The sequence below is a fragment of the Ahaetulla prasina genome, chromosome 8 (assembly GCF_028640845.1).
Source record: "Ahaetulla prasina isolate Xishuangbanna chromosome 8, ASM2864084v1, whole genome shotgun sequence".
Taxonomy (NCBI): Eukaryota; Metazoa; Chordata; class Lepidosauria; order Squamata; family Colubridae; genus Ahaetulla; species Ahaetulla prasina.
The window spans coordinates 84,998,757-85,131,256 of NC_080546.1; the positions used below are offsets into that span (position 1 = coordinate 84,998,757).

General features: G+C 42.3%; 1 pseudogene; it reads left to right on the forward strand.

Annotated features, from left to right (window-relative positions):
• The first annotated feature begins 23,898 nt into the window (after window positions 1-23,898).
• LOC131203511 (BTB/POZ domain-containing protein KCTD3-like) lies at window positions 23,899-71,437 on the forward strand (annotated as a pseudogene).
• The last annotated feature ends 61,063 nt before the right edge of the window (window positions 71,438-132,500 follow it).

Below are 132,500 nucleotides of genomic sequence, written 5' to 3' on the forward strand. Positions count from 1 at the left end.
GTCTCTATATTCTGTTCTCTTTTCTTGAATATCTTGTTTTAAAAAAGAAAAAGTTGAATCATGAAAGTAATTATTTTCTGAAGCAAAAAGACAGTTAGAAATTATTGCAGAAGTTTAAGAAGTTAAAGGTCTTGCATAATGAGAAAGTTAGATACTAATGTATGATAATTAATACTTCATAGCATATATCTTTCCCCCCACAAAAGTACTCTCCACATTGAACTCTTATGTTGTAGAAGATTCAAACCCCCCCAAATATCTCGGCTCAGACTATGACAAGTTCAACACGCATCTAAATTAAATAGATTCTTGATATTTCCCTATTTTAGTCAATGTTTTGCCTTCTTAATTTTTTGGTGGTTTTAGCTTTTTGTAATTATTTTTTTTTATGGATGGAATATAACATTAAAAGAAATTGAGATAGTGAGGTAGCATGATCATATTCACACATCATTATACATCAATAAATAATTTGAAAGCTAGGGTTGTTCTTCCCCATTAAACTGTCACAATTTCCCATCTCTGACTCTCCTTTCAGAGCTAAATGAAAGGAGAAGAAGGGGAAATAATAATCAGCCTTCAAGGTGGGTCTTAAAAACTGATATCACCTTCTTTCCAGAGAAGTAATGGGGAGGGAAGGAAAGAAGAGGCGAGGGCAGAAGGGAGAGCAGAGGAGAGTAGAGGAGAGTAGGGGGAAGGGAGGGGAAGGAGAGGAGGAGAGAGAGGAGAGGAGTGGAGAAGGACAGAAGAGGAGAGGAGAGGAAGGGAAGGAGAGGAGAGAGAGAGAGAGAGAGAGAAGAGAAGAGAGAGAGAGAAGAGAAGAGAAGGAAGGAAGAGCAGATGAGAAGAGGAGAGCAGTGGAGAAGAGAAGAGAGAACAGGATAGGAGAAGGAGGAAGGAAGGAGGGAAGGAGAGTGGAGTGGAGTGGGTGGAGTGAAGAGGAGAGGAGAAGAGGAGAGCAGTGAGGAGGAGAAGAGTGGGAGGGAGGAGAGGAGGAGAAGAGATGAGAAGGGAAGGGAAGAGCAGATGAGAAGAGGAGAGCAGCGGAGAAGAGAGAGAGAACAGGATAGGGAGAGGGAGGGAAGGAGGGAGGGAGAGAATATGTCTCTATATTCTGTTCTCTTTTCTTGAATATCTTGTTTTAAAAAAGAAAAAGTTGAATCATGAAAGTAATTATTTTCTGAAGCAAAAAGACAGTTAGAAATTATTGCAGAAGTTTAAGAAGTTAAAGGTCTTGCATAATGAGAAAGTTAGATACTAATGTATGATAATTAATACTTCATAGCATATATCTTTCCCCCCACAAAAGTACTCTCCACATTGAACTCTTATGTTGTAGAAGATTCAAACCCCCCCAAATATCTCGGCTCAGACTATGACAAGTTCAACACGCATCTAAATTAAATAGATTCTTGATATTTCCCTATTTTAGTCAATGTTTTGCCTTCTTAATTTTTTGGTGGTTTTAGCTTTTTGTAATTATTTTTTTTTATGGATGGAATATAACATTAAAAGAAATTGAGATAGTGAGGTAGCATGATCATATTCACACATCATTATACATCAATAAATAATTTGAAAGCTAGGGTTGTTCTTCCCCATTAAACTGTCACAATTTCCCATCTCTGACTCTCCTTTCAGAGCTAAATGAAAGGAGAAGAAGGGGAAATAATAATCAGCCTTCAAGGTGGGTCTTAAAAACTGATATCACCTTCTTTCCAGAGAAGTAATGGGGAGGGAAGGAAAGAAGAGGCGAGGGCAGAAGGGAGAGCAGAGGAGAGTAGAGGAGAGTAGGGGGAAGGGAGGGGAAGGAGAGGAGAGCAGAGAAAAGGAGAGGAGTGGAGAAGGACAGAAGAGGAGAGGAGAAGGGAAGGAGAGGAGAGGAGAGAAGAGGAGAAGAGAAGAGAAGAAAGAGAAGAGAAGAGAAGAGAAGAGAAGGGAAGGGAAGAGCAGATGAGAAGAGGAGAGCAGTGGAGAAGAGAAGAGAGAACAGGATAGGAGAAGGGAGGGGAAGGGAAGGGAGGGGAAGGAGAGTGGAGTGGAGTGGAGTGGAGTGAAGAGGAGAGGAGAGGAGAGGAGAGCAGTGAGGAGGAGAAGAGTGGGGAGGGACAGGAGAGGAGAGGAGAAGAGATGAGAAGGGAAGGGAAGAGCAGATGAGAAGAGGAGAGCAGCGGAGAAGAGAAGAGAGAACAGGATAGGAGAAGGGAGGGGAAGGGAAGGGAGGGAAAGGAGAGTGGAGTGGAGTGGAGTGGAGTGGAGTGGAGAGGAGAGGAGAGGAGAGGAGAGGAGAGGAGTGAGAAGAGGAGAAGAGAGGGGAGGGACAGGAGAGGAGAGGAGAAGAGATAAGAAGGGAAAAGAAGAGAGGACAGGATAGGAGAAGGGAGGAGAAGGGAGGGGAAGGAAAGTAAGTGAAGAGGAGAGGAGAGGAGAGGAGAGGAGAGGAGAGGAGAGGAGAGGAAGAGTGGGGCTTGTGAAAAATGGTCCCACATATGGAAGATCATGGTTGAATTTATCTAGGCTGAATCTACATCAAGCCTGAACAATATGTACTTACAATGAGCTTCAAAAGTTAAAAAATGGTGGCAAAAGTCCTCAGAACATTCTATATGACTCTGGCTTCCTTTGAAGCACATGAAAATGGTACTCAATAGCTTAATGTGGGAAATGCTGCCAGAACCTCCAGCGAGCACACACGCACATGTAGCGTGCTTATCCTCCTCAGAAGTGGAAGATAAATACACTTGGAGCAACCAAGATCACCTCTGCTAACCCAGAAGATTTGCATTAGCATTCCGCGGCTGAGTCACAAGACCGGCTTCTTCTCCTTTATTAATTTAAACCTTTTAATATTCTCTGTATGTAAATCATAATGAAAATTAATGGTCTCGAGTGCTAATGCAGTGCTTGAAGCAAGCCAGTGCCTGTTCCCCATATAATAAACATGAATTTTGAATCCCATTACCATCTGCACGACTAGGAGCTCGGTGCTGTTTGTTGATGTCTTGCGTGTCCAGATAACGCGCACAATCATTCCGGCCGATAGAGGCAAGAAGCAGAGAGAATGATGGCCCTTTTGATGAGACAACTAGCTGATCCTCTAGGGACGAAGTGAAACATTCATCATTTGGACTGATTATTAAACAAGCTCTGAGTCAGGTAATACACCCATAGCAAGCAAGAATCTGAGGCAGATCTGAGGATTCCTCAAAGAATTGTTTTGTCGGATATATCGTATTGGCACAGCTCTGGTGAAAGCCGACTCTGAAGGTTCCCGTGGTTTTCACCTAATTAAAAGGGAACGTTTTCCCCCTTCCCCAAACAATAAGTCACATGGTCCAATCAGGTTGCCGTCTGGTTGCCTGGTAACGTCACTCCTCCTCTGTCTGACCAGGTATGAGAATGTCCTTGGTTCCCAAGAGAAAAAATAGAATAGAATAGAATAGAATAAAATAGAATAGAATAGAATAGAATAGAATAGAATAGAATAGAATAGAATTCATTATTGTCCAAGTGTGATTGGACACACAAGGAATTTGTCTTGGTGCATGTGCTCTCAGTGTACATAAAAGAAAAGATACCTTCATCAAGAATCATAAGGTACAACACTTAATGATAATCATAGGGAACAAATAACAATCAGGAAACAATATCAATATAAATCTTAAGGAAGCCAGCAACAAGTTTACAGTCATACAGTCATAAGTGGAAGGAGATGGGTGGTGGGAATGATGAGAAGATTAATAGTAGTGCAGACTTAGTAAATAGTTTGACAGTGTTGAGGGAATTATTTGTTTAGCAGAGTCATGCTTTTTGGTAAAAACTGTTCTTGTGTCTAGTTGTCTTGGTGTACAGTGCTCTATAGCGTCGTTTTGAGGAGTTGAAACAGTTTATGCCCAGGATGTGAGGGGTCTGTAGATATTTTCACAGCCCTCTTTTTGACTTGTGCAGTATGCTGGTCCTCAATGGAAGGCAGGTTGATAGCCATTGTTTTTTCTGCAGTTCTAATTACCCTCTGAAGTCTGTGTCTGTCTTGTTGGGTGGCAGAGCCAAACCAGACAGCTATGGAGGTACAGATGACAGACTCAATAATTCCTCTGTAGAATTGTATCAGCAGCTCCTTTGGCAGTTTGAGCTTTCTCAGTTGGCGCAGAAAGAATAGTCTTTGTTGTCCTTTTTTGATGACGTTTTTGATGTTAGCTGTCCATTTTAGATCTTGCGATATGGTAGAACCTAGAAATTTGAAGGTTTCTACTGTTGATACTGTGTTGTCTAGTATTGTGAGAGGTGGAAGTATGGAAGGGTTTCTCCTAAAGTCTACCACCATTTCTATGGTTTTGAGTGTGTTCAGTTCCAGATTGTTCGGGTCGTATTTTGTTTTGACTACAACACCAAGCAATCTCTATTCCCCCCTCCCCTATCCCTCAGCTCCAGTGTGGCAACACTGAAGCTTCAAAATGGCTTAAATCAGGTCAGCTTCATAATTGACTCTCTGGCTAATAATAAATGAAGAGCGGATGTTACCACCAGAAAGTTATTGAAGACTTTGTTGAACACTATCAATAACTTTTCTAGTTGTTGTTCTAACTTGGTTGGTTAAAAAAGAAAGACTCTTGGGCTCATGGTTAGCCAAAAGTATTTGTTACTAAAGCCAAGTGGTGTATGGAAGAAGCAAAGCTGGAACTGGGGTTTCCATGCCCAAAGCATATGATTAACATTCCCTTGTTCCTATCCACCCCCCTGGTTATCAATGAGGGTCCAGTTAGATGCTAACAAATTTTTTGGGTAACAGTCCCTATCTTAGTATGCTTCATGGTTCTGCATTCTTTCCTGTGAGTTTGGAATGACCAAGATGGGATGGTACGATGCATAGTTTAGTTTCCGCATGCTAACCTTCCCCTTATCCCATCCCACTGATCTCCCCCTCCCTAACTCCATGCTAACAGGCCAACATCAGGCAATAGCAGTAGCACTTAGACTTACATACCTGTTGTGTCTTGCCCGCCCTCAGAGCAGCCGGGGCCTTCTTATCTGCTCCCGAACACGGAGGAATGTATGCCTCCCGGCCCCAGTCCTGGCTCCATGCCCAGACAAACTGCAGAAGAAGGAGCACCTCCCGGCCCCAGCCCTGACTCCATGCCCAGGCAAACGGAGCAGCTAGACCCCTCCCCCTCCTCCACAGCATGTGAGCCTGAGGAGGGTTTATTACCAACAGCTGATTGGAGTGACCCTCGCATCAGAAGATTGGATAGGCGAAGGCAACAGAAGGAAGGAAGGGGCAGGCCTTAATGAGTGCTGAGTCATGGAGCCACACCCCATGGCCTATATAAAAGATCTACTTTCTGGCAGTCTCTGAGTCAGGCAAAAGTCGAACTTATCTTGCTGAAGTCACTTACTGGTCTCCTGCCTGCTCTGAGGACTTTGCTAGGACTTTGGGCAGAGCTGCAGAGGCAAGCCTGATTCGGATTTCCCTGACCCGGCCGTCAGCGGAGGAGTGGGACACGACAATACCACTTCACAGTGCTTTACAGCCCCTCTAAGCAGTTTACGAGTTAGCATATTGCCCCCAACAATCTGGGTCCTCATTTTACCCACCTCGGAAGGCTGGAAGGCTGAGTCAACCTTGAGCCTGGTGGGATTCGATCTGCCAAATTGCTGGCAGCCGGTGATCAGCAGAAGTAGCCTGCATTACTGCACTCTAACCACCGCACTACCACAGCTCTGCATCCGGCAATGCAGAGCATAGCTGGATGGCATCATTGACAGGAGAGCAAAAAGAAGAAATCCCAAAAGTCTAACTTACAAATGAAATACATTGTTTTTTTAAAAAAATCTAAATTGGGTAACTAAAAATGCAAAGTGGTAATTGGGGTACATATCAGACTTTCTGGACAGTAGAGCAGGAAACGGTTTACATTGCCCCCCATTTGGGAGTCCAGTGTAAATCTTTCCCATCTGTTTATTTTTTTTCCCCTAGGAGCCAAGATTCTGTTGATTTAATTAGGGTATTTTGCTCTTAGTGCCACTGTTTATCGATATATATATATAAGGGAAAACCACTCACGCATCAATCATGAAATCTCCAGAACCGTAAAGCCTACAAACTTGAAATTTGCCATGTATGTTCCTCTTGGTTTCTAGGTGCTCACTAAGAAAGGATTTTTTGAAATGACCATCAGAGCATTAGTATTTCCTATATTATTATTAACACGCTCTGATGCTAAGGAGTTCTACTCCCCCTCCCCACCTCAAAATAACTCTGTTCCAAATGCAAAACACAAGCAGAGGTGTTATGTATTCTTGTATATACCTTTAAATATTTGGGCGGGAAATCAGCACGTTGCTGATTGGACGAAGCCACCAGTAGAACTGTATAAAAGGAGAGGTTTTTCCCCCAGCCTGTTGCTGGGTTCACCATATATTAAAGAGCTGTTGTCACTACCCTGGTCTCCAGCCTCGTTACTTCCAGAACTTAACACTGGCGACGAAGGTGGGATTTCGAGGCTAAGGAGAACCAGAACCGAGCTGAAGCACGATAGACCCGAACCCAGCAAACACAGGGCAGAAAAGCGGAGATGGCCAGTTACACTCCGCCCGCACCGTTTGACCCGGCTAAAGAGAAATGGGAGCGTATATGACCCGTTTGAGCTTTCTAAAGCCAACGAACTGCAAGGAGTTCAGATAACCAAAGGGCTTATTTCTTAAGCCACTGTGGTCCTGAGGTCATTGATATCGCGGAAGCCCTGGCAGAGCCAACGCCCGTGTCGGTATCGTGGCCAACTCTACAGACTTTACTAAAAACCATTTCGCCACGCCGTCCAAATACGTGCGGCGGTTTGAATTGGAGGCGAAGGCAGATGGAGGCGAATCCGCCGGTGACTACATGGCGCCCTGAAAGCGTCCAAGGACTGCGGATACGCGACCTGGGCGAGGTGCTCCTCGAGCAACTCATCCGAGGTCAGAGACATCCGTTTGCGGCGGCGGCTGCTAGCAAAGAGCAACCTAACGCTGGCCACCGCTCTGGGCGAAGCCAGAGCACATGAAATGTCCACCCAAGCGGCGGAGACACTGCAAAGCCTGTCCCACCAAAGGCGGCACAACCCCAGTGCACCAGGAGGAGGTTCAGACCGAATCAGACGGTGAAGATGAGGAAGGGTCTGCCCGAAAAGCGACAAGGGGACAGAGACGAATGCGGAAGCTGCGGTGGTCAACACCAGCGCCAACGCTGCAAGTTTAAGGCGCGACATGTCGGCGGTGAAGAAAGGGCACCTAGCTCAAGTTTGTCGAGCGGCCCAACCTTCCCGGAAAATTCAAATCGGCCAATCAGGCGCGGAATCGGCAAGGCGACCCGATTGGCTCAAACAAAAAGGCGTGATTCAAACCAAACGACTGTGGTCATAGGCGGCGCCTCGACCAGTGGAGAAGAGAAGAGAACAGGATAGGAGAAGGGAAGGGAAGGGAAGGAGGAGGAGAGTGGAATGTCAAGCTCAATCCCTCCAAGACGGAGTGGCTGTGGATTATCTGATTCAGTCAGCTGCAGCTGCAGCTGACTGTTGGAGGCAGTTATTGGCCCCAAAGGATAGGGTGCGCAACTTAGGTGTCCTCCTGGATGAGCGGCTGTCGTTTGAAGACCATTTTCCGTCTCCAGGGGCCTTCCACCAGGTCCGCCTGGTTCGGCAGTTGCGCCTTCCTTGATCGGGATGCCTTGTGCACAGTCACTCACGCACTGTTACCTCTCTTGGATTATTGTAATGCTCTCACATGGGCTCCCTTGAGGTGCACTCAAGGCTTCAGCTAGTCCAGAATGCAGCTGCGTGGATGATGAAGTGTCATCTATGTAACACCCTCCCGCGCAGACTGCACTGGCTACCTGTGGCTTTTGTGCACTTTGGTGTTATGACCTTTAAAGCGCCCATGGCTTAGGGCCTGGGTACTTACGGGACCGCCTACTGTTACCATATGCCTCTGACTACGCTCTCACAGAGAGGACTTCTCAGGGTGCCGTCCGCCAAGCAATGTCGGCTGGCCCCAGGGAAGGTCCTTCTGTGGGGGACACTCTGGAACGAACTTCTCCGGGTTTACGCCAAATACCTGACCTTAGAGACCTTTGGTGAAGAAGACACAAGGAGGCTGGCTTAAATTTTATGGATTTTATAGTTTTATTATTAATTTTAAACGGGTTTTAATTTCTATATATTTTAAATTTTTAGGCAAATTATAATAAGTTTTTAATCTTGCATTATATAAAAAGAGAGACAAGTGAGCGGGAGAAGGGCGGTATAAAAATCAAATAAATGAAATGAAATGAAATGAGTGGAGTGGAGTGGAGAGGAGAGGAGAGGAGAGGAGAGGAGAGGAGAGGAGAGGAGAGGAGAGGAGAGCAGTGAGGAGGAGAAGAGTGGGGAGGGACAGGAGAGGAGAGGAGAAGAGATGAGAAGGGAAGGGAAGAGCAGATGAGAAGAGGAGAGCAGCGGAGAAGAGGAGAGAACAGGATAGGAGAAGGGAGGGAAAGGGAAGGGAGGGAAAGGAGAGTGGAGTGGATTGGATTGGAGTGGAGTGGAATGGAGAGGAGAGGAGAGAGAGAGGAGGAGAGGAGAGGAGAGGAGAGAGGAGAAGAGGAGAAGAGAGGACAGGAGAGGAGAAGAGATAAGAAGGGAAAAGAAGAGAGGACAGGATAGGAGAAGGGAGGAGAAGGGAGGGGAAGGAAAGTAAGTGGAGAGGAGAGGAGAGGAGAGGAGAGGAAGAGTGGGGCTTGTGAAAAATGGTCCCACATATGGAAGATCATGGTTGAATTTATCTAGGCTGAATCTACATCAAGCCTGAACAATATGTACTTACAATGAGCTTCAAAAGTTAAAAAATGGTGGCAAAAGTCCTCAGAACATTCTATATGACTCTGGCTTCCTTTGAAGCACATGAAAATGGTACTCAATAGCTTAATGTGGGAAATGCTGCCAGAACCTCCAGCGAGCACACACGCACATGTAGCGTGCTTATCCTCCTCAGAAGTGGAAGATAAATACACTTGGAGCAACCAAGATCACCTCTGCTAACCCAGAAGATTTGCATTAGCATTCCGCGGCTGAGTCACAAGACCGGCTTCTTCTCCTTTATTAATTTAAACCTTTTAATATTCTCTGTATGTAAATCATAATGAAAATTAATGGTCTCGAGTGCTAATGCAGTGCTTGAAGCAAGCCAGTGCCTGTTCCCCATATAATAAACATGAATTTTGAATCCCATTACCATCTGCACGACTAGGAGCTCGGTGCTGTTTGTTGATGTCTTGCGTGTCCAGATAACGCGCACAATCATTCCGGCCGATAGAGGCAAGAAGCAGAGAGAATGATGGCCCTTTTGATGAGACAACTAGCTGATCCTCTAGGGACGAAGTGAAACATTCATCATTTGGACTGATTATTAAACAAGCTCTGAGTCAGGTAATACACCCATAGCAAGCAAGAATCTGAGGCAGATCTGAGGATTCCTCAAAGAATTGTTTTGTCGGATATATCGTATTGGCACAGCTCTGGTGAAAGCCGACTCTGAAGGTTCCCGTGGTTTTCACTTAATTAAAAGGGAATGTTTTCCCCCTTCCCCAAACAATAAGTCACATGGTCCAATCAGGTTGCCGTCTGGTTGCCTGGTAACGTCACTCCTCCTCTGTCTGACCAGGTATGAGAATGTCCTTGGTTCCCAAGAGAAAAAATAGAATAGAATAGAATAGAATAGAATAGAATAGAATAGAATAGAATAGAATAGAATAGAATAGAATAGAATTTTTTTTATTGGCCAGGTGTGATTGAACACACAAAGAATTTGTCTTGATGCATATCCTCTCAGTGTACATAAAAGAAAAGATACCTTCATCAAGAATCATAAGGTACAACACTTAATGATAATCATAGGGAACAAATAACAATCAGGAAACAATATCAATATAAATCTTAAGGAAGCCAGCAACAAGTTTACAGTCATACAGTCATAAGTGGAAGGAGATGGGTGGTGGGAATGATGAGAAGATTAATAGTAGTGCAGACTTAGTAAATAGTTTGACAGTGTTGAGGGAATTATTTGTTTAGCAGAGTCATGCTTTTTGGTAAAAACTGTTCTTGTGTCTAGTTGTCTTGGTGTACAGTGCTCTATAGCGTCGTTTTGAGGAGTTGAAACAGTTTATGCCCAGGATGTGAGGGGTCTGTAGATATTTTCACAGCCCTCTTTTTGACTTGTGCAGTATGCTGGTCCTCAATGGAAGGCAGGTTGATAGCCATTGTTTTTTCTGCAGTTCTAATTACCCTCTGAAGTCTGTGTCTGTCTTGTTGGGTGGCAGAGTCAAACCAGACAGCTATGGAGGTACAGATGACAGACTCAATAATTCCTCTGTAGAATTGTATCAGCAGCTCCTTTGGCAGTTTGAGCTTTCTCAGTTGGCGCAGAAAGAATAGTCTTTGTTGTCCTTTTTTGATGACGTTTTTGATGTTAGCTGTCCATTTTAGATCTTGCGATATGGTAGAACCTAGAAATTTGAAGGTTTCTACTGTTGATACTGTGTTGTCTAGTATTGTGAGAGGTGGAAGTATGGAAGGGTTTCTCCTAAAGTCTACCACCATTTCTACAGTTTTGAGTGTGTTCAGTTCCAGATTGTTCGGGTCGTATTTTGTTTTGACTACAACACCAAGCAATCTCTATTCCCCCCTCCCCTATCCCTCAGCTCCAGTGTGGCAACACTGAAGCTTCAAAATGGCTTAAATCAGGTCAGCTTCATAATTGACTCTCTGGCTAATAATAAATGAAGAGCGGATGTTACCACCAGAAAGTTATTGAAGACTTTGTTGAACACTATCAATAACTTTTCTAGTTGTTGTTCTAACTTGGTTGGTTAAAAAAGAAAGACTCTTGGGCTCATGGTTAGCCAAAAGTATTTGTTACTAAAGCCAAGTGGTGTATGGAAGAAGCAAAGCTGGAACTGGGGTTTCCATGCCCAAAGCATATGATTAACATTCCCTTGTTCCTATCCACCCCCCTGGTTATCAATGAGGGTCCAGTTAGATGCTAACAAATTTTTTGGGTAACAGTCCCTATCTTAGTATGCTTCATGGTTCTGCATTCTTTCCTGTGAGTTTGGAATGACCAAGATGGGATGGTACGATGCATAGTTTAGTTTCCGCATGCTAACCTTCCCCTTATCCCATCCCACTGATCTCCCCCTCCCTAACTCCATGCTAACAGGCCAACATCAGGCAATAGCAGTAGCACTTAGACTTACATACCTGTTGTGTCTTGCCCGCCCTCAGAGCAGCCGGGGCCTTCTTATCTGCTCCCGAACACGGAGGAATGTATGCCTCCCGGCCCCAGTCCTGGCTCCATGCCCAGACAAACTGCAGAAGAAGGAGCACCTCCCAGCCCCAGCCCTGACTCCATGCCCAGGCAAACGGAGCAGCTAGACCCCTCCCCCTCCTCCACAGCATGTGAGCCTGAGGAGGGTTTATTACCAACAGCTGATTGGAGTGACCCTCGCATCAGAAGATTGGATAGGCGGAGGCAACAGAAGGAAGGAAGGGGCAGGCCTTAATGAGTGCTGAGTCATGGAGCCACACCCCATGGCCTATATAAAGGATCTGCTTTCTGGCAGTCTCTGAGTCAGGCAAAAGTCGAACTTATCTTGCTGAAGTCACTTACTGGTCTCCTGCCTGCTCTGAGGACTTTGCTAGGACTTTGGGCAGAGCTGCAGAGGCAAGCCTGATTCGGATTTCCCTGACCCGGCCGTCAGCGGAGGAGTGGGACACGACAATACCACTTCACAGTGCTTTACAGCCCCTCTAAGCAGTTTACAGAGTTAGCATATTGCCCCCAACAATCTGGGTCCTCATTTTACCCACCTCGGAAGGTTGGAAGGCTGAGTCAACCTTGAGCCTGGTGGGATTCGATCTGCCAAATTGCTGGCAGCCGGTGATCAGCAGAAGTAGCCTGCAGTACTGCACTCTAACCACCGCACTACCACAGCTCTGCATCCGGCAATGCAGAGCATAGCTGGATGGCATCATTGACAGGAGAGCAAAAAGAAGAAATCCCAAAAGTCTAACTTACAAATGAAATACATTGTTTTTTTAAAAAAATCTAAATTGGGTAACTAAAAATGCAAAGTGGTAATTGGGGTACATATCAGACTTTCTGGACAGTAGAGCAGGAAACGGTTTACATTGCCCCCCATTTGGGAGTCCAGTGTAAATCTTTCCCATCTGTTTATTTTTTTTCCCCTAGGAGCCAAGATTCTGTTGATTTAATTAGGGTATTTTGCTCTTAGTGCCACTGTTTATCTATATATATATATATATAAGTGAAAACCACTCACGCATCAATCATGAAATCTCCAGAACCGTAAAGCCTACAAACTTGAAATTTGCCATGTATGTTCCTCTTGGTTTCTAGGTGCTCACTAAGAAAGGATTTTTTGAAATGACCATCAGAGCATTAGTATTTCCTATATTATTATTAACACGCTCTGATGCTAAGGAGTTCTAAGGTGCTCACTAAGAAAGGATTTTTTGAAATGACCATCAGAGCATTAGTATTTCCTATATTATTATTAACACGCTCTGATGCTAAGGAGTTCTACTCCCCCTCCCCACCTCAAAATAACTCTGTTCCAAATGCAAAACACAAGCAGAGGAGAGGAGTTTCACTTTCAGTTTTACTTTCACAGCAGCAAGCAGCTTTACTACAGAACAGTTGAGCCCAGCCTCCTTTCTGTCTCCTTCTTGCTCACACAGCAAATACTGTTTCATTTTCCAAACAGCCCTCTGATGCTAAGGAGTTCTACTCCCCCTCCCCACCTGAAAAGAAACCTGTTCCATGCTCTGAGGCTAAGGAGTTCTACTCCCCCTCCCCACCTCAAAAGAAATCTGTTCCACGCTCTGATGCTAAAGAGTTCTACTCCCCCTCCCCACCTCAAAATAACTCTGTTCCAAATGCAAAACACAAGCAGAGGAGAGGAGTTTCACTTTCAGTTTTACTTTTACAGCAGCAAGCAGCTTTACTACAGAACAGTTGAGCTAAGCCACGCCCAGCCTCCTTCCTGTCTCCATCTTGTTCACACAGCAAATACTGTTTGAGTTTCCAAACACCCCCCTCCCCATACCTCTCACACACTGACAGGATGCTAGCTAGATGAATACCGATGAATGCTGCGGGCTGGGACCTTCTACTCCCCCTCCCCCTCTGTTCCAACTGCCAGTTGTATTATATTAAAATACTCTGATGCTATGGAGTTACCCATTCTACATTACGTTTCAGGCTGTAAGCGTCAATTTATCAAGCCCAAGCACACAGTTTCATAGCGAAACATGGGCGACCAGCTAATAGGTTTATATCCCTACATCTGGACATGAGTCAGCCGGTTTGTGAAGGAAGCTGCATCCAAATAAAGCAAAATAATATAAGTACAAATAGCAATAGAAAAAAGAGCCCCTCTCAAGGTGTAAAAACAGCTTAAAGGTAAAATCGGATTTAAGAAGGTGGGAGAAATAAGAAGGAAGAAAAAAACCCCCACCAGATGCTGCCTACTTTGTATTTATTCATTGTTATTTTATCTGGCTGTGAACCGCCCTGAGTCCTTCAGGAGAAGGGTGGTATAAAAATCTAATTAATTAAATAAATAAATAAAATAAATACTTATCAAAAGAAACATTGAATGAACTGTCCTGAGAATTTTATGGCGTCCCACCATCTTCTACAACTCTCTATGCATTTCACTCCGGAGATCTCACAGGAGATCTCAGGTAGTTACATGCAGTGAGATTTCATGTATTTTTAGAATGAGATGTAGGAAGTACCAAGGCCAGCATTTGAATTAGCCTGGAGAGTAGACGAGGAGGCAATGAAGATGATAAAAAATTTACCCCTCTCAAGGCAGCATTTCAGCCACATGCTAAACTAACTGAAATATCTGGAGGCACATATTAATATATAATATAACAGAGTTGGAAGGGACCTTGGAGACCTTCTAGTCCAACCCCCTGCCCAGGCAGGAAACCCTACACCATCTCAGTCAGATGGTTATCCAACATTTTCTTAAAAATTTCCAGTGTTGGAGCATTTACAAGCATTTCTGCAGGCAAGTGGAGTGGAGTGGAGTGGAGTGGAGTGGAATGGAATGGAATAGAATAGAATAGAATAGAATAGAATAGAATAGAATAGAATAGAATAGAATAGAATAGAATAGAATGGATGGATGGATGGATGGATGGATGGATGGGAAGGGAAGGGAAGGGAAGGGAAAGGAAGAGAACAGAACAGAACAGAACAGAACAGAACGGAACGGAACGGAACGGAACGGAACGGAATGGAATGGAATGGAATGGAATGGAATAGAATAGAATAAACAGAGTTAGAAAGGACCTTGGAGGTCTTCTAGCCCAACCCCCTTCTTAGGCAGGAAACCCTATGCCATTTCAGACAAGCGGTTATCCAATATGTTCTTAAAAACCTCAGATATTGGAGCATTTACAACTTCTGGAGGCAAGTTGTTCCACTGATTAACTGTTCTGTCAGGAAATTTCTCCTTAGTTCTAGGTTGCTTCCCTCCTTGATTAATTTCCACCCATTGCTTCTTGTCCTGCCCTCAGGTGCTTTGGACAATAGCTTGACTTGCTCTTCTTTGTGGCAACCCCTGAGATATTGGAAGACTGCTATCATGTCTCCCCTAGTCTTTCTTTTCATTAAACTAGATGTATCCAGTTCCAGTAACTGTTCTTCATATGTTTTAGTCTGCAGTCCCCTCATCACCTTTGTTGCTCTTCTCTGCACACTTTCTAAGTCTCAACATCTTTCTTGTAATACAGTGACCAAACATAACTATCTATCTCTATCTCTGTCTCTACACCTCTCTCTCTCTCTCTCTCTCTCCCTCTCCCACTATCTCTACTTCTGTCTGTCTGTCTGTCTGTCTGTCTGTCTGCCTGCCTGCCTGCCTGCCTGCCTATCTATCTATCTATCTATCTATCTATCTATCTATCTATCTATCTATCTATCTATCTATCTATCTATCTATCTATCTATCTTATTTTCCCCTTGAAACTGGGGTAGTGTCTTTACCAACAGATCTGGAACAAGAAGGTAAAATCAATTGAACTTCACAAATTTCCAACATTGAACCAATTATTCTCTTTGAAGGTGACCTTTTCCTTCATCTCTGGTGTTTTGTTTGCATTAGCACTAAGATTACCACCTTATTCTGCTTTTATCCGATTGTGTGTATAAGAATATCAATGGAGGTGTAAAAGTGATACTAAATACACTCTCTCTCTCCCTCTCTCTCTCTCCCTCTCTCTCTCTCTCTCCTCCCTTCCCTCTTCCCAGTTACCACTGGATTATAATTGGGCTGAGCTGAGCAAATCTCAGAAATGATGCTTCACTTTGAGGTACTTTTTTTAGGGCAGCGTCCTTTGTCCAATGCTGCTTTGTGAAGCAAAATAGTTTCCTTGTTCCTGCGGAGGAAGCAAAATGAAGTAGAAAAATGGCATTAGTTTAGACAAGTGAATTGCCTCTTCCCTGAATGTGCTTTCCCAGGGAAAGCAAAGTGCTAGCATAGCCATAAAACATTCAGACACAAAGGAATGTTGAAGATGATAATGGGAAGCAAAGATAGAAAGAAAAAAAAGGAAAAGGAAAAAAAGATCCAGCACAGATGATGTTATCTAGTTTGGGTAATGAAACATCTGCAAGAAAACAACCAAGTGCAGCGGGCACCAAAGACCTATGGAACAGCTTGTCATCAAAAGTTGTGGGTGCTTCATCATTGGAGGTTTCTAATAAGAGTGTTGTGCCTCGCTCGCTCCCCCCGCTGCAGCCGGGCCCCTCTTATCTCCTGCTGGACGCTGATAGTACAGAAGAATGTCCTGGCATGCCTCCAGCCCCAAGCCCTGGCACCATGCCCGGACAAACCGAACAAACAAACCTCCCTCCAATAGCATGTGCGCCTGAAGCCAGCCACGAGCTGGGATTACCAACAGCTGGAGACGAAACGATGCAATGGATAGATCCACGCTTCCGAAGAATGGAGAGGCGACATCAGCAAAAGGAAGGGAGGGGCAGGCCTGGATAAGTGCTGAGTCATGGAGCCACATCCCATGGCCTATATAAAGGATCTGCTTTCTGGCATTCTCTGAGTCAGGCAAAGTCTAATCTGGATTGCTGAAGTCACACCTTGGATTCCTGCCTGCCCTGAGGACTCTGATAGGACTTTGGCAGAGCTGCAGAGGCACGCTTGATATGGACTTCCCTGACCTGGCCATCAGAGGAGGAGTGGGACACGACAAAGAGATTGGACAGTCACTTGTCTAAAATGGTATAGGACTGTGATGGCGAACCTATGGCATGCGTGGCATGCGGCGCCATATTGGTGGGCACGCGAGCATTGCCCTAGTTCAGCTGCAGCACACATGTGTGCGCTGGCCAGGGGATTTTCGTGCCTTCTGGGCCCGAAAATGTATGATTGGAAGAGAAAGCAGAGTAAAACATCCTCCGTTCAGAGCAGCGTTGTACCTTGGTGAGTCAGCTATGAGTATAGTGACCAGACGTCCCGCTTTTGGCGGGACAGTCCCGCTTTTTAATAATTTGTCCCGCGTCCCGCGGCATTTCAAAAAAGTCCTGATTTTTTTTTCACTCCCATTCTGAAAATGGGAGGTGGCAACGCAAGAGGAGGCGGAGAAGGGGGAGTGGCGGAGAAGGGGGCGCGAGATCGCCCACTGCCTGGAAGAGCCGAGAGGAGAGCCGAGGAGAGCCGAGCCTGCCTGGAAGAGCCGAGAAGCAGCAGCAGCTCCTCCTCCTCCAGCCAGGTGGCAAGATGCAGCGTGCATGCGCAGCCCCCCCACCCCCCACCCCCGTCAATGGTGTCCCACTTTGTTATCGCTGAAATCTGGTCACTTTAGCTATGAGTCAGTGGCCTCTCTTTTATTTTTGTTTCGACTTGTATAATAACTGGCACGGAGCCCTTAATTATCCACTTCATACTGGATGCTTCGGTTGTCCAGAAAGTGATACTGTTCACTTCCTACATTCAGCCTTTGAAGTGGAGATTTCTAGGAAAGTTGCCAAGTCCTGTTCAACTGCTATTGCCTTAGATGTTTTGACGATTCTCTTTTATTTTAGAGCTTTGTAGGCAAAGCCTCAACTGCACTACATCTTACCCTTTCTTTTATTTCTCTTCATTAGTTTGCTTTTTTTGGAAAAAAAATATCAAAACAAAACAGTGTATTCCTTTATGGCAGCAGTCCCAACCCTCAGGCTGTGGCCCACTATTGGGCCATGGCTGATTTGGAACTGGGCCATGGAAGTAGCAGACAAACATAGGCATCGGGGATGAAATGCTCCCGGTTTGGACCGGATCGGGCGATCCGGTAGCGATGGGGGCAGGTAGTTTGGAAAACCAGTAGCAAAAATCCCTGCATCCCCCACCTCACCCATGCCTACCCAATCGCCCGGTCCCCACTTGCCTACTTGACAGCTTGCTGCTTCTTTCGGGCTCGATTGCTGCTTTGCTTTGCTTCGGCTGCTGCAATCAATTGCATCAGCTAGCAACTCAATCTGCCTGCCTACAATCCGTCTCATCGGTGAGCAACTCAATCTGCCTGCTTTGTCCCTTCAATTGGCTAAATAACTGGGGGGGGGGAGCTTTAAAAAAATAGTTAATTGGTGGGTTTTTTTAGCAGTTTAATTTTTATTTTTTTTAGACACAGCAATTTAAAGTTAAGGAAGTTTTAAATTTAGCTGCTTTTAGCTAAAAATATAAATAAAATACAATAATAAAATAAAATATTTGTGCAGCTTTCTGAGATTTGGTGTGCTTCTGTAGTGTTTCGCTACATACACAAAGCTGTATGTGGCATTTTGTGTGTGTGTGTGAGTCAGTTATGTTGGTTGTGTTGTGTGTGTGTAAAGTGTGAAAGTTGGGTTTTGAGGTTTTTGTGGCTGTGTGAGGTTCCTGCTTGTTGCAGGGGCCATTTTGGATGAAGTGCAGCTTCTTTTACATTGCGTTCACATTTATCTGTCAGGATGGGAAGAAATCAGGAGATCTAGTGAGATGTAAGAATATTCTATTCTTAGGTTCCTAGGTACCTAGTTTCCTGATCCACTTTAAATGCCTTTTCTTTTACTCTACTTAGCTGACATACTTGCTAAGAATATTGGAAGAACACTAGACGTTCTGGGCATCTGAATTGAGAGTATCATACTGAATAATTGACCCACATCTCAGGAAAGTAAAAACATCAGCAAGACAAATAACTTGGCTATGTTAAACTCTTTATGAAATGAATAACTCCTGATCCTTTCTTACTTCACCCAGGTTAAACATTTTATTTCATGAGAAATGAGTCATTCCTGCCTGATACGCTAACATATGAAAAATAGTTACAGGAATTGGGTATGGTGGCTCAGGGGCTAGGACCTTGAGCTTGTCGATCGAAAGGTCAGCAGCTCAGCGGTTTGAATCCCTAGTGCTGCCGTGAAACGGGTTGAGCTCCTGTTACTTGTCCCAGCTTCTGCCAACCTGGCAGTTTCGAAAGCACGTAAAAATGCAAGTAGAAAAAATAGGGACCACCTTTGGTGAGAAGGTAACAGCGTTCCGTGCGCCTTTGGCATTGAGTCATGCCGGCCACATGACCACGGAGACATCTTCGGACAGCGCTGGCTCTTTGGCTTTGAAACGGAGATGAGCACCACCCCCTAGAGTCGGGAACGACTAGCACATATGTGCAAGGGAAACCTTTACCTTTTAGCCTAATGAGCGTTGGACTGGAGGAATGTTGTCCATGGGATTGCGATGGGTCGGACACAACTTCGCAACTAACAACAACAGTCTAATGAAAAGATGGACTAGGGGGTGATATGATAGCACTGTTCCAAATTTGAAGGGCTCCTGCAAAGACGAAGTGGTCAAATTATTTTCCAAAGCACCGAAAGAAAAGACAAGAAACAATGGTTGGAAACTAACCAAGGAGAGAGAATCAAGGAGAAATTTCCTAATGGTAAAGAGTTGGAACAAATTACCTTCAAAAGTTATGGGTGCTCCATCACTAGAGGGTTTCAAAAAGAGACTAGACAACCATTCCCTGAAATAGCTGAGGATAGGGAAAAGAAGCAACAGAAACGTATCAAGCAGAGATCCAACATAGAGTTAAGGAGAAACTTCTTGACATTGAGAACAATTCATCAATAGAAAGACTTGTCCTCAGAAATTATGAGTGCTCCATCATTGGAGGTTTTTAAGAAGAGATTGAACAGTCATTTGTCTCGAATGGTATGGGATCTCCTGCTTAAGCAGGGCATTGGACTAGAGCAGGGGTCTCCAACCTTGGTCCCTTTAAGACTTGTGGACTTCAACTCCCAGAGTCCCTCAGCCAGCAAAGCAAAGCAAAACTGGCTGAGGAACTCTGGGAGTTGAAGTCCACAAGTCTTAAAGGACCAAGGTTGGAGACCCCTGGACTAGAGCACTAAGGTCCTTTCCAACTCTATTATTTTATGTTTTATCTCTTATGAGGACTGTACTTTTGGAGTATAAGATGCACTCCCCTATCCTAAAAGTGGGTAAAAATTGTGGTGTGTCTTATACACCAAATGTTGCTGAAGCCCTGTCCAACCCTTCGGCCATTTTCAGCCTTCCCACATTGCATTTTTGGCCTCCACACACCCTTTTTTAGACCCGTTCCAGGCTGTGGGGATCACCACAGCACATCGCCGTTGATCATTACCTCCACGTGTTGCGTTTTTGGCTTCTACTTACCCCATTTTTTGCCTCTGTACATTGCATTTTCAGCTTGTTCCAGGTGGTGGGAATCGGCGGCCTGGAACCAGCCGAAAATGTGACATGTGGAGGCGGAGTTGGGCTCTGGAGATTCCCGCAGCCTGGAACAGCTGATTGGCAGTATCCAACCGCCAATCAGCTGTTTGTGCTAAACCAGGCTGTGATAATTTGCTGAGGCTTACCAGGCTGTTTTCTATTTGCTGCAAGGATATTATCCAGATGAATACCAATGGATGCTGGTAGGCAGAAGCAGAATTTTTTTTCTTGTTTTCCTCCCCAAAAACTAATGTGCATCTTATACTCCGGAGTGTCTTATACTCGGAAAAATACAGTTAACTGCCTAGCTGTTTCTGTTGGAAATCTAGAGCTAATTTAGAGCTAATCTAGAGCCCTCTGGAATGAGCTGCCTCCGGGGCTTCGTCAACTCCCTGACCTCCGGACCTTCCGCCACGAGCTGAAGACGTTATTGTTTCGACGTGCAGGACTAGCTTGAACATAGTTTTAAATTGGGGTTTTAAATTGGGGTTTTAAATGGGGTTTTTAATCGTATTTAAAATTTTTAGGCCATTTATCGAATTAGTTTTTTATACTGTTTTTAATCTGTATTATATGTATTCTGGTTTTTATTGGCTGTGAACCGCCCTGAGTCCTTCAGGAGAAGGGCGGTATACAAATATAATAAATAAATAAATAAATAAATAAATAAATAAATTTAAACATCTCTAGATGTTGGATGATGACAAAAATAAAAAGTGGCATTTTGCGAAACCTGAGATCAAATTGACCTCTCGAGCTTACATATTAACCTAAACCCACACATCTGCCAAGTGATGGAATATGCATTGAAGTGTAAGGCTAAAATTCTAAAATAAAATTAATTTTTTAAAAATAAAATTAAATAAAATGGTGCCTACCATTAACGGGTATATAAAATTAATGCTGCCTAATATTAAAAGTGGCAAATCAATTTATTAAATGAGCAGCAGTTAAATTATTTAATTCAGCCATTAATTTTCTGGAATGTGCCTGGCTTCGATGATTACATGTTAATTAATAAAGAGCTTGCCTTTGCAATGAATTTATTGCAAGTCAACCTCGGGAATCGCTTTGACTGAAAGCAATCAACACCTGTCATGAACTAGAACTATTAACGAGAAGCGTAAGAGAGAAACATAAGGTATCTTCTAACTCTCTACAAACATGACCACTGCTGTCAGTCTGTTAAATGTTTTAATTTGTGCTCATATTAAAAAAAATATACATATCAATATTTGTAAGTCAGGAAGTCAGAGAAGGAGCTGGCAGGTCTGACTGAAGAAAAAAACAAATGTTGTTCAAATTTCATGAATTTCTTTTCACCTTGTGCCTCTGGTTAAATAGTCAATTCTTCATGGAGATTACTAATTTATCGTGAACGTGTTACATTTATTTCATACTTTTTGTCTAGGAAGATGAAGGGATAACTTTTTAGCGGTACAAACAACCCAGAGGTGGAATTCAGCCGGTTCGGGCTGGTTGGGGCGAACCTGTAGTTCCGATGATCAGCTGGCCCTGCCCATCGACCGCCGTCCTATCCTGTCCTTTATTTCCTGCTTTCTAGCTCATCTCAATCGCGCAGCACAGCTGATTCCCCCCCTCGCTGTTCTACTTACCATTGCTGACTTGGAAGTTAAGCAGCTGAGCTTCTAAATGCTCCATTTTCAGCACGAACCGCACACTCAGCAAACCGGTTGTTAAACCGGCAGCATCCCACCACTGAAACAACCCAAGTAAAAAGGAGAAAGAAAAGATTTTTGAGATTGTGTTGGACGTTAAGTATTGCCTTATTTTTACTATAAAATTAGATAGATAAGCTCTCATAAGATGCTACCGCTAGGATGGTGAGATTTTGCTCAGAGGTGATCCCGTAGTCTTAGAATTTTATGGACAACACGTAGCAGTAAGTCCAGATAATTTAATTGTCTATGTATTTATTGTTCTTAAGCACATAGCTTATCGAAATGGTCCTAATTCTTTTAAATTAGCTAATAGTCTTTAGAGATTTATACTAACTTACTCTGCTAACTGTGCTGGTTTTAGTACTTTATAATATTTTATGATATTGGTATGTGGCATTGATTAACTGCAATATTTTATGATATTTATGTATTGTATTAATTAACTATCTGGGGTCACAATGGCTCAGTGGTTAAAGAGGCTGAGATTTCCAGCTGGAGAGCTGACAGCCTGGGAACAAGACCAAAGCACCATGCAATGAGATGAGCTCCCGTTCCTTGCTCCAGCTCCTGTCCGCCTAGCTGTTCGAAAGCATGCAAATGTGAGTAGATAATTAGGTACCACTACAGCTGGCTGGCATGCAGGTTCACACCGGAAAACGGAAGTCCAACTCTTCCGGTTTCCAGCACTGCCGCATGCACAAAGGCCAGCTGATCAGCACATGCGCAAGCACGACAGAAACCCAGAAGAGGAATGGGTGACACCACACATGCCAGGAGGCACGTCTCCATGTGCCACTTTGAGCAGGTCTACCATAGGTTCACCATCACAGGAATAGGAAGAGTGAGGTGGGTGGGATCTTTTGTTAATTGATCAACCACTTCCATTGTGATCTCCCCCCAAAACAGTTCTTTAGCATGTTAGGAAAATGAGAAGGGTTGAAACTCCGAGGACCAAAATGTTCCAGAAGGCAGCTGCAACAGCAGGGAAGACCTTTCTCCTGGACCCCACCAGCTGGAATTTGCTCACCAATGGGGCCCACATCAGAGGTGGGTTTCAGCAGGTTCTGACCAGTTCTGGAGAACCGGTAGAGGAAATTTGGAGTAGTTCGGAGAACCGGTAAATACCTCCTCTGACTGGCCCCGCCCCCATCTATTCTCTGCCTCCCGAGTCCCAGCTGATTGGGAGGAAATGGGGATTTTTTTAAAATTTGAATTTATATCCCGCCCTTCTCCGAAGACTCAGGGCGGCTTACACTGTGTTAAGCAATAGTCTTTATCCATTTGTATATTATATACAAAGTCAACTTTATTGCCCCCAACAATCTGGGTCCTCATTTTACCTACCTTATAAAGGATGGAAGGCTGAGTCAACCTTGGGCCTGGTGGGACTTGAACTTGTAGTAATTGCAAGCAGCTGTGTTAATAACAGACAGACTTAGTCTCCTGAGCCACCTGAGGCCCTTTTTTGCAGTAACCTTCCCCAGCCACGCCCACCAAGCCACACCCATAGAACCGGTCGTAAAAGTTTTTGAAACCCACCACGAGACGACGATGTGACAACACAAGTTTTACACCCCTGCCTCAGTGGTGGGATTCAACCGGTTCGCACATTTTCACCCGAACCGGTTGTTAAATTGCTGGCTGCCCCCTCCCCTCCCCATCCCGCCCCTTCCAGAAGTTCCCATGTGCCCCACTTTGGCTTCCAGGTAAGTGCAGGGAGGCCTACTAGGCCCAAAACGGGGCACATGGGTGTGTGGCATGGCCCCCTGCAGCCTGTTTTTGCTCCCAGGAGGCTGCAGGGAAAACTACTAGGCCCAAAACAGGGCACAGGGGTGTGTGGCGTGGCCCCCCTGTGTCCTGTTTTTGCTCCCAGGGGGATGCAGGGAGGCCTTAGGCCCAAAACAGGGTGTGGAGAGGGGTGACACATCCCCTTGTAACCTATTTTTGCTCCCAGGGTGGTGTAGGAGGCCTAATGCTGCGCGTCACACCCCCAGCAATGCCCATCATGACTGTTGTGACTCCAGCCCCTGAACCTGGCCCCATGCCCGAAAGTGACTCCAAGAGTGAGGGGGAAGGGCCGGTAAGGCTTACCTTACCGTAGAGAGCTGTAGAGAGCCGCCGCGGCTGAGAGGAGGGATGGGGGCAGTGCATTGGCGGCGGCTCTTGGATGCCTGACCGGAGAGAGAGAGAGATCGACCCTTCGCCTCCTCCTCCTCCTCCTCCTCTCCGATCGCCGATCTGGCAGTTTAGCGCTTGCTGGGGAAGGCTCTACGGCCTAGCTGGACGCCCCATTTTCTCCCCCGGCTCCGCCGCCACCTCCTTTCCCCACCTCCCTCGAGTCCAGGGAGGCGGTTGGAGGTGGCGGTGATGGCGATGACAGGCGGTATTCGGGGCAAGATCTGCTGCTGGGGAAAATGGCAGGGAACAGCGCTGGCTTTGCTGGAGCGGACAGCGGGGAGATCATTCAGCTCAACGTCGGGGGCACCAGGTTCAGTACTTCACGACAAACACTAATGTGGATCCTTGACTCCTTTTTTTCCAGTTTGTTGAATGGGAGAATTTCAACACTGAAAGACGAAACTGGTGCTATATTTATTGATAGAGATCCTGCAGCATTTGCACCAATTTTAAATTTTCTTTGAACAAAGGAATTAGATCTGAGAGGAGTAAGTATCAATGTACTCAGACACGAAGCAGAATTTTATGGAATCACACCATTAGTAAGAAGATTGCTTTTATGTGAAGAACTTGAGCGTTCCTCTTGTGGCAGTGTACTCTTTCATGGATATCTCCCACTTCCAGGGATTCCAAGTCGAAAAATCAATGGTTCTGCAGGCACATCTACAGATGGTAGAATACCTCAGAATGGCTCAGAAGGTGAGGTGCGAGCAGGCAATTTGCAGCCTTCACTAACTGGTACTGGTGAAGATACAGTTAAGCTAGGGTTTCCTGTGGATCCTCGAAAAGTTTTGATAGTGGCTGGCCACCATAACTGGATAGTAGCTGCATATGCCCACTTTGCAATTTGTTACAGAATTAAAGAATCCTCTGGGTGGCAACAAGTTTTTACAAGTCCTTACTTAGACTGGACTATTGAACGTGTGGCTCTGAATGCAAAGGTTGTTGGTGGTCCACATGGTGACAAAGATAAAATGGTTGCTGTGGCATCCGAAAGCAGCATCATTTTATGGAGCATCCAGGACGGCGGTAGTGGTAGCAAAATAGGAATCTTTAGTCTTGGAGTCCCAGTAGATGCTCTTTTCTTCATTGGTAACCAGTTGGTAGACACCAGTCATACAGGAAAAGTGGGTGTATGGAATGCTGTGATTCAACATTGGCAGGTTCAAGATGTTGTCCCAATCATTAGCTATGATACTGCTGGATCATTCTTACCGCTGGGCTGCAACAATGGCTCCATATATTATATTGATATGCAAAAATTTCCATTGTGAATGAAAGATAATGATCTTCTAGTGACAGAATTATACCATGATCCCTCTAATGATGACATAACTGCACTTAGTGTTTACCTTACACCCAAAACAAGTTTGTACCATCTTGATAGAATTGATACTGAAAATGATATTGCCAAATCATCCTGTTGTCAATTGATATTGAGTATGAAATTGTCAAATCAGCCTGTTTAATTGTCAATTAAAAATATTTAATATTGCATCAGTTCAGTTACGGATTTTATGCATTTGGAAATGTCATTCCACCCCTTGTGCTAATATACTCAATGCTATAGCACTTGGAAGAGAGATTTATTACTATTATTATTTGATAAAATTGAATATTTCTCTTCAAAACAATTTTTCCCAAATGACAGTATTTTTAAGAAATAATATCTGAATATCTGAATCAATTTTAATTGATTCGGCCTTCTAAATATTTGTTTTTAATTCTTTTTTAAATTTGTTATTTGTATTTTGTTTTTTAATATGGCTGTAAACCACCCTGAGTCCTTTGGGAGAAGGGCGGTATAGAAATTAAATTATAAATAAATAAATAAATAAATACCTCGGGAGCACCGATTCCTTTGGCTCAGCTCCAGGAGCCAGAACCAGACCAGTCGGAAGATGCAATGAGGCCGTCATCCCCTGATTCCTTCCTTCCCCAGGCTACGCCTTCAGACCCAGCTGATAATAATAATAATCAAGCTTGGCTTGACCCGCGCTTCAGAAGATTAGAGAGGCGGCGTCATCAAAAGGAAGGGTGAGGCAGGAGCCCCACCCCACAGGATATATAAGGAGCTTTGGGACTGCTCTCACTCCATGGGAAGCAAAGTTTAGCTGATCTGTTTCAAAAAGAGCTGAAAGTCTTGCTACGTGAGTCATCTGTTTGAACTTTGGCAGGCAGCTGCGATTTCTCTGCCAGGACTGATAAGAGCCGTGAATCCACTGGCTGAAGGCCAGCTCGTTGCTCCAAAGTGGGGAAGGAGACAGAACAATGACCATGCCCTCCCAACTGGTCATTAGGGCAAAGAACCAGTTGTTAAATTATTTGAATCCCACTACTGCCCTGCCCTATACTATTCCAGACAAATGGCTGTCCCGTGTCTTCTTGAAAACCAGTGATGATGATGATAATAATAATAATAATAATAATAATAATAATAATAATAATAATAATAATAATAATAATAATAATAATAATAATAATAATAATAATATTTTAATTTGTATACCGCCCTTCTCCCGAAGGATTCAGGGCGGTGAACAGGCAAATAAAATACAAACAAAAACATACACAATAATTAAAACAACCCTTAAAAAACTGATTCAAATTTGCCAGAAAATTTAAAATAACATTACACCCCATAAAAGTACAGAAATTTAAAAACCATCAAAATTCAATTAAAATTTAAAATTTAAAATCAGTCCAGTCCAGCCATACGAAATAAATAGGTTTTAAGTTCGCGGCGAAAGGTCCTAAGGTCAGGTAGTTGTCGAAGCCCGAGGGGAAGCTTGTTCCACAGGGTAGGAGCCCCCACAGAGAAGGCCCTTCCCCTGGGGGCCACCAGTCGACACTGTTTGGCTGACGGCACCCTGAGGAGTCCCTCTCTGTGGGAACGCACCGGACCTGGGAGATAGAGGCCAGCAGTAGACGGTCCCGTAAATAGCCCGGTCCTAAGCCATGGAGCGCTTTAAAGGTGGTAACCAATACCTTGAAGATAGAGCACCCACAATGTCTGGAGGCAAGTCATGCAGATGGTTGTTTGCCCTCATTGTCAGGGCAATTTCCTCTGAGTTCTAGGTTGTTTCTTTGCTTGATGAGTTTCCATCCACGGCTTCTTGTCCTACCTTCAGGAGGTGCTTTGGAGAATAAGCTGACTCCCTCTTCTTTGTGGCTGTCTCAAATATTGGAAGACTGTTATCATGGAAGCCGTATACTTTCATTTTGTTAGACTAGACCAGTGCTGGCAAACCTATGGCACGCGTGCTTGAAGCAGCATGCAAAACCATCCCGTGATGAATGCGCTGCCTCACTGGCTCCTATTCCACATCTCTGTGATCCCATGTGTGCCGGTCGGCTGGCCGTCGTGCACGCGGAAGCAGCAAAACCCGGAAGAGCGGTGTTCTGTCGCGCATGCACAGGCCGGCACCCGAACTTCCGAAATGGCCACCTGTTTATTGGGCATGCATCCATGCTGGTATCCGGGTGTTCGGGTGCCAGCTCACACAAGCGTGATAGACCACCGCTCTTTTTTGTTTATTTATTTGCATTTCTATCCCGCCCTGCTTCGAAAACTCAGGGCGGCTTACACTATGTCAAGCAATAGTCTTCATCCATTTGTATATTATATACAGTCAACTTATTGCCCCCCTCAACAATCTGGGTTCTCATTTTACCTACCTTATAAAGGATGGAAGGCTGAGTCAACCTTGGGCCTGGTGGGACTTGAACCTGCAGTAATTGCAAGCAGCTGCTGTTAATAACAGACTGAATTAGTCTGTTGAGCCACCAGAGGCCCAGCGCTCTGGTGGGTATCAGCGCTCCTGCGCATGTGAAGGCCAGTATGGCACACATACCTCGCGGGATGGTTTTACGCGCCACTTCCGGCACGCAAGTTGGCACGCAGTGACATCAAAAGTTCGTCATCGACCATTCAGGAGCAAGTCAGTTGGACAGTAAAGAGAATATTACTTTCAACAGAAGCCCACATGACAAAAGACAATCCGTATTTAAAATGGGAAAGCCTTTGGAAGAACTATCAGGATTTATCTGTGTATGTTAAGAGGTAAGAAGAAAAAACACGGCACCGTGCAGCACTTCATTCTAGCCCCACGATACTAATAGAACTTGTACAAGATAAACCTCACTGCACAGTGGATCCCCAAGGGAAGAATTCCCAACTTGCTTGCTCAAACATTTTCTCACTGATGTTGGAAGGCCGTCAAGGGGTTTCAGACTTGGACACTGTTTTAATTTTAAACCCTTTCTCCATTGCAATTTAATTAGCTGGTGGAGGAAGTGCCAAGCAGACAAAAATCAAATCCTGCCGGTGTAACGCCAGGAAGCTAAGATTACCAAACTGGGTCACGGTACTTTAGAGAGAGAGAGAGAGAGAAAAAAAATCTATTTAATGAAACGGGGCGTGCGTTCGCGATTCGATTATTTATGAAAGTAGGAGATCGGGGAGGAAAAAACGGAGACAATGCGATTGTGATTCTCATCATGGCTATTGATTGACTTTGCATTTGGCTTTTTGTAGAATTTCACAAACTAAAGAAAGAAAAAGTGTTTCTTTTTTTTTTCCTTGAGGGAGCCCAGAGATTAAACTGGTTAAGCCAAGAAATAAAACCGTGAGGGGTAAGAGCTACAAGATGTTATTATGAGCTAATGTAATTAGAGATAGGAGCTTACTAGAATGCAACCTTTCTAATGGACAAAACCTTGATCCCTAAAGCCATTTCACAGTTGACAAAAGGCTCTTGACATGCTGGAGGCTCAATGGCAGTTCCTTCATGGTTATTGCTGTCACTTTAAGCATTTCTTTTTCCCCTTCTTCCTTTTCTTCTAAGTTGGGTTCAGTTTGGCAATAAACATTGCCTGGGTCTTTGAACGAATGAAAATAATGATGCCATGATACCCATTATGGAAAAGTTTAATAGAATCAACAACTAATCCCCATTTTAATCGCTAACTAACTTAACTAAAACTTAACTAACTTAACAAATTCCTTACTTGATATTTTTTTTTAAAAAAGGAAGAAGGCTTTAATTTGGGCAATGGAGACCTGATTATAGTAGAACTTTTCTTCCTGATTTATTTTCTATTGCCATTTAATGCTTCAAGGAGTCAAAACATTATTATTATTATTTTGCATCTTGAACTTTCTTTTTTAGAAGGGATGACGTTTTTGAAAATAAATAAAATAAAAGACATACACCATAACATAACATAACATCAGAGTTGGAAGGGACCTTGGAGGCCTTCTAGTCCAACCCCCTGCCCAGAATATAAGTCCTTCCTCATACAGAACAATACCACATAATCAAATGAGGACATCAATAAGGGTACAGCTTTATTGAAACAGGATACAACCTGAATTTGAGAGGAAATACCACACTATAAAGCAACCTGTAGGCCTTTAAGCAGCCATCAAATAAAATATCGTTAAAGAATTTACTAACAGATCCCAATACCAATAAAAAACTCCAAACCAACTAATGGTAAACCCATTTAAATGGGTATTATTATGCTAAAACTAATAAGTCAGATGGTTATCCAACATTTTCTTAAAAATTTGCAGTGTTGGAGCATTCACAACTTCTGAAGGCAAGTCGTTCCACTTATTAATTGTTCTAACTGTCAGGAAATTTCTCCTTAGTTCTAAGTTGCTTCTTTCTTTGATCAGTTTCCACCCATTGCTTCTTGTTCTACCCTCAGGTGCTTTGGAGAACAGCCCGACTCCCTCTTCTTTGTAGCAGCCCCTGAGATATTAGAACACAGCTATCATGTCTCCCCTAGTCCTTCTTTTTGTTAAACTAGACATACCCAGTTCCTGCAACCGTTCTTCATATGTTTTATCCTCCAGTCCCCTCGTCATCTTTGTTGCTCTTCTCTGCACTCTTTCTAGAGTCTCAACATCTTATTTACATCGTGGCGACCTATCATTAAGCTGCAAGTCCCAAAAATCTTTAAAGCATCTAGCAGGGTTTGTTTGTTTTTTTACAGCTTTGCCCAAAGGATATTTCAGAAAATCCTTATAACTCTAAGTGCTATTATTATTTCTACCTACCTACCTACCTACCTATCCATCCATCCATCCACCCATCCATCTATTAATCTATCTATTCTATTCTATTCTTTCTATCTATCTATCTATCTATCTATCTATCTATCTATCTATCTATCTATCTATCTATCATCTATCTATCTTCTATATCTACCTATCCACCCTCCATCCATCTATTAATCTATTAATCTATCTTTCTTTCTATCTATCTATCTATCTATCTATCTATCTATCTATCTATCTATCTATCTATCTATCATCTATCTATCTATCTATCATCTATCTATCTATCTATCTATCTATCTATCTATCTATCTATCTATCTATCTCATTTATTTATTTTCTTTGCAATGCAGTTGTGCTCATTCATATTTCTCACTGGACTGTTTCCTTTTTTTCCCCTTGTACCTTGGCAAAACAGCTTTTTTTTTAAAAAAAAAAATCCCTTGAGACCTTTTCAAAAGATTAGTGGATAAGCAACTGTTCCGGATCGATTGTTCCCCTTTCCTCCAACAGACATCAAACATTCTAGAGTGTTTAATGGCTCGAGCAGTTGGTTATGCAATTACTTGCATTACAGGCATCTCATTCATTCCTTGAAGGAGGTCTCTAGGAAGCAACCCTGAGATTAAAAGAACATCATTTAAAAAAAAAAAGGGGGGGGGGAGGGTGAAAAATATATAGGCACCGTCTTTACCTTTGCTTCTGAGTGGCTGACACTATGTTTTTTTAATGGAAAATCACTCCTTTGTTAGTCTTCTTGCTAACATTTCCTTTAACAATAGCTCAATGCATCTAATTATGTTTACAGGTAGTCCTCAACGTACAGCCACAACGGACCCCAACATTTCTGTTGCTAAGTGAGACATTGACTTAATTTTGCCCCAATTGATGACCTCTCTTGCCACATTTGTTCAGTGGATCACCACAGTTGTTAAGTTAGGGACACAACTGTTAAGTGAATCCGGCTTCCCCATTGAATTTGCTCGTCAGAAGGTCTCCAAAGATGGTCTTATTGTCATAAATGTGAACCAGTTGCCAAGCATCTGAATTTTGTTGGGGATGCTGCCATGGTCGTAAGTGTGAAAAAATGGTCATAAGTCACTATTTTTTTGGTGCCGTTATAACTTTGAATGGTCAGTAAATGAACTGTTGTAAGCCGAGAACTACTGCTACAGCCACACAGCGTCTTTTGAATGATTTACATATAGAGCAAAATGGCTTTTCCACAAGTTGGTGCTTTGGAGATAAAATATCAATAGCCCTTTGACTTATATACTGCTTCACAGTGCTTCACATGCCCTCTCTAAGTGGTTTACAACAGCGGTCACCAACTGGTGGTCCATGGACCACTGGTGGTCCACGAGAAAATTTTGGTGCTCCACAGAAAAATTATTTGCATTTTTAATATTGCACTAAATCAGGGGACCTCAAACAGTGGCCCCTAGGACAGATAGGTGAAATGAACGTTTGTGTTGCTGCAGAGAGTCTTCCCCTTCGAGGTCTTCTTGTGCGGGTCACAGGGGAGCAGAAATTCTGACTTGGGGTCTGCTTTGGCCTCCTGGTGCAGGCGAAGGCTGGAGGGAAGCGCCGCTGGTGGCAAAGAGCCGGAGGACCTTGTTTTGGTGGGACTGCATCATGGCTTGGAACTGGCTGACCATCTCAGCCCACTGAGCCTCCAGGAGCCGGTACCTGCCCTTGCACTCCCACAGATCTTCCCTCTACTTGGAAAGCCTATGCTCCTAGTTCTCAGTGAGGTGTTTCTACTAAGCCTCCTTCTCGGTCAGATCCAATTTGAACTGAACCAGCTGTTTTGCCAACTCTTTCTCGTGGTGGCTGCTTAGCTGCAACAACTGCTTCCTGTTGGGGCCCTAAGGAGCCTGGGTGGGGAGGCCATGCACACCCAGTCCCATGACCACCTAGCCACGTCCACCCAGCCGGTCATTAGGCAGATCATATTAGTGGTCCATGGGATTTAAAAATATGAACTTAGTGATCCCTGAGTTGCGAAAGGTTGGTGAACCCTGGTTTACAGAGTCAGAAACCTGCCCCCAATAATCTGGGTCCTCATTTTACCAACCTTGGAAAGATGGAAGGCAGAGTCAACCTTGTGTGAGTGAGAATCGAACTGCTGGCAGCCAGCAATAGCAGTAGCACATATATATATTGCTTCACAGTGCTTCACAGCCCTCTCTAAGCAGTTTACAGAGTCAGCCTATTGCCCCCAACAATCTGCATCCTCATTTTACCGACCTCGGAAGGACGGAAGGTTGAGTCAACCTTGAGCCTGCTGAGATTTTAACTACCAAATTGCAAGCAACCGGCAGTCAGCAGATGTAGCCTGCAGTACTGCATTCTAACCACTGCGCCACCGCAGACTTGTAATAATACATTGCATGTCGCACCGACTCTGCCAATATGGCAATTCTGAATAATATTCCATTGAGAAAGCTTCGGTATCATTTTCACTGAACTCTTTAGATATATCCTGGAGGTATGGCTTTACTCGGTTATCCCACTGATGTGGATGAAAGAACAGTTGAAAAAAAAAAAAAAGCAGCTAAGTGACACCAGTTACTGTCGAACTGGACTGCAATAAGACAATGAAATAAAACTTATTAAGATTGTCTCGCTTCTGAGAACTGTAGGACAAAGTGCGTTGGGTCTATTAGACTTCAAAAACTGTTCACCCGAGACCTGAAACAGATTCATCCAAAGTAGCAGATGGCTTCCCATCTCATATCTCCTGAGACTTTTATAATTTCTCGTCATTTTAGAAGGTCACAACCCGATTTCACCTTAAATCTCTCTTTTTTTTGTTCTGCTGATGGTGAGAATCTTTTGAAGAAGCTTGCGTTTCTTCCAAGTGTATGGTCTCTTTTGATTCTTAGTAAAGTGGGCGTGAAGCTGAAGAAACGAAGAATGCTACGGATCGACTGGGGTTTTGAAACTTTCAAAAATAGGAGTGAAGTTTTAATTAAAGAACGTAAGAAGAATTTCTGATGATAGCATTACATTGTGTATATCACACGAATCAAAAAGAGGGCTGTGAAAATATTTACAGACCCCTCACATCCTGGACATAAACTGTTTCAACTCCTGCCCTCAAAATGACGCTATAGAGCACTGCACACCAGAACAACTAGACACAAGAACAGTTTTTTCCCGAACACCATCACTCTGCTAAACAAATAATTCCCTCAACACTGTCAAACTATTTACTAAATCTGCACTACTATTAATCTCATCGTTCCCATCACCAATCTCCTTCCACTTATGACTGTATGACTGTAAATTTGTTGCTTGTATCCTTACAATTTATTGATTGTTTCCTGATTGGTTATTTGTAGCCTATGACTATCATTACGTGTTGTATCATTAAGTGTTAAATTTATACCCTAGGACTATCATTAAGTGTTGTAAGTGTTGTACCTTGATGAAGGTATCTTTTCTTTTATGTACAGGCAGAGCATATGCACCAAGACAAATTCCTTGTGTGCCCAATCACATTTGGCCAATAAAAATTCTATTCTATTCTATTCTATTCTATTCTATTCTATTCTATTCTATTCTATTCTACTCTACTCTACTCTACTCTACCCTACCCTACCCTACCCTACCCTACCCTACCCTACCCTATTCTATTCTATTCTGTTCTGTTCTATTCTATTCTATTCTAGCCATCTTGCAAATATCCTCTGTCCATGATGATTTCTTCAACCTGATAGCATCAGCTCCCAGGATTTCCAGCTGACGTGGAAATAAAAAGGCAAAGAAGTTGAGCGGGTTAGAGGTTGTTACACTAAATACCAGTGCTAGATATCAAGAACCAACAACTTATAAAGCTAAAGCTTCCCATTTCCCCAGTCTGTCATTAAGCTATTTGGAAACTAGAACTTCTAATAATTTCTAAGCCATTATTACCTGCAAATAAACCTGTTGCTTAGGACTTAATTGGGCTGTCTAGTTATCCCATAATCAGACTGAGACACTATTTACTTTCTGAGTGCAGAAATGGATGAACTCAGTCTTAGATACCTCCTTCCAACTGCAAGTTTGATCTCCAATAATAATAATAATAATAATAAATCCCCATGCTACTTGAAAGGGTTTATCCTTACATCCTTTGGAAAGCTTTAGTCCATTTTTGTTTTTGTTAGAAATTCTGTTTATATAAAGACCACACAGAGCAAACAAAGAGTACAGTCACCATGTGCTTTACTGCTTGACTATTTAACTGCAACAGGAAACAGGAAACTCTACTTAGAACAAAAGGACATAGAGTATACACCATAGATCCAAACTTGTAAATACTGCACTCTGCTGGCTGAGTTATTTATTTTTATTTATTTATTTAGCCATCAGCCAAGTGAAAACAACAAAAACCCCACAATAAACAAATAAGCTCAAAAGATGTTTGCATTAAGAGCTAAATCCATCAGTTGATGAATACCATAGAAATGAGCAATTCTGGGCAAATTACAGATTTTTGTTTTCGTCTCTATTGCTGATGTTTTGCCAATCCGACTCAAAGCCTAAGCCCGGTTTTAGAAAAGGATTATAAATAACACGAGCAAGATATATGATCCCCATTTCAAATGTTTGCTACAAATCAGAAACCTGCAAGCTTGAACAATTTGCATCCTACTTAGAATGTATGGAGAAGTTCTTGAATTCCTTAAATCGCTTAAATGAAATGCTTTATTTTAATCATGTGGTTGTTAACAAGGGTAAAATACTCTGGCAGATTAGTTGTAAATATTTTTAGTTGGATGCACTGAAGTGTATCTTAAATTTGCACATCTCAGCTGTGCAGCCAACGATTGGAAAGTATTGCTCTAGGTATTGATGAGCAATAGATTAACTATGAATCACCTCATCTTCCCTGAGAAATTTACAATAAATTCTGCCAATGATCCAGCTCTCATCGGCTTCGGAACAGGTTGACAAGCTTAAGGAAATGAGATCCATGAAAACATTCTTTCTGTTTTTCTTCCTTTCCTTAAGCAATGTAATAATTTTTAAAAAATGTCAGGTATTTCTCTAGTTACAAAGAAATCCCCGATGTAGCATAGGTTATTGCTACAGACATAATAAATCAATATGCAATAAACCGGCAGTAGACATTATGCATTTTAAAGTTTTCCAAAAGAAAAACTCTCCAGGGTGAAAATAAATAAATAAACCAAGTAGAATACATCAATGTCATACAGCTTTCCCTCAATCAATGTGATGACAAATTTTCTTTAAAATATGGAATCTTTCTCCGATGAAGATAATTGGGCATTTCAGAACAACCGTTCGCCTCTTCTTCAGCAACACTGTTTTGATGTCTACAGTTTTTTTTAATTATTTACAGCAGCGGTCACCAACTGGTGGTCCATGGACCACTGGTGGTCTGCGAGAAAATTTTGGTGGTCCACAGAAAAATTATTTGCATTTTTAATATTGCACTAAATCAGGGGTCCTCAAACTACGGCCCCCAGGACAGATGCGTGAAATGAACGTTTGTGTTGCTGCAGAGAGTCTTCCACTTCCACTTTCCACTTCTTGTGTGGGTCGGAGTGGGGTAGAAATTCCAACTTGGGGTCTGCTTTGGCCTCCTGGTGCAGGGCTTTGGGCGAAGGCTGGAGGGAAGCGCCGCTGGTGGCAAAGAGCCGGAGGACCTTGTTTTAGTGAGACTGCATCATGGCCTGGAACTGGCTGACCATCTCAGCCCACTGAGCCTCCAGGCGCCGGTACCCGGCCTTGCACTCCCACAGGTCTTCCCTCTACTTGGAAAGCCTATGCTCGTAGTGAGGTGCTTCTGCTAAGCCTCCTTCTCGGTCAGATCCAATTTGAACTGAGCTGTTTTGCCAACTCTTTCTCGTGGTGGCTGCTTAGCTGCAACAACTGCTTCCCAGGGAGCCCGGGCGGGGAGGCGAGGAGTTGGCCATGCCCATCCAGTCACATAACCACTTAGCCACACCCACCCAGCCAGTCATTAGGCAGATCAGTCTGCCTAATCATCATGGTCCACGGGATTTAAAATTATGAATTTAGTGGTCCCTGAGGTCCGAAAGGTTGGTGACTCCTGATTTATAGTCAATATGGCTAAGGGATATTAATAATAGAGGGATAGAAACAGAGGTGGGGTTCATATAATTTTACCACCGGTTCACCACGCACTGAAAATGTCAGTGCGTGCCTTCCGCGCATGCGCAGGGTTTTCCGGGCATGCGCTTTGCTCACGTGTGGCTTGCACGCATACGTGCGGCTTAGAAAACATGGCTAAATAGGGCAGCATAGCGCCAGGACAGGTGGACAGGCCCAACCACAGGTCTCCACTACTGGTTCACCCAAATTGAGCCGAACCGTCTAAATACCACCACTGGATAGAAATTAATAACAGAGATAAAATCAAGATCGCATGAAGTTTTAGTATCACTTTATAAACCATTCATAAGGCTACACTTGGAATAAATGCTGAACCCAGTTCTGGTCACCACAATACAAACAAGATGTTGAGACTCTTAAAAGAGCAACAAAGATGATTAGGGGGCTGGAGGCTAAAACATATGATGAAAGGTTGCAGGAATCTGGTCTACTGAAAAGAGGGACTGGGGAAGACATGATGGCACAGTTTCAATACCTGAGAATAGAATAGAATAGAATAGAATAGAGTAGAGTAGAGTAGAATTAAGAATAGATTAGAGTAGAGTAGAGTAGAGTAGAATTAAGAATAGAGTAGAATAGAGTAGAGTAGAGTAGAGTAGAATTAAGAATAGATTAGAGTAGAGTAGAGTAGAGTAGAATTAAGAATAGAGTAGAGTAGAGTAGAATTAAGAATAGAGTAGAGTAGAGTAGAGTAGAATTAAGAATAGATTATATTAGAGTAGAGTAGAGTAGAATTAAGAAAAGATTAGAGTAGAGTAGAGTAGAGTAGAATTAAGAATAGAGTAGAGTAGAGTAGAGTAGAATTAAGAATAGAGTAAAGTAGAATTAAGAATAGATTAGAGTAGAGTAGAATTAAGAATAGAGTAGAGTAGAGTAGAGTAGAATTAAGAATAGATTAGAGTAGAGTAGAGTAGAGTAGAGTAGAGTAGAGTAGAATTAAGAATAGAGTAGAGTAGAGTAGAGTAGAATAGAGTAGAGTAGAGTAGAATTAAGAATAGATTAGAGTAGAGTAGAGTAGAGTAGAGTGGAGTGGAGTGGAGTAGAGTAGAGTAGACTAGACTAGACTAGACTAGACTAGACTAGAACAGAACAGAACAGAATAGAATTAAGAATAGAATAGAATAGAATAGAATAGAAAATAGAATAGAATAGAATAGAATAGAATAGAATAGAATAGAATAGAATAGAATAGAATAGAATAGAATAGAATAGAATAGAATAGAAGAAAAAAGAAGATGGAATAAAATGGGATGGGATTCTTTGTTGTCCAAGTGTGATTCAATGCATAAGGAATTTGTCTCCTGTGCAGAAGCTCTCAGTGTACATACAAACAGCAAGTGATAGGTCATAAATCATAGTTACAATTATTAATCATAACAACAAATAAGAATTGATAAATCATAAGAATCCAACAGGAGAAGATAATAGGAAGGAGGAGGAGATGAGAAAAGATGAGAACTGAGAGACTGATGTGGAAATTAAATGGTCAGCAGAGTGATGGCACAGGGGAAAAAAATTATCTCTCAGGGTGCAAAGTCATCCTCACTGTTTAAATAGAATTTTTTATTGGTCAAGTGTGATTGGACACATAAGAAATTTGTCTTTAGTGCATATGCTCTCAGTGTACATAAAGAAAAAATAAAACATATTCATCAAGAATCATACGATACAACACTTAGTGATAGTCATAGAATACTAATAAGCAATCAAATCATACTAGGAAACAATAAAAACAATTTAAGTTGTAAAGATACAAGGGACACGGATATAGCCATAAGTGGGAAGAGATAGGTACTGTTGAGACTCCAGCCCCCGAACCTGGCCCCATGCCCGAAAGTGACTCCGAGAGTGAGGGGGAAGGGCCGATATTACCTCAGGAGCACCGATTCCTTTGGCTCAGCTCCAGGAGCCAGAACCAGACCAGTCGGAGGATGTAATGAGGCCGTCATCCCCTGATTCCTCCCTTCCCCAGGCTACTCCTTCAGACCCAGCTGATAATATTAATCAAGCTTGGCTTGACCCACGCTTCAGAAGATTAGAGAGGCGGCTTCATCAAAAGGAAGGGTGGGGCAGGAGCCCCACCCCACAGGATATATAAGGAGCTTTGGGACTGCTCTCACTCCACGGGAAGCAAAAGTTTAGCTGATCCGTTTCAAAAAGAGCTGAAAGTCTTGCTATGTGAGTCATTTGTTTGAACTTTGGCAGGCAGCTGCGAATTCTCTGCCAGGACTGATAAGAGCTCTGAGTCCACTGGCTGAAGGCCAGCTTATGAGTCTGAAGTGGGGAAGGAGACAGAACAGGTACTAGTAAGGATGAGAAAAAGAATAGTAATACTGTCTTAGTAGTTAATATGACAGTATTGTGGGAATTAGTTGTTTAGGAGAATGATGGCATTCAGGAAAAAACTGTTATTGTGTCTAGTTGTTCTGGTGTTCAGTGCTCTACAACGTCGTTTTGAGGGTAGAAGTTGAAACAGTTTATGTCCAGGATGCAAGGGGTCTGTAGATATTTTCACAGTCCTCTTTTTGACTCATACAGTATACAAGTTCTCAATGAAAGGCAGGTTGGTAGTAATTGTTTTTTCTGCAGTCCTAACTAACTGTTGAAGACTGTGTGTGTCTTACTTGGTTGCAGAGCCAAAGAAGACAGTTATAGAGGTGCAGATGCAGACTCAATAATTCCTCTGTAGAACTGAATCAGCAGCTCTTTGGGCAGTTTGCGCTTTCCGAGTTGGCACAGAAAAAAAAACATTCTTTGTTGTCCTTTTTTGATGATGCTTTTGATGCTAGGTGTCCACTTTAAGTCTTGAGATATGATAGAATCTAGAAACTTGAAGGACTCTATTGCTGATACTGTATTGTCTAGTATTGTAAGAATATTTGAGGTGCTCTTACAAAGATTAGGGGGGTCAAACTATTTTCCAAAGTACTAAAAGGAAAGAGAAGAAGCAATGGTTGGAAACTAACCAAGTAGAGAAGCAACAAAGAACTAAGGAGAAATTTCCTAATGGTGAGAACAATCAATCAATGGAACAAATTGCCTTCAGAAGATATGGATGTTCCATCACTGAACACTTTCAAAAAGATACTGGACAATTATTTGTCTGAAATAATATAGAATCTCCTGCTCAAGGAGGGTGTTGAACTAGAAGGCCTTTGAAGTTCCTTCCCAACTCTATTACTCTATGTTTTATATAAATCTTTGGTAGATTGGTCTAATGGACATTTTATCTTATGCAAATGGCATCAGGTTGCATCACATGACAAAACACTGTGTTCTGTCCTCCTTCGCCTCTGTCCGAGTGATGGCTTAATTAGGCGGCACTATCAGCTCTGGCAGCAAAATAGCAAGCGTCTGCCAAGTGTCTCTGTTATCTCCCTTGACGCCGATGAGTCACCCAGGAACAAACTTCAGCTCTTATTTAATCAGTTGTTTTGCATGCTACGAAGAGGCATAGCAGTTCTTGCTGCCTTTATATCCTGTGGGGTGTGGCTCCATGACTCAGCACTTCCTAGGCCTGCCCCACCCCTGCTTCTGTTGTTCCCACCTCTCCTGCCTACGAAACCTAGGGTCCAACCAAGCCTGATTGCCATCAGATGGGTCTGGAGGCATGGCCTGGGGGAGGAAGAGTCAGGGGACGGAGGCCTCGTTATCTCTTCCACCTGGCCTGCCTCTGCCTCCTGGAGCTGAGCCAGGGAAGCCGGTGCTCCCGAGGTAAGTCCTGACGGCCCTTCCCCCTCACTGTCCAAGTCACTTTCTGGCAGGAGGCCCAGCTTGGGGGGGCGCAGACACAACACACTGCTTGAAGTACAAAGAGAGAGGGAGAGAGAGAGAGAGAGAATAACAGAGAGATTATGGTCTAAAGCTTTAAGGAAAATTGCAATAGCTTGTAATTGGCTTTAAAAATGATTTTGAAAATAATGAAGCTTTCATCACATGCATCATTGAGAGGATGAAATCTTTCAAATTGTAAGTCGTTTCATTAGCCTACAACTTGTCCAATCTTGTTTACAACCATAATTGCAACAACTTCAGAATACATAAAGCTGTTGTCAACTATAGGACTGCACAACGGACAACAAAACATCCTTTGTGTATGAAGTGATAAACTCCAGTGTCTCTTAGAATGGCCATGTCCCCAAGGACATTTTCTGATAGGTCGCCTGCTTCAGTGGTAGTCTTCAGCCAGTTTGGACCAGTTCAGGCGAACCGGTAGTGGTGACCTGCCATTCTATTTAGCCACATTTTCTATGCTGTGCGCATGCGTGCAAGCCACACAGAAGGCACACATGCTCACATTTTCGGTGCATGGTGAACCGGTGCTAAAAATACATGAAACCCACCTCTAACCTGCTTGCATGTGGTCCAGAGGTGGGTTTCAGCAGGTTCTGACCAGTTCTGGAGAACCGGTAGCAGAAATTTTGAGTAGTTCGGAGAATCGATAGTAAAAATTCTGACTGGCCCCGACCCCATCTATTCTCTGCCTCCCGAGTCCCAGCTGATCCGGAGGAAATGGGGATTTTGTAGTAACCTTCCCCTGGAGTGGGGTGGGAATGGAGGTTTTACAGTATCTTTCCCCTGCCAAGCCCACAAAGCCACGCCCACCAAGCCATGCCATGTCCACCAAGCCACACCCACAGAACTGGTAGTAAAAAGTTTTGAAGGCCACCACTGATGTAGTCCAAACACCAAGGTCACCAAAATTGAGAAGGTCTTTGCTTAAGAAAGACACCGATTTTAATTCAGTATAAGAATTGGTGCTTTATTTTAGTTAAAAGAAAAGAAAAGAAAAGAAAAGAAAGAAGAAGAAAAAAAGAAAAGAAAAAATTTATAAGACCCATATAATTAAACGGGGCAGCATTTTGCAGATGCTAAAATAAGAATAATGCACTTTGAACGTCTTCAATTTTAATATAGCGTTAAACAATATAATTATCTTTATTCCCCGTGGGGTTTATGACATTAAGGTATGAATTGCATTGAAGTTTATTAGACAATTTCAGAAATCCAAAAGAGTGGGTGTTCGGGGGGGGGGAGTGGAATATTATTTCAGGGCAGTGGTGGGTTTCAAATTTTTTTACTACCGGTTCTGTGAGTGTGGCTTGGTGGGCATGGCATGGCTTGATGGGTGTGACTTGGTGGGCGTGGCAGGGGAAGGATACTGTAAAATCTCCATTCCCTCCCCAATCCAGGGGAAGGTTACTACAAAATCCCCATTTCCTCCCAATCAGCTGGGACTCGGGAGGCAGAGAATAGATGGGGGTGGGGCCAGTCAGAATTTTTACTACCGGTTCTCCGAACTACTCAAAATTTCCGCTACCGGTTCTCCAGAACTGGTCAGAACCTGCTGAAACCCACCTCTGTTTCAGGGTAACAGAAAAGACCTACTTCCTGAATTCCACAAGAGGGATAATGTTTACTTGAAGAGACCTGGTGTGCAACTACTATGCCTGAATGGTACCAGTGGACAGAAACGACTGGAAATAGGCAGTCCCTTAGATAGCCAGCTTCTATGCCAGGACACAGCAAAAGTATATGAGAAGATCGACTCCTATGGATGGAGTCAAGAGAGGAATTAGCCTGGAAGTGTTACATTCCCACAAGCAGTCCAAGTGCAACCTCCCTTGAATTCTCTTAACTCTTAACTAGCACCAGCTCAATGCTGACTATTATTAACTAGATTCTGTGTTCCTTGTTTTTTTTGTACCTCACTGAAAGCCGCAGTGAGCACAAATTGCATTAATTCAACCACTGGCTAATACCGATATCTCTGATCACTGATAATGTGTGATTCATCACCATTTTTTAACTGAAGTTTGTTAGAAGATAAATTACAAATAGAAACAATAAAAATGAAGAAAGTTGGAGATGGAAGAAGAGAAGTCACAGGAAGAAGTGAAAAAGGAAAACAGGAAAAGGGTTTTGAGATGGTCATTAACATAAATAACAAAGTCTCCCTTCCTTCCTTCTTTCCTTCCTTCCATCCATCCTTCCATCCCATTCCCAGCTCCTTCCTCCCTCCCTCCCTCCCTCCCTCCCTCCCTCCCTCACCCAATATCTTTCTCTTTCCTTCCTTCCACCCATCCTTCCCTCCCATTCCCAGCTCCTTCCTTCCCTTCCTTCCTTCCTTCCTTCCTTCCTTCCTTCCTTCCTTCCTTCCTTCCTTCCTTCCTTCCTCCCTCCCTCCCTCCCTCCCTCCCCCAATATCTTTCTCTTTCCTTCCTTCCACCCATCCTTCCATCCCATTCCCAGCTCCTTCCTTCCTTCCTCCCTCCCTCCCTCCCTCCCTCCCCCAATATCTTTCTCTTTCCTTCCTTCCACCCATCCTTCCATCCCATTCCCAGCTCCTTCCTTCCTTCCTTCCTTTCTTCCTTTTCCCACTTTTTTCGGTGCTGTAGAACTCAAAAAAAGGTCACACCTCAACCTTTTTCTTCGAAACGTTTCATGCGATTTCTGTAACAAAGTTTTAAAGTTTTGCTGTTTTTTCCCCCTCCATTTTGAGTACAAAATCCAAAAGTGGGATTCCAACTGGAAATACAACCAGATAGATTATTTTCTTGAATGAGAACAGTGAATGTTGCCATCACGTTTACATCCATTGTGGGAATTTGTAACCTGTTATCTCCCATTATCATAATCATTATCATAAAGGAGGCGGTGGCTCAGTGGCTGAGATGCTAAGCTTGTTGATTGAAAGGTCGGCAGTTCAGTGGTTCAAATCCTTAGTGCTGCATAACAGGGTGAGCTCCCGTTACTTGTCCCAGCTTCTGCCAACCTAGCAGTTCGAAAGCATGTAAAAAATGAAGTAGAAAAAATAGGGACCACCTTTGGTGGGAAGGTAACAGCATTCCGTGCGCCTTTGGTGTTGAGACATGCCGGCCACATGACCACGGAGACGTCTTCGGACAGCGCTGGCTCTTTGGCTTTGAAACGGAGATGAGCACCGCCCCCTAGAGTCGGGAACAACTAGCACGTATGTGCGAGGGGAACCTTTACCTTTTTATCTCTCATTATTGTAATTGCTCCCGAAGATGTTTAAAACAGGACCCCTTTGTTCACTTGTTATTAGCTGGGAGTGTATGTTCCCCAGCATTTGCAATCTGGATCATGAGGTGCACGTTAACTTCCCAAATTCTGAAGGAAGGAGGAGATAGAAAATGGCATGGCTTGAAGCATTTTTATTTATGACGGTGTCTTTCCACTGTTCTTTCTCGGCATGGAAAGAAGTTTCAATTTTTCCCTTGAAATGCAGATCAAGCACTCTTGCCAACATATATTCTGCCCCTTCAGAATGTCTCTGTCACTGAAGTCCATAAAACAGCTGAAAAGGTAGGCCTTCTGCCAGACTTCGTTTGGTTCTGTGCCTCCTCGCTTTCCAGTTCATTTTGTGGGGAGTCAGTTGATGTTAACGTTCTTGGTCAATGACAGCTCCCTACATTAAAGCTGAGACAGCAGCACTGATCAGCGCACAACAGGAAAAGGGTTTTGAGATGATCATTAACATAAATAACAAAGCCTTCCTTCCTTCCTCCCTCCCTCCCTCCCTCCCTCCCTCCCTCCCTTCCTTCCCCTTCTTCCTTCCTTCCTTTCCCTTCCTTCCTTCCTTCCTTCTTTCCTTCCTCCTCCCTCCCTCTTCCTTCTTCCTTCTTCCTTCCTTCCTTCCTTCCTTCCTTCCTTCCCTTCCTTCCTTTTTCTTCCTTCCTTCTTTCCTTCCCTTCCTTCCTCCCTCCCTCCCTCCCTCCCTCCCTCCCTCCCTTCCTTCCCCTTCTTCCTTCCTTCCTTTCCCTTCCTTCCTTCCTTCCTTCTTTCCTTCCTTTTTTCCTTCCTCCGTTCCTTCCCCTTCTTCCTTCCTTCCCCTTGCTTCCTTCCTTCCTTCTTCCTTCCTCCTTCCTTCCTTCTTCCTTCCGTCCTTCCTTCCTTCCTTCCTTCTTCCTTCCTTCCTTCCTTCCTTCCTTCCTTCCTTCCTTCCTTCCTTCCTTCCTTCCTTCCTTCTTCCTCCCTCCTCCTCCTTCTTTCATTCTTTCCTTTTTTCCTAGATTATCCAATTCTATGCCTTTATTCTTCTGTTTGTCTCAACTACAATTATTACTAATCTTGGTAATTACTACCTGTGTTTGTATCATTCCAAATATTAATATTAATTTGTTTTCCTCCCTCCCTTCCTTCCTTCCTTCCTTCCTTCCTTCCTTCCTTCCTTCTTTCCTTCCTTCTTTCCTTCTTTCCTTCCTTCACCTTTCTTCCTCCCTCCCTCCTTCCCTCCCTTCTTTCATTCTTTCCTTTTTTCCTAGATTCTATGCCTTTATTCTTCTGTTTGTCTCAACTACAATTATTACTAATCTTGGTAATTACTACCTGTGTTTGTATCATTCCAAATATTAATATTAATTTGTTTTCCTCCCTCCCTTCCTTCCTTCCTTCCTTCCTTCCTTCCTTCCTTCCTTCCTTCCTTCCTCTCTCCCTCCCTCCCTCCCTCCCTCCCTCCCTTCCTTTCTCAATATAATGTGAATCGCCATTAATTAAATGTTGAAACAAAGCTTTCACAGAGCCACATGAAATAAGTCAGTTGCCTGAGCCAAAAAGTGCTTTACTGCTAAATAAATACATAAATACTTCTCTACCTCCACTTCCTCAAAAAATCAAACCTTCTCATGAATCAAGTAAGAACCAAAAGAGATACTATTTCCAATCCTTGGTTTAAGGAAGTTTGTGCTTTGTCAGTATCCATGAGTTGTGTGGGAGAATCTACACCGTATATCAGATATTAATACGATTGAGCGGATCCAGAGGTATTTCACTAGAAGAGTACGCCACTCCTCTGCTCATAATAGAATCCCTTATGCCACCAGACACAAAATTTTGGGCTTGGACAATCTGGAACTGCGCTGCCTGCGGTCCGACCTAACCATAGTACACAAAATTTTCTGCTACAACGTCTTACCTATCAACAACTACTTCAGCTTCAACCTCAATAATACACAGGCACATGAAATTTAAAGCAGGAGTATCAAAATAATTAAAAAGTATATAAAAGTAGAATCATAAAATATCAAGACAGTTTTAGTCTTGATATTTTATGATTCTACTGCCTTATAATATTTTAATTATTTCAATACTCTTGCTTTTTAATTGTGTGTGTGTGTGTGTGTGTGTGTGTGTGTGTGTGTGTGTGTGTGGTTTTACGTTATCTGGATTAATACATTTTGTTTACTGCTGCAGTTTTTCAATGTTATAATTGCTCCTATTTATACACAATGTTTAGAGTTAGATTTTTTTTTAATTTGCATTTATATCCCACCCTTCTCCGAAGACTCAGAGCGGCTTACACTATGTTAAGCAATAGTCTTCATCCATTTGTATATTATATACAAAATCAACTTATTGCCCCCAACAATCTGGGTCCTCATTTTACCTACCTTAGAAAGGATGGAAGGCTGAGTCAACCTTGGGCCTGGTGGGACTTGAACCTGCAGTAATTGCAGTAATTTTGAAGATTTTGTAGATTATACTTAGAAGATATGTGCATCTTTGACTCTTATATTTATAAAACACATCTATAGACGTACTTTGTATAGAAAAGTATAGTGAAATATCACTCTTATTTATACAGAATACAGTAGGTTAAAAAGTTGTATAAATGTAAACTGAACCAAAATAGAGAAGGCTGTAAAATGACATATAATGTATTGTTATGTTTGTCATGTTTTCTAATGTGGTTGGAACATTAGAACGGGTAAACAATTGATACAAACTCATGGTAAACCGTTCCAAACTCGATTGCAGAAAATACGATTCAGTAACAGAGTGGTCAATGCCTGGAATGCACTACCTGACTCCGTTGTTACATCCTCAAACCCCCAAAACTTTAACCTTAAGCTGTCTACCGTAGACCTCACACCATTCCTAAGAGGTCTGTAAGGGGGTGTTCATAAGCACACCAGTATGACTATCATCCTTGTCTTACTGTCCCCATTATTCAAATTCATTTTTTTTAAATTTGAATTTATATCCCGCCCTTCTCCGAAGACTCAGGGCGGCTTATATTGTGTCAAGCAATAATCTTCATCCTATTTGTATATTTATATACAAAGTCAACTTTTATTGCCCCCAACAATCTGGGTCCTCATTTCACCTACCTTATAAAGGATGGAAGGCTGAATCAACCTTGGGCCTGGTGGGACTTGAACCTGCAGTAATTGCAAGCAGCTGTGTTAATAACAGACTGCATTACTCTGTTGAGTCACCAGCTCATTCTGCGTTGATGTCCATCCTTATATTTATACCTGTTATCTCATACATGTTTGACAAACTAAATAAAACAAAATAAAAATAAAAGAGTTGGGATTATGATGATTACGCAAACCTTACAAAAACCTGAGCAGGCCATCCAGGAGAAAGAAATATTTCCAGGTAGGAAAAATATTTGTATGCTGAAAGGAAAGTTCTTCTAACAATTAAAAAAAAACTGGATTCCTCATTATCAGTGCCTGAGATATAAAAAGTATATATGACATGGTATAATGATGCTATTTTATAATGTCATACACTGCACAATATTATTGTGAAAACTAATATATTAATTAATTAATTAATTAATTAATTAAATTTGTATACCGCCCTTCTCCCAAAGGACTCAGGGTGGTTCACAGCCAGTAAAATCCGAAAATACATATAATACAGGTTAAAAAACAATATAAAAAACTAATTCAAATATATGGTCTAAAAGATTTTGAATACAATTTAAAAAACCCATTTAAAACCTTTCGTCGCGAGCTCAAAACACACCTATTTATTTGCGCGGGGCTGGGTTAGTTTTTAAATTTATTGGTTTTAATGGGGTTCTTAGTATTTATATTGTTTTTTATCAATCTGGCTATTGAATAAGTTTTTTATGTCTGATTTTAAATTGTATTTATATGTTTGTTTTTAATTGCCTGTGAACCGCCCTGAGTCCCTAGGGAGATAGGGCGGTATATAAATCTGAAAAATAAATAAATAAATAATAATAATAAATTTAAAAACCCCAATTAAAAACCCCAATTAAAAACCCCAATTTAAAACTACGTTTGAGCTAGTCCTGCGCGCCGAAACAAAAACGTCTTCAGCTCGCGGCAAAAGGTCCGGAGGTCGGGGAGTTGATGAAGCCCCAGAGGCAGCTCGTTCCAGAGGGCAGGGGCCCCCACAGAGAAGGCCCTCCCCCTGGAGGTCGGCAGCCGACATTGTTTGGCTGACGGTATATAAATATTTATATTTATATAAATATAAAATATTTTCACCTCAGAAACTTCACATATATAAATAAGTTATCCTTCATTTAAAATGTTCCCATAATGAACCTTTTGGGTATAAGCAAATAAGGCAATCCTGCAATATTATGATAAAAATATTGGTCATTTGGAGTTGGATTGGCAAAAGGCTGTGATTGCTGGTTAGGTTATAAGATTCTCCCTCAAGTTGCCTATCTGAATATAATGAAGCTCATTTCCCGTTGGTGGCTGTGCTCATGAATTTCAATTCAGTCTTAAGATGCCAGGACGACGTAGGCGGCAGAAGCAGTCACTTCCTTAAAAAAAAATATCCTTCAAATCTCCATATCAAATCAGCTTCTCATGTCTCATCAAGAATTGGGATCTGTCAAAGCAAACTGGATTCATTTAGCTCAGGTTGGATAATCTGGATAATTTTCCATGTGTCCATTAAAAAAAAAATAATGAGAGAGAGATCTGGATGAAATCAATGTCATCTTCCACAACTTGACGATAAGGATCGAGTCAGCAACTCAAACTGGGTTAGAGACAATACGGATACTCCTGTGGAAACTTTTATTTATTTATTTATTTATTTTTGTCACACAGTATATATAAGCATAAGTATGAAATATTTATACAATATATAAGCATATATATGAGCATGAGCATGTAATAACTATATTGATTGGATATAATGAAGGAAAACAATAAAAAAATTTAAATCCCACCCCTACATTTGAACCAGTTGTCTTCTGTTTTCTGAGAATTATCCAGTTGATAGATGGATAGATGGACAGACAGGAAGATAGATTTCCTCGATCCCATACAGATTTTATTCTAGTTGGGTTGGAATGAACAGAGACACAAACTTCTTTAGAATGATACCAGCCGTTCCTCAAAGGGACAATGCTACTAATATAGTTGGCTCCAAGGCCTTCTCACTGTTCTGTTTGATCTCCCGAGGGACTTGGTCCTCTCAGACCTTCTCTGACTTTATTATGCCTCATCAGATTCCACCACCTCTGTTGCACTTCATTGAATGTGGGCTCTGCCTAATGGCACTTTGTTCTACCTAATACAATTGCATTTTGCCTGGCGGTACTAGAATTGCAATTTGCTTCTTCTGTTTAATTTTGATGCCCTCCTAAAGTGCTTGTCTGAGAAGAAAAGTGGGCTACAAATCAAGGAAGTCAAAATAAAGAAAGATGAGCTGGGAGCCCAGACAAGAAGAAGAAGAAGAAGAGGAAGAGGAAGAGGAAGAGGAAGAGGAAGAGGAAGAAGAAGAAGAAGAAGAAGAAGAAGAAGAAGAAGAAGAAGAAGAAGAAGAAGAAGAAGAAGAAGAAGAAGAAGAAGAAGAAGAGGAGGAGGAGGAGGAGGAGGAGGAGGAGGAGGAGGAGGAGGAGGAGGAGGAGGAGGAGGAGGAGGAGGAGGAGGAGGAGAAGAAGAAGAAGAAGAAGAAGAAGAAGAAGAAGAAGAAGAAGAAGAAGAAGAAGAAGAAGAAGAAGAAGAAGAAGAAGAAGAAGAAGAAGAAGAAAACAATGTACATCCACGTTTGCATTTATCACTCAGAAAAATATATTCCAGATTTGGGTTTACAGATTTAACAAGTCCGATCTGCAAATATTGTAATAAATTCTTGCTATATCTGTTAGGATTCCAGTAGATTCTTACATATGTTATTTATTATGGAACTGGTCTTTTTATGACGAAACAACGACAAACATAGACCTTAAGTGGTTTTATACCTAGGTTCATCAATATTATTTTCTGGCGATTGATGGTGAAAATTAAATAGCGCAAGTATTAGAAACGTCCTCTTCTGTCAGGCAAATGATTTTGCATCATTTTCTGTTCTAATGAACAGAAAAGACAAAATTATTATGAGCCTAGACGTTTGGCCAGCATGATTCACTGAAGCACAATGATGAAGCTATCATTTTGTTACATGAAATATAGAAGGCAAGATTTTACAAGAGTTAGCAACATTTAACTGATTAAATTCCAGGACATTTCCAGGACAATATGAGGAGGGGAAAAAGTCAATGAATGGCATGATCTCCTTATTTAACATTTTTTAAAAAAGCCATGGTCCTCTTAAATTTGAATATTTTGATGCCGTATTTTGAAAGTGCAATCGCACAAGCATTGGGAACTGTAAATGAGGTCTGAGGTCTTCAGATATAGGAATATCAGCCGACATTGTCTGGCTGACGGTACCCTGAGGAGACCCTCTCTGTGAGAGCGCACTGGTCGATGGGAGGCCACTGGTAGCAGCAGGTGGTCCCGTAAGTATCCTGGTCCTAAGCCATGGAGCGCTTTAAAAACAGTCACTAACACCTTGAATTGAACCCGGAAGGCAACTGGAAGCCAGTGCAGCCTGCGCAGGATGGGTGTCATATGGGAGCCACGAGTAGCTCCCGCTATCACCCGCGCGGCCGCATTCTGGACCAGTTGGAGTCTCCGGGTACCCTTCAAGGGGAGCCCCGTGTAGAGAGCGTTGCAGTAGTCCAGGCGGGAAGTAACGAGGGCATGAGTGACCATGCATAGGGAATCCCGGTCCAAGAAGGGACACAACTGGCATATCAGGCGCATCTGATAAAAAGCCCCTCTGGCGACGGCCGTCATATGGTCCCAAGTGAGATGGGCAACGTATAAATTGAATCAATCAATGAATAAAATAAATAAATGTGTGTGTCTTCATCTTTAATCCTGGAGACTGTCTGAACAATTCCTGAAGTTCTCTAGGTAAGATTTCAGAAGTGTTTGACCATTGCTTGCTTCCTAGGGCTTAGGGATAGCGATTGCTGCAAGATCATCCAGCTGCTTTGTGCCTAAAATGGGACTAGAACTCATCCCTGTTTCTAATCCAATTGCTTTAACCACTACACCAATTTGTCCCTTTTTATGGCAGATGAAGTCTCATGACAGATGAAGACAAGGAAGGAAGGAAGGAAGAGAAGGAAGGAAAGAAGGAAGGAAGGAAGGAAGGAAGGAAAGAAAGAAGGAAGGAAGGAAGGAAGGAAGGAAGGAAGGAAGGAAGGAAGAAAGGAAGGAGAAAGAAAGAAAGGTGGGAGGGAGGAGGAAAGAAAGAAAGAGAGAGAGAGAGGAAGGAGGAAGGAAGGAAGGAAAAATGGAAGGAAGAAAGAAGGAAGGAAGGAAGAAGGAAGGAGGAGCAAGGAAGGAGCAAGGAAGGAAGGAGGGAGGGAGAAAGGGAGGAAGGAAGGAGAAAGAAAGGTGGGAGGGAGGGAGGAGGAAAGAAGGAAGGAAGGAGGGAGGAGGAAAGAAAGAAAAGAGAGACAGGGAAGAAGGAAGGAAGGAAGGAAAAATGGAAGGAAAGAAAGAAGGGAAGGGAAGGGAAGAAGGAAGGGAGGAGCAAGGAAGGAGCAAGGAAGGAAGGAGGGAGGGAGAAAGGGAGGAAGGAAGGAGCAAGAAAGAAAGGTGGGAGGGAGGGAGGGAGGAAAGAAGGAAGGAAGGAGGGAGGGAGGAAAGAAAGAAAGAAAAGAGAGACAGAGAAGAAGAAAGGAAGGAAGGAAGAAAAGAAGGAAGGAAGGAAGGAGATAGGAAGGGAAGAAGGAAGGAAAGAGAGAGGAAGGGAGGAGGGAGGGAGAAGGGAGAGAGAGAGGAAGGATGAAAAAGGAAAGTAAGAAAGAAGGGAAGAAAAGGGAAGAAGGAAGGAAGGAAGGAAGGAAGGAAGGAAGGAAGGAAGGAAGGAAGGAAGGAAGGAAGGAAAGAAGCAGCTGGTTTTATTCTTCACAAAGGAGCTTCAAGGTTTTGGAAAACCTTTTTTCAAAAAAAATCGACACTTTTATGGTTCAACCAATGTGTGATTAAGTAGAAAAATGTAGAAGTGACATCCAGGAAAGGCAAGAGGATGTAAGTCTCACCCAGGGTGTGACAGCATTGTCCTGCAAATGCACAGCAGTGGCAGAGTTCATATTAGGTAGTATGGACCCCATACTCCTGGACTCAGTTGTACATTCATCAAATCGTGTGTTGCTGGCGCATAATGGCATGATTAGCATCGTTGTGGGCATTTGAGCCTCAACATGGTTTGTTACAGAGGCTGCTACAATAGATGTAACTTTATCCAACCTTTGAATATCTCTTTTTGCTGCAGCTGCACTTTGGACATTGTAGCCTTTCTGGTGATGAATCGGTTTGTAAATAAAAGGGCAAAGGTATTTCGGCTCAATTTTTTATTGTTGAAAGATTTGGGTATTAGACTAGCATTGTATGCTAAACAACACAGCAAGAGTTTTTTTCCTAAGGTGCAGGCTAGGGCAAAGCATGATACATCTTTATGATCTCTTCCTGTTCTTTGACCAGCCCTTCAGAAAAGGTTAAGTTGAATAATACTCTCCTGTAGCATCACACGACTTCATGAATACGGGAGCCCATAATATGAGCACTGCCATTGAATAAATAAGATCTGAGTTTGGGTTGGTAGTTTTTTCTTATTATTGGTACTTCCAGACACTCCCAGAAAATTCTGGAGAGAGAAAGACAAAACAGAAGAAGCTGTTCTGTCTCCTTCCCCACTTCAGAGTAACGAGCTGGCCTTCAGCCAGTGGATTCACGGCTCTTATCAGTCCTGGCAGAGAAATTGCAGCTGCTTGCCAAAGTTCAAACAAATGACTCGCAGAGTAAGACTTCGACTCTCTTTGAAACGGTTCAGCTAATCTTTTGCTCCCCGTGGAGTGCGAGCAGTCCCAAAGCTCCTTATATATCCTGTGGACCCACCCTTCCCTTTGATGACGCCGCCTCTCTAATCTTCTGAAGCGCGGGTTAATCCAAGCTTGATTATTATTATTATTATCAGCTGGGTCTGAAGGCGTAGCCTGAGGAAGGGAGGAATCAGGGGATGACGTCCTCATTATGTCCTCCGACTGGCCTGGTTCTGGCTCCTGGAGCCGGACTAAAGGCATCGGTGCTCCTGAGGTAAGCCTTACTGGCCCTTCCCCCTCACTCTCGGAGTCACTTTCAGGCATGGGGCCAGGTTCGGGGGCTGGAGTCACAACAGAAGCTATTCTAGTCCAGTCCCCTGCCCATGGCAGGAGATCCTACATCAGTGATGGTGAACTATTTAGTCACAGAATGCCCAAACTGGAAGGTATGCGCTCCAGAACGCCAGAGACCTGCTCACCAGCTGGCTGAGCTGGGGCAACGATACCCGTGCCCACAGAGAGGGCTCTGTGTGTCACCTCTGGCATGCGTGCCAAAGGCTCGCCATCATGGTCCTACAGCATTCATGATTTTGTGGGGATTTGATGGGATGGATACACGTGATCATAGAAAGAATATCAGAAAAACAGAATAGAATAATAAGAGTTGGGAGAGATGCTGGAGGTTCTCCAGTCCAACTCTCCACCCAAGTAGGAGACCTTATACTATTTCAAATAAATGGTTGTCCAATCTTTTTCTTGAAAACTTCCAGTGATGGAGCACCCACTACATCTGGAGGCAAACCATTCCACTGGTTAATTGTTCTCACTGTTTGAAGTTTCTCCTTAGTTCTAGATTGCTTTTCTTCTTGATTAGTTTCCATCCATTGCTTCTTGTCCTGCCTTCAGGTGTTTTGGAGAATAGGTTGACCCCCTCTTCTTTGGGGCAGCCTCTCAAATATTGGAACACTGCTATTGTGTCAACCTTAGTACTTATTTTCACAAGACTAAAGGGAAAGGTTACCCCGCACATAAGTGCTAGTCGTTTCCGACTCTAGGGGGCAGTGCTCATCTCTGTTTTTAACCCGCTGTCTCTGTGATCATGTGGCTGGCATGACTCAATGCCAAAGGTGCACGGAACGCTGTTACCTTCCCACCAAAGGTGGTCCCTATTTTTCTACTTGCATTTTTTACCTGCTTTCGAACTGCTAGGCTGGCAGAAGCTGGGACAAGTAACGGGAGCTGACCCCGTTACGTGGTGCTAGGGATTTGAACCGCTGAACTGCCAACTTTCTGATCAACAAACTCAGCATCTTAGCCACTGAGCCACTGTGTCCCCATATTTCACTCTATTTCACTCTATTTCTGCAACTGTGTTGTTTCCCATTTCTCTGAATATGGCTCTTATCTTCAGATATCCACTTTGAAACACTGTGCGCCCATACTCCAATTCACATTAGTTTGTGTCTCCAAATGCAAATTACATATCTAAAGAAGTGATATGGCAGAAATATGATAACTTTTTGGACATATGGCGTGATCTGAAGATTTCTTGCACAGTTGTTTAGACTTTTACAATTAATTTAGTCATGCAGGAGCTCAGAGTAACCTCCCTAATCTTTTTATCCTCCAAATGTATTCCTTTAATTTCCAGAATTCTCAGCAATAGTTATGATGTCTGGGTGATTTGGGAAATTGAAGTCCACACAACTAGAGGCAAACCAGACTAGAAAAAACATACAGTATATATACTGTATACTGTATATACTCAGTGTCGGGATTCTGCTGGTTCGTGCTGATTCGGGCAAACCCAGTGGTGGGATTCAGCCAGTTCGCACCTATTCAGGAGAACCGGTTGTTAATTTTCTAAGCAATTCAGAGAATCAGTTGGAAGAAATCGTATTTTTTTTTCTACTTTACAGGGCTAATCCTGTAAGGAAGGCAGGAAGGAAACATTCTGGTGTTTTTAGCCTACTCTTTATTGCCCTGCTTACAGAAACTGCCCCTCTGGTTAACCCTTATTACATTGTAACAGTAAGATGAAGTGCCCATCAGCATGAGCAACATTGAGTTGGCCACACCCACATGGTCACATGACCACCGAGCCACGCCTACCCAGCTTGTCATTAGGGCAGAGAACCAGTTGTTAAATTATTTGCATCCCACCACTGGGCAAACCAATAGTTAAATTGCTGTCTGGCCCCACCCCTTCTTGCCCCACCCTTTCCAGCAGTCCCTATGCACCGTATTTTGGCTCCCAGGTAAGTGCAGGGAGGCCTCCCAGGTAAGTGCAGGGCACAGGGCAGCGGCGTGCCCTCCCTGCAACCTATTTTTGCTCTCACAAGGCTTCAGGGAGGCCTACTAGGTCCAAAACAGGGGGTGGGGGGCGGCATGTCCCCTGTGTGGTCCGTTTTTGCTCCCAGGGGGCTGCAGGAGGATGAGTGCTGCCTGTCACATCCTCTGGCCACGTCCGACAAGCCACCCCCACAGAACCGGTAGTAAAAGTATTTGAATCCCACCAATGCATATACTGGTTATCCTAAACATGGGAAAGGACCTTAAAACTGTTAAACATGGATTCAATTTTTTTTAAAAAACTGCACATTGTACAGCATATTGTGAAGAAGAGGTGTTTTTTTTTCAGTTTTGTTTCTTTTTTCATACAAACACTTTGATTTTTTTTTTTTCTATACAGCAGACAAATTCCAGAATATAGACATGGTGGAGACTTCAGTTCTGAACTCATCTTTCTTTTTTTTAGAAACGTTATTTTGATTGAAGCTTTTTTATTGATATGGGTAGTTTGTTTTTCTTGGACATGGTAGTCATTCGTGGTACATATAATTTAATGACTCTATTGATTTCAAGTAGGAAGATTCTATAGAGGTCATCAGCGGTTATGCAGGTTGCAAACAGATTTTGCCAGTTCAGAAATGAAAGATCGTTGTTTATAAGGTCGTAATTGGCTTTCTTGAAGTTGTAGTTGGGAGTTCTGGTGTTATGACGATTTAAGTATGGACGTATATTGAGATGAAAATCAATCATGCAGTGGTCACTGTTTGAAAAAGGTTCTTTAATTTGTAGTCCGTAAATTGAGTTTGGATTGTTGCAGAAGATGAGGTCAAGGCAGTTGTTGAGTCTTGTATTGTTAGTTACAAGTTGTTCAAGACCTAGGTTTGTAACAGCGTTGTATAGTGTAGTATGGATTGGGTCAGTTGAACATTCATTGGTTGTCCAGTTAATGAGAGGTAGATTTAAGTCACCCAGGAAGATAAGAGGGTATGGGCAAGAGGTAGTCCATGTTAGCATTGAGGTTAGCATATTTGCGTGGGTAATGTCATAGTCGGGGGCTCTGTAGCATAGTAAGAATAGTAGTGTCAAGGGATAGGTCGCATACTATAGTTTCAGGAAGAGAGAGTTTATGTGCTACTTGGATATTTTTTAGATTCAGTGTCTTTTTGTAAAAGATAGCCACTCCACCACCTCTTCGGTTTTCCCGATCTGATCGATAGACTTGATATTCTTTGTTTGAGATAATGGAGTCAGGAAGGGATGAATTCAGCCATGTTTCACAAACAAAAATGATATCAAATGTGCCACTGTTTAATAAGAGGATAAATTCAGGTAATTTGTTGACTATGCTTCTTGCATTTATCAATTTGCATTTGAGATCTGATATGATTGGTGTTGAAGAGGTAAGGGGCGTGCATACCTAGTTTTGGGTGTTAGTAGGTTGGGAGTTGTGTACAATAGATGGTTGTATAGATGGTTGTATAGATGGTTGTATAGATGGTTGTATAGATGGTTGTATAGATGGTTGGATGGTAGTTTGGGTGTTTGGATGGCTGCTTGGATGGCTGCTTGGATGGCTGTTTGGATGGCTGCTTGGATGCTTGATGACGCTTGATGACGCCGCCTCTCTAATCTTCTAAAGCACGGGTTAATCCAAGCTTGATTATTATTGTTATTATCAGCTGGGTCTGAAGGCGTAGCCTGAGGAAGGGAGGAATCAGGAGATGACGTCCTCATTACGTCCTCCGACTGGCCTGGTTCTGGCTCCTGGAGCCGGACTAAAGGCATCAGTGCTCCTGAGGTAAGCCTTACCGGCCCTTCCCCCTCACTCTCAGAGTCACTTTCAGGCATGGGGCCAGGTTCAGGGGCTGGAGTCACAACAGAAGCTATTCTAGTCCAGTCCCCTGTCCGTGGCAGGAGATCCTACATCAGTGATGGTGAACTATTTAGTCACAGAATGCCCAAACTGGAAGGCATGCGCTCCAGAGCACCAGAGACCCACTCACCAGCTGGCTGAGCTGGGGCGATGATACCCGTGCCCACTGAGAGGGCTCTGTGTGTCACCTCTGGCATGCGTGCCATAGGCTCGCCATCGTGGTCCTACAGCATTCATGATTTTGTGGGGATTTGATGGGATGGATACACGTGATCATAGAAAGAATATCAGAAAAACAGAATAGAATAATAAGAGTTGGGAGAGATGCTGGAGGTTCTCCAGTCCAACTCTCCACCCAAGTAGGAGACCTTATACGATTTCAAATACATGGTTGTCCAATCTTTTTCTTGAAAACTTCCAGTGATGGAGCACCCACAACATCTGGAGGCAAACCATTCCACTCGTTAATTGTTCTCACTGTTTGAAGTTTCTCCTCAGTTCTAGATTGCTTCTCTCCTTGAGTAGTTTCCATCCGTTGCTTCTTGTCCTGCCTTCAGGTGTTTTGGAGAATAGGTTGACCCCCTCTTCTTTGGGGCAGCCTCTCAAATATTGGAACACTGCTATTGTGTCAACCTTAGTACTTATTTTCACAAGACTAAAGGGAAAGGTTACCCCGCACATACGTGCTAGTCGTTTCCGGCTCTAGGGGGCAGTGCTGATCTCTGTTTTTAACCCGAAGAGCCAGCGCTGTCTCTGTGGTCATGTGGCTGGCATGACTAAATGTCGAAGGAGCACAGAACACTGTTACCTTTCCACCAAAGGTGGTCCCTATTTTTCTACTTGCATTTTTTACCTGTCATGTCCCACCCCCCACTCCGATGCACGAGTCAAGGAAGTCCATGGCAAACTTGGCAACGAAGCCTCTGCAGCTTGCCAAGTCCCTTCGAGGTTTATCAGGGCAGGCAGAAGTCCAAGTTGTGACTTCAGTGATAGAGTCCGATATCAGCAAACTAGCTAAGACTTTGCTTGACTCAAGGTTGGAATGCCAAAAGCAGGTCCTTTATATAGGCTGTGGGGTGTGGCTCCATGACTCAGCATTTATCCAGGCCTGCCCCACCCCTCCTTCTGCTGGCGTCGCCTCTCAGATCTCCTGAAGCGAGGGTCCTCCTACCCTGAATTGTCTTCAGCTGGATCTGCTGTCAGTAATTCCAGCACCTGGCTGGCTTCCTCTGATGGCTGAGCCAAAGGAACACATGCCGTATGAGTGAGGTTTATCGGGCTTGTCCGTTCACTCCTGGAATCCTCTCCGGGCATGGGGCCAGGGCTGGGGGCTGGAGGCATGACAGGCCATTCATCTTCATTATCAGACTCGGAGTCTGATAACAGGCCCGGGTGGAAATGAGAGGGGTCCGGCTGAGGAGAGGAGGGAGGACGAGTCACAACATTACCTGCTTTCAAACTGCTAGGTTGGCAGAAGCTGGGACAAGTAACGGGAGCTGAACCCATTACATGGTGCTAGGGATTCGAACCGCTGAACTGCCAACTTTCTGATCGACAAACTCAGCACCTTAGCCCCTGAGCCACTGCGTCCCCATATTTCACTATATTTCACTGTATTTCTGCAATTGTGTTGTTTTCCCATTTCTCTGAATATGGCTCTTATCTTCAGATATCCACTTTGAAACACTGTGCGCCCATACTCCAATTCACATTAGTTTGTGTCTCCAAATGCAAATTACATATCTAAAGAAGTGATATGGCAGAAATATGATAACTTTTTGGACATATGGTGTGATCTGAAGATTTCTTGCACAGTTGTTAAGACTTTAACAATTAATTTAGTCATGCAGGAGCTCAGAGTAACCTCCCTAATCTTTTTATCCTCCAAATGTATTTCCAGAATTCTCAGCAATAGTTATGATGTCTGGGTGATTTGGGAAATTGAAGTCCGCACAACTAGAGGCAAACCAGACTAGAAAAAGCTTGTTTGCTATATGGATATATAGTAAATCTTTTTCAAGGAAAGCAAGATTTTTCCTGTGCCGTTATACTGTATACTGTATATACTGAGTGTCGGGATTCTGCTGGTTCGTGCTGATTCGGGCAAACCCAGTGGTGGGATTCAGCCAGTTCGCACCTATTCGGGAGAACCGGTTGTTAACTTTCTAAGCAATTCAGAGAATCAGTTGGAAGAAATCGTATTTTTTTTTCTACTTTACAGGGCTAATCCTGTAAGGAAGGCAGGAAGGAAACATTCTGGTGTTTCTAGCCTACTCTTTATTGCCCTGCTTACAGAAACTGCCTCTCTGGTTAACCCTTATTACATTCTGACAGTAAGGTGAAGTGCCCATCAGCGTGAGCAACATTGAGTTGGCCACACCCACATGGTCACATGACCACCGAGCCATGCCTACCCACCTTGTCATTAGGGCAGAGAACCGGTTGTTAAATTATTTGTATCCCACCACTGGGCAAACCAATAGTTAAATTGCTGTCTGGCCCCACCCCTTCTTGCCCCGCCCTTTCCAGCAGTCCCTATGCACCGTATTTTGGCTCCCAGGTAAGTGCAGGGAGGCCTCCCAGGTAAGTGCAGGGCACAGGGCAGCGGCGTGCCCTCCCTGCAACCTATTTTTGCTCTCACAAGGCTTCAGGGAGGCCTACTAGGTCCAAAACAGGGGGTGGGGGGCGGCATGTCCCCTGTGTGGTCTGTTTTTGCTCCCAGGGGGCTGCAGGAGGATGAGTGCTGCCTGTCACACCCTCTGGCCATGTCCGACAAGCCACCCCCACAGAACCGGTAGTAAAAGTATTTGAATCCCACCAATGCATATACTGGTTATCCTAAACATGGGAAATGACCTTAAAACTGTTAAACATGGATTCAATTTTTTTTAAAAAAACTGCACATTGTACAGCATATTTTGAAGAAGAGTTGGTTTTTTTTTCCAGTTTTGTTTCTTTTTTCATACAAACACTTTGATTTTTTTTTTCTATGCAGCAGACAAATCCCAGAATATAGACATGGTGGAGACTTCAGTTCTGAACTCATCTTTCTTTTTTTTAGAAACGTTATTTTGATTGAATGAAATCTCTACTATTAAATTAAAAAATCTTGAGGGATCAGTGCGTGGCACAGCTGCAAGCTAAAAAAGAAACAAGATGAAAAACCATGAAGAACATTTGGTTCATGCGGGATTAGAACATGAAAGATTAATAAGGGCCATGTGACTATCTCCATCTTCAGTACTCATAATTATATCGTGACCTTCAGTATCTGAAATGTATCACTCAGCTATACGAAGAGAAAACCTCCTAATATAGTAGCTTTTTCTTACCATTTTTAATTGCTACGGATATTCTGCAGATCGAACTGATTTCTTGCAAGTAAATGAAGCAATTTTCCTCTGCAAAAATCAGAGGCAGGAAAAATATCAGGGAAGCATTAAGGCAGGACAAGAAGCAGTGGGTAGAAACTAATCAAGGAGAGAAGCAACCTAAAACTAAGGAAAAATTTCCTAATGGTGAGAACAATTAATAAGTGGAACAACTTGCCTCCAGAAGTTGCAAATACTTCCACGCTGGCAGTTTTTAAGAAGAGATTGGATAACCATTTGTCTGAAATGGGATAAGGTTTCTTGCCTGAGCAGGAGGTTGGACTAGAAGACCTCCAAGGTTCCTTCCAACTCTATTCTATTCTATTCTATTCTATTCTATTCTATTCTATTCTATTCTATTCTTCCTTCCTTCCTTCCTTCCTTCCTTCCTTCCTTCCTTCCTTCCTTCCTTCCTTCCACTATTCTATTCTATTCTATTCTATTCTATTCTATTCTATTCCATTCCATTCCATTCCATTCCATTCCATTCCATTCCCTCCCCTCTTCTCCCCTCCCCTCCCCTCCCTTCCCTTCCCTTATTCTAATCTAGTCTAGTCTAGTCTAGTCTAGTCTAGTCTAGTCTAGTCTAGTCTAGTCTAGTCTAGTCTAGTCTAGTCTAGTCTAGTCTATATATACATAGGATGCTATGGTAAATAAATTAAAATTAAATTCTTGTTCTCATGATAACTTTTTTTTTTTTTTTGCTGGAGAAAAATATCTGGGAATTATAATCCACCTAAAATTGCTGAATGATATATTCGTTTTTCATTCTGGACCAAATGCATTGGAAACTTGTAAGGTTTTGAGTACATCAAATAGAGCTGTTCCCTTACTCCCCTTCCATATTTGGAGAGAGAGGGAGTTGTAGGCTAAGCCATCGATTCAGTTCTATCATCCGAGAATTCAGATAAACGTTGATAATTTGCAATACACATCTAATATAAAATTGGAGCTTCTTATTTTATCAATTCACTTGCTAAAAAAGTGGATATTTTTAATGAGACAAATTCATACCTCAACAGATGTTGAAAATACTGCCTATCTTTCATTTGTTGTTGGGGGTTCAATCCATGGGATGGTAATGACGTTATTCTGTACTGGCTAACATTCCTAAAATAATGAAATCTCTAGGAAGGAAACCAAGACTGAAGAATTGCAATTGTTAGGAACCATATTCCCGAGTATGGAATGTGCCTATTTATGAAAGATGTAAGATTTACTGAGTCTATATTATACATATGATGGTGTGTTCTTTGAAAAGCTAGTTTGCAATAACACTTTTTACAATATCTCTCTATCCCTTTTGATCCAAAACCATATGTTGATGCATATGTTGTATTTTAATCCTTTAATTGATCCCTTCACCCACTGCAGATCCTGGCTGTTTGCCAACACGCTACATTTATCTTTAACTTGGTTGGTAGGTTTTTGGCAACGTTATGTTAAATTACAAGTGGGACTATATTTTAAAGACCACAAACTATTAGCAAGCTGCTTGAATAAACTGTTCTTAGAGCAAATTTGTCTATCGTTTGAACTTGAGCAAATGTGATTAAACTGATAAAGATAGGATACCATTAGACTTGCATTTGATAAGCGTCACTCGGGTGGAAATCTCTAAGTCTTAACTCTAAGTTAAGACATTACTCTGATCACAACAAAATACCTTATGCCACCAGACTTGAAATCCTGGGTTTAGAAAATTTAGAACTCTGCCACCTTCGGCATGACCTGAGTATAACTCATAAAATCATCTGCTACAATGTCCTTCCTGTCGAAAACTACTTCAGTTTCAACCACAACAATACATGAACACACAATAGATTTAAACTTAAAGTGAACCGCTCCAATCTTGATTGTAGAAAATATGACTTCAGTAACAGAGTTGTTAATGCCTGGAATGCACTACCTGACTCAGTGGTCTCTTCCCAAAATCCCCAAAGCTTTAACCAAAGTCTATCTACTGTTGACCTCACCCCATTCCTAAGAGGTCTGTAAGGGGCGTGCATAAGAGCACCAGCATGCCTACCATTCCTGTCCTAATGTTCCCTTTGGTTGTATCCAATTCGTATGGTTATTTCATGCTTATACTTATATATATTGTTGTGTTTGACAAATAAATAAAATAAAAATAAAATTTAAAAAAGTAAGTCTTATTTACAAATTTATTTACAGATTATTTACAGATCCCTCACATCCAGGACATAAACTGTTTCAACTCCTACCCTCAAAACAACGCTATAGAGCACTGCACACCAGAACAACTAGACACAAGAACAGTTTTTTCCCGAAGGCCATCACTCTGCTAAACAAATAATTCCCTCAACACTGTCAAACTATTTACTAAATCTACACTACTATTAATCTTCTCACTGTTCCCATCACCAATCTCTTTCCACTTATGACTGTATGACTGTAACTTTGTTGCTGGCAATCCTTACAATTTATATTGATATATTGACCATCAATTTTGTTGCAAATGTTGTACCTTAATGAATGTATCTTTTCTTTTATGTACACTGAGAGCATATGCACCAAGACAAATTCCTTGTGTGTCCAATCACACTTGGCCAATAAAAAAAATTCTATTCTATTCTATTCTATTAACGAGAGCATGATGTGGAGGGTTCATTTGACTTTGATTTCAGAACCAACACTTGGGTTGTTAGCCCTGTAGAATAAATGATAAATATTTGTAGCTTTAAAAAGGATCTAGAATGCAAACACATCAACCCATTTGGATGCTAAGAATTAGTCCTGATTTATATAGACAGATTGTCTTTGTATGATAAGGTACGTGCTCAGGTAGAGTTAGCAACTTCTAGGATCAAGAAAAGAACTTGAGAATGAAACGTTATTCATCTGAGAGAGCTTGTTCTTGATCTCCAGTTTATTAAACAATTTGACACTGAGACTTTCTGGCATTAACTTTGTCACATCTTTGGACTTTGGTATTCATTTTTCTATTAAGTGAACTGATTTAAGATGACCCTGTCTTAGAAAATGACTTAAAATTTATGGAACAGTAAATATTCAGATCAATACAGCTTCATTTCCTAAAACTTGTGCTGATGGTCTTTTTTTTTCCCCAAAGTTCTTGGTTCTTAAGACTTTTTTATACAAGAATAAATACTTGAACTTGTTAATTTATCTGTTTGATCTCCCTACTATCAGTTATCCTGGCAAATAGATGAGGAAGAAATGGAGGTAGTGATAGATTTTATTTTCCTGGGCTCCAAGATCACAAAACATTTATTTTATTTTTATTTATTTATTTATTTTGTCAAACACAACGGTATATATAGGTATAAGCATGAAATAACCACACAAATTGGATACAACCAAAGGGAACATTAGGACAGGAATGGTAGGCACGCTGGTGCTCTTATGCATGCCCCTTACAGACCTCTTAGGAATGGGGTGAGGTCGTCAGTGGGGCCTCTGGTGGCTCAGCAGACTAAGTCTGTCTGTTATTAACACAGCTGCTTGCAATTACTGCAAGTTCAAGTCCCACCAGGCCCAAGGTTGACTCAGCCTTCCATCCTTTATAAGGTAGGTAAAATGAGGACCCAGATTGTTGGGGGCAATAAAAGTTGACTTTGTATATAATATACAAATGGATGAAGACTATTGCTTAACATAGTGTAAGCCGCCCTGAGTCTTCGGAGAAGGGCGGGATATAAATAAAAAAAAAAAAAAAAACAGGAGATAGTCTTTGGTTAAAGCTTTGGGGATTTTGGGAAGAGACCACAGAGTCAGGTAGTGCATTCCAGGCATTAACAACTCTGTTACTGAAGTCATATTTTCTGCAATCAAGATTGGAGTGGTTCACATTTATTTATTTATTTATTTATTTATTTATTTATTTATTTATTTATTTATTTATTTACATTAAGCTTAAATCTGTTGTGTGCTCGTGTATTGTTGCAATTGAAGCTGAAGTAGTCTTCGACAGGAAGGACATTGTAGCAGATGATTTTATGAGTTATACTCAGGTCATGCCGAAGGTGGTGCAGTTCTACATTTTCTAAACCCAGGATTTCAAGTCTGGTGGCATAAGGTATTTTGTTGTGATCAGAGGAGTGGAGAACTCTTCTTGTGAAATATTTCTGGACACGCTCAATTGTATTAATGTCCGAAATGAGGTGTGGATTCCAGACAGGTGAGCTGTATTCGAGAATTGGTCTAGCAAATGTTTTGTATGCTCTGGTTAGTAGTGTAATGTTTCTGGAGAAGAAGCTACGCAAGATTAAGTTTACAATGCCTTTTTTGGCGATGTAGTTGCAGTGGGCTTTGGCACCTAGATTGTTTGATGTGAAAACTCCAAGGTCTTTGACGGGGTGAGGGTCATCATGGGGACTGCAGCCAAGAAATTAAAAGTTGCTTGCTCCTGGGGAGGAAAGCTATGGCAAATCTAGACAGCATTCTAAAAAGCAGAGAGATCACCCTGCCAACAAAAGTGGGTATAATCAAGGCTATGGTTTTCCCAATTGCAATATATGGCTGTGAAAGTTGGACCATATGAAAGGCTGAGTGCCAAAGAATTGAGGCCTTTGAACTCTGGTGCTGAAGAAGACTCCTGCGAGTCCCTTGGACTGCAAAGTAATCAAACTGGTCAGTCCTACAGGAGATCAACCTTGACTGCTCTTTAGAAGGCCAGATCCTGAGAATGAAAATCAAATACTTTGACCACCTAATGAGATGGAAGGACTTTTAATAATAATAAAAATATTCAATTGCGCAGAAATGGACAAATTGACAACTGATTTAAAAGGACAAATAGATTCGGAATATTACGCAATATGTGAAAAGTAGTATGATTGGATTGAGAACAGAAAAATGAAAAAGAAACAGACAAAATAGAAAGAGAATTAAAATGTATAGTAAAAAATGTATAGAATGTCTTTGGATTGGAATTTTATCCTATGTAAATGGTCACAGTTAGGCTTAAGATGTAAGTAGGATTTATTTATTTGTAAAAACTCAGTAAAAATAAAATTAAAAAAAAGAGAAGGAAGGAAGGAGTCACTGGAGAAATGCCTAATGCTGGGAAAGATGGAGGGCAAAAAAAGAAGGGGACAGCAGAGAACGAGGTGGCTGGATGGAGTTACTAAAGCAGTCGGTGTGAGCTTAAATGGACTTCAGAGGATGGTAGAGGACAGGAAGGCCTGGAGGAATGTTGTCCATGCAGTCACAATGGGTCGGACACCACTTTGCGACTAACAACAATAAAAATGTCAGTTATGGCCTATTTGTGTTATAAATTAAGTGCTCAAAACTCCTTAAATAAAGAAAGATATTTCAAAGGCGTATCCAAATAAGGGTCTATGAGAATTCACCATGGCTAACTTACCACAGCTAACTCGCCACAGACAACTTCCCATGGCCAACTCACTGCAGGACAACTCAGTGCGGGACAAGAGTTACACTAACACCAAAGAAACGGTGGAATAGGATCATTTCAGGCTATTTACAGGACCGTCTGCTGCTACCGAATACCTCTCACCGACCCGTGTGCTCTCACAGAGAGGGAATCCTCAGGGTGCCGTCGGCTAGGCAATGCCGTCTGGCGACACCCAGGGGAAGGGCCTTCTCTGTGGGGGCTCCCACCCTTTGGAACGAGCTTCCCCCAGGACTTCGTCAACTTCCGGACCTCCGAACCTTTCGCCGCGAGCTTAAAACTCATTTATTCATCTGCGCAGGACTGGACTAGATTTTAGATTTTAAATTTAAACTGGTTTTAATGGGTTTTATGTATTTTGATATTTTAATTAATTGGCTATTTAGAATAAGTTTTTTAATCGATGTTTTATTGTGTATTTATATGTATTTTTATCTGCCTGTAAACCGCCCTGAGACCCTAGGGAGATAGGGCGGTATAAAAATATGAAAAATAAATAAATAAATAAATAAATAAATAAATAAATAAATAAATAAATAAATAAATAAAAGAAAGGATACAAAAGGAGGAACAGGAGGAAATGTAAGTGGCAAAAATTAAAATAATTTGTATTTATGTTAAATAATTAAATTCGAATTGTTAAAATTGTCCTGAGGCGAGTTTTCCTGCAGCAAGTTGTTCATGGCGAGTTGACCATGATGAATTGACTGCCACAAGTTGGCTCTGGCAAGTTGTCCCATTCCCTCCAAATAAGGAGACAATCGGAATTAGATCCTTATGGGTAACAAAGCTTGCCAGGTGATCACAAAGTTGTTCGAGAAATAAATGTCAAGTTGGGGTGGGATGCAGTCATATGAAAGAGTGGAAAACCACATAGATTGTACACTGTAATTATTCTTAGCCAAAAAAAAAAGGTGAAACAATAAAAATTAATCCAAACTTAAAACACTCAACAAGACTGTCAAATTTTCTCTAGCTTCTCATGAGATTTCCCATCGATCAGAATTCTTCTCCTACCTCATAAGTCTATTTTGAAGAGAAAATTAACATTAATTAAAATTCCAGTCTTAGAGCAGAAAGAGATAACAGGAGTTTATTGAGGATAATTATATTTCTTCTTAATCCTTGACTGGCATCTTAAGATAATACCTTAACACTAAGGAAAAAAAAAAAACTTGATAGACTAATGAACAGTGAGTGACCTTGGCTAATGATAGAAAAGTAAAGTGGGTATTTAGATGGAATCTACCATAACTAGGACATCCAAAGATTTTAGACCATTGCAAACACGGTTCTTTGTGGTCATGTGGCCAGCATGACTAAACGCAAAAGTTGCAAGGAAAGCTGTTACCTTCCCACCAAAGGTGGCTCCTATTTTTCTACTTGCATTTTTTACATGCTTTCGAACTGCTAGGTTGGCAGAAGCTGGGACAAGTAACGGGAGCTCATCCCGTTATGCAGCACTAGGGATTCAAACCACTGAACTGCTGACCGGCACTGAAAAAAGTGATTTATGCCCATTTTTCACACTTATAACCATGGTATGGTCCCCAGGGTCACACGATTTATGTTCAGATGCTTGACAACTGACTCACATTTATGACGGTTGCCAATACCCACTCCATCTACCAATCAAGATTCAACCACACAGCCAACCAACCCACTCACAGCAACACTCCTCACCACCCCACCAGTATTTATAGAGACACAGCAACTCTGACCACGCTTTGCTCACACAAGCACGAAGCCGAAAGCACCAGCCTGAAGATGATGAGTGAGACCTCTTCGAAACGTCGCCAAGATACTCTCAACCTTACACGGGACAAGACCTGAACATACCAAAACCTGTATATATATAGATATACAGAGACCATATATATATATATATTTGTTTTCTGAGGTTTTCACGGGTGTTTGTATATAGGTCTTTGGTTGTTCGGGTTTTCTCCCGTGTAAAATTGGAAGTGTCTTGGCGACGTTTCGACGAAGTCTCATTCGTCATCTTCAGGCTTCAGCTTCGTGCTTCTGGGATATATATATATAATCTCTCTCTCTCTCTCTCTCTCTCTATATATATATATATATATAAATCTATGTCTATCTCTCTATCATCTATCATCTATCTATCATGTATCATCTGTCTGTCTATCTGTCTGTCTGTCTATCTATCTATCTATCTATCTATCTATCTATCTATCTATCTATCTATCTATCTATATATAGTCTCATCCATTAATGCCATTACATCATCTGTCTCAAAGCTGCTTCCCCCACCCAAGTAAAAAGGGATAATTGGACTTTGTTTTTCCTTGAAGATGTTTCACTTCTCATCCAAGAAGCTTCTTCAGTTCTGACAGGATAGTGGAGAATGGGAAGGATTTATATTCCTTGTAGACAGCTGGTCATTTGCATCCTTTTAGAGAGTCATTGAGGCCACCTGGAGGTTTGTCTGTGTCCTCAGGGTCACCTGAGTGGTGCAAATGGGTGTGGAGCCTTCTGGGAACTGCTGAAGGGAAGGTGTTGTGGAGCTGTGCTTTCTGCTGGATGTTTTCTGCCCTGTGTCCCTTCAGTGTTGACCAAAGGCGCAGGCTGTTGGGGATGAGTCTCTGCTGTCTGCATCTCAAGTTGAGTTGAAGTTCAAATGGTTTCTGCAGTCTGCAATTTTTCTGGAAATCCATTCCTACTCCCGCACCATTCAAAGGGTGTCCATCCTAAAATGCAGTCGTGGGATTCAGCCGGTTTGGACCGGTTTGGGAGAACTGGTTTTTCAATTGCTGATTGGGCCCTCCCCTCCCCTCCCAGGTTTTGGCTCCCAGGTAAGTTCAGGGAGGCCTCGTAGACCCAAAATGGGGTGCGGGGGTGGGGCATCCCCCCCCCATGGTCCATTTTCGCTCCCAGGAGGCTGCAGGGTGGCCTATTAGGCCCAAAACAGGGCACAGGGAGATGCGATCCCCCCACAGTCTGTTTTTGCTCCCAGGGGGGTACAGGAGGCCGAGCGCTGCCTGTCACACACCCCTGGCCACGCCCACCATAGCCACACCCACCCAGCTGGTCATTAGTGCAGAGAACCGGTTATTAAATTATTCGAATCCCACCACAGCCAGAGTGCATAACTAAACTTCTATGGAGATTCTCGGTTATGTAGGTTATGGTTGTCCCGAAAAATGGCCAAGATTCTCCGTGATTGTGAATCTTTATAAACATTTGTGAACCATGTTATTTTCAGACTGGGCCAGCAAGGTTTCTGGGACCATTCTTGAACTGACATTTCCTTTATTATAACTCAGCATTGGGTCTTGCAGTGTTTCTCTGCAATCTTGAGACTCCTTCAGAACGCTTGGAGTAGAACTTTTATGCACCAGTGTCTCTCCTGTGCTCCAGTAAAGCACATAATTAAAAGGAGTCACCCAGCTCTGTAACAACTGCCACACTGAAATTCATAATCCTATAATGCCTGTAGGCACACAGCAGGATTCCCCCCCCCGCCCGCTTTCTTTCCCAACGTCATGGCCTCCGTGCTGTTGCTTATCGCAGCAGTATCACAGCAAGAAATGTTGCTCTGGGCTGTTTTACATTAAGCTCGATATTTGCAATATGCGGAGTGTCACCTTTTGAGTTAATAATAAAGGGGGGGGGGAAGAATCAAAATCGTGGTGATAACTTCCGTTTCCAGCACTAAGTGTGCAATACTTTGATGAGAAGAATAATAGTAAATTGTGCGACAGTGTTGTGGGAATTATTCGTTTAGCAGAGTGATGGCGTTCGGGAAAAAATTGTCCTTGTGTCTAGTTGTCATGGTGTGCAGTGCCCTTTTGATGATAGAAGTTGAAACAGTTTACGTCCAGGATGTGAGGGGTCTGTAAATATTTTCACAGCCCTCTTTTTGACTGGTGCAGAATACAAGTCCTCAATGGAAGGCAGGTTGGTAGCCATTGTTTTTTCTGCAGTTCTAACTATCTGTTGAAGTCTCTGACTGTCTTATCTGGTTGCAGAGCCAAAGCAGACAGTTATAGAGGTGCAGATGACAGACTCAATAATTCCTCTGTAGAACTGGATCAGCAGCTCCTTGGGCAGTTTGAGCTTACTCAGTTGGTGCAGAAAGAACATTCTTTGTTGTGCTTTTTTGAAGACGCTTTTGATGTTAGGTGTCCATTTTAAGTCTTGAGATATGATAGAACCTAGAAACTTGAAGGTCTGTACTGTTGTTTCTGTGTTGTCTTATATTGTAAGAGGAGGTAGTATAGGAGGGTTTCTCTTAAAATCTACCACCATTTCTACGGTTTTGAGTGTTTAGTTCAAGATTGTTCCAGCTGCACCACAAGGCTAGTTGTTCAACCTCCCGTCTGTATGCAGATTCATCGGTTATCCACAGAAGTCTGTGTCTGTCTTTTGCCAGTATATATTGACTATATATTCATATATTGATAACTGATTAAATTTCTTAAAAAAGAACTGGTCATTTTGTCCCAGAACAATTAAGTCAAATGCTTTTTGAGAATCAAGGACTGCCAAGAACCCTCTCAAAGAACATACAAAATGGCTGAAATGGGATTCATTTTTAGAGAGTCCATGCTGTTGAAAACAAGGTTGTTCTTTTGTGTTCTTAATTATTATTTCATTACAATTTCTATCACATTTTCCTGAATAGATACTAATTTGACTGGCCTATAATTCCCCAGGTCTCCTTTATAGCCTTTTCAAAACAATATGTTTTGGTCTCCACAATGAAAAAAAATGTTGAGACTCAGAAAGAGTGCAGAGAAGAGCAACAAAGATGATTAGGGGACTGGAGGCTAAAACATATGAAGAACGGTTGCAGGAACTCGGTATGTCTAGTTTTATGAAAAGAAGGACTAGGGGAGACATGATGCAGTGTGCCAATATCTCAGGGGTTGCCACAGAGAAGAGAGAGTCAAACTATTCTCCAAAGCATCTGAGGGCAGGACAAGAAGCAACGGGTGGAAACTAATCAAGGAGAGAAGCAACTTAGAACTAAGGAAAAATGTCCTGACAGTTAGAACAATTAATCAGTGGAACAACTTGCCTCCAGAAGTTGGGAATGCTCCAACACTGGAAGCTTTTAAGAAGATGTTGGATGACCATTTGTCTGAAGTGGTGTAGGGTCTCCTGCCTAAGCAGGGGTTGGACTAGAAGCCCTCCAAGGTTCCTTCCAACTCTGTTATTCTGTTCTATTCTATATCCTTTTAAAAGCGATGTCATAAGAATCAGTTTACAAGAAGTCAAAACAGAAAGCCCTGGTTCATTTTAATTATTCACAAAGCTCAAATGCCAAGGAGGAGGTGAGAAAGAAATATGCCTGTATGATGGCAGTGCTCCAATATCTGAGGGGCTGCCACAAAGGAGAGGGGCTCAATCTGTTCTCCAAAGCACCACAAGACAAGACAAGAAGCAAAGGACGGAAACTAAACAAGGAGGGAGCCACCCTAAAACTAGGGGGAAATTTCCATTAATCAGTGGAACTTGCCTCTAGAAGTTATGGATGCTCCAACACTGGAGAAGAGATTGGACAGCCATTTATCTGGAATGATATGGCGCCTCCTCTTCGAGCTGGAGCTATTGAGTTGAACTAGACGACCTCCCAAGACTCGTTCAGTTCTGTTATTCTGTACATTTTACATTGAAGGAAAGATGAACGAGTAGTATAGTGAAGTTGTTATTCCGCTCACTTTTCAAAGAGTCAGGCAAAACACAAAGCAATGGAAATGTTCTTAGAAGTCACCAAGGATGCCTGCTTATATTACTCAACTCTTTTTTGATAAAAGTACTTGTCTGCGATACATACGCTATCCAGAGGTGAGCTTCACATAATTTAACAACCGGTCCTCCCCAGCTTCAAAAATGTGAGCATTCGGCCTTCTGCACATGTGTTTTGCTCCTGTGCGCTTGAAAATGCAGCTAAATAAGGATTGTTCTGGCTCTCCCTTTATTGATTCCTGTGTTATCTCTTCTAACCACTTTTTGATTTTGGCCCAGAATTGTTTTGCCACCAGGCAGGTCCGCCAGAGATGATAACAATTCTTATTAGGGATTCCAACAGAAAACTATACAAATGATACACAATACCTAATACTACACATGTTAAAAGCAGCACGTATAGCTTACGCGCAAAATTGGAAGAAGGCGAACCCACCAACAGAAGAAGATTTAATTAAGAAAATCCTAGAATGTGCAGAGATGGATAAACTCACCAAAGAAATCAAAGAAAAAGGATAGCCAAAGATGGCGACCAGCATGGCTGCCCCGGAGGAACGCTCTCTGTAAAAGAGCTTTTAAAAGCTCTTGAGGAGAGCAGTCCCCGAGGCTTTCAGTTAACATTTTGAATTTTTTGAATTTGATATTCTCGGCCGTCCACCGCCGATTCCAAGTCTGCCGAGCTGCCACTGCCACTTCCAGGTCCGCCGGGTCTGCTTCTGCCACTGCCGCTTCAAAATCCACCGGGTCTGCAGCTGCGGCTGGAATAAAGGAGGCTGCCACTGGCAGGAACCAAGCCAGCCACTGCCACCTAAATCGGCAGCCACCGCTTGAACCGCCTCCTGAATCAGTGGCCACCACCGTAATTGAGGCTAGCCCCGACGCTGGAGTCACCACCGCCGCTGGAGTCACCATCGCCTCCCAAGTCGACGGCCGCCGCTTGGACTGTGGCCGCCGGAGTTGACGGAGTCGAGCGATGCTGGCTGAGGAATACTGGGAGTTGAAGGCCACAAGTCTTAAAGTTGACAAGGTTGGAGACTCCTGATTTAGACAAGCTGTGGGAACCCAGGGATTTTTATTTTTATTTTGTCAAGGTGTTCCAATCCACAGATCATGCAGTTGTACTTTTCCCAACTCTATTATGTTGATTTTTAAACCAGGGATATAAATCAGTCTGGAGGTGGACAAACCACAGATTGGTAGAAAAGCATTACAGTGTTGACGGTTTTATTTTCAAGCCATTTCCTTAAATGATTCCTAACGCTGAGCTTGTCGATCGAAAGGTCAGCAGTTCAGCGGTTCGAATCCCTAGTGCTGCATAACGGGGTGAGCTCCCGTTACTTGTCCCAGCTTCTGCCAACCTAGCAGTTCGAAAGCAGGTAAAAAATGCAAGGAGAAAAATAGGGACCACCTTTGGTGGGAAGGTAACAGCATTCCGTGCGCCTTTGGCATTTAGTCATGCCAGACACATGAGCACGGAGACGTCTTTGGATAGCGCTGGCTCTTCGGCTTTGAAACAGAGATGAGCACCGCCCCCTAGAATCGGGAATGACTAGCACAGATGTGTGAGGGGAATCTTTACCTTTACCTTTAATATAGAGTTTGCTTTTTCTCCCCCGCTCCCCAAGACGCAGCACGATTTTACCGAGCAATCCACAATGATCCAAAAATCCTTTTTCTTCATTACTTACAGACAGCTCATAACGCATGAAGTTAGTTCGGTTTTTTTCCTTTTTTTAACCCTCATATGCATCATTTTACACTTCGGTGAAATTATGTTTGCTTGACTGCTTAAAAATATCATCATTCTGGAGCTCTTCGAAGTAATACTTAATTTTTAACCACTTTGAATAGCTCAGTGGAATCTGAAAGCCTATCCATGTCACTGTTCGTATGATATTTCATGAAAAAAAAAAGTTTAAAAGTCTACTTGAGTGATTCCGCTTCTCATTTTCCTATATTGGAGTAAAAAAAATAATAATAATTATGATTCTTTTGCTAGGCTTTCTGTGCTTTAATCAGCTTATCTATTTATTGAGCATATGGCACCTGCAGAGGCCATGCAATCACTGATACACAAACTTAATATAATACAGAGAGAGGGAGAGGGAGGCGGTGGCTCAGTGGTTAAGGCTCTGGGTTTCTCGTCTGGAAAGCCGGCAGCCCAGGTCTGAGAGCTGAGCTCCATGTGACAGGGTGAGTGCCCATCTTCTTCTCAGCTCATGCCCGCCTAGCAATTTGAAAGTATGTGAATGCAAGTAGATAAATAGGTACCACTTAGGAGGGGAAGGCAACAGCATTCTGTGAGGACATGCTGGCCATAAGACTGCAGAAATGTCTTTGGACACTACTGGATCACAGGCCTTGAAACAGAGATGATCACCATCGGTAGTTGGTAACAACCAGTGGAGTAAAATCTGGAGGGACTCACCCTCCTCCCCCCCTCTCTCCCTCCCTCTCCCTCTCCATATACATCAGTAACTGTATTCATATCTGTATCCATAGATCCATCCATCTATCCATCCAACCACCCATCCACATCTGTCTGTCTGTCTGTCTGTCTGTCTATCTACCCATCCATCCATCCATCCATCCATCCATCTATCATCCATCTATCTATCTATCTATCTATCTATCTATCTATCTATCTATCTATCTATCTATCTATCTATCTATCTATCTATCATCTATCATCTAAGAAATTTAATAAATAATAATAATAATAAATCATCATCATCATCATCATCATCTTTCATCTATCTATCTATCATCTATCTATCATCTCTATCATCTCTCTCTCTCTCTCTCTCTCTCTCCCACTCTCATCTCTCATCTATCTATCTATCTATCTATCTATCTATCTATCTATCTATCTATCTATCTATCTATCTATCTATCTATCTATCTATCATCTATCTATCATCTATCTATCTATCTATCTATCTATCTATCATCTCTCTCTCTCTCTCCCACTCTCATCTCTCATCTATCTATCTATCTATCTATCTATCTATCTATCTATCTATCTATCTATCTATCTATCTATCTATCTATCTTCCCTCTCTCTCCCTCTCCCTCTCCCTCTCCCTCTCTCTCTCTCTCATCTATCTCTCATCTATCTATCTATCTATCTATCTATCTATCTATCTATCTATCTATCTATCTAGCCATCTAGCCATCTAGCCATCTAGCCATCTAGCTATCTCTAGCTCTCTGGCCATCTGGCTCTTGGCTATCTAGCTATCTAATGTATCTAGTTATCTGATATACAGACAATACTATAATACAATATAGGTGATAAAATATAAAATTAAGATAAAAACATAATAAAGCCATCATAATAGTATATAGCCATAGAACTGTAAAGGGATGGATATTATAATTTGACGTCTTGGGAACCTAATCATCTATCTGCTTCTGGTGTAGCTGCGATGATATCATCTCAGGTGCCTTGAAATTTCCTGAGAAAATTTCTTTTAATCAGTTATCACCATTCTAGCCATTGTTTATCCACTGCAGGATGAGGTCCCCTTCTGAATTTTGCCAACCAATATGGTTGGGAGCTTTCCTTTGCCAGTATATATTGACTTTATATTTATATATTGATAACTGATTAAATTTATTTTAAAAAGAACAGGTCATTTTGTCCCGGGACAATCAAATCAAATGCTTTTTGAGAATGCCAAGAACCGTCTCAAAGAACATAGAAAATGGGTGAAACAGGATTCATTTTTAGGCAGTCCATGCTGTTGTGAACAGGGCTTTCTTTCCCTTCATTTCACACCACTGAGTGACAAAGAATTAGAAACAGTACAATAACTAAACAAGATCAAATAATTTATTTTATTTATTTAGAAAATTTATATAGCCACCTACACACTCATAGGGACTCTGGGAGGCTTACAAATGATAGATAGATAGATAGATAGATAGATAGATAGATAGATAGATAGATAGATAGATAGATAGATAGATATGGAATAGATCTAAGGATAGATAGATAGATAGATAGATAGATAGATAGATAGATAGATAGATAGATAGATGAGAGAGACAGATATGGAATAGATCTAAGAATAGATAGATAGATAGATAGATAGATAGATAGATAGATAGATGATAGATAGATAGATAGATAGATAGATAGATAGATAGATAGATAGATAGATAGATAGATGAGAGAGACAGATATGCAAAAGATCTAAGGATAGATAGATAGATAGATAGATAGATAGATAGATAGATAGATAGATAGATAGATAGATAGACAGACAGACAGACAGACAGACAGACAGACAGACAGACAGACAGACAGATGAGCTGTATTCAAGTATTTGTCACAAAATTGGCCTGGATGACTGAGAATCTCCATAGACATTTAGTTATATACACTACAGAGCCGAAGAAGCCTCTTGGACAAGAAGTGGAATGCCTTCAAAGAAAAGAAGAAAAATGGATGCGGCGTTACAAGAGAATTTTCAGGTTCTCACCTTCACTTTGACTCATTCCGTTCTCTTATCACCCGATAACTGGATGTGGAGCTTCTCGCTCACTTCTGAGAAGAAGAAGAAAAAAGGCCATTAAAATCCTGCCAGTTCGAATGTTGGTGGGAAAGTTATGAACAATTTGGAAACCTCAGCAGAACATTTTGACTGATGGCTGAAATGAAGCAAAACTGCTGAGCACACTGCTGTGTTGTTTGCTACATCCTGTGGACACTCAAGCACACAATATTTAGCCTACAGACATACCAACATGTATATCCATGGTAACCCAGTCGGTTTTAAAAATCCAAGCAAAAAGAAGAGTTTTAAAGAAAAGTTTATATATATATATATATATATATATATATATATATATATAGGTCTTTGGTTGTTCGGGTTTTCTCCCGTGTAAAATTGGAAGTGTCTTGGCGACGTTTGTGGTCTCATTCGTCATCTTCAGGCTTCAGCCCGTGCTTCTAGTAGCAATGTGATCGCGAAGCACCAAGCTGAAGCCTGAAGATGACGAATGAGACTTCAAACGTCGCCAAGACACTTCCATTTACACGGGAGAAAACCCAACAACCAAAGACTATACAAACACCCGTGTAAACCTCAGAAAACATATATATATATATATATATATATATATATATATATATATATATATATATATATATATATATATATATATATATATATATAGTTCTGCTCTGCTTCCCACCTCTGTTCTGCCACTGTCAACCCCTGTACAAATTATCTTGCCTTTAGGAGGAGAGAGAGAGTGAGAGATGGAGGGAGGGAGGGAGGGAGGGACACAGAGAGAAAGAGATAGAGAGACAGACAGACAGACAGACAGACAGAGAGGGGGGAGAGAGAAATTTGGAAATTGTACAAATTATTTTGCCTTTAGGAGGAAAAAGAAAGACAGAGAGAGACACAGGGGACACAAAGAGAAAGAGACAGAGAGAGAGAGAGAAGGAGAGACAGAGACAGAGAGAGGGGGGAGAGAGAGATTTGGAAATTGTACAAATCATCTTGCCTTTAGTAGGAAAAAAAAGCGAGCGAGAGACAGAGACAGAGAGACATATAGAGAGAGAGACAGACAGAGAGAGACAGAGGGAGAGAGGGAGAGAGAGACACACACAGAGAGAGACAGAGAGAGAGAGAGAGAAGGAGAGACAGAGACAGAGAGAGGGGGGGGAGAGAGATTTGGAAATTGTACGAATTATCTTGCCTTTAGTAGGAAAAAAAGTGAGCGAGAGACAGAGACAGAGAGACATAGAGAGAGACAGACAGAGAGAGACAGAGGGAGAGAAGGAGAGAGAGACATACACAGAAAGAGAGACACACAGACAGATAGATAGATAGATAGATAGATAGATAGATAGATAGATAGATAGATGATAGATAGATAGATAGATAGATAGATAGATAGATAGATAGATAGATAGATAGATAGATAGATAGATAGATAGATAGATAGATGATAGATAGATAGATAGATAGATAGATGATAGATAGATAGATAGATAGATAGATAGATAGATAGATAGATAGATAGATAGATAGATAGATAGATAGATAGATAGATAGATAGATAGATAGATAGATAGATAGATGAGAGAGAGGATAGATAGATAGATGGAGAGAGAGAGATGAGAGAGATAGATAGATTTTATTTATTTATTTATTTATTTATTTAATCGTATTTATATACCGCCCTATCTCCCAAGGGACTCAGGGCGGTTTACAGGCATTAAAAACAAATAAATACAAGTTAAAATGACAGTTAAAAACTTATTCTAACGCCCGTCAAATTAAAAGTTAAAAATATAAAAGTAAAACCCAGTTTAAAACCCAAAATTTAAAAACTAGCTCAGTCCTGCACAATTAAATAGGTATGATAGATAGATAGATAGATAGATAGATAGATAGATAGATAGATGATAGATAGATAGATAGATAGATAGATAGATAGATAGATAGATAGATAGATAGATAGATAGATGATAGATAGATAGATAGATAGATAGATAGATAGATAGATAGATAGATAGATAGATAGATGATAGATAGATGATAGATAGATTGATTGATGATAGATATATAGATGATAGATAGATGATAGATAGATAGATGGATAGATAGATAGATGATAAATAGCTGATAGATGACTGATACATTATAGATAGATATATGATAGATATGATAGATAGATGTAACACACACACAGAGAGAGAAAGTATTAGAGGTATTAGAGAGAGATGGAGATTAGAGAAAGGGATAGAGAGGGTGAGAAAGAGAGAGAGCGAATGAGTTAGATGGATTAGACAGATTAAATAGATATGGGGAGGGACCTCATACATGCTAGATCAGAGGTATTGTAGGAGTGGCAAAACAGTTGCCAGATTTACATTAGTAAATATAAGATAGTAAACATTGTTAGATGTGTATTACTGAACGCAACGTGATATAAGTCTAGTTCAGACAGAGCAAAAGCATCAGTGATACAGTTGTCTGTGGCAAACTCTACCTCTGAGGAACTGTTGTGTGTGTGTGGGAGAAATAACCTCTTCTGTAAAATTGACCCCATCAATCCCCCGAATATGGTAAAAGAAGTCATGATGGTATGGACCACTGTGGTGTACAAAGCACTAGAATCTAAGAAAAGAAGAAAAATGGATGCGGCGTTACAAGAGAATTTTCAGGTTCTCACCTTCACTTTGACTCATTCCGTTCTCTTATCACCCGATAACTGGATGTGGAGCTTCTCGCTCACTTCTGAGAAGAAGAAGAAAAAAGGCCATTAAAATCCTGCCAGTTCGAATGTTGGTGGGAAAGTTATGAACAATTTGGAAACCTCAGCAGAACATTTTGACTGATGGCTGAAATGAAGCAAAACTGCTGAGCACACTGCTGTGTTGTTTGCTACATCCTGTGGACACTCAAGCACACAATATTTAGCCTACAGACATACCAACATGTATATCCATGGTAACCCAGTCGGTTTTAAAAATCCAAGCAAAAAGAAGAGTTTTAAAGAAAAGTTTATATATATATATATATATATATATATATATATATATATATATATATATATATATATATATATATATATATATATATATATATATATATATATATATATTTGTTTTCTGAGGTTTTCACGGTGTTTGTATATAGGTCTTGGTTGTTCGGTTTTCTCCCGTAAAATTGAAGTGTCTTACGACGCTTCGACGAAGTCTCATTCGCCATCTTCAGGCTTCAGCTTCAGGTTTGGGAGCAATGTGTGATCGCAGCTGTTTCTTCCTTTTAACTGCTAGTGGGGTTTGAACTGATTGGGTGGGAGCTGGCTGTGCTCTGATTGGATGGGGTTTTCTGTGCTCTGATTGGCTGGGGTGTGTCCTGTGTTGGTGGGGGCTTGGTTGTGCTCAGTCTAATCTGTGCTGCAGGGGATTTGAGCTGGTGAGCTGCACTGCTGCTGTTTGGCTTCGTGTTCGTGGTCGTGCTACATCTTCGTAGTGGGTGTCAGTCTGCTGCATGTATGGATTGGAGGGTTTGAAGTGGCTAATGTTGCAGCTGCGGTCTGGCTTCTGGTCCTTGGTCGTGCTTCCTGATCAGTGTGGGTTTGGGTGTGCTTTCTGGGTGGATGTGGTGGTGACATCCTGTGTGGACCTCGTGAGTGTGGGTCTGGTGTCATTCCTCGTGTTAGGGACACGCTTTGTCAATAAGGGCAGGTTTCCAAATGGCTGGTAGGCGGAGGTATCATCTCGCTTGTTCATGCTGTGTGGGCGTTTATCTCGATGGCTTCTCTGATTATTCTGTTGTTAAAGTGTTCAGTTTTGGCGATAGTTCTGGTCTTTTAAAGTCAATATCGTGTCCTGTGACTTTAAAGTGTTGGACCAGGGAAGAAGTTGGTTCCTCTTTTGAATGAGTTCTTGTGTTCTTCAATGCGCACTTATTCTTCTGTTGGTTTGTCCAATGTATGTGGTGGGGCAGGCGGTGCATGGGATTTCATATACTCCTTGATTTTCTAACTCAATTTTGTCTTTGGGGTTTCTTAGGATGGTGGATATTTTTGGTTTGTGCAGAATGCTGTCTTGATGTTATGTTTGTGGAGGATCTTGCTGATTCTGTCTGTGGTGCCTTTTATATATGGGAGGAGGGCTGTGCCATTTTCTTGCTCTCTGTCTTGGGTTTTAGTGGGGGTTCTTTTGGATTAGTTTGGTAATCTTATTTCTCTGGAATCCATTGGATGTTAGTACGTTTGTGAGAGTGTGTAGTTCGGTTTTAGGTGTTGTTCGTCAGCTAAGCATTTTGTTCTAGAGATGAGTGTCTTGGCTACGGAGTTGATCTGTGCTGGTGGTGGTGAGAGTGCATGCAGATAGCGGTTTGTGTGTGTTTTCTTCTGGTAGATGGTGTGTCCTAGGGAGCCATTGGGTTTCTTCTAGACTAAGACATCTACGAAGGCAAGTTGGTTGTTAACTTCTGTTTCCATGGTGAACTGTATTTTCGCGTGTAGGCTATCGAGGTGTGTGAGGAAGTTTTCAAGTCTTCCTTTCCCGTGTGGCCAGATTATGAAGGTGTCGCTCACGATCTGAGCCAGAGTTTGGGTTTGTGATCAGATTTTCTAGTGCTTGGGTTTCAAAGTGTTCCATGTAGAGGTTGGCATGGACGGGTGAGAGGGGTGATCCCATGGGTGCGCCTTCTTTTTGTTTGTATTTTTGTCCGTTATAGATGAAGTATGTGTTGAATAGGCAGTGGTTGATCAGATCTAGTATGTGTTTGGGGGGGTTATATTTGTTTTGGATAGCTGTCAAGGCTTCTTTGATTGGCACTTGGGTGAAGAGGATATGACATCAAAGCTCACGAGTAGGTCGCTGGGCTGTAAGTTTTGTTTCTTTATGATCTCTATGAACTGGAATGAGTTTTTACGTGAGGCGATGGATTCTGCATAGGGCTGTAGTTGTTTGGCAGAAATTTGGCTAGGTTTTGTAGAGGTGAGCCTATGGAGCTGACTATGGGTCTGAGTGGGGGTTCCTTCTTTGTGTATCTTGGGAGGCCGAGAGCTTAGGGCATCTGGATGATTTCTCTGGGAATGATTCTTTGTTGGATTTCTTCGCTGATGGGGAGGCTTTATTTTGGATCTAGTGGTTTTTCTAGGTAGGTGGTGGGGTCTGTTTTAGGGGCTTGTATGCAGGGTCTTGGAGTAGGTTGGTTAATTTGGTTTGGTAGTCAGATGTGTTCATAACCACCGTGGCGCTGCCCTTGTCTGCTGGTAGGATTATTATGCTGGTATCTTTTTCAGGTTAAGTAGTGCTGTCTGTTCCTCTTGGGTAAGTTGCTTTTGGGTGGCTTGCTGCTGCAGAGGATGTTGGTGATTTCGAGTCTGATTTTGTTAGCGTCATCGGGGTTGATTTTGGTCAGGCTGGTTTCAACTCCGCATATAATGGTCTCAGTGGGGATGTATTTGGGAGTGACTGCAAAGTTGAATCCTTTGGAAAGGACATCGGTTTCAGCTTTGGTGAGGATCCTATCTGAGATGTTATGCACTGTTTGTTTCATGTGTTGCTGTGAGGGTGGAGGGGTTTGTTTCTGGCGTTCTTGTAGTCTTCGGAGTTTGTTGGTGTGCGTGTCTGTCTTGAGGGTGGTCTGTGTTTCGGCTCTCCAGATACCTCCCGCCTACCAGCCATTTGGAAACCTGCCCTTATTGACAAACGTGTCCCTAACACGAGGAATGACACCAGACCCACACTCACGAGGTCCACACAGGATGTCACCACCACACATCCACCCAGAAAGCACACCCAAACCCACACTGATCAGGAAGCACGACCAAGGACCAGAAGCCAGACCGCAGCTGCAACATTAGCCACTTCAAACCCCTCCAATCCATACATGCAGCAGACTGACACCCACTACGAAGATGTAGCACGACCACGAACACGAAGCCAAACAGCAGCAGTGCAGCTCACCAGCTCAAATCCCCCTGCAGCACAGATTAGACTGAGCACAACCAAGCCCCCACCAACACAGGACACACCCCCAGCCAATCAGAGCACAGAAAAACCCCCAGCCAATCAGAGCACAGCCAAGCTCCCACCCAATCAGTTCAAACCCCCACTAGCAGTTAAAAGGAAGAAATAGCTGCGATCACACATTGCTCCCAGAAGCACGAAGCTGAAGCCTGAAGATGACGAATGAGACTTCGTCGAAACGTCGCCAAGACACTTCCAATTTTACACGGGAGAAAACCCGAACAACCAAAGACCTATATATATATATATATATATATATAGTTCTGCTCTGCTTCCCACCTCTGTTCTGCCACTGTCACCCCCTGTACAAATTATCTTGCCTTTAGGAGGAGAGAGAGAGAGAGGGAGGGAGAGGGAGGGAGGGAAGTAGGGAGGGACACAGAGAGAAAGAGATAGAGAGACAGACAGACAGGGAGACAGAGGGGGGAGAGACAGATTTGGAAATTGTACAAATTAATTTGCCTTTAGGAGGAAAAAGAAAGACAGAGAGAGACATAGGGGGACACAAAGAGAAAGAGACACAGAGAGAGAGAGAGAGAGAGAGAGAGGGAGAGAGAAGGAAAGACAGAGACAGAGAGAGGGAGGAGAGAGAGATTTGGAAATTGTACAAATTATCTTGCCTTTAGTAGGAAAAACAAAGCAAGAGAGAGAGACACACAGAGACACAGAGAGAAACAGAGAGAGAGACAGATAGAGACAGAGGGAGACAGAGACACAGAGAGACAGAGACAGAGAGAGACAGAGAAAGAGACACACAGAGACAGAGACAGAGAGAGAGAGAGAGACAGAGTGAGAGAGAGAGGCAGAGGCAGAGGCAGAGGCATATACAGAGAGACACAGAGAGACAGAGAGACAGAGAGAGACAGAGAGACAGAGGGAGAGGGAGAGAGAGACACAGAGAGTCAGAGAGAGACAGAGGGAGAGAGGGAGAGAGACACACAGAGACAGAGACAGAGAGACAGAGACAGAGAGAGAAAGAGAAAGAGAAAGAGAGAGAGGCAGAGGCATATACAGAGAGAGAGACAGAGAGACAGAGACAGAAAGAGAGAGACAGAGACAGAGAGAGGGGGGAGAGAGATTTGGAAATTGTACTTAATCCGGTTCCATTTACATTTTAAAATGGAAAATCGTAACTATATTTATATGTAGTCTTGTCCCCAGTTAAAATGATTGCAGTGGAGTCGGGTTTACTGAAGCACAAAAGAAAATAGGGTGTGTCTGTATGTGTGTGTGGGGGGGAAAACAGTAAAGCATGAACAAACTAGCATAAGCATCTAATCAAGTATATGTATGCATAAAAGAAGCTTATTCTTAGATCTGGGTTATTTGCAGCAGGAATAAGAAACTGTGCAAAGCTTTTGCAAAAGAGTTTGCAGTCCTCCCAGTGTGCTACACGCATCCATGCCTTCCACTGGATTTCTCTCAAGGAATCATTTTCCACCCACTTATGGGGAAATAAATCTTCCTCTTGTACTAGCCAGCTTTACCCAGAATTAACAAAACTCACTTGCTTAAACCAGCATCTGTGTATCAGAAAAGGAGAACGGAAAGAAACCTGCCCTTCTAATAAACATCAGCACAGTCATCACATTGCAAAGGTTTGTGCAAACTCCACTTCCCCGTCTGATACCACTCCAATTTGAAAAGAAAATTTTAAAAAGTGGGTTCAATTAGTCGCTGATTAAGCAACCATTTTGGTGTTCAGTGAGCAATGGTTGCATTAAGTTGGAAATACCTGGGAGATCAAGAATTTGAACAGTATGGAGCAGGGGTAAAATCTAAAAATTTCCACTACTGGTTCTGGGTGTGGCTTAATTGGTGGGCGTGACTTGGGTGTGTGTGGCTTAATTGGTGGGCATGGCTTGGTGGTCAGGTGACTGAATGGGCATGGCCAATAATAATAATAAAAATAATAAAGTATACAAAACTTGGAAGCGTACCAGCCTACCTTCTTTAAAAATAGAGGCAGTGGTCTACTAATTGCCTTTTTTTGGGAGGCACCGGTCTACCTTCTTTAAAAATAGAGGCACCAGTCTACTAATTGCCTTTTTTGGGAAGTGCACCAGTCTACCTTTTTTAAAAATAGAGGCACTGGTCTACTAGTCACCTACAGCACTGATCAGCTGTAGTGCAGCCCTTTGAAGCACCGCGGCAGTCATTTAAGGCCGTTTGCAGCTATATCACCACTGAGAGTTTCAGGGACAGAGAAGAGGAACAGCGAGGCATGGGTGGCGAGGGTGGGCAGGGATTTTTGCTACCGGTTCTCCGAACTATCCACCCCCATCACTACCAGATTGCGCGATCCAGTCCGAACTGGGAGCATTTCATCCCTGGTATGGAGGTGTTCCCTTGTTTTAGGTCAATAAAGGACTTCTGAATAGGCTCCAACTGGTCCAGAATGCGGCTGCACGGGTAATAGAAGGGGCACTGCGATGCTCCCATATAACACCTCTCCTGCACAGCCTGGTTGCCGGTGGTCTTCTGGGTGCAATTCAAGGTGTTGGTTATCACCTTTAAAGCGCTCCATGGCACAGGACCGGGTTACTTACGGGACCACCTACTGCCACCTATAGCCTCCCATCGGCCTGTGTGCTCCCATAGGGAGGGCCTCCTCAGGGTGCCGTCAGTCAAACAATGTCAACTGGCGGCCCCCAGGGGGAGGGCCTTCTCTGTGGGGGCTCCAGCCCTATGGAATGAGTTGCCTCCAGGGTTGCGGCAACTCCCCGACCTCTGGTCTTTTAAACGCGAGCTCAAGACCTTTTTATTCCACCATGCAGGGCTAGCTTGATGAAATTTTTAAATGGGGTTTTAGGATGGTTTTACCTTAGTTTTAAATCTATCTGGCCATTTTATAATCAGTTTTTTAATTCGTTTTTAATTTTTGTCTATGTCTATGTTGTTTTACTTGGCTGTAAACTGCCTTGAGTCCTTCGGGAGAAGGGCGGCATAAAAATCTAATAAATAAATAATAAATAAATAAATAGAAAATCACAGCTTGATTTGTTTGATCTTTGAGGTCCCCATGACATGGACTCAGAGGTGGGTTTCACATAATTTTACCACCGGTTCACCGCGCACCAAAAACGTGATCGTTTGCACTTTCTGCACATGCGCTCGGCCTTCCGTGCATGCACTTTGCTCATACGCATGGCTAGCACGGCTTAGAAAACGTGGCTAAATAGTGTGACGTAGTGCCGAGGCCTGCAAGTTGCCACTACCGGTTCGCCTGAACCGGTCGGAACCAGCTGAATACCACCACTGCATGGACTTTGTATACTTTGTTAACTGATGTACAGGCAGTCTTTGGCTTACAACAGTTCATTCAGTCACTGTTCAAAGTGGCACTGAAAAAGAAGTGACTAATGATTTATGACCATTGCGGCATCCCCGTGGTCATGTGATTTACATTTGGATGCTTAACAGCTGACCGTTACAGTGTCCCGGGGTCACGTGATCCACTTTTGCAACCATCTAATGAGCAAAGTCAACGGGGAAGATTTGCTTAGCAACCGTGCTACTGATTTAACAACTGTTACTGATTCCCTTAACAAATGTGGCAAGAAAAGTTGTAAAATGGGTTGGAACTCACTTAATAAACAGTGCCCAAACTGGAACGTGCATGCGTGTGCACTGGATCTCTGGAAATTCGAAGTTCAGCTGGCTGGCTCGCATGTGAAATGTGAAAATATTTACAGACCCCTTTTATTTATTTAAATAAATATTTAAAAACATTTATAGACCCCTCACATCCTGGATATAAACTGTTTCAACTCCTACCTTCTTTAAAAATAGAGTCACTGGTCTACTAATAGCCTTTTTTTGGGAGGCACTGGTCTACTAATTGCCTTTTTTTGGGAGGCACTGGTTTACCTTCTTTAAAAATAGAGGCACCAGTCTACTAATTGGCTTTTTTGGGGAGCACACCAGTTTACCTTCTTTAAAAATAGAGGCATCGGTCCACTAATTGCCTTTTTTTGAGAGTGCACTGCTCTACCTTCTTTAAAAATAGAGGCACCTGTCTACTAATTGCCTTTTTTGGGGGAGCACACCAGTTTACCTTCTTTAAAAATAGAGGCACTGGTGTAGAGGCTGTAGTCACCTACAGTGCTGATTTATTTATTTATTTATTTATTAATCATATTTCTATACCGCCCTTCTCCCGAAGGACTCAGGGCGGTTTACATCCATATTAAAACCATTTCTACAAATATTAAAATAAGATAAAATAAAATATTTAAATTAGGCTGACACTATAAAACCTATCTAAAACTCCCAATTAAAACTCCCAATTAAAACTATCAGGCCAGTCCTGCTCGGTGAAACAGCCATGTTTTCAGCTCATGTCGAAAAGTCTGGAGATCGGGGAGTACCAGGAATACCAGGTGGTAGTTCGTTCCAGAGGGTTGGAGCCCCCACAGAGAAGGCCCTCCCCCTGGGGGTCGCCAGCCAGCATTGTCTAGCTGACGGCACCCGGAGGAGACCCACCCTATGGGAGTGCACTGATCGCTGGGAGGCTGTCGGTTGCAGTAGGCGGTCCCGTAAATAACCAGGTCCCATGCCATGAAGCGCTTTAAAGATGGTGACCAGTACCTTGAATTGCACCCAGAAGATCACCAGAAGCCAGTGCAGCCTACACAGGAGTGGTGTTATATGGGAACCTCGATCTGCTCCCTCTATCACCCGCGTGGCCGCATTCTGGACCAGCTGAAGCCTCCGGGTGCTCTTCAAGGGAAGCCCCATGTAGAAAGCGTTACAGTAGTCCAGACGGGAGGTGACAAGGGCGTGGGTGACCGTGCATAGGGCATCCCGGTCTAAGAAGGGACGCAACTGGCGTATCAGGCGGAACTGATAGAAAGCTCCTCTGGCGACGGCCGTCGTTTGTTCTTCCAATGACAGCCGTGCATCCAGAAGAACGCCCAGATTGCGGAAGTTCGCCTGACCCGGTCGGAACCAGCTGGATACTACTACTGCATGGACTTTGTATATTTTGTTAACTGACGTACAGGCAGTCTTTGGCTTACAACAGTTCATTCAGTCACTGTTCAAAGTGGCACTGAAAAAGAAATGACTAATGATTTATGACCATTGCAGCATCCCCATGGTCATGTGATTTACATTTGGATGCTTAATGGCTGACCGTTACAGTGTCCCGGGGTCACGTGATCCACTTTTGCAACCATCTAACGAGCAAAGTCAACGGGGAAGATTTGCTTAGCAACCGTGCTACTGATTTAACAACTGTAGATTCCCTTAACAAATGTGGCAAGAAAAGTTGTAAAATGGGTCAGAACTCACTTAACAAACAGTGCCCAAACTGGAACGTGTGTGCGTGTGCACTGGATCTCTGGAAATTCGAAGATCAGCTGGCTGGCTCGCATGTGAAATGTGAAAATATTTACAGACCCCTTTTATTTATTTAAATAAATATTTAAAAACTTTTACAGACCCCTCACATCCTGGATATAAACTGTTTCAACTCCTACCCTCAAAACGACCCTGTAGAGCACTGCACATCAGAACAGCTAGACACAAGAACAGTTTTTCCCCGAACGCCATCACTCTGCTAAACAAATAATTCTCTCAACACTGTCAAACAGGCTAATGCAGTCTGTTATTAACACACAGCCAAAGTGGCTCAACAGGCTAATGCAGTCTGTTATTAACACACAGCTGCCTGCAATTACAATTACTGCAGGCTCGAGTCCCACCAGGCCCAAGGTTGACTCAGCCTTCCATCCTTTATAAGGTAGGTAAAACGAGGACCCAGATTGTTGGGGGGGGGGGCAATACAAGTTGACTTTGTATATAATATACAAATGGATGAAACTATTGCCTTACACAATGTAAGCCGCCCTGAGTCTTCGGAGAAGGGCAAGATATAAATTCAAATTAAAAAAAAAAAACTATTTACTAAGTCTGCACTACTATTAATCTTCTCATCGTTCCCATCATCCATCTCCTTCCACTTATGACTGTAACCTTGTTGCTTGTACCCTTACGATTTATATTTATATTGATTGTTTCTTACTCGCTTATTTGTACCCTATGACTATCATTAAGTGTCGTACCTTATGATTTTTGATGAACATATATTTTCTTATGTACACTGGGAGCATATGCACCAAGATAAATTCCTTGTGTGTCCAACCACACTTGGCCAATAAAAAATTCTATTCTATTCTGTTCTGTTCTGTTCTGTTCTGTTCTGTTCTGTTCTGTTCTGTTCTGTTCTATTCTATTCTATTCTATTCTATTCTATTCTATTCTATTCTATTAATTCCACTCCACTCCACTCCATTTCATTCCATTTATTTCCTTTCCATTTATTTCTATTCTATTCTATTCTATTCTATTCTATTCTATTCTATTCTATTCTATTCTATTCTATTCTATTCTATTCTATTCTAATTCCACTCCACTCCATTTCATTTCATTTATTTCCTTTCCATTTATTTCTATTCTATTCTATTCTATTCTATTCTATTCTATTCTATTCTATTCTATTCTATTCTATTCTATTCTATTCTATTCTATTTGCATGCCAGAAACCAGAAGAGCAGCTGGCAATGTCGCACCTGCCCACAGAAAGTGCTCTGCCTGCCACCTCTGGTACACGTTCCATAGGTTTGCCATCATGGTTCTAACATTTCTAAACTGAAGATAGGAGAGAATGTCCAGAGAATGTTTCCTGATAAGAGAGAGCTTGCTAGTCGCAACTGCCATCTACTGTAGTTTGTCTCATGCACCGCAAACGACCTTTAAAATGTTTTTCTTTTTGCTGTCCCCAGCCTCCAGAGACTCCTAGAGAGACTCTGGAGGCTAGGGACAGCAAAAAAGTCACTTTCTGTCCAACTGGAAGTTGGCAAATGGGCTGTTTCTGGTCTTCAGAGGGCCTCCTGGGGAGGGGGGAGGCCAATTTTGCCCTCCCCAGACTCATAGAGAGGCTCTGGATCCAGGTGAGAGAGAAAAACCTTCCCTGCTACTCCCCAGGCCCTCCAGAGGCAGGAAAATGCCTGTTTCCCTACTTCTGGTGGGCCCAAAAATCAGCTGGCCAGCACGCGCATGTGCTCCGGAGCTGAGCTCGCGTGCCATAGGTTCACCATCATGGCCGTACAACATTTCTGACAAATGGCAGTCCAATCCCTCCCTCCCTTTCTTCCTTCCCTTGGTGACACGGTGGTTAGAATGCAGCATTGCAGGCTAACTCTGCCAGTAGTTCGATCCTGACCGGCTCAAGTTTGACTGAGCTTTCCAATCCTTCCAAGGTCAGTAAAATAAGGACCCAGATTGTTGGGGGCAATATGCTGACTTTGTGAACCACTTACAGTGGGCTGTAAAGCACAGTGAAGCGATATACAAGTCTAAGTGCTATTGCTATTCTTCCAATGGACAAAACATCACACCAAGCTGCTGCCTGCAATGGGAAATCATGCAAGTAAACAATGGCAGGTTTGTATTTTGCTCCATTCTGTCACAAGAAACCCCCTCTATGCAGTGCAGAGACAATGAAGATCAGAGTCTTAAACAGGTGTAGGAAACAAACAGCTGAGACTTACTCTCAGGGTAGAGAAGCAACTGTGTGGAATTTGTTTCCATCGATTTTCTGCCCTTCACATAATCCACTAAAGACCAGAGTACTCTGTCCAGGGAACAAAATGAAACAAAACAAAATGGGGGGGGGGGAAGAGAGCAAACGGTCCTTGCAGCTGGGAAAATTGAGGATTTCGAGCAGTCTGCTGATCTAGCATAGGTAAATGGAGAACAATGCAGGTTATGGAGCGTTCAATAAAAGTGTTATCTGCTGATAATGAATAGAATAGAATAGAATAGAATAGAATAGAATAGAATAGAATAGAATAGAATAGAATAGAATAGAATAGAATAGAATAGAATAGAATAGAATATATATTTTTAATTGGCCAAGTGTGATTGGACACACAAGGAATTTGTCTTGGTGCATTTGCTCTCAGTGTACATAAAACAAAAGATACGTTCATCAAGAATCATAAGGTACAACACTTAATGATTAGTCATAGGGTACAAATAAGCAATCAGGAAACAATCAACACCAATATAAATCGTAAGGATACAAGCAACAAAGTTTCAGTCATACAGTCATAAGTGGAAGGAGACGGGTGATGGGTACAATGAGAAGATTAATAGTAGTGCAGATTTAGTAAATAGTTTGACAGTGTTGAGGGAATTATTTGTTTAGCAGAGTGATGGCATTCGGGGAAAAACTGTTCTTGTGTCTAGCTGTTCTGGCGTGCAGTGCTCTGTAGCCTCGTTTTGAGGGTAGGAGTTCAAACAGTTTATGTCCAGGATGTGAGGGGTCTTTAGATATTTCCACAGCCCTCCTTTTGACTCATGCAGTATACAGGTCCTCAATGAAAGGCTGGTTGGTAGCCATTGTTGTTGTTTTTTTGCAGTTCTAATTATCCTCTGAAGTCTGTGTCTGTCTTGTTGACTTGCAGAACCCTCCTGGACTCGATCAATTGTATTAATGTCAGATATTCAGTGTGGGTTCCAGACAGATGAGCTGTATTCAAGTATTTGTCTGCCAAAATTGGCCTGGATGACTGAGAATCTCCATAGACATTTAGTTATATACACTACAGAGCCGAAGAAGCCTCTTGGACAAGAAGTGGAATGCCTTCAAAGAAAAAGAAGAAAATTCAGTCGCCTCTTGAAAAAGCTCCTTTTGGGACAACAATGCCCTGGATGGCTGGGAATCTCCATAGACCAGGGGTCTCCAACTTTGGTCACTTTAAGACTTGTGGACTTCAACTCCCAGAGTTCCTCAGCCAGCTGGCTGAGGAATTCTGGGAGTTGAAGTCCACAAGTCTTAAAGTGACCAAGGTTGGAGACCCCTGCCATAGACAACAGTTCTTTTAGTTTTTGGCAATGTCCCATTGTTCATATACATTAAAGTGACCAGATTTCAGCGATGGCAAAGCGGGACACCAGTGGCGGGGAGGAGGGGAGGCTGTGCATGCGCGCTGAGTCTTGCCACCTGCCTGAGGCAGGCTCGGCTCTCCTCTTGACTCTTTCAGGCAGGCTCGGCTCTCCTCGGCTCTCCTCTTGGCTCTTCTCTTCCTCTCGGGTGAAGTCAAGCGGTGTCTCTCCTCCCTCTCACGCCCCCTTCTATGCCACTCCCCCTTCTCCGCCTCCTCCTCTTGCGTTGCCGCCTGCCATTTTCAGAATAGGAATGAAACAAACAAAAAAATCAGGACTTTTTGGAATTGCCGCGGGATGCGGGACAAATTATTAAAAAGCGGGACTGTCCCGCCAAAAGCAGGACGTCTGGTCACTATAATATACATATCTCATTGTTCATATACATCTAGTTACATGTCTAGGACTTCTAAGTCTCGGTCACTACACCAATTCGCCTGCATGTTGAAGACCACCTCGCTTTTTAAAAAGAACCACCAATATGCTATCCAGGTGCAAAAAGACACACCAATCTGAGATAGCTTTTCCCTTCCAAGTGCATTCCAATGATAATTTACTCGTCCTAAGAATCGGTATTTGGAGACTGTGTAATCCAGGATTTAGGCTGCTATCAGGACTTTTTGTTGCTGCCGTTATCAGTCGGTGCAGATGTTCCAAGTTCTTAAGCTTCTGTTACTTTGACAGCAGCTTTTCCGTTTAACAATTTGTGCCTTTATTTATTTATTTTTTTAACCAATTTGCTGAGCAGAGTGCAGGAAGCCCGGGATAGCAAATCTTCTTTAGGTTTTTGACAGATTTATCTAGGAAGCCCTTTGGCATATTTTCTTAGAAATGCACTTAATTACATTCTGCTTCCCCCCCACCCCAGAAATAAATGGATTGCCCCAGTCTTACCCAGGTTGTATATGTAACCTAGGTGGAATAGCCTGAAAAAGTACAAGGGAAGGAAAGAAGGAAGGGATGGAGGGAGGAGGGAGGAAGGAAGGAAAACAAATTAATATTAATATAGTTGGAATAATATAAACACAGGTAATAATTACCAAGATTAACAATAATTGTAATTGAGACAAATAGAAGAATGAAGGCACAGATTCAGATAATCTAGGAAAAAAGGAAAGAATGAAAGAAGGGAGGGAGGAAGGGAGGGAGGGAGGAAGGAAGGAAGGAAAGATAGATAGAAAGAAAGAAAGAAAGAAAGAAAGAAAGAAAGAAAGAAAGAAAGAAAGAAAGAAAGAAAGAAAGAAAGAAAATAAGGAATGTGGACTTCAGAGTCAGCAAGAGAGGAAGAGAGGAAAAAAAAGAGGGAGAGGGAGAGGGGGAGACAGGGGGGAGATAGAGAGGGAGGGATTTGTTTAGAATAGAATTTTTTTTTATTGGCCAAGTGTGATTGGACACACAAGGAATTTATCTTGGTGCATATGCTCTCAGTGTACATAAAACAAAAGATATGTTCATCAAGAATCATAAGGTACAACACTTAATGATAGTCATAGGGTACAAATAAGCAATCAGGAAACATTCAATATCAATATTAATTGTAAAGATACAAGCAACAAAGTTACAGTCATACAGTCATAAGTGGGAGGAGATGGGTGCTGTCCAATATTTTCACAGCCCACTTTTTGACCCGTGCAGTATACAGGTCCTCAATGGAAGGCAGGTTGGTTGCCATTGTTTTTTTCTGCCATTCTGATTATCCTCTGAAGTCTGTGTCTGTCTTGTTGGGTTGCAGATGACAGACTCAATAATTCCTCTGTAGAACTGTATCAGCAGCTCCTTGGGCAGTTTGAGCTTTCTGAGTTGGCACAGAAAGAACATTCTTTGTTGTGCTTTTTTGATGACAGTTTTGATGTTAGCTGTCCATTTTAGATCTTTGAGATATGGTAGAACCTAGAAATCTGAAGGTCTCTACTGTTGATACTGTGTTGTCTAGTATTGTGAGAGGTGGAAGTATGGAAGGGTTTCTCCTAAAGTCTACCACCATTTCTACGGTTTTGAGTGTGTTCAGTTCCAGATTGTTCCGGTTGCACCACGAGGCTAGTCGTTCAACCTCCCGTCTGTATGAGGATTCATCATTGTCTCGAATGAGACCGATCACTGTTGTGTCATCTACGAACTTCAGTAGTTTATTTTTTTAGCTTCGAGAGCCTGGCGACGCAGGCAGCCTGAAACAGCAAACGATGGCATCCATCACGAATAGGAACTGTACCTTCACTGGCGTCCTGGCAAATAACAAAAGCGAAAGAGGACAGACAACAACAGGAACAGCAGATGGAGGCAGATTCTACTGTCATTAACTAAATTATGATTGGGAACTCATGTGGCAATTAAAATAATTGTTTCCCTGATCTTTGAAGAAGCGCTTCGCTAAAGTTCTTCTCAGAGACTGTCAATAAACAAGGGAATCATGTTTAATGTCTTTGTATGCTCTCCCCCCTCACTTTAAAACCAGCTAGGCCATTTGCAGCCCCCTCCCCCCCAAATTTTGAGCATCTGCAGATTAATAGTTTATTTGCAAAGATGAATGAAATGGAAAATATACTCCATCTGAAATGAAAACATCCATCAAATGTACTGGATTCTAGACAATTTACATTTTCTGTCGCCCGATAAAGATTGGGGAGATGTTTTATTTTGAAAAAGATATCCAAGATAGGGAAGTGAAACATAATGTGCAGATTCTTTATTTTATTTATTTTTGTCTTGTACTAGATCTATGGTATACTAAATACAGTATACAAGCAATGTGTAAGTTCTTTCTATGTTTGTTTTCTTATCATAGATTTTTAGTATATTTGTACTATACAATGTTATCTATTATATGCTGTTATTAATATACAATTATACAATAAATTACAGTGGCTCAGTGGCTAAGATGCTGAGATTGTCAATCGGAAGGTCGGCAGTTCAGCGGTTCGAATCCCTAAGTGCTGCATAACGGGGTGGGCTCCCGTTACTTGTCCCAGCTTCTGCCAACCTAGCAGTTCAAAAGCAGGTAAAAAATGCAAGTAGAAAAATAGGGACCACCTTTGGTGGGAAGGGAACAGCGTTTCGTGAGCCTTTGACATTTAGTCATGCCGGCCACATGACCATGGAGACATCTTTGGACCGCGCTGGCTCTTTGGCTTTGAAACAGAGATGAGCATCGCCCCCTAGAGTCAGGAACGACTAGCACATATGTGCGAGGGGAACCTTTACCTTTATCTTTATACAATAAATTATTGTCCATATACTATAAAAATAAATAAATGTGATTTTGAAAAGGAGGGGAAAATGTATGTGTATGGGTTTCAGGAAAAAAAAAGTTGGCTAAATGTTTAACCAACCTAAATAAAATTTTAAGCAAATATCATGCAAGGCTCAGCCTGGGTTGTATTGGCCTGTGAAAGCAATATCAAGATAATGTCAGGCGAAGAAATTAAGTTGGAAATATGAACTATTCTTGAGAGACTGCTTAAGAAAGAAAGACATTTCAGAAGAATCCTTGGTGAATATTGGAAGATGGAACGTTGTTTTGGTACTGATTGATGAAGGTTGGATATTAAAAACTATGTACTTTAATGAAGAACAAATACGAACTCAATTGGAAATTTCTGAGATCGGGGAGCCGAGGTTTTAAGGAGTGACTATGGATTATGATTTGTGTTATATTTTGATTTTTGATTGTTAGTTTTATACCCTGTATTCGGTTCTGGGAAGTCTTGGGGGGTGGGGGGAGGGAGGGGGAGGAGGGGGATGAGGTAGAAAATGGATTGATGGTTAATGTACAGAGATGATTGAAGATGTATAATCAATGTAAGATTGGAGCTGCCTATAAGAATTTGGTGGATTATTCAAAATGTACTGAAGAAGAAGATAAAGTTCCTGCCACAATTTTTCCTTTTGGGAATTATAACGGATTGTACAGGGATTGAGACTAAACTGATTCTGAATTTAATAACAGCAGCAAGACTGTTGATTGGACAATACTGGAAGAAAGAAGAGGTACCTACAATAGAAGAATGGATACTGAAAGTCATTAATTTGGCTGAGATGGCTAAAATCTCAGCTTTTTTAAAAGACAATACGCAGAAAAGATATTTAATTGAATGGAAAAAATGGATTGATTATCTACAAAACAGATATCAGATTAAGAAATATCAGATTGCCTTTGAATAATTAGGAAGTTATTTTATGTAATGGGGAGGGGGTTGGGAGATGAAAAGCTTTGGATGAGGTTAATTGGATTGGAAGGGAAAATTTTATTCTATGTTTGGTTTATGTATAACAATACCTTGTGATTGACCCGGGAAGCTGGGGGGGGGGAAGGGAGGGAGGAAGGGGGTTTTCTGGGAGGGAGGGAGGGGGAACAAAAGGGGGGAAAATGTTTTTGTTTTTTTAAAACTTTTTCAAGTTTTAAGTAGAAGAGAGAAGGAGGTAGGAAAGAGAAGAGGAGGAAGAGGAAAGGAAGGAAGAGGGATAGAAGAGGGAGAAGAAAGGAGTAGGGAGGAAGGAGGAGAGGAGGTAGATAAGAGAAGGGGAGGATGGTCGTGGAAAGTAGAAGAAGGTAGAGAAGGGAAGAGAGTAGGAAGGGGGTGGTAACCGGGCAGGTCCGATTAATTGTGTCTGTATTTTATTGTTGCCTGTACACCGCCCTGAGTCCTTCGGGAGAAGGGCGGTATAAAAATCAAATAAATAAAAAATAAATAAAATAAAATAATTGTATATGATGGTACATTAAAGATGTTATTGGATATGAATGTTAAAATAAAACTTTTTATTAAAAAAAAAAAAGATAATGTCAGGCGTAATTAACCAGACCTACACTTGAAGGGTTTAAGCAAACTAGGGGTAGTCCTTGGCTTACGACCACAATTCAGCCCAAAATTTATGTTGTTAAAACAAGGCAGTTGTTAAGTGAGTCTCCCCCCCCCCATTTTATGCCCTCTCTTGCCGCAGTTGTTCAGTTGAATCACTGCAGTTGTTAAGTTAGCGACATGTTTGTTAAGTGAAGCTGGCTTCCCCATTGACTTTGCTTGTCCAAAGTTTGCAAAAAGGTGATCACATGACTCTGGGACACTGCAACCGTCATAAATATGAGTCAGAATTTTGATCCCATGACCGTGGGGATGCTGCAAGGGTTTGTGTGAAAAACTTACTTTTTTTCAATGTCGTTGTAACTTTGAACGGTCACTAAATGAACCAAATTCTACCTGTTCTTTATTCTGTACCACCTATAATACAGGAATCTCCCCAGTCTGACAAGGAACAATTAGATAAGGCTCCAAGGAACTTGGGGAGGGGTGTCAACCTTAGCCCCTTTGCTACTCCAATGTAGCTCCACACTTGATCCCTCCTCCCTGCCAGGCTGGGTGCTTCCCAGCAGGTAAAAGGTTTCCCCTGTCCAGTTGTGTTCAACTTTAGGGGGCAGTGCTAGGGGAGCCAGCAGTGGTCTGAAAACACTTCCGTGGTTTTGTGGCCAGCATGACTACAAACTGAGGCTCACAGAATGCTGTTATCCTCCCACCAATCATCGTCATCTCTTAATGACATCATAATCCCTGGTGGGGTGAAGTCTGGGCAATTGAATGGAGGTGAATGATTACTGGCCAGATGCCCTTCCTGTCGCCAATGCGGAGTTCTATTCAGCTGATATATTCTCACCCTGTCCAGAGATAGAAATATCTGCCTCTACCTAGGATCGAACTCACAGCCTCCTGATTGTGAGGTGAGAGCTCCACCTCCAGGCCACCGCACCACTCTGTTATCCTCCCACCAATGTGGTTAGCTATTTATCTACTTGCATTCGCATGCTTTCAAACGGCTAGGTTGGCAGGAGCTGGAGCAAGAGACGGGGGCTCAGTTCATCCCATGGTACTTGGGTCTCAAACTGCCAACCTTCGGGCTGACAAGTCCATCATCTTAACCACTAGGCCACCACACACTTTTTCTGGACAGATAAGGTGTTCTGACCCAGCTCCCCAAAATTCACTGACATGAACTCAAAAGATTCCTTTATTAGGAATGACGGCAGCCCTAGTAAAAAGTTTCTTCTGCAGGCTAACAAGTCCGTCTGTCCGGAAGATGAATCCTGTATTTTTCAGAGTATAAGATGCACCTTAGTTTTTGGGGAGGAAAATAAGAAAAAAGCTGATTGGCCGGTGGATTGGCCTCCCAGAAGACCCCCAATCAGCTGTTCCCAGAGGTGAATTTTAGCAACAGGTTCCTTGGTTGTGAGCTCTGTGCCTTGCTTTTTTTTTTTTTGCTTTTTTTTCTGCCTCTGAAACGTCTGAAACTCTGTTTCAGAAAAAACTTTTTTGTTGTGCCTCTGAAAGCCTCCAAAACAGAGCTTCAGAAAAAAAGCTTCTGAAACTCTGTTTGGGAGCTTCTTTTCTGAAGCTCTGTTTGGGGCTTTTTTTCTAAGCTCCGTTTGGGGCTTTTTTTCTGAAGCTCTGTTTGGGGCTTTTTTTCTAAGCTCCGTTTGGGGCTTTTTTTCTGAAGCTCTGTTTGGGGCTTTTTTTCTGAAGCTGCATTTGGGGCTTTTTTCAGCCTCTGAAACCTCCACTTGAGAAGCTGGGCGAGGCTACATTTGGAATATAAGACGCACCCAGATTTTCACTCTCTTTTTGGGGGGAAAAAGGTGCATCTTATACTCCAGAAAATACGGTACTAGTCTGCCACACCTATTCATCTCCACCTCCTGCCTTTTATCCCCAGAGCTAGGATGGGACCTTGCTACAAGCGGTGGCTCTTCCTTCCCCAGGATCGGCCCACGGATTTCCATTGCTCTCCTCTCCTCTGCCTTTTGCATAGCCGTGTGTCAGGCACTGGACCCAGCTGTCCCTCCTCTTCTTCATCAACCACCTCCAGACCTGGAGGCTGTTGACTCTCCATCTAAGGGCTGATGGATGGCCCAGGCTCCACCTCTCTCTCTCTGCCAGCTACGTTCCCTCTTCCCTCTCACAGCTCCCAGTTTGCTTTGATGCTGACCTTGACTCCCACACCTCCTCCTCCTCCTCTGATTCAGCTGCGGGAGGGGCCGGGGGCCAACAGGCCACAACATAGGGATGTTAAATCATCTTATAAGGATCAACGTTTTTTTTTAAGGCAAACCAACCAACGCCTTCGACATGACCTGAGTTTAATTCATAGAATCATCTATTATAATGTCCTTCCTGTTGAAGACTATTTCAGCTTCAATTGCAACAATACACGAGCACACAATAGATTTAAGCTTAATGTGAACCGCTCCAATCTTGATTGCAGAAAATATGACTTCAGTAACAGAGTTGTTAATACTTGGAATATACTACCTAACTCTGTGGTCTCTTCCCAAAATCCCAAAAGCTTTAACCAAAAACTGTCTACTATTGACCTCACCCCATGTTGTGTCTCGTCTGATCTCACTACCACAGCCGGGGTCTGCTTATCTGCTTCCGAACGCTGAAGAATGTCCTAGCATGCCTCCCGGCCCCAGCCCTGGCTCCATGCCCAGACAGGCTGAGGAGGGGGCATCTCCCGGCCCCAGCCCTGGCTCCATGCCCAGACAGGCTGAAGAAGAGCAAGTATCTCCAGCCCCCAGCTCTGGCTCCATGCCCAGACAAACGGAGCAACTAGACCCCTCCCCCTCCTCCACAGCATGTGAGCCTGAGGAAGGTCTATTACCAACAGCTGCCGATTGGAGTGACCCTCGCTTCAGAAGAATTGATAGGCGGCGGCGTCAGAAGGAAGGGAGGGGCAGGCCTGGATAAGTGCTGAGTCATGGAGCCACACCCCATGGCCTATATAAAGGATCTGCTTTCTGGCAGTCTCTGAGTCAGGCAAAGTCTAAACATATCTTGCTGAAGTCATTTTCTGGTCTCCTGCCCTGAGGACTTTGCTAGGACTTTGGCAGAGCTGCAGAGGCACACCTGATTCGGATTTCCCTGACCCGGCCGTCAGCGGAGGAGTGGGACACGACACCCCATTCCTAAGAGGTCTGTAAGGGGCGTGCATAAGAGCACAAAAGTGCCAACCATTCCTGTCCTATTGTTTCCTTTCATTATATCCAATTAATATAGTTATTACATACTTATACTTATATATATGCTTATATGTAGTATAGTTATTTTGTGCTTATGCTTATATATACTGTTGTGACAAAATAAATAATAAATAAATAGAACCAATGGGTAAACCAACCAATGTGCACTTCCAACCAATGTTGTGGTGTAATTTTCGAAGCACAAAATAATAAAAAAACAAATATGATATAGAGAAAACAGGCACCATTTAATATATCCATTTTCACATCCAATTTTCCTAGGCCTATATCTTTTTCAAGAAATAGCTCTTTAACATAACAAAACAAAAAAAACCCTCCATATTATATCTTGGTTCTATGTTTCTTCAACATACTCATGCATGCAGATATTTAAGATCGGTTACGCATTGTTTGAGTTATGAGGCACATTGCAAATTTCTGAAATATGGAGATTTGGGTTTGCATATGCAGTATTTTCTATTTCCTATTCAGTTTTGCAACTTCCCAATTGATATATTTATACAGTAATGTGGTCAGAAGTAACAATTTATTTTGTTCATATTCAGAGATAGCTTTAGTTCATGGCATTATGACAACAATTTCGGAATACTTTGTCTCTATAACTCATTTTGATCTCCAGCCTAGATTTGTTAAGGGACACGTTGCAATGATTTTTTTTTCTGTATTCTCACTCATATTTTCCCATCTGTTTAGCATATCTCTGAAGTATTTACCAAGGCTATTGAAATTCCGCCCCATCCTTACAGCTGCAATGTGAATGAATCAATTTATAATTCTAATCATGTGTCTCGGTAAGCCTCTATTCCGTGTTCTTTCCTGAGAAAAGAGGTAACAACACCGTTAAAGAGTAGGAGGAAAGGGCCTCCTAAGGAAATTACTCAAGAAGAACTTCTGTTTCATCTGCAAATATTTGAAGCTTCTTTCAGATGAGAGTGTCGGTGCCATCTCACACTTCTCTACAAATGTGCGAAATACACCTAGGAGATCTTTGGATTCAAGCAGCCAGGGATAAATAAGAAATTAGAAAACACTGCTGCCAAGGAACACATATCTTCCCATCCCAAGAATATACAGAGCAGGGGTGGTATTCACTTACTTTCCCTATGGTTCGCAAATGTGTGCCCACGCACCTTGTCCACGCATGCGGTTCGGGCGAACCGGTCCGAACCAGTCTGAATCGGCTGAATACCAACTCTGATACAGAGATTCGGCACAAGCAATCGGCAGAAGCTATGTAGCTTAGAACAAGAGAATGCAAAAGGAAACATATACAGGAGATCCTCGCTTTATGACCAAAATTCAGCCCAACATTTCTATTGTTAAGCAAGGCCATTGTTAAGTAAGTTTTGCTCTGTTTTATGGCCCTATTTAGCGGAAGAATAGAATAGAATAGAATAGAATAGAATAGAATAGAATAGAATAGAATAGAATAGAATAGAATAGAATAGAATAGAATAACAGAGTTGGAAGGGACCTTGGAAGTCTTCTAGTCCAACCCCCTGCTCAGGCAGGAAACCCTATACCATTTCAGACAAACAATTGTCCAATCTCTTAAAAACTTCCAGCATTCACACCTCCAGCATTCTGGAGGCAAGTTGTTCCACTGATTAATTGTTCTAACTGTCAGGAAATGTCTCCTTAGTTCTAGGTTGCTTCTCTCCTTGATTAGTTTCCACCCATTGCTTCTCGTTCTACCCTCAGGTACTTTGGAGAATAGTTTGACTCCCTCTTCTTTGTGGCAACTCCTGAGATATTGGAACATTGTTATCCTGTCACCCCTAGTCCTTCGTTTCATCAGACTAAAGGTAAAGGTTCCCCTTGCACATACAGTATGTGCTAGTCGTTCCCGACTCTAGGGGGCGGTGCTCATCTCCTTTTCAAAGCCGAAGAGCCAACGCTGTCCGAAGACGTCTCCGTGGTCATGTGGCCGGCATGACTCAATGCCAAAGGCCCATGGAACGCTGTTGACTTTTCACCAAAGGTGGTCCCTATTTTTCTACTTGCATTTTTTATGTTCTTTTGAACTGCTAGGTTGGCAGAAGCTGGGACAAGTAACGGGAGCTCACCCCATTACACGGGACTAGGGATTCGAACCGCTGAACTGCTGACCTTTCGATCAACAAGCTCAGCGTCTTACTTACTAAGCCACCGCATCCCCTTTCAGTAGACTAGACAGCACACATTCTTTCTATGTTTTAGCCTCCGATTTATTGGTTATTATATGAATCTGGGTTCCTCATTGGCTTTGTTTGTCAGAAAGTGGGGGGGGGAGTGGATCACGTGACCCCAGGATACTGCAACTATCTGAAATGCATGCCAGTTGCATCCAAATTTTGATCATGTGACCATGGGGATGCTGCAACGGTCGTAAATGCGAAAAATGAACCTAAGCCCCTTGTATATTTGAACAGTCACTAAATGAATTGTTGTAAGATAAGGATTATCTATACCAGGGGTCTCCAACCTTAGCAACTTTAAGCCTTGTGGACTTCAACTCCCAGAATTCCTCAGCCAGAAAAACTGGCTGAGGAACTCTGGGAGTTGAAGTCCACAAGGCTTAAAATTGCCAAGGTTGGAGACTTCTGATCTATACTGAACCATCTGTGCCCAGCCATACCAGTCCTGGGATAACCAGGACTCCGCACAGAAATATAATAAACAATTTGGTTTCAGAAAAAAATTATCATGTAACTTACAACTTCTTCACTGCAAAAACATATGGACCACAAATCGTGATCAAGGCAAAACAATAGATGCAATTTACATAGACTTCTGTAAAGCTTTTGACTCAGTGGTACATGACAAACTTCTCCTAAAACTAAAATCCTACGGCATCTCTGGTCCCCTCCACAATTGGATATCAGCGTTCCTGTCAAACAGACAACAAGTGGTCAAAATAGGCAGTGCCCTATCAAATCCTGTTCCTGTCAATAGCAGCGTTCCCCAAGGCAGTGTTCCTGGACCAACACTCTTCATATTATACATTAATGATCTCTGTGACCATATTAAAAGTAATTGTGTTCTTTTCGCCGATGATGTCAAACTATTTAACACTACCAACAATACAGCTACCCTTCAAAAAGACCTTGACTTTGTGTCAGAATGGTCAAAAACTTGGCAACTCCAAATCTCAACCAGCAAATGCTCTGGATTACACATTGGAAAAAAGAATCCAAACACTAAATACAAACTCGATGGACATTACCTTACAGATGACCCCCACCCTGTCAAAGACCTTGGAGTTTTCATATTCAATGATCTAAGTGCCAAAGCCCACTGCAACTACATAGCAAAAAAGGCTTTAAGAGTTGTAAACCTAATCTTATGTAGCTTCTTCTCCAGAAACACTACACTACTTACTAGAGCTTATAAAACATTTGCTAGACCAATTCTTGAATACAGCTCGCCTGTCTGGATCCCACACCACATTTCAGACATCAATACAATTGAACGTGTCCAGAAATATTTTACAAGAAGAGTTCTCCACTCCTCTGAATACAACAAAATACCTTATGCCACCAGACTTGAAATCTTGGGTTTAGAAAACTTAGAACTCCGCCGCCTTCGACAGGACCTGTGTTTAACTCATAGAATCATCTATTGCAATGTCCTTCCTGTTAAAGACTACTTCAGCTTCAATCACAACAATACAAGAGCAAACAATAGATTTAAACTTAATGTTAACCGCTTTAATCTTGATTGCAGAAAATATGACTTCTGTAACAGAGTTGTTAATGCTTGGAACACACTACCTGACTCTGTGGTCTCTTCTCAAAATCCCCAAAGCTTTAACCAAAAACTGTCTACTATTGACCTCACCCCATTCCTAAGAGGTCCGTAAGGGGCATGCATAAGAGCACAAACGTGCCTACCGTTCCTGTCCTATTGTTTTCTTTCATTATATCCAATTAATATAGTTATTGCATGCTTATGCTTATATATATATGCTTATATATTATATAGTTATTTTTATGCTTATTCTTATATATACTCTTGTGACAAAATTAAAAAAATAAATAAATAATTTTCGGCCCACATTTTCAGCATATTGCACGAGTTTTGCAGCAACGTGCAGGAAGCCTTCCTGTCACAAAACTACTTCCCAGCCCTGTTGTATATAAAACCCACTGTGAGTTGTGACAAAGAAATGGCAGTGTGTCAACACCCTGATGTTTTCCCATTGCCTACAAGCAGAGTTGCAGATGCCAGAATGCGGAAGAAAGAGACAACGGTAACAAAATAAAATCAGGAGCTAAGTCATGTTGTGGGTGCAAAAGAAATCAATCAATCACATTTCATTATGGTCACAGACCAGCCGAAGGAAGGTAGGATACAGTCTTTAATGAAATATTAAATCAAAAATTACAAAATAATTTTAAAAATACATTAAAAGTACATTTAAATATGTCCTCTTTCACTCATAGATGGACAGATAGATGATAGATAGATAGATAGATAGATAGATAGATAGATAGATAGATAGATAGATAGATAGATAGATAGATAGAGATTTGATAGATAGGTAATGATAGAGCTGATTGAAAAAGAAAATAGATGATAGAAAATGATAGATGAGAGAGAGATAGAGAGATGATAGAAGATAGAAGATGACTGATAGATAGATAATAGATATATGGTAATGATAGATGATTGAAAGAGAAGATAGAAAATGATAGATAGATAGATAGATAGATAGATAGATAGATAGATAGATAGATAGATAGATAGATAGATAGATAGATAGATAGAGATTTGATAGATAGGTAATGATTGCTGATTGAAAGAGAAGATAGATGATAGAAGATGATAGAGATAGCTAGCTAGCTAGCTAGCTAGATATAGATTTGATAGATAGGTAATGATTGCTGATTGAAAGAGAAGATAGATGATGGATAATAGATAGATAGATAGATAGATAGATAGATAGATAGATAGATAGATAGATAGATAGATAGATAGATAGATAGATAGATAGGGAGGCAGACAGACAGACAGGCAGAGACAGAGACAGAGACAGAGACAGAGACAGAGACAGAGACAGAGACAGACAGACAGACAGACAGACAGACAGATAGACAGACAGACAGACAGATTCTGCACATTGCCAGGAGTTTGATCCCAACTGGCTCAGGATTGACTCATGGTTGACTTCCATCCTTCTGAAGTTGGTAAAATTCTACATGTGCAGTTGAACATTTCTACCATCTAGAACCAGAGATGAATGGAGTGGGTTCAAGCATGTTCACAATTCCAGCTCTTCCTTGCTAGCCAAATGTTCTTCCTCTGTCCGAGTGTCTCCTCATCTTGGAAGGCTCCTTCTTTTTATCAGAAGCTTCTTTCGGGATAGACTGGGCACTCGTCTTCTGAATGTAGCTGGCTTTTGCTCGAGAGACCTTTTAAAGTTCACGAATCAACATCGATTAAAGAGACGAACCAATATCTAATAAAACATCAGCCATAACACTTTTCAATTCTTACGGAGTAATGTAGATACATTAAATTCATCTGAAGACTAATTGATCTTCAGCAATCCATTTTTTCCCCCTGAAAGTTTATATTCTTGCGTACAAAACATTTTCCCTGGATGGATATCCATTCAAAAGAATGAAATGAATCAACTTCTTCGTTCCCCAATTACCATCAAATAATCTGTTCTTTTGTATCTGTCATGCAGTAAAAGTGTAGCCGGAGTAATTAATTCTTCCATTTTATTTAATTTGCATTTGACCCCAATTACAGAATCTCCAAAATTAGAAAAGAAAGACCACATAAGCCAGCTAGTTCATCTACCTACTGATTTGCTGCTAAATAAAAACGACTTTCAAATGAAAATGAAACTCAAAAGACTTTTCAGTCTAGACAACACACTCATCAAGACTGAGAACAGAATAACAGAATAACAGAATAACAACAGGGCTGGAAGGGACCTTGGAGGTCTTCTAGTCCAACCCCCTGCTTAAGCAGGAGATTCTAGACAAGTGGCCGTCCAGTCACTTCTTATCACTTTTTATGATACATTCCTTCCGAAGCTGTGGATGCTGGTTTCATTTTTGGTTATTACTTTTGACCAAGCCAGTTCTGCAAATTTGATATCCACTTCTCTAAAACCCCTCTTGGCTGATTAAAGTGAGGAGTCCCACTGGAATAAATGGAGTTAAATTGTGGCAGTCAAGCCAGGGGTGAAATCCAGCAGGTTCTGGAGAACCAGTAGCGGAAATTTTGAGCAGTTCAGAGAACCAGCACATACCACCTCTGGCTGGCCCCAGAGTGGGGTGGGAATGGAGATTTTGCAAAATCCTTCCCCCAGGAGTGGGGAGGAGATGGGGATTTTGCAGTATCCTTCCCCTGGAGTGGGGTGGGAATGGAGATTTTGCAGTATCCTTCCCCCAGGACTGGGGAGGTGATGGGGATTTTGCAGTATCCTTCCCCTGGAGTGTGGTGGGAATGTAGATTTTGCAATATCCTTCCCCTGCCACGCCCACCAAGCCACACCACACCCACCGAGCCACGCCCAAAGAACTGGTAGTAAAAAAAAAATTGGAATTCATCACTGCCTCATCCCCACCCTAGTTTATTTTTTACCTGTGTGCCTCCCCCCACCCCCTGCACCCCGGAGTGGGTGGGGTCTTAATTAGGGCTAATTTTGTGGGTTGGGTTTAATTTGATCGCATGTGCTCAAAAACATGATAGGGTCTCTTTTCAAGGTAGGTCGTCTTTTTGGAGAAACAAGGTAACTTTCCATTAGTCACTTCTTACCTCACTTTGGAGAAAATTATATGACTAGAAATTGAGGTATTGTGGCATTTTACACTCAACAAACTCTTCTTTGTTGTTATTGTTGTTGTTAGTTGTGAAGTCATGTCCGACCCATTGCGACCTCATGGACAACGTTCCTCCAGGCCTTCCTCTCCTCTACCATCCTCTGGAGTCCATTTAAGCCCACTCAACAAAGCCTAAAAGGTAAAGGTAAAGGTTCCCCTCGCACATACGTGCTAGTCGTTGCCGACTCTAGGGGGCGGTGCTCATCTCCGTTTCAAAGCCGAAGAGCCAGCGCTGTCCAAAGACGTCTCCGTGGTCATCTGGCCGGTATGACTCAACGCCAAAGGCGCACGGAACGCTGTTACCTTCCCACCAAAGGTGGCTCCTATTTTTTCTACTTGCATTTTTACATGCTTTCGAAACTGCTAGGTTGGCAGAAGCTGGGACAAGTAACGGGAGCTCACCCCATTACACAGCAGAACTAGGGATTCGAACGACTGAGCTGCCGACCTTTCGATCGACAAGCTCAATGTCCTAGCCCCTGAGCCACTGCATCCCTCAACAAAGCCTAGAGATGCCATATTTAGCCTTGGCTAATCTAGGCTAATAAATGTTGCTTAAGAGACCCTGGGAATAATATAGGCTATATCCTAAATCTGATTTATCAATGATAATTAGGTTGTTTTGTAAATGTATTTTAATTCTATCTTAAATTTTATTTTGTCTATTCACCACGCTGGTCTTTGAACGCCAGAAATTGAAATAGAAAATGGAGACACTGGGAAGTCAAGAGCAATGCAGCCATCTAGTGGTGTCTGGGTTTTTGCAGCCTAATCGGTTAAACCTAATAATCATATTCTTTCTTTTTAAAGATTTCAATCGGAATAGAGCTGGAAGGGATCTTGGAGGTCTTCTAGTCCAACCACCTGCTCAAGGAGGAGACCCTATACAATTTGAGACAAGCGGCTGTCCAGTCTCGTCTTAAAAAATCTCCCTGGAAAAAAAAAGAGAAAAGAAAAACTTCAAATTCAAATTCAAATTCTGAAAAGAAAAGTGTTGTGACTCGTCCTCCCTCCTCTCTTCAGCTGGGCCCCTCCCGTCTTCAACCGGGCCTTTTATCAGACTCCGAGTCTGATAATGAAGATGAACGGCCTGTCATGACTCCAGCCACCGGCCCTGGTCCCATGCCTGGAGAGGATTCAAGAAGTGAAAGGAGAAGCCCGATAAACCTCACTCATACAGCGTGTGTTCCTTTGGCTCAGCCTTCAGAGCAGGAAGCCAGCCAGGTGGTGGAATTACTCGGGCCTACTCCCTCTGACCCCTCCCTTTCCCAGACGCTGACAGCAGATCCAGCTGAAGACAATTTAGAGTAGGAGGACCCTCGCTTCCGGAGATCTGAGAGGTGACGCCAGCAGAAGGAAGGGTGGGGCAGGCCTGGATAAATGCTGAGTAGCTCCATGCCACACCCCACAGCCTATATAAAGGACCTGCTTTTGGCATTCCAACCTTGAGTCAAGCAAAGTCTTAGCTAGTTTGCTGGTATCGGATCCTATCGCTGAAGTCACAACTTGGACTCCTGCCTGCCCTGATAAACCTCGAAGGGACTTGGCAAGCTGCAGAGGCTTCGTTGCCAAGTTTGTTACGGACTTCCTTAACTCGTTTGTCAGAGTGGGGGTGGGACACAACAAGAAGGATGCAGCATTTTATAGGTATATTGTTCCCCTGTGCCCACAACAGATATGTAAATCCCAACACATTATGCACTTTAATTAATTATAATATCATAGTCCTCAATTTCTTTAGACTGAAAGAAACACAAAGCTCTTTTAAAAAAATGAAAACTAAGAACATAGATTGCCTACTCCTTGAAGTACTAGTGCATTTTGTTTAATTACTGACTCCAAAAGCCTATATAAATTTTGCACACCATGAAATGACTGAGATTTTCTTCAAAGATTGTGATTTTGGATTATTGTTCTCGGTAAAACTTCGGATTTCAGAAGATGAATGGATTCCTTTGTAGTTCATTCACTCTTGCCCCAAATCTTTGGCAGATTACAACCTCACTCGCTTTTGTTCCCAACCACCCTGTAACACAAAAATTTGAATAATTTCCCAGCACTTCCTAATGTATCTACATCAGGGCTATCCAACCTTGACATCTTTTGTGGACTTCACCTCCCAGAATTTCTCAACCAGCATGACTGGCTAGGGAATTCTGGGAGTTGAAGTCCATAGGTTGCCAGGGTTGGACACCCATCATTCCTACTGTATTTCCCCAAAAATAAGACCCTGTCTTATATTTTTTGAACCCTAAAATAAGCGCGTGACCTTATTGCCATGCGCTCAAAAGCCCAGTTGGGCTTATTATCAGAGGATGTCTTATTTTGGGGGACACAGGGTACATATAGACTTTCTAATTAATTTTAAAAATTAAAATTCTACATCCACAAAAGAGCCCGTGAAAATTTGAAAATGAATGTCATACATGCAAGCCATCTTCTCCATGGAGATGCCAATTATAGGAAATTCATTACGTCTTTTCCAACAAGACTTTATTATTATTATTATTCACAAAATGACAGCATACACAGCAAATGAGATAACTATGCTGGATTTCGTATCACTAATCACTAGTCGAACACTTCCCAAGTGTTTAAGACTGTGTGATGTATCGGCAGATTATGCGAGCAGATCCCAGTAAGGTGGCCTTCTGCAGCTGACCAATGGTGATCTTGTCAGCGCCAATTGCTTTGAAGTGCTTGCCTAGGTCTTTAAGCACAGCTCCCAGTGTGCCGAGTACCACTGGAACCACCTGCACTGGTTTATGCCAGAATCTCTGCAGTTTGATTCTCAAGTCCTGATATCTGGTGAGTTTTTCAAGTTGTTTCTCGTTGAATCTGCTGTCACCAGGTATGGCAATGTCAATGGTCCACACTTTTTTCTTCTCCACAATTGTAATATCTGGGATATTGTGTTCCAAAACTTTGTCAGTCTGTATTCGGAAGTCCCACAGTAGTTTTGCATGCTCATTTTCGATCACTTTTTCAGGCTTATGGTCCCACCAGTTCTTTGCCACAGGCAAATGGTAGTAGTGACACAAGTTCCAGTGGACCATCTGAGCAACTGTGTTGTGATGTTGTTTGTAGTCAGTCTAAGCTATTGTCTTGCAGCAGCTCAGTATGTGATCAATGGTTTCATCCACTTCTTTGCAGAGTCTACATTTGGGATCATCAGCATATTTTTCTATTCTGGCTTTGATTACATTCGTTCTGATGGCTTGTTCTTGGGCTGCAAGAATCAGGCCTTCCATTTCTTTCTTCAGTGTTCCATTGGTCAGCCATAACCAGGTCTTTTCCTTATCTACTTTTCCTTGGATCTTGTCAAAGAGCTGTCCATGCAGTGCTTTGTTGCACCAGCTGTCAACTCCAGTTTGCATCGCTATTTTTCTATATTGATACTTGGTTTGCTGTACTTTTAGCAGCTTCTTCTTGTTGACCTCCATCAAAGCTGGTTCAACACTGTCTTTCACATAATCTGCCAGAGCATGTTTCTCTTCTTCGACTGTCTGCTTCACTTGCAAAAGTCCTCTGTCGCCTACCTTTCTGGGCAAATATAGCCTGTCAACGTCACTATGTTGCACATAGCGCATAGTGTATGGTCATCAGTTTTCTTGTTTTCCTATGCAGGCTGTCTAGCTCCGCCTGTGTCCAGTTTACAATCCCAGCAGTATATCTGATAACGGGTATGGCCCAGCTGTTTATAGCCTTGATGGTATTACCGCCATTCAGTTTGCTTTTTAGAAGTTTCCTGACCCTTTGTATGTATTCTTTGCTGACCACATGTTTCACTTGCTCATGATTGATGTTGTCCAGCTGCAGTATGCCCAAGTATTTATAGGCTTTGGGTTGGTGGCACTTGATAGTTTGTCCATTTGGCATTTCAATTCTATCACTTTCTACGATCTTCCCTTTCTACAGTGCCACTTTGGCGCATTTGTCCAGGCCGAACTCCATGCTGATGTCAGTGCTGAAAACTCGAACTGTATTGGTCAGTGACTGGATTTCAATTTCTGATTTTCCGTATAGCTTCAGGTCATCCATGTACAGCAGGTTTTTTTTTTTTTTTTTGTTTACATTTATACCCCGCCCTTCTCCGAAGACTCAGGGCGGCTTACAATGTATAAGGCAATAGTCTCATTCTATTTGTATATTTTTTACAAAGTCAACTTATTGCCCCCCCAACAATCTGGGTCCTCATTTTACCTACCTTATAAAGGGTGGAAGGCTGAGTCAACCTTGGGCCGGGCTCGAACCTGCAGTAATTGCAGGCTTTGTGTTCTTAATAACAGGCTTCTCTATTGCCTGAGCTATCCCGGCCTCTTGAGAGATTTTCTGTGAATTTTTAGCAGTTTGATACCCCAGGTTAGTTTTCTGTAAAATTGTTAAAATTTAAAATTTTAAAATCCTGTAAAATTATTACATCTTTTCCGTTTCACCACACTGTCAACATTGCCAAGACTTTTTTTTTTTTTTTTTTATTATTATTATTATTATTATTATTATTATTATTATTATTATTATTATTTACACAAAATGACAGTATACACAGCAAACAAGATGATGATAATGATGATGATGATGATGATGATGATGATGATGATGATGATGATGATGATTTACACAAAATGACAGTATACACAGTAAATCAGATAACTATGCTGGATTTTGTATCACAGATCACTAGTCGAACACTTCCCAAACGTTTAGGACTGCGTGATGTATCGGCGAATTATGCGAGCAGATCCCAGTAAGGTGGCCTTCTGCAGCTGACCAATGGTGATCTTGTCAGCGCCAATTGCTTTTAAGTGCTTGCCTAGGTCTTTAGGCACAGCTCCCAGTGTACCGAGTACCGCTGGAACCACCTGCACTGGTTTATGCCAGAGTCTCTGCGATTCGATTCTCAAATCTTGATATCTGGTGAATTTTTCAAGTTGTTTCTCATCAATTCTGCTGTTATCAGGTATAGCAATGTCGACTATCCACACTTTTTTCTTGTCCACAATCATGATATCCCGGGTATTGTGTTCCAAAACTTTATCAGTCTGTATTCAGAAATCCCACAGTAGTTTTGCATGCTCATTTTCAGTCACTGTTTCAGGCTTATGATCCCACCAGTTCTTTGCTACAGGCAGATGGTAGTTGTGACACAAGTTCCAGTGGACCATCTGAGCAACTGTGTTGTTGTTGTTGTTGTTGTTGTTATTATTATTATTATTATTATTATTTTGCATTTCATTATTAAGTTTGCTAATGTGCGAATTTTGTCTTCACATTCACAGCCCGTTTTACCAGACAGTTCATTTTCAAATTCCATCAAGATTATTTTGTTTTTCCAAATTAAAAATACATAACCATTGTCCGTTCACCAACCCATTTCAGATCAAATACAAATTAGAAAGTCTTCCATTTCATGCTGCGTTGAAATGTAAATTCAACCTCAAATGTTTTCAGGTTTCCACGGTTTGTTTATTTTCAGGCACATTCTCCTTTCTTAACAAAAGAAAGAATAAAGCAGCCACTCGGGTTCGTGCATTTTTGCACCTTGACAACCGAAGTGTATATATTTGGTTTTATATAGAAATGCACTCAACGTGAAGTAGACCTTTCCTTTTTTTGTGTGTGTGTGTGAATAAAACTACTTATTTTTAGTCTCATGGTCCCATTTTTAATAAGCAAACTTCAAACGACTGACATCCAAACCCCCTCTACCTATTCAAAATAAATTGCTGGAAATATAAAATAATAACAAGTAGCAATCACACCGAATGAATAAAGGAAGTCTAGCAAGCACAATGTTTTAAAACTAATGCACAGTGTCAGGATCTTGCAAACCATCATAGGGAGAAAATCCACACACTCGAATTTCATTTGGGGAAAAAGAATCTTTGTTCCTAGGTGGAGTCCAGCGAACATCTGCAAGGAAACCACAAAGCTCAGAGAGAAATAAGGATCCTGCATTTCAACTCTGAACTAGAAATTTATTTTATTTAGTTTGTCAAACATGTACAAGATAACAGGTATAAATATAAACATGAATATGAACACAGGAAATGGATACAAATAAATGGGGACAGTAGGATAGGGACAATAGGCACGTTGGTGCACTTATGCACGCCACTTACAGACCTCTTAGGAATGGGGTGAGGTCAACAGTAGACAGTCTAAGGTTAAAGTTGTGGGGGTTTGGGGATGTAACAACAGAGTCAGGTAAAGCATTCCAGGCATTGACCACTCTGTTGCTCAAGTCATATTTTCTGCAATCGAGTTTAGAGCGGTTTACCTTGAGTTTGTATCTATTGTGTGCTCGTGTTTTATTGCGGTTGAAGCTGAAGTAGTCACTGACAAGTAGGATGCTGTGGCAGATAATTTTGTGTACTAGGTCAGGGGTCACCAACCTTTTGGATCTCAGGGACCACTAAATTCATATTTTAAAATCCCATGGACCACTAATATGATTTGCCTAATGACCGGCTGGATGTGTGTGGCCAACTCAATGTCACTCACGTCAAGGGGCACCTCGCCAGCCTCTACTCATCCCTCCCCTCCCCGACACTTCTCATCTGCCTACCCGGGCTTCTTAGTGCCCCAACAGGAAGCAGTTTTTGGAGCTAAGCAGCCACCACGAGAAAGAGTTGGCCAAACAGCTCAGTTCAAATTGGATTTGACCAAGAAGGAAGCTCAGCAGAAGCACCTCACTGAGGACTAGGAGCATAGGCTTTCCAAGCAGAGGGAAAACCTGCGGGAGTGAAAGGCCAGGTACCAGTGCCTGGAGGTTCGGTGGGCTGAGATGGTCAGCCAGTTCCAGGCCATGATTCAGTCCCACTGGAACAAGGCCCTCTGGCTCTTCTCCACCAGCGATGCTTCCCTCCAGCCTTCTCCCAAAGCCCCACACCAGGAGGCCAAAGCAGACCCCAAGTCAGAATTTCTGTCCCCCTCCAACCCACCCAAAGAAACCCCCAAGGGGGAGACTCTGCAGCAGCACAAATGTTCATTGCATATATCTGTCCCAGGGGTTGTAGTTTGAGGGCCCCTGATTTAGTGCAATATAAAAAAAAATGCAAATAATTTTTCTGCGGACCACCAAAATTTTCTCGTGGACCACCAGTGGTCCACAGACCACCAGGTGGTGACCACTGTACTAGGCGTAGGTCAGACCGAAGGTGGCGTAGTTCGAAGTTGTCTAAACCCAAAATTTCAAGCCTGGTGGCATAAGGTCTGAAAACCATAGCACATCTCTGACATAAATACAATAGAACGAGTCCAGAAATATTTCATTAGAAGAGTTCTTCACTCCTCCGAAAACAACAAAATACCTTACACCAACAGACTTGAAATCCTGGGATTAGAAAATTTACAACTCCGTCGACTTCGACATGACCTGTGTTTAACACACAAAATCATCTATTGCAATATCCTTCCTATAAAAGACTACTTCAGCTTCAATCGCAATATTACAAGAACAAAAAATAGATTCAAGCTAAATGTCAACCGCTTCAAACTTGATTGCAGAAAATATGACTTCTGTAACAGAGTTGTTAATGCTTGGAACTCATTACCTGACTCCATAGTCTCTACTCAAAATCCCAAAAACTTCAACCAAAAACTGTCTACTATTGACCTCACCCCATTCCTAAGAGGACTATAAGGGGCGTGCATAAGAGCACAATAGTGCCTACCGTTCCTGTCTTATTGTTCCCTTCATTATATCAAATTAATATATAAAAAATATATATATATTTTTTCTTCAAGACATGTTGTTTTATCTATGACAATTGTTTGTGTATACTGTTGTGACAAAAAGCAATTTAAAAAAACGGTATTCTGTTGTGAGCAGAGGAGTGGGGTATTTTCTCGTGAAATACCTCTGGACTCACTCAATTGTATTAATATCCGATTTACGGTGCAGAGTCCAGGCAGATGAGCTGTATTCAAGAATTGATCTAGCAAAGGTTTTGTATGCCCTAATTTGCAGTACAATGTTACCAGAGAAGAAGCTTCGCAAGATTAGGTTGACAACTCTTATAGTGAGCTTTGGTTTTTAGATCGTTTGAGATGAGTACTCCAAGGTCCTTGACAGAGTGAGGGTCATCTACAAGGTCATGTCCACTCATCTTGTATTTGGTGTTCTGATTTTTTTTGCTAATGTGTAAGACAGAGCACCTCTAGATGGTTGGTTGAGATTTGGAGTTGCCAATTGCTTGACCATTCTGACATATAGTCAAGGTCTCTTTGTAGGGCAGCAGCATTGTTGGTGGTGTTGAATATTCTCCTTTATTTGCTCCTGAGAGTTGTGCTCTTTATATAACCTATTTGATTACGGCATGGGGAAGGAGAGGAAGCTGCAGGTGTTCAAAGGATGTTTATTTGTAATTATTTATGGCCTACCTTTATTAGTTTTACAAATAACTCAAGGTGGCAAAGATACACAATACTCCTTGCTCCTCCTATTTTCTCTACAACAACCTTGTGAGGTGAGATGGGATGAGAGAGAGAATGACTGACCCAAAATTACCCAGCTGGTTTTCATGGCTAAGAAGGAACTAGAACTCACTGTCTCCTGGTGATTGGCTCATAATCACTCTGCTGACTTTCATGTGTAAGGTGGGACTAGAACTCACAGTCTCCTGGTGATTGGCCCATGGTCACCCAGCACCTTTCATGGTTAAAGTGAGACTAGAACTCACTATCTCCTGGTGACTGGCCCATAGTCACCCAGCTGGCTTTCATGGCTAAGAAGTCATTAGAACTCAGTCTCCTGGTGATTATCCCAAAGTCACCCAGCTTGCTTTCATGCCTAAGGTGGGACAAGAACTCACTGTCTCCTGGTGATTAGCCCATAGTCACCCAGCTGGCTTTCATGGCTAAGAAGGCACTAGAACTCACAGGTGATTGCCACAAAGTCACACAGCTGGCTTACATGTCTAAGAAAGAACTAGAACTCACAGGTGATTAGCTGAAAGTCACCCAGCTTGCTTTCATAGCTAAGAAAGGACTAGAACTCATGGTCTTGGACTTTCTAGCCTGGTGCCTTAACCACTAAACCAAACTGGTTCTCTATATATACTAAAGACAACCATCATCGTGAGCCAAGATGAGCTTCGAAGTATGAAATATTGCTTCTGGAAGGGTACAAGGCAATGAGGCGCAGAATCCAATGAGTTGTTGAAGACCTTCTGGAAGGGTACAAGGCAATGAGGCGCAGAATCCAATGAGTTGTTGAAGACCTGAAGGGGAAAAAAATGATGCCTTCCAATAAAATATGTTCTTTTCCTTTGTGTTCTTAAGAGGTGGTATTCAGCTGGTTCGGACCGGTTCGGACGAACTGGTAGTGGCGACCTGCAGGTGGGCCCACCCGCCCACTCGGCCACCCCTCAGGCACAATCCCGTCCTATGTCGCTGTGGTTTTGACGCTGCACGCATTTGTGGATGGCAAGCGTGCACGAATTGCTGTGCTGTTTGACATTGCAAACATGCGTAGATGGCGCATGCGAGCAAATTGCCGTGTTTTGTGTGCACGCTCACATTTCCGGTACTGGGCGAACCAGTTGCTACAGTATGTAAAGCTCACCTCTAGTGTTCTTTGCTTTTAAAAAAAATCACTGCTATGGTAAAGAAGCAATTGGACTTTGCCAATCATTTGGTATCATATCGTGCAATGTTTAACTCGTGTAAATTTGGCTGTTTCGGTCTTGCAAGTGTGTGTGCATTACTCTGTTCCATCACCATTCTCCCTTTCCTTCCCTCTCTCACGTTCCCCTCTTTCTTTCTCAGATTCTCTTTTAGGAAATGGCTCGAACGTTCTTGGATACTGTCGTATGCTATTTTCTTTAACACGTTTATTTTAAAGACGCACGTGTTTGACTAAACAACTGTTCATTGTAGGGTGTCTTTTTAAACATAATTGACTTTTTTTCCCCTTAATATGCAAGCTTATAGAAATAGAATAACAGAGTTGGAAGGGACCTTGGAGGTCTTCTAGTCCAACCCCCTGCTTAGGCAGGAAACCCTACACCCAATGGTGGGATTCAGCCAGTCCGCACCACTTCGGGAGAACCGGTTGTTAACGCTCTGAGCAGTTTGGTAAACTGATTGTTGGAAGAAATCATTAGGGCAGAGAACCGGTTGTTAAATCACTTGAATCCCAACACTGGGTGGAAGTATGGAAGGGTTTCTCCTAAAGTCTACCACCATTTCTACGGTTTTGAGTGTGTCCAGTTCCAGATTGTTTCGGTCGCACCACAAGGCTAGTCGTTCTATCTGCTGGGGGCAGGAAGCTGTTCTTTGTCTTTAAAAACATGGTTCTCCTTTTTCCCTCCTGCCTTTTTAATATTTCCTAAAATATTTCATTCTATTAGGAGGGGTAGGTGCTACCTTTCTCCAAAGTCTAGTTCAAATAGATAGTTACGGCTTCCAAGGAGAATGTTTTCTCTCATTTAAAAAGAAAAAGAAAAGATTTTGAAAACATTGTCCTGTGATATTTCCCCAAGTGGATCTGTTTGAGTTTGATACCAAAAGCCAAGATTCAAAATTTTGAGAAATGAAGGACTTTAAAACAACAACAACAACTCGGGAGTCTCAGATATTAGTTAAAGCACTATTAAATAAGAACAAAGCTCTCCAAGGCTCCCAGGAGAGAAACTTTTATTGACTAAACCGTGAATTCACAAACAAGAAGCTTGCTGGCTCAGGTGTGATTTGTACAAACTGTCCCTAGATGCAAAGCATTTTTTCCCCAAAAATAATAGCTAAAATGCAACCCCAGACAGCTTTAAAAGCCAGTTTTCTCATTGCAGGAGCATTGCTGTCGAGGTGCAGGAATCAGCAAAACCAGGAGCCCAGCAGATGTGGCTAACCAGATAGACTACAGTGGATCACTCAACACCTCATAGAGAAGAAACAATGCCATTCCAGACACAGCTATTGACAAGGCATGAAGGTCAAGCCGCCTGTTGTGGTCCGTCAGCAGCCTACGGAGCTGGCAATGGAGTTGGACAGCGATGTGGCTGAGGTGAGGCCAGGGCCATCGGAAACTGAGATGCGGATTCCAGAGCCTTCAGAGACTGATAGTAGTGAGGCAGAGGAACAGGAGGAGCCTGTTCCTAATGCATGCATGAGAAGACCTGCCAGAAGGCAAGAGCAGCTCAAGCAGAGAGGACAACTCGGGAGTAGGGACAAGAGATGTTTGGCCCCTCCCATAAGGCTTAAAACAGACCAGCACTGGTGTTTCAGCTTTGCCAGAAAAGAACGTTGTAGCTGTGTCTTCTGCTCTGTCTTCTGCTTTGTGTATTTCTTTGTTTTTGTGGCTTCTAGATGTTTGCCAGGAAGGTCCTTTGGCAGTTTCCCTAATTGAACCAAGGTTTGTGAGATAACTGAGGAATTTGTGTTGGGAGGCATTTGCTTTACTTTGAGTTGAAGGATGCTGGGAATGAAGTAATTCCCAGATGTTCGAATAACATTTGTTTGTTTTTTTACGGACTGAGTTTATTACTACCTACTTGGGCCTGGGTCACAACACCGCCAGCTGAGAGTTCAAACTCCCCTTTAATGCTCCAAGTGTCCCCTCAAAGACTCCCACGTTCTTGGCAAGTCCCAGTGCAAAGCACAGGTACCCCACACACGCATAGACACACAGACACACAGACACACGGCAGCCTCTGGCTGTGCGCAGCCCAGCAAAACAAAGGAACATGGAAATGAGTCCATGAAACAAGAAGCAAACAATGAGTCCACAAATTCAGGAACAAGGTACTGAGTCCACAGAAGAAGCAAGCCATCCTGCAAACACCAAATGTCCATGATGGGACACAAAACTCTACCAATGCAGCATTTGTTCCCGACAAATGACCCTCCCCACAGTGTCAGTCCCCAGGTGTGCCTTGTGAAAAGGGGCGGGGCACTCTTCTCCCAGTTGTTGGGTTGGCCTGCGCTGTTCTCACCTTCTCTCCACTCTCTGTGCTCAGGGATCAGGAGGGGGTGGTCCTGGCTCATCGCTTGAGCTCCCTTCACTCCTCATGTCTACTATTTTCCCTCTCTCGATCATCCTCTCTCTGCTAACAAGCTGTCCCAATTCTGAGGGGCCCTGGGCTATTTCGGCCTGCACTTCCCCACATTCCTCCGAAGTCAACAAAGCCCCCTCAATCTCCATTGGCTCTAGCTCCGGCCCATCCTCCTCTGCTGATTCATGCTCCGATGGAGCATGACTACTATGTGACAACCGAAAGAAGCAGAATAAAAATGTAACTTGGATAAAGAAAATGCATGAGAATATTTTTTAAAAAAAAAACCCTCCCTTTGAGTAAATTATATGTTATAATGTATCCTTTTTCAGAGGCAATAGTGGATGCCCGTCACTTCCATACCTTAAAATCATACCCACAACACAATAATGCATGGATATTAAGAAAATATATTAGAGAAGTTAATACCACTTTATAATGCTTTGGTAAAGCCACATTTGGAATACTGCATTCCATTTTGGTCACCACGATGTAAAAAAGATGTGGAGACTCTAGAAAGAGTGCAGAGAAGAGCAACAAAGATGATTAGGGGACTGGAGGTTAAAACATATGAAAAACGGTTGCAGGAACTGGGTATGTCTAGTTTAATGAAAAGAAGGGCTAGGGGAGACGTGAAAGCAGTGATCCAATATCTCAGGGGCTGCCACAAAGAAGAGGGAGTCAGGCTATTCTCCAAAGCACCTGAGAGTAGAACAAGAAGCAATGGGTGGAAACTAACCAAGGAGAGAAGCAACTTAGAACTAAGGAGAAATTTCCTGACAGTTAGAACAATTAATCAGTGGAACAACTTGCCTCCAGAAGTTGTGAATGCTCCAACACTGGAAGTTTCTAAGAAGATGTTGGATAACCATTTGTCTGAAGTGGTGTAGGCAGTGGTGGGATTCAAATAATTTAACAACTGGTTCTCTGCCCTAATGATTTCTTCCAACAACCAGTTCACCAAGCTACTCAGAAAGTTAACAACTGGTTCTCCCAAAGTGGTGTGAACTGGCTGAATCCCACCACTGTATAACCGGATTAGGCCTCTACTCATCTAGCAGCAGAGCTCACCACATGACACCTGGGGATATTACATCACCCAGCACAGTTCAACCAGAAAAACTCCTAGGATTTGCACATGACCCCTAAAGCAAACAACAGGATACATTTCTTGCATAGGAACAGGAAGCTCTAGGGCAGGGGTCTGCAACCTTAAACACTCAAAGAGCCATTTGGGCCCATTTCCCACAGAAAAGAAAACATCGGGAGCCACAAAACCCTTCTCGTGCCTGACTATTTCTTGAGCAGCCACAAAACATAACAACAACAACAACAACAACAACAACAACAACAACAACAATAATAATAATAATAATAATAATAATAATAATAATAATAATAATAAATATTCCAAACTAAAATTTCAAAAAAGCCAACTATGACCTTATAAACACCTACCTCTCATTTCTTGACTGGCAAAATCTATTCTCATCCTGTATCACTGCTGAAGACCACTACAGAGTTTTCCTACTTGAAATCAATAGATTCATTAAACTCTACATACCACAAGCCACCACAAAAATCAAGAAACACAAATTACCCATATCAATAAAAAAGCTTCAATCCAAAAAAAAAATCCCTTTGGAGAAAAAACAAAAAGGGACATGTAGCTAATTTCAAAAACCAATACAGAGATATATGCAACAAAATAAAAATTGAATGCACCAATTACCACATCAAGCAAGAAGAAGACCTTCTGTGCACAAATTCCAATCGTGCTTTTTATAATTTTGTGAAGAACAAACTTAATGACTCGAGATCTAACAGCAAAGAAAATAATGATGAAACAGTTAAAGCAAACCTCTTTAACACATTCTTTGCCTCAGTCTTTGTTAACAGTAATGGCTCATACCCGACAATCCCCAAACGCACCAGCAACGGCCTAACACATATAGATTTCACTGAAGAAAATGTTGAAAAAGCTCTTCGCAAACTGAAACCATCCCTATCTATAGGACCTGACGGACTATGTGCATACTTCTTAAAAAAGCTTTCCACTAATATAGCAGAACCCCTAAGCATAATCTTTGGAAAAGCCTTCACAACCAGTTCCCTTCCCAAACTTTGGTCACTAGCCACGGTCATCCCTGTCTTCAAAAAAGGAGACCCCAGCTTAGTTGAAAATTACAGACCAATCTCTCTATGCTGCGTCACCTGTAAAGTTATGGAATCTATCATCAACCAATCCATTACCCTCCACCTAGAAACAAACAATCTATTCCCTTTGCGGCCTCTGACCCGGCGTAGATCTCAACTGGCTCCTTGGTTTTCTGAGGAGCTGAGGGAGATGAAGCACCAGAAAAGACGCCTAGGGAGTGTATGGAGGGCCAGCCGTTCAGAAGCTGACCGAACACTAGTTAGGTCATATATTCAGACCTACCTAGTGGCATTAAGGGTGGCTAAGTGTGATTACGTTTCCACCCTTATTGCGTCGGCAGATAACCGCCCAGCCGCCCTGTTCAGGGTGACCCGCTCCCTCCTGCATCAGGAGGCGTGGGACGATCCCTTGCAAGGGCGCGCTGAGGATTTTGGAAAGTATCTGCACGATAAAATCGCTCAGCTTCGGGACGGATTGGACCAAAATTGGGTAGATTCAGGTGAGATGGTGGAGGCAAGTCTTGGTGATACCATCTGGGATGAGTTTGATACTGTGACTCCCGAGGACATGGACAGGATGCTGGGAAAGCTGAATGCCACCACATGTTTATTGGACCCGTGTCCCTCCTGGTTTGTGCTGGCCACACAGGAGATTACACGAGGCTGGCTCCAACGCCTCTTTGATGGAGGGTGTCGTTCCTACCGCCCTGAAAGAGGCAGTGGTGAGGCCCCTCCTCAAGAAGCCCTCCCTGGACCCAGCTGTTTTGGTAAACTACTGTCCTGTCTTCAACCTTCGCTTTATGGCAAAGGTTGTTGAGAGTGTGATGGCATGACAGTTACCCCAGTACCTGGATGAAACTGTCTATCTAGACCCGTTCCAGTCCAGCTTCCGGCCTGGATACAGCACGGAGATGGCTTTGGTCGCGTTGGTTGATGATCTCTGGAGGGCTCGGGACAGGGATTATTCCTCTGCCCTGGTCCTTTTGGATCTCTCAGCGGCTTTTGATACCATCGACCATGGTATCCTGCTGCGACAGTTGGGGAATTTAGGAGTGGGGGGCACCGTTTTTCGGTGGTTCTCCTCCTATCTCTCTGGCCGGTCGCAGACGGTGTTGGCAGGGGGGGCAGAGATCGACCGTAAAGCGCCTCATGTGTGGGGTGACACAGGGGTCGGTTCTCTCACCTCTCCTGTTCAACATCTATACGAAGCCGCTGGGTGAGATCATCCATGGTTTTGGGGTGAGGTACCAGCTGTACGCTGATGATACTCAGCTGTACATTTCCACCCTTAACCACCCCAACAAAGCTGTCGAAGTGTTGTCCCATTGTCTGGAGGCCGTGCAGGTCTGGATGGGGAAGAACAGGCTTAAACTCAGCCCCTCCAAGACTGAGTGGCTGTGGATGCTGGCATCCCAGTACAGTCAGCTGCAGCCGCCTGCTGACTGTTGGGGGCAAGTCATTGGCCCCAATGGAGAGGGTCCGCAACTTAGACGTTCTCCTGGATGGATGGTTGTCCTTTGAAGAACATCTGACGACCGTCTCCAGGAGAGCTTTTTATCAGGTTCGCCTGATCCACCAGTTGCACCCCTTTCTAGACCGGGATTCCTTATGCACGGTCACTCATGCCCTCGTCACTTCTCGCCTGGACTACTGTAATGCTCTCTACATGGGGCTCTCCTTGAAGAGCACCCGGAGGCTCCAGCTGGTCCAGAAAGTGGCTGTGCGGGTGATAGAGGGAGCTACTCGTCGCTCCCATATAACACCTCTCCTGCGCAAGCTGCACTGGCTGCCTGTGGTCTTCCAGGTGCAATTCAAGCTGTTGATTACCACCTTTAAAGCACTCCATGGCTTAGGACCGGGGTATTTATGGGACCACCTGCTGCCACCGTTTGCCTCCCATCGACCCGTGCACTCCCATAGGAAGGGCCTCCTCAGGGTGCCGTCAGCCAAACAATGTTGGCTGGCGACCCCCAGAGGGAGAGCCTTCTCTGTGGGGGCACCTACCCTCTGGAATGAGCTTCCCCCAGGACTTCGACAGCTCCCTGACCTCCGGACCTTCCGCCGCAAGCTGAAGACGTACTTATTCTTCTGTGCAGGACTGTCATAAAATTAAAAACTATTAGTAATTTTAATGGGTTTTTTTATGGTTTTAATGTGTATTTTAATTAATAGGCCAAATTGAATAGGTTTTTTAAAATCGGTTTTTAGCTGTATATTGTATGTTTTTTATTGTGTTTTTTACCTGGCTGTAAACTGCCCTGAGTCCTTCGGGAGAAGGGCGGTATAGAAATTAAATTATTCATTCATTCAATAAACAATTTGGTTTCAGAAAAAAATTATCATATAACTTGCAACTTCTTCACTGCAAAAACATACGGACTACAAATCTTGATCAAGGGAAAACAATAGATGCAATTTACATAGACTTCTGTAACAAGACAAATTCCTTGTGTGTCCAATCACACTTGGCCAATAAAAAATTCTATTCTATTCTATTCTATTCTATTCTATTCTATTCTATTCTATTCTATTCTATTCTATTCTATTCTATTCTATTCTATTCTATTCTAAAGCTTTTGACTCAGTGGTACATGACAAACTTCTCCTAAAACTAAAATCCTACGGCATCTCTGGACCCCTCCACAATTGGATATCAGCGTTCCTGTCAAACAGACAACAAGTGGTCAAAATAGGCAGTGCCCTATCAAATCCTGTTCCTGTCAATAGTGGCGTTCCCCAAGGTAGTGTTCTTGGACCAACACTCTTCATATTATACATTAATGATCTCTGTGTCCATATTAAAAGTAATTGTGTTCTTTTCGCTGACGATGTCAAACTATTTAACACTACCAACAATACAGCTACCCTTCAAAAAGACCTTGACTTTGTGTCAGAATGGTCAAAACTTGGCAACTCCAAATCTCAACCAGCAAATGCTCTGTCTTACACATTGGAAAAAAGAATCTAAACACTAAATACAAACTCAATGGACATTACCTTACAGATGACCCTCACCCTGTTAAAGACCTTGGAATTTTCATATCCAATGATCTAAGTGCCAAAGCCCACTGCAACTACATTGCAAAAAAGGCTTTAAGATTTATAAACCTAATCTTACATAGCTTCTTCTCCAGAAACACTACACTATTAACCAGAGGTTATAAAACATTTGCTAGACCAATTCTTGAATACAGCTCACCTGTCTGGAACCCATACCACATTTCAGATAACAATACAATTGAACGTGTCCAGAAATATTTTACAAGAAGAGTTCTCCACTCCTCTAAATACAACAAAATACCTTATGCCACCAGACTTGAAATCTTGGGTTTATAAAACTTAGAACTCTGCCACTTTCGACAGGACCTGTGTTTAACTCATAGAATCATCTATTGCAATGTCCTTCCTGTTGAAGACTACTTCAGCTTCAATCACAACAATACAAGAGCAAACAATAGATTTAAACTTAATGTTAACCGCTTCAATCTTGATTGCAGAAAATATGACTTCTGTAACAGAGTTGTTAATGCTCTCTTCTCAACATCCCCAAAGCTTTAACCAAAAACTGTCTACTATTGACCTCACCCCATTCCTAAGTGGTCTGTAAGGGGCATGCATAAGAGCACAAACATGCCTACCGTTCCTGTCCTATTGTTTCCTTTCATTATATCCAATTAATATAGTTATTACATACTTATGCTTATATATATGATTATATATTATATAGTTATTTTCATGCTTATGCTTATATATACTGTTGTGACAAAATAAAATATAAAAAAATAAAAAAAACCTGGCATATGTTGTTGAACTAAATTTTCTGTTTTCTTCTGAAACTTTTCTTTTCTTGCATTTATCCATGGTTGGTTTACTGGGGGTTGAAAAGCTCAATAAATCATGTGCCGGCAGGTGTCACACATTGATGGTTGTGACACATATTTTGAGCCGCAGCAGTGGGGTGAAAGAGCCACCTGCAGCTCCAGAGCTGCAGGTTGCTGACTCCTCCTCTAGGGCAAGGCCCAAGAGAGGGTATAAATCTCTCTCTCTCTCTCTCTCTCTCTCCACTCCATGCGGTCAGCTACCCAGGACTTCAAGCCCATATGGTCCTGTTCACCATTAAGCCATCCTTCCAAGCAACCTCCATGTTTCCAGTGTCTTTCTCCCTGCTTGGAACTGAACCCAGATGGACATTTCTTCCAGCAACTTCAAACCTTATAACCTAAGTTTGGGGAGTTTCAGAAGATGAGGAGGAGGGAAAAATGATGTGTCTTCATGGTGAAGGATGACAAGCTGAAGATAAGAGGGTATCTTAGGGTACCTGGATATCTGATGAAAGCACAGAATTTTGGACAAAGTAAAATGTATTATTCAAACACTGACATTAGACGTTAAACACCTTCCTGGAACAGAGGTGTGAAAAGGTCACATTTGTTAATCCTCAGGTGAACCCATGTCATTTGAAGTCTCTTGAGTAAGCAGGTCTAAAATGTTTAGATTTTACTTTTTTTTAACCTTTAAAAAAAATAAATTAAGGTGAATTTAAAGGTCAAAGAGAGTTCCGTTGCCCAGTTGTAATTCTTCTTGTCCTTAGCCATTTGGCCCCTTACTCACTTTAAAATTCATTTAAAGTCCAGAAGAGGAGGAGGGGTGGGAAACTCATCAAATTTGTAGACGAAACAGTTGTAAAAGAGGAATGTGCGTTATGTGTTTTGTATTTGTTATGTTGTGTTGTGTTATAAATAAAAAAAAATATTAATATTTTTTTTTACAGAGGCAATGTGCTTTACCAGGCTTTTGAATGTTCTATCATATAAGTATCAACATTAGTATTAATTTTTAATTTTGTTATCAATTATTATATGCTATTTTCAGTTTTAAAATGTTGTTGGCCACCTAGAATTTTTGCCAGAATACAAAGGCGGTAAGAAAAAAAAAAGAAAAGAAAGGAAAGGAAAGGAAAAGAAAAGAAAAGAAAAGAAAAGAAAAGAAAAGAAAAGTAAAGTAAAGAAAAGAAAAGAAATTCACTTATAGGGGAATGTATTGTGAATCTAGTAGTCATCTTGGACAGAGATATAACAATATACTGTATTTTAAATTCAAGAAAGCGTGAAAGGAGCATTAACAAATCTATGTTTTTCTTTTTATAGAATATGTCAGTTAAATTATATAAAATATTAACTCCATAATCTGTATGCTATATACAAAATATAAAATATTGTCATTTTGTTTTGGTGTCTCATATGGCAAAAAAACTAATAAAATTAATTATTAATATTTTTATTATTACTGTATAACAAAGAAATTAATTGATAAAATGAATTTTCTTTTTTTTTTAAAAATTATAGATGACACTAACCTGGCAGGAATAGCCAATACCCTGGAAAATCCAAAACGATCTTGACAGACTTGAACACTGGTCCTTAACTCACAAAAGGAAATTCAATGTAAACAAAAGTCCGGCTTTATGTTTAGGCAAGAAAAACCAAACATATAGGTGGGTTCTACTTACCTTTACTACCGGTTTGCAACAGGAGCGTGCGGGCGCTCTTCTGTTTCTGCACATGTGCAGATTGTCCATGATGACGTCTGGGCAGGTGGGCGGAGCCTCCCACCACTTTTACTACCGGTTCGCAAGAACCGGACGGAATTGGGAGCAACCCACCACTGGCATAGGTATAGATCAGGTGAAACTTGGCTTAATGCCTCTAACTGTGAGAGGGACCTTGGAGTCCTAGTGTACAATACACTTAAATATGAGCCCACAATGTGCGGCAACAGTTAAAAAGCCAATGCAAACCTAGACGGTATTAATAGAAGGATAGAATCAAGGCCATTTAAAGTTCTAATACTGCTGTGGCTGTATTTTCTTGTGCAGCAGCTGCCAAAAAAGCTAACACAGTTCTTGGCTGCATAAGCAGACGGATAGAATCAACATCACGTGAAGTGTTTAATACCACTTTGTAATGCAGAAAAAATAATTGCTACCAACCTGCCTTCCATTGAGGACCTGTATACTGCACGAATCAAGAAGAGGGCCGTGAAAATATTTGCAGATCCCTCGCATCCTGGACATAAACTATTTCAACTCCTACCCTCAAAACAACGCACAGTTCTGGGCTGCATAAACAGACGGATAGAATCAAGATCACGTGAAGTGTTTAATACCACTTTGTAATGCTTGGTAAGGCACACTTGGAATCCTGCATTCAGTTTTGGTCACCACAATGTAAAAAAGATGTTGAGACTCTAGAAAGAGTGCAGAGAAGAGCAACAAAGAGAATTAGGGGACTGGAGGCTAAAACATATGAAAAACGGTTGCAGGAACAAATTATGTCTAGTTTAATGAAAAGAAGAACTAGGGGAGAAAGGATAGCAATGTTCCAATATCTCAGGGGCTGCCACAAAGAAGAGGGAGTCAAGCTATTCTCCAAAGCACCTGAGGGTAGGTCAAGAAGCAATGGGTGGAAACTAATCAAGGAGAGAAGCAACTTAGAACTAAGGAGAAATTTCCTGACAGTTAGAACAATTAATCAGTGGAACAACTTGCCTGCAGAAGTTGTGAATGCTCCAACACTGGAAATTTTTAAGAAGATGTTGGATAACCATTTGTCTGAAGTGGTTTCCTGCTTGGGCAGGGGGTTGGACTAGAAGACCTCTAAGGCCCCTTCCAACTCTGTTATTATGAAATTATGCTTTACAAAGCCTTAGTAAGGCCACACTTGGAATACTGCATCCAGTTCTGGTTACCACAATATAAAATAGATGTTGAGACTTTGGAAAGAGTACAGAAAAAAGCACCAAAAATTATTAGGAACCTAGAGAGTGAAACATTCAAAGAATGATTGCAGGAATTGGGTATGTCTACTTTAATGAAAAAAAGGACTAGGGGATACATGATAGCAGGATTCCAATATTTGAGGAGCTCCTACGGAGACAAGGCAGCCAAACTATTTTCCAAACCAGCAAAAGGCAAGTTGAGAAGCAATGGATGGAAACTAACCAAGGAGAGAAGCAACCTAGAATTAAGGAGAATTTTCCTAACAGTACAAATGATCAACCAAGGGAATAGCTTGCCTTCATAAGTTGTGGGTGTTCCATCACTGGAGGCTTTGAGACTGGACAACCATTTGTTTGACATGTTATAGGGACTCATATTGAAGCAAGAGGTTGGACTAGAAGACTTTGAGGTCCCTTCCAGGTCTATTATTCTAAGTTCTAGAGAAGAAAGAGAAAGAGAAAGAAAAAGAGGAGGAGGAGGAGGAGGAAGAGGAGGAGGAGGAGGAGGAGGAGAAGAAGAAGAAGAAGAAGAAGAAGAAGAAGAAGAAGAAGAAGAAGAAGAAGAAGAAGAAGAACTATGAAGGGTCCTTGGTTTTCTCTGAGCTTGCTTGTTTTTCTTGCAGATGTTTCATGACCTAACTAGGTTACATCGTCAGTGATTCCACAAGCCCAATGATGAGGGAAGAGGAGAGGGAGGAGGAGGAGGAGGAGGAGGAGGAGGAGGAGGAGGAGGAGGAGGAGGAGGAGGAGGAGGAGAAGAAGAAGAAGAAGAAGAAGAAGAAGAAGAAGAAGAAGAAGAAGAAGAAGAAGAAGAAGAAGAAGAAGAAGAAGAAGAAGTTGTTTTTCTTCAATATTCTTTTGCCATTTATTCCTCTGCTTTTCTTCTCTTTTGTTGGTAGCACCACCAAGCTTGATAACGTACATTGAAATAAATATAATAAATACAATATTGTTAAAGAGAAGAAGGGTTGTGTGATCACCAGTCATGTGGAGAACAGTCCAGCTTCTCATGCAACGAGAATATATGTATTCCTTCCAAAGGAAGATGACGAGATAGAAAATTATGCATTTAGCAACATTAATCCTAAAGCTTCTTGACAATTGGGAGACAAAATCTCCACCTGCCCAGAAAGTGGGGTATCTTGCAACCTTATTTGGTCAAATGACTGTTGTACCAAGGGAGCAGAGGTGGGTTTCAGCAGGTTCTGACCTGTTCTGGAGAACCGGTAGCGGAAATTTTGAGTAGTTCGGAGAACCGGCAAATGCCACCTCTGCCTGGCTTCACCACCATCTATTCTCTGCCTCCCGAGTCCCAGCTGATTGGGAGGAAAGGGGGATTTTGCAGTAACCTTCCCCTGGAGTGGGGAGGGAATGGAGATTTTACAGTATCCTTCCCCTGCCAGGCCCACCAAGCCACACCCACAGAACCAGTAGTAAAAAAATTTGAAACCCACCACTGCAAGGGAAATAATATCACAATTTCAAAGCATGGTGTGTTCGCGTTTCCTTTCATTACCTCTTCCCATCCTGGATTTAGTCACATTTTTGTTAGAAAGGTTGAAAGAAGCACACTGTAGCAGCAACCTCACCTGGTTACAATGAATGTTGTTGAAGTTACAAGGAATACATGAGCTATTGATCATTGCCCAGGTTCATAAATATGGGAATTTACTTCCAGAACATAAAAAACAACTGTAAATTTTATTGCTGACCAGAAGGAACTCAAAACAGTTTCAGATTTTTTTCAATGGCTTGAATATTTATACTGCTGTAACTTGCTTTTCTCAGATTGTCATATAATGGATAAGTTTAGCCAGTGATGGGATTCAGCCAGTTCACACCACTTCGGGAGAACCGGTTGTTAACTTTCTGAACAGTTTGAAAAACTGGTTGTTGGAAGAAATCATTAAGGCAGAGAACTGGTTGTTAAATTACTTGAATCCCACGACTGGGTTTAGCCACCTAACATTCCCAGCAGGGGTGAAATCTAGCAGGTTCTGGAGAACCGGTAGTGGAAATTTTGAGCAGTTCGGAGAACCGTTAGCAGAAATTTTGAGTCATTCGGATAACCAGCAAATACCACTTCTGGCTGGCCCCAGAGTGGGGTGTAAATGGAGTTTCTGCAATATTCCTTCCCCCAGGAGTGGGGTGGGAATGGGGATTTTGCAGTATCCTTCCCCTGCCATGCCCACCAAACCACACCCACAGAACTGGTAGTAAAAAAAAAATTGGATTTCACCACTGATTCCCAGGTTTTTTCTTATGCAGAAACGAATTTATAAAAGCAAGACTTTTGTAACAGAAATTCTGCTGGAAAACAGCAGAAAGACTGCCAGAAAGGCAGAAGACTAGCAGAACGCATCCAATTTACAGTCAGAAGATGTGATGAAAACGCTATAATTTCACAACAGATGGACAGCCTTAACCATAGTTGCAAAACTGAGAAACCAGGGCCATCCCAGACCAAGTCAAATCCAAAAAATGTTAGGGATTTCCTGGAAGCCTGATGCTCTGACCATTTGGCCATCAACAAACACATAGATGTATACAACATCTACATACCTTTCAAAAAAGATAACCAACAAACTGAAAAGGGAATAAAAAAGACCAAAATATCTCCCCATCAACAATCAGCACCTAGATGAGCAGAGACTAACACCAAGGTTAATATTAGATCAACAATCAAGAAGCAAACAATAGTCTTATACCCGAGGAGCCATGGTGATGCAGTGATTAGAATCAGAGGTGGGTTTCAGGGATTTTTACCACTGGTTCACCACGCTTGCCTTCTGCGCATGTGCTTTGCTTACGTAAACACCTTCCGAACAGGGGTGAAATGCTCCCAGTTCAGACCGGATTGTGCGATCCGGTAGCGATGGGAATGGGTAGTTTGGAGAACCAGTAGCAAAAATCCCTGCCCCCTCCCACCGCCCACACCTCACTGTTCCTCTTCTCTGTCCCTGAAGCTCTCGGTGGTGATATAGATGTAAATGGCCCTAAATGACTGCCATGGCGTTTCAAAGGGCCGCATTATAGCTGATCAGTGCTGTAGGCGGCTAGTAGACCAGTGCCTCTATTTTTAAAGAAGGTAGACCGGTACCTCCAAAAAAAGGCAATTAATAGACCGGTGCTTCTATTTTTAAAGAAGGTAGACTGGTGCACTCCCAAGTTTTGTATACTTTATTATTTTTATTATTTATTATTATTGGCCATGCCCATTCAGTCACCTGACCACCAAGCCACGCCCACCAATTAAGCCACGCCCACAGAACCGGTAGGGAAAATTTTTAGATTACACCCCTGCTTCCGTGCATGCACCCGGCCTGAAAAACATGGCTAAATAGGGCAGCATAGCGCCGGGGCGGGTGGGTGGCCACAATCTCAGTTACCAGTTTGCCTGAACAGGTATGAACCGGCTGAATACCGCCACTGATTAGAATGCAGCCCTTCAAACTAATTCTGCCGACTGCCAGCAGTTTGGCAGTTCGATCCTGACCGGCTCAAGGTTGACTCAGCCTTCCATCCTTCCGAGGTGGGTAAAATGAGGACCCAGATTGTTGGGGTCAATAGGTTGGCTCTGTAAACAGCTTAGAGAGGGCTGTAAAAGCACTATGAAGCCATATATAAGTCTAACTGCTATTGCTAATCAAGGAACTGCCAAACAAACAGTAAACAGCCTAACATTGACAGGGCAAATCATTAAAATATAAAATGAGATCAAACACCACTCCCTACTTGCACTGATAATGTTACCTAGCCGGGTCATGAAACATCTGCAAGAAAACAACCATGCAAAGACAGCATCAAGGACCCCTCATTTCAACAGCTGCAAGTATTCTCCTCTATCAGCTTTTGCAAAAGGTATCTATTCCTTAGTAGAACAACACCTTCTGGATCATGAATGAATTCAATTATTGATGAATAGATTAACCTGAGGTCATGTATGCTATTTGTTGTCTGCTTGTCGTTCTCACTAAAGCCACCAAACGGTTTTTCAAAAATGCTTTCCTTGGGAGGACAGAAGCACAGATCCATTGCAGAAAGGCTCATCTACGGGGCATGTGTGAGTCTTTGTCAGAAAAGAAATAGACAGGATTAATCTATTAGCGTGATTTTGCCAAAAACGCAAAATAGAACATGCTTAAAATGCCTTCCCGTTCCTTTCCAGCTGGCTGTTTCTCTACAATAATCTGCAGAGCAACTCCAAGTGGGAAAAAAGACACTGGATTCATGGTGGCTCTTTAGAAAGATGGTTTAATGATGGACAGGATCACATGGCTTGAGATCCTGGGCAAAAAAGGCACATGGAATGTAGACAGAAAGGGGGGGAGAGAGAGAGAGGGAGGGAGAGAGGGAGAGGGAGAGAGGGAGAGAGAGAGAGAGAGATTTAAACCATCTGTTGGCTTTTGAATTTGAGCTTGTGTTCTGATTGGTTGTCAGACTCCCATGGGGCCATGCAGGGGTAACTTTGTAGGTTGTCTGTGTCCCAGGCTTGGTTGAGCCTTGCTGGGTGATTATGTAATGCAAAGGCTTCGGGCAATTCCTACTATGGCTCTGCCTGAAGGAAGTCAATCTTTTTTATTTAGACTGGCCCAGGCCTTAATGGCCCATTGACAAAGGTGAAATTCAGTTCCAAGTGGGGAGAAAGACACTGGAGACATGGTTGCTGATTGGAAAGATGGTTTTTAATGGTGAATAGGATCACATGGTTTCAGATCCTGGGCAAAGATGGGCAGAGATGCTGAGAGTGCCTTGGTTTTATGCCCTCGCTTGGCTTTTGAATGTGAGCTTGTGTTCTGATTGGTTTTAAGACTCCCATGGGGCCATGCAGGGGTAACTTTGTAAGTTTTCTGTGTCCCAGGCTTGCTGGGTGATGATGTAATGAAAGGGCTTTGGGCAATTCCTACTATGGCTCTGCCTGAAGGAAGTCGATCTTTGTTAGGTAGGGTGAGTTTCTGCCTCCCTTTTAGGGTATAGTGACCAGACGTCCCGCTTTTGGCGGGACAGTCCCGCTTTTTAATAATTTGTCCCGCGTCCCGCGGCATTTCAAAAAAGTCCCGATTTTTCCCCCCACTCCCATTCTGAAAATGGGAGGCAGCAACGTAAGAGGAGGAGGAGGAGGAGGAGAAGGGGGAGTGGCAGAGAAGGGGGCGTGAGATCACCCGCTGCCTGGAAGAGCCAAGAGGAGAGCCGAGGAAAGCCGAGCCTGCCTGGAAGAGCCGAGAAGCAGCAGCCGCTTCTCCTCCTTCAGCCAGGTGGCGAGACTCAGTGCGCATGCACAGCCCCCCCTCCCCCCCCCCGGTCAATGGTGTCCCGCTTTGCCATCGCTGAAATCTGGTCACTTTATATTAGGGGAAATATTCTGCCCTTTTAATATTTCCTAAAATACCTCATTTTCCTAGGAGACGGATGGGTGCTAACTTCCTACAGTAGTGTTATCACTACAAGTTTTCAGAGTTAGGATGAATGTTTATAGGTAACTTGGTTGGGCAAGAATCAACATCGGAGTCTTAATCACTGCCATGAGGGCTAGAGATCAGACAACTGGATTGAACTCCACTGCCCAGCTATATGTTGAATTTACCCCAGGCAATCATTTTGAAAAGCCTTAAAATAAATGGTTCTATCCAAAAACGTTGCTCTTTTGCACTATTACCTCTGATCCCGTAGATCTAAAGGTTTTTTGTTTTTTTTTGAGAAATAGCCTCCAAAACTATTCAATGATTTATCAGAGGCAATTCCCCACTCTTCTTTAGAATTTCCCATCGATCGAGGTTAGAAATGCTACGATAATTTGCAAGAGAGACAATCCCTGTAAAAAAAAAGTATTCTGTATAAAATACTTCTGTTTTATTCTATCTGCATTCTAATCAGTGTATAAAAAAGTATTAAAAAATTGTGATCATATTATAAGGAACTGCGTTCTCTTTGCCGATGATGTAAAACTATTTAACACCACCAAAAATGCTGCTACCCTTCAAAAAGACCTTTGACTTTGTGTTGGAATGGTCAAATAATTGGCAACTCCAAATCTCAACCAACAAATGCTCTTTCTTTACAGATTGGCAAAAGGAATCAGAACACAAAATACAAACTGAGTAGACATGATCTTGTAGATGACCCTCACTCTGTCAAGGACCTTGGAGTACTCATATCAAATGATCTAAGTGCCAAAGCCCACTGTAACAACATCGCCAAAAAGGCATTAAGGGTTGTAAACCTAATCTTGCGTAGCTTCTTCTCTGGTAATATTACACTACTAACTAGCACATTCAAAACATTTGCTAGACCAATTCTCGAATACAGCTCATCTGTCTGGAACCCGCACTGTATATTGGACATTACTACGATTGAGTAAGTCCAGAGGTATTTCACGAGAAGAGTCCTTCACTCCTCTTCTCACACCAGACTTGAAATTTTGGGCTTAGAAAATTTAGAACTACACCACCTTCAGTATGACCTACGCATAGCTCATAAAATCATCTGCCACAATGTCCTACCTATCAATGACTATTTCAGCTTCAACTGCAATAATACATGAGCACACAATAGATACAAACTTAAGATAAACTGCTCCAAACTCAATTGCAGAAAATATGACTTCAGCAACAGAGTGGTCAATGCCTGGAATGCACTACCTGACTCTGTGGTTTCTTCACCTAACCCCCAAATTTTAACCTTAGACTGGCTACTCTTGACCTCACCCCATTCCTAAGAGGTCAGTAATGGGTGCATAAGAGCACCAGCATGCCTACCATCCCTCTCCTAATGTTCTC